Source organism: Hemiscyllium ocellatum, chromosome 1, assembly GCF_020745735.1.
Source record: "Hemiscyllium ocellatum isolate sHemOce1 chromosome 1, sHemOce1.pat.X.cur, whole genome shotgun sequence".
NCBI lineage: Eukaryota > Metazoa > Chordata > Chondrichthyes > Orectolobiformes > Hemiscylliidae > Hemiscyllium > Hemiscyllium ocellatum.
The window spans coordinates 113,910,643-114,054,821 of NC_083401.1; positions in this window are offsets into that span (position 1 = coordinate 113,910,643).

A 144,179-nucleotide genomic window follows, 5' to 3' on the forward strand; every position below is an offset into this window, starting at 1 on the left:
TGAGCATAAGAGGTACGGTTAGTAAGTTTGCAGATGACACCAGAATTGGAGATGTAGTGGACAGCGAAGACGGTTGCCCCAGATTACAGCAGGATCTTGACCAGATGGGCCGATGGGCTGAGAAGTGACAGATAGAGTTTAATTCAGATAAATGCAAGGTGCTGTATTTTGGGAGAGCATATCTTAGCAGGACTTGTACACTTAATGGTAAGGTCCTAGGGAGTGTTGCTGAACAAAGAGACCTTGGAGAGCAGATTCCTAGCTCCTTGAAAGTGGAGTCACAGGTAGATAGGGTAGCGAAGAAGGGTTTGGTATGCTTTCTTTTATCGGTCAGATTATTGAATACAGGAGTTGGGAGGTCATGTTGCAGTTGTACAGGACATTGGTTAGGCCACTGTTGGAATATTGCATGCAATTCTGGTCTCCTTCCTATTGGAAAGATGTTGTGAAACTTGAAAGGGTTCAGAAAAGATTTACAAGGATGTTGCCAGGGTTGGAGGATTTGAGCTACAGGGAGAGGCTGTTTTCCTGGAGCATCGGAGGCTGAGGGGTGACCTTATAGAGGTTTACAAAATTATGAGGGGCATGGATAGGGTAAATAGGCAAAGTATTTTCCTTGGGATCAGGGAGTCCAGAACTAGAGGGCATAGGTTTAGGATGAGAGGAAAAAGATATAAAAGAGACCGAAGGGGCAACCTTTTCACGCAGAGAATGGTACGTGTATGGAATGAGCTGCCAGAGGAAATGATGGAAGCTGGTACAATTGCAACATTTAAGGGGCATTTGGATGGGTATATGAATAGGAAGGGTTTGGAGGGATATGAGCCGGGTGCTGGCAGGTAGGACGATTGGGTTGGGATATCTGGTCGGCATGGACGGGTTAGACTAAAGGGTCTGTTTCCGTGCTGTCTATCTCTATGACTCCATGGCTGTTGAAGGTCAGTCATTTCATTTCCAAGACATCTCTGCAGGAGTTCCTCAGGATAGTGCCCTTGGCTCAACAATCTTCAGCTGCTTCATCATTGAATTTGCCTCTATTTTAAGGTCAGATGTGGGGATAGTCGCTGGTGATTGCATAATGTTCAGAACCATTTGCGATTCCACAGTTACGGAAGCAGTCAGTGTCTAAATGTTGCAAGATTTGGTCAATATCCAGGCTTGAAAAATGACAAGTAACATTTGTGCCACACAAATGCCAGGTAATGACCATGTCTAATAAGGTGCAATCTAACCATTGCCCTTTGACATTCAATGTAATTACCATCACTGAATCCTCCACTATCAACATTTTGGCAGGTATCATTGACCAGATATTTAACTGGACTTATCACAGAAACATAGTGGCGACAACAGCAGGTCAGAAGGTAGGAATACTGCAGTGAATAACTCATCAATATCTACAAAGCATGAGTCAGGAGTGTATTGGAATACTCCCCATTTGCTTGTAAGGGTGAAGTTCCAACAACACTCAAGAAAATTAACACCATCCAGGACAAAGCAACCTGCTTGATTGGCACTACATCCACAAACATCAATTCGTTATTTATTATTTACTGCGTGTACTATTTACAAAATGCACTATAAGAATTCACCAAAGATCCTTAGACAGCACCTGCTAAATCCATGATCACTACCATCTAGGAGGACAAAAGCAGTAGATACATAGGAAAACCACTACCTACAGGTATCCCTCCAAGCCCCTTACTGTCCTAACTTGGAAATATCTCTCAATTCATTTTCCTTTGCTGGGTGAAAATTCTGGAATTCCCACCCTATGACATTGTGGACTGCAGCAATTCAGAAGGCAGCTCACCACTACCTTCTCAAAGACAACTAAAGATGGTCAATAAATGCTGACCCAGCATTCAATATCCACATCCTAGGAGTGTTTTAAATTAAAGAGTGTTTCTAAATGGCTGCCTCTGATTTTGTGGATGTATTTTAATGGACAGCCACACTGCTGATCATGGTGGCCACTTTGACTCAGCAGAATACTTTTTTTCCCTAAAATTCCATTATTTCTCTTGACCCAATAAATTAAAATGGGATAATGTGGTATTACAGGATTGCAGAGCTTTTTATTAGAGTTGACTAATATATTCAATGATTATACTCACAGGCACACCTATGTTTGAGTAAATATTAAGCTTTTCTGTTATGATTGCTAGCATACTTTAATCAGCATGTCATGCTTCAAATATCTGAAATTAAGATGGATTCTGAGACCTCTATATTGTCAAGTCACATGCTATGACACAATGGTCATATCATGAGCATGCCACTGATATTCCATCCATAAAAACATCACACAATGTGGACAATATTTACAATTGGGCTGATTCATGGCAAAGAACATTCAGCTTACAAGTGTTGTCAGTGGTCATCCACATCATGTCTGCAATATTTAATTACCATTGCTGAATCTATCATCATCAACATGCTGAGAGTTACTATTTTCAATTCACTTGTAAGGAGACCACCAACAATGTTATTTCTCACCATCGTCAAAACACACGATCTCTATCACGTAGAAGGACAAGAGCAGAAGACACATGGAGGCACCACTACCTGAAACTTTTGCTTCAAGAAACACATGATCCTGACTTGGAGTTGCATCTTCTCTGTCATTAGGTGGAACATTGGAATTTCCTTCACATGCCATTTGGACTATAGCCATTTAAGATGACAGCTTCTCACTGCATTCTCAAGGGCAATTGAGGATGGATATGAAATATATCCCTGCTAGCAATACTCAGTGTAGAATTAATTGGTGGAGGTGTTTTAAAAGATAGGATATATGGATATTTAGAAAGGTTAAAATTGATTAGAGATAGTTAACTTAGTTTTGTGTGAGGAACATCATGTCTCAAAAACTTGATTGAGTTTTTTTGAGGAAATTAGCAAAAAGATTGATGACAGCAGAGCAGTAGACATTACTTGGACTTCAGTAAAGTCTTCGACAAGATTCCATGTGGGAGACTAAGTAGTAAAGTTTGATCACGTAGGATTCAAGGTGATTTGCCAAGTGGATACATAACTGGCTTAACAGCAGGAGACAGAGGGTTGCTTTTCAGACTGGAGTCATGTCACCAGTGGTGTTCCACAGGGATTGGTTCTGGGTCATCTTTTGTTTGTCAATTATATAAATGATTCGGATGAGAATATAGAAGGCATGGTTAATAAGTTTGTGGAAGACACCAAATTGGTGACATTATAGACAGTGAAGTAGGCTTTATTAGATTAGATTCCCTACTGTATGGAAACAGGCCCTTCAGCTCAACCAGTCCACACCAGCCCTCTGAAGAGTAACCCACCCAGACCCATTTCCCTCTGACTAATGCACCTAACACTATGGGCAATTTGGCATGGCCAACTCACCTGACCTGCACATCTTTGGACTGTAGGAGGAAACTGGAGCACCCAAAGGAAACCCATGCAGACACAAGGAAAATATGCAACCTCCAAACAGACAGTTGCCCGAGGAATTGAACCCAGGTCCCTGGCGCTGTGAGGCAGCAGTGCTAACCACTGAGCTAGTGTGCTGCCCCAAAAATCACAAAGGGATATTGATCAAATGGGTCAATGGGCTGAAAAATAGTAGATGGAGTTCAGTCCGGATAAATACGAGGTATTGCATTTCGGCACAACCAATAAAGAGTAGGACTTATGCAATTAATGGTAGGGCCTCGGGTAGTATTGTAGAACAGAGAAACCAAGGGGTGCAGGGGCATAATTCTTTGAAGTTTGCATCACAAGTAGACAGGGTGGTTAAAAAGGCAGTTAACACACTTGCCTTCATTGTTCAGTCCTTTGAGTATCGGAGTTGGAAAGTAATGTTAAGGTTGTACATTGGACATTGGTGAGGCCTCTTCTTGATTATGGTGTCCAGTTCTGGTCATCCATTATAGGAAGGATATTAGTAAACTGGAGAGGGTTCAAAAGATATTTACTAGGATGTTGCTGAGTATGAAAGGTTTTATTATAAAGAAAGGCTAGATAGGCTGGGAATTATTTCACTGGAGCAGTGAAGGTTAAGAGGCAACTTTATGGAAGTTTATAAAATAATAAGAGGTATAGATAGAGTTAGTGGTAGTTGTCTTTTCTCAAGGATGGTGATTTCCAAGACTAGAGGGCACATTTTTAAGCTGAGAGGAGAGAGATTTAAAAAAGACATGAGAGGCAACTATTTTACACAGAGGGTGGTTTTTGTGTGGAATGAACCTTCTGAGGAAGTGTTAATGTGGGTCCAATTACAATGTTTAAAAGTCATTTTGATAAGTATGTGAATGGGAAATGTTTGGAGGGATATAGGTCAGGAGCAAGCAGATAGGACGAGCTTAGTTTGCGATTATGCTCGGCATGGACTGGTCAGCACTAAGGGTCTTTTTCCATGCTGTATGACTCTATAACTCTATGCCTGTATAAAGGTTAATATAAATCAGTTTACGATGGAATTTAGGATATAATTATGACATGATCAGGACAGTCTGAATTGTGACTGAGAGATAAAAGAGAAATCTGTACTTAGAGAAACAAGTTTCTAATTAAGACTACTCTAAACATATATAGTGTGAAAATAGATTTGGAATTGCCTACATCCAGGTTAATGGTCCAGTAGAGTGCATGAATGTTTACAAATGGAACCAGCACTACAGAAACTACAACAAATAGACCTAGGCATAAACAACTGACTCATCTATGGTAAAAGAAGACTTCCAAGATTACTCCAAATCCGAAGCGCACATATCCCATGAATGAATAACAAAAAACATAAGACTGTTTAGGTCAGAAAACAGGTTACAATATTCTAATCTAACTTTTACCTTGTAGCTTCTTCTGAGTACTAGAGAGCTTGCAATTCTCAAAGCGATCCTTTTGACACTGCCACTGACACTGCTTCCAAGTTTGTGAACCTTCTTGTGAAAATCATTACATTTGTAATCTTTGGTTCATTTTTTTTTTCTGGATTATTTAATTCCAGTAAAACTCATTTTACATTTACTTTTCCATCACCACGTTCCTTCCTGATGTTTTAAAAAATCATTGATTTTGACTGCTGACCATTTGTGCTTCCTTCTGTTCCTCATTGCATTTTGGCTCTTGTTCCTGCAGCAAATTATCTGAAGGTTGCTGTGTGACTACAACTATATTTGAAATTTGTTGTGGCAAAGTATTAAATAATACACTGTAACATGTTATCAACAATTGATGTTGTTAAATTTGTAATATATTCTTTTTACCAATTATTAACTGTAGCAATTTCAGGACATTTTCTTACACATAAATATAAAGGACACCTAAATTCTCCGTGTCATCAAAATTATTTCAATTTGAGAATTAACACTTCATTGCCATTGAAAACTGTACATTACCTAACTGTTTTTAAATCAATAAGACTGTGATATCTAATTTTGTAATTTGATGAAGTACTGCAAACTTAATTTATAACAAGTCCTCTAAAGGGGAAGTGTAAAACTAATGACAATTTCCATCATTTTTACCTGAAAATGACTTACTTCTGTTGAAACATCCTCCAGTGATGAGATGCGTTGGTTTGAATCTTTTTTGAAAGTAACAAGTCCAACCCTGTCAATTGATACCTCCAATAGTCAAGACTGTGGTGCTGGAAAAGCACAGCAGGTCAGGCAGCATCCGAGGAGCAGGAGAATCGATGTTTTGGGCACAAGCCCTTCATCAGGAAGCCTCATTCCTGATGAAGGGCTTATACCTGAAATATCGATTCTCCTGCTATCCGGATGCCGCCTGACCTGCTGTGCTTTTCAACTCTGACCTCCAGCATCTGCAGTACCCACTTTCTCCTGATGCCTCCAACATCCTTATATTGATAAACTGAAGGTCTAAATCAACTCTTTCAAGAGCTCACTAAATCCATTTCCATTCCAAATTGGATTCTTTTCTAATTACAATCACATTCACAACATACTCTTAGGATCTAAGTATTCATGAGTTTCATGATATCCAGTAATAAATGCCAAATCTCTTCTAATGGATGATATTTAGCAAACAAAAAGCTCATTTAACAGAATGGCAGGCACTGAGCAGAAGATTCTGCATTTCAATTATGGTATATTGCTTTTCTCAGGTTTCATCCTTCTGAGGTGAATAAAACTATTAATGCTTTTAATGCACAAAAAGAAACAAAGTTGGAGGATATAATGTCATCATAACTTTGGACATCCCTATTTGTTTAATTTGTCCCAATAGATATATACGATAAAGGACTATTTTATGCACATCTCTATGTCTATCACAGTTTCACTCGGCAGGACTTAATCAGCCTGATTGGGAACTCAGTAAGTGGGAAGAGAAGCAGGAGGGAACCTCCGTCAGTTCCTTTCTAGAGTAAAAATAGAATTAAGTGCCCTTCAGGCATTTCAATTGCAACCATTGGCCTTTCCCCATGGCAGATATCCTAAGCACCAAGAGCTATCTGCCAAATGGAGGACAGTCGATGTGAGTTAGAGGCTGCCAGCTTTCCATTGCTCACCAGTTCACAGTGCCATATGTCAAGGGTCTCAGGATCAACGTGGAAACCCAGGCCAAAGATGAACAAGGGTATAATGATGATCATGGAAGGGGCCTCACTGGGTATTGAGATCAGTGGGTGAAATAAGAGCTGGTGGCATGGGTAGAAATAGCTTTCAGCAGTTCAGTGGCCTCCCCAAGCTTGGGCCCCTAGATTAGGCAAAGGTAATGAAGTTCCCTGACAGGTTTTGTTGGGTGGCCGTTGGGAGATATGGAAAGGCCATGCTATTTGCATCAGTCCCTGAGCCACCACTGAACTGCAATGGGTTCAGACAGAATGGGAATCAATTTGTTCAATTAATGAGATTAATTAATATCTTGTGGCCAACTGGAGATTCCTTATCAGCTTCTTTTTTGGGGAGGTTTTGCTGACACCAGGACACTGATGTAGGGCTTTTCCTTAAATGAATTGGCATCAGGTTCCAATCAAAATGGGCTGCATCAAATCAAACTAATTCATTCAATTTCACAAAGCATTATTGTTCAATTGAGTAAAAGCTAATCTCAGTCTCATCACAGTTTAGGGCATTACTCTTGATCTGTCAATGCACTGTAACAATTCTGACTATATAGTGAGAATGACATTTTCATTATAATTTTAGTAGCATATGATCCAAGAACATGAGCTGTATGACGGATCATTAACAGTGCATTAGTATCAATTGTGCAGTATTGCCTCACTCTATGAATGTCTGCTGCCAGTACTCAGCTTATTTTAGAACATACCTTACAACTCAGAATATTAGCATTTCTACTAGCTCAAGTTTATATATAGCTTTCAGCAAAATGCATCCCGAAGGAATTAACCTATATTTTAGATAACTCTATACTTCAGTTATTAAAAATTTAATCTCTCATTGGTGTGCCATTGAGAGCATGCAAACACATTGTCCACATGGAGAGACTTCAAAATGAATATTAGAAAAATCCCACAATAATTGCTGAATAAAATCTCTCAGAGCTAAACTAGTCACAGGTTTTACTGAATTTTGGTTTTTGACATAATTGAAATTATTTAGCAAATGAGCTAATGTTAGAATAGTCCCCATTTAAAGCATTTGGAACCGAGAATAAGAACTATCAGCAAGAAGTTATATGTAGAGCAGAACTTATTACACTTGGATCAAGAATTAGGGAAGCATTTGATGTTCCATTCTTGATAAGTTTAGGGATAAGGGAACTTCAAATCAGAAGAGAAGTTGCAGAACAGATATGCTGGAAACTTACCTGGGTCGGATGGTGCATGGACAGCTTTTCCACCTACTGCCAATTAAGGACCTTATACAGACAAATAATGCTCATTTATGGGCCACTTCTCATGGTCATGGTTGGCCGGGACAGCCTGTGGGAAGTAATGAGGTAGCTGAGATACACATTCCATTGAACCAACAAATATACAAGTTGACTGGGAAGAGCAGGTTGATTGTGGAGTGCAAGAAAAGGAATTTGTGGAATGTCTACCTCATGGCTTCTTGGAGCAGTGTGAGCTGGAGCCCACTAGGGAATAGGTAATACTGGATTTAGTGTTGTGCAATGAGACAGATTGGTTAGGGGAGCTTAAGTTAAAGGAACTCTTAGGAGTCAGTGATCATAATAGAGACATGAGGGAAGAGCTGGGTAGAATTGACTGGGAGAAGAGCCAAGCAGGAAAGACAGTGGATCCAGAAATGGCAGGAGCTTCTGGGAATAATTCAGGAGACTCATCCCAACGAAAAAAGCAGCATGGTACAGGACGATGAGGCAACCATGGCTGGCATGGGAAGTCAGGGACAGCATTAAAGCAAAAGCGAAAGCATATGAAGTAGTGAAGAATTGTGGGAAAACAGAGGACTGGGAAGCTTACAAAGACTGACAGAGTGCAACAAAAAATAAAACAAGGAGGGAGAAGATTAAATATGAGAGTGAAGGGCAACAGAGAGGCAAAAGTGGTCTTTGGGCCACTGGAAAGTGATGCAGGAGAAGTAGTAGTGGGGAACAAGGAAATGCCTGAAGAATTGAATAATTACTTTGTGTCAGTGACAGAATCGAATAATATCCCAAAAAACTCAAAAGAGCGAGTGGTGGAGCTGAATATGGTGGCCATCAGCAAGGAGAAGGTGCTAGAGAATAGCCTGAAGGTGGAGAAATCACCTGGACCAGATGGGCCTCATCCTAGAGTTCTAAGGGAGATAGCTGAAGAAATAGTGAAGGTGTTAGTGGTGATCTTTCAGGAATCGCTAGGAGTCGAGGACTGGAAAATCACCAACGTGGCACCCCTGTTTAAAAAGGGAGTATGGCAAAAGATGGAAAATCACTGACTGATTAGCCAAACCTAGGTCATGGGTAATATCCTGGAATCTATTGTGAAGGGTGAGATTTCGGAATAGTTGGAACATTTGGTAAAATAGGGCAAAGTCAGCATGGTTTCATCAAGGGGTCATGCCTGACAAATTTGCTAGTTTGTTTGAGGAAATAATGAGCAGGTCAGACTAAAGAGAGCCAATGGATGTTATCTACCTGGACATCAAGAAGGCCTTTGGCAAGGTGCCGCACAAGAGGCTACTGAGTAAGATAAGGGCCCATGGTGTCAGAGGCAAGGTGCTAGCATGAATAGAAGCTTGGTTATCTAGCAAAAAACAGAGAGTGGGGATAAAAGGGACCTTCTGAGGAGAGCAGCCGGTGACAAGTAGTGTTCCATAAGGCTCAATGTTGGGACCACACTTTTCAAATTATACACTAACAATCTAGATTAAGGAACTGAGAGCATTCTGGCTAAGTGTGCAGATGATACAAAAACAGGTAGTGGGACAGGTAGCATTGAAGAGGGGGAGGCTGCAGAAGGATTTTGGCAGGTTAGGAGAGTGGGCAAAGAAGTGGCAGATGGAGTACAATGTGGGAAAGTGTGAGGCCATGCAGTTTGGTAGGCAGAATAGAGACATGGACTATTTTCTAAATGGGAGAAAAGTTCAGAAGTTTGAAGTGCAAGCAGACTTGGGAATTCTCATCCAGGATTCACTCAAGGTAAACTTGCAGGTTGAGTCAGTAGTTAGGAAGGCAAATGCAATGATGGCATTTAGAGGACTTGAATATAAAAGCAGGGATGTACTTCTGAGGCACTATCAGGTCTGGTCAGACCACATTTGGAGTATTGTGTGCAATTTTGAGCCCCATATCTCAGGAAATATATATTGGCTCTGGAGCGGGTTCAGAGGAGGTTCACGAGAATGGCCCCAGGAATGAAAAGCTGAACATATGAGAAAAGTTTGAGGATTCTGGGTTTATACTTGATGGAGTTTAGAAAGATAAGGGGGGAATCTAACTGAAACATACAGAATGCTGAATGGCCTGGACAGAGTGGATGTTGGGAAGATGTTTTCATCGGCAGGAGAGACTGGGAGCATAGAGTAAAGAGAAAACCTTTTAGAACTGAGGTAAGGAGAAGCATCTTCAGCCAGGGAGTGGTGAATCTATGGAATTCTTTGCCACAGAAGGCTGTGGAGGCTGGGACATTCAATATATTTAATATTGAGATAGATAGGTTCTTGAGCATCAAGGGGATCAAGGGTTACAGGGAGAAAGTGGGAGAATGGCACTGAGAAACATATCACCCATGATTGAATGGCAGAGAAGACTCAATGAGCTGAATAGCCTAATTTTATCTTATGGTCCTATTGTCTAAACCCTCACAATGGCCTCACTACCATATGTCTGAGTTCCCAATTGATTCTTGGTTCTTGTAGGTATTTTAAAAGAAGCCACTTCTCTAGGTTTCTCAGAAGTTGGAAATGGGATATTAAGTTCTGGGAGTTCCTAACACTGAACATTTTGTGTTGGCCATCCTCATGAAGGCCAATTCTCTAGCCAACGAGCAAGACCAACTGTGCATTGCATTTAGTGTACATTTGGTAAAGTCCTCAAAAATGTAATGCTGCTTTTTAAAATTCATTTATGAGATATGGGCACTGTCCCCATTCAACACAGATAAATATGAAGTATTGCTATTTAGTAGGCAGAAAGTTGCTTGGAAGCTGCAGGTCTGGATGAATAACAAATCATTGTCAGATTGCAAACACAATAGTCACTAAAAGTTGTGGTACAGATGAGCAAGACTAATAAAAAAAAGTTTTATTTCTAACGGGATGGAATTGAAAATATTATTCCTGATGAGACTGCTCTTTCAGCACTACATGCCATTACGGTTGCTGAGATGTCAAGTAGGTACAGAAACACTGGAGAGGATGGAAAAGATTTAAAGGTAGAGATAAGAAATGGGTGTGTAAAAATATCAAGAAAGTATTGACAGTCTGCATCCCTCTTCTCTTGAAAAAAGGCCGAAGGGTGACTCCTGATGAAGGGCTTATGCTCGAAACGTCGAATTCTCTATTCCTGAGATGCTGCCTGGCCTGCTGTGCTTTGACCAGCAACACATTTGCAGCGAAGGGTGACTTAATAAAGATTTTTAAAATTGTCAAAAATTTTGATGGCATCGGTCCAGAGGGAATGGTTTCTGGTGCGCAGAAGAGCATAACTAGAGGTCATCAATATAAAATAGTTACCAAGGAATCTCACATGGAATTCAGAAAGAAACCTTCACCACCCAAAGGAAGATAACAATATTGAACTCACATCTATAGTGAGTGAGTAAAGTGTGTAATACAGACACATTTCAGGGGAAACTGGAACTGCATATTAGGAGAAGGGAATTGAAGGTTAGGACGGTTGATTTAGATGAGGAAAAATGCGCATGAAGATGGTTTGCATTACATCTGTTTATGATTTTTCTGTTTAATTATATGGGCAGAAAGAATGAGGAGGAAAATCTGTTGACACATGAGCTCTTTAGTAGCCACAAACTGGGACTAACCTGGATAAGTTTAAGACCCATGCTATAAGGTCTCCTGTTGGACCTTGGGCTTTATTATCATCAAGCAAGCAACTTGACAGAAAAAAAACACCTCAAAGTTTGGGCTGAAACATTGCTAACAGCAATCTTCAAATAAGCCCATAAAAGGGAAGAGTGAGAGGAGTGGCTTTGAAGGTAGTAATTGGAAGGGGAATAGCAGTGGCTGGGATTGAGGAGAATATGATTAGTTGTGGTTTGGGAAGGGGAGATGGTAGGGTTGTTGGAAAGTGCTTGTCTGTACATAATTTAATTGTGGAACTGGAGGAAACACTTCTACACTTTCCTGCTTTGCACTGAGGTAACTTTTAAAACGTTTTCCTCTTTAGATACAGCCTAGAATGGTTGTTTTGGGCAATACATGCAAACAGAGGTTGCCTAATAGTGTAAAACTGGCCTCAAACAGGCTTTTATCCCTTTCTTGAATACAGAAAGGACCTAAAACTTCTTTCAGGTGCAGGTTTTGGTGGCTGTTTTTCATTTTGCTGAAAGCATCATAGTAGCTGATGTATTGCTAGCTCCTGCGGCACAGTGGCACAGTGGTTAGCACTGCTGCCTCATAGCGCCTGAGACCCAGGTTCAATTCCCGACTCAGGCGACTGACTGTGTGGAGTTTGCACGTTCTCCCTGTGTCTGCGTGGGTTTCCTCTGGGTGCTCTGGTTTTCTCCCACAGTCCAAAGATGTGCGGGTCAGGTGAATTGGCCATGCTAAATTGCCCGTAGTGTTAGGTAAGGGGTAAATGTAGGGGTATGGGTGGGTTTCGCTTCGGCGGGTCGGTGTGGACTTGTTGGGCTGAAGGGCCTGTCTCCACACTGTAGGTCTAATCTAAACAGCACACATTTTCCACCTTGTGGGTGGTTTAGGTGATCATTTAGCATTTTGATAAATGGACACAGAGTCTTTAAACTTCAAGGGCAATTGCTGGTGAATCATATCAGTTGGACAAAAAGAAAGTGGTTATCAAATGTACAGCCTGCCTCAATTTTCCTACCATGACTTAATCAAACTACTCTTCTTGGCTCTTAATACAAACAGGAAATGAGGTGCTGTTCAAGAAGGAATCTACTTTCCCACAAAGGGCTGATTTGAAATCCACATGATCATAAACTTTTAGCTCTTTCTGAGATATGTTCTGAGGTGCATAGAAAACACTCAACAGAGCTCTCATAAGGCAGCAATAAAGTGAAATTGGAGGTTCTCACAGGCATGAAATTGAAAGCTATTAAAGAGTGAAAGTGCACAGAGGCTGGTGAAGTCAGATTGCAGAGTTCAAGACTGGAAAATGTGATAGAAATCATTCTTCTGCCCTCATGAGGTCTGTTTACTGTCCTGAAGGAAACATTCCTTCCCTTCAAGTCCAACTGAGAAAAGAAAAGAGGAGTTATTTTACAGAAAGTGCAAAAAAAAATACAATCTTTGAGTAACTAGCAGGCAGAGTCCCAAGCATTCCAATGGACTGACAGTAGAGAGAAAGTGTTTAATGCGAAGGATCAGCCAATGAAAGGAAACTAAAGCAGAAATAATGGTTTTGTGTTGCTAATAAGTGCAAGAGTAGAAAAAGAAATGTGGTAGAAAGTTAACTCAGTTGTAAAGATTATACAAGAAGCTATTTTGCTTTCACACTAGTCCTGATCAATAGGCATCAATTTCATGCGCTGACTGTAAAGCATGTTCTGACATTTTATTGAGTAAATATCATGTAACACACCTGGCAGCCCATATTGTCTAATCGTGCCAGGAAAGTAAGTGAAGAAAGAGATGAAATTGTTCTTAGAATTACAAGACCACTGAACGGAACTTTCTGAAAAACATTGGTACAACTTTCTATGAAGCAGCGTGATCTTTAATTCAGCTTTGAAATAAAACACAGATGGCAGTCGAAGTGACATTACAAGGTAAACAGGTAATGGAAGAAAAAGGAAAAAAATCATCGTCTCATGAAACATTCTGCTCTTTCTATAACTAATTGATGGAACATGTGAACAAATGTGGCACCCCATGTGTATGGCAATCATTTATTAATTTTCTTGTTATAAGATCTCACTAGGTATCCTTAATTTCACTATACATCTATCATTTCTTATTCTCAATGGAACTTTAATATGCTGTTGAAGAATAGAATTAATCACATTGTCTTCAAACAGAACAGTAACTTGCTGTTTTTTCTTTATCAAAGTGAAGGCATCAATTTTTAAATTAACAAGTAATACACTGGAAATAACTAAATATGGAATATTAATATACAAATTAGATGTGACATTACTGCCACATTGGAGCTGCAGTGGGCTGTGAGGGTCTGTAGTGCTAATGTTTCCTGGAAAATAGAGGGACTGCAAGCATCCCGAACCAAACAGACTTGAATGGAAGTGGCTGAGGAAGTGAGCAAGGGGTTCAAGTACCTCATGGGAACAGAACGAAACAGTGCTTTCAGATGTCACTCCCCCCATCCACACTGTCCAGCACAGATCTCCACCGATCAAGCTTCTTGCAACTCTCCTTATTCCTCTCTCTCAAAGCATTTCTCTCATCCCCATGTGAATAGTACCATACTCACAGGGATTCTCAATTTTTTTGTCTTCTCGTACACATCTGTAGCAATCACTTAACATTATTTCTTTCTCTCCAGGCAATCCATTTCTTATAGTCATAATTCTCTGCTTTATCTCCAAGCAGGTGACGAGAGAGTAAACACATAGGAAGGAATCTTACAGGGTTCAGAGGAATGTGTGCCATGGAGAGATTTCTAGACACTATCCCTCCTGGGGTATCATCTTCAGGAACTGAATGACTGCTAATCACACCAATTCAGGCCAGAAGAGGCAGGCCTTGGTGCTCAGCTGCCCTGAAGAAAAGAGACAGTTAGAGACAGAATGCCCAGGAAATGCTTTACTCTAGTCCAGAGACGGAGACAAGCCCTTTATAAAGGTGGCCAATCCGAGACTCCCACTGAGATGTGGTGATATAGCAAGTCCTCAACAGTCAGCACCTCCATTCTAGGCAGGGGGCCCAATATATAATACACACACTCATGCTCATGCAGAAATACACATGCACATGCATGTACGCACACAGATATGCTCAAGCACATACATGCACACATGCTCAAACACATAAACACACACGTGCATGCATGCACACATGCTCAAACACATAAACACACACATGTGTGCGCATACACATGTACAAATGCATAGACATTTACAGACACACACACGCACGTGCGCGCACACACACACACACACACACACACACATGTTGTCTCATTCAAACACAGAGCATTTTATATTTTGGCTATTTTGTCATCTCTTCTTCTAAATTTTAATCATCCCAACCTCTGACGATGCCAACACATTAATCCACTTCCAACCCCCTATCCTCCATTTCAGATTATCAGATGTCAGGTCTGAGATGAGACCTAACACACAGACAGTTGACTGACAAAAAGGAAATTGGCAGAATTCCATGAAAGTGAATGATCCAACGGTTGAGGGAGAATCTTGAACAGGCCAAACAAGAAAGAATCTCATCATGAGTCAGTGATGGGTTGACACAGCACTTGTTCCACAAGAAGAGACATATCAATATTTCAAACAGACAGTTCTAGCAACTGACCAAAGTCATTTGAAAATGATTGTAAGGAGACCTCTGAAAAATTGTGGGGATAGTACTGTGGTTGCCGATCATAACAACAAATCAAACAGGTTCCAAGTCTTTGAGGTGGAAAATGTCAACATCATCCAAGAGGGAGTATGATTAGAATATGACAGTACCCTTCTTTATGTATGCTGCTGAGAAAGAAGGAAGGCTTGTAGGTACCATTCTGGACAAATGACAGCAGACAATGGTAATAATTATGTGCCCTATCCCATAGATTCAAGTGGTGTGTCTTGCATGGGTTTTGGACAAATGTCATTCTAAATTGTCCTGTAGAGATCCAGAGCTTTAACACAGACATCACCAGGTTAACTTATAGGGGGAAGGGAGAATACTGCATCACAACCTCTCTAAAGCACTACCAGTACAGAATGGCTGCAATAATAATCTCTACCTAAACAGTCTGGTATTTTTATCCTTAAACTTGCCCAAAAACTTTAATAGGTTATGATCAGTATATACAATCGCCTCAGGCACATTACTGGCAATATAAATGTTGAAATGTTGCAATGCCAATTTAAGCTAAAGATCTCTTCTCAGTTGTGGAACATTTCTGTTACTGATCATTCACTTTGCTGGAAATATACTCAATGTGTCTTTCTATCTGCACATTGTCTTCTTGTAAGCGTCCAGCACCAATATCCACATCACTAGCATTGATAGCCATTTTGAATGGCTTTGCATAATTAGGTGTGGCTAATACTGAGGCAGTCGTTAACACAGCTTTCAGGCTGTCAAATGCCTTCTGACATTCCTCTATCTACTGAAATTTCCTGCACTTCTTCAACAAGTCAGTCAGTGAGCAACCACACAGCTAATATTCGGTAGGAACTTCAGTCTCAGGAATCGTAGTACTGCCCTCTTCATCGACGGTATGGGAAACTCCCAAATTCACTCTTAGCCAGGTTTATCTGCAAACCTGCCTCCCAAATTCGATCAAATAATTCCAATAAATGCTGCAGATGTTCCTTCCATGTGTAACTAAAAATTACCAGAATGTTGATGAATACCACAATTGGGTAATCCTAAAATGGCCTTATTGCCTCATCTTTGAAATGTAGTTGGCACATTGTTCATACCAAATGGCATAGCTTTAAACTGGTGCAGTCCATTCAGCATCAGGAAAGCTGAAATTTCTTTCGCTCTTTCAGATAAAGGTCCTTGCTAGTATCCCTTGAGTAAGTTCAACTTTGAAATATAAATTGCGTATCCCACTTTTGCAATACAATCTTCCAAATATGGAAAAGGATATGAATCAGATTTTGTAACTGTATTGACTATGCGACAGTCACACATAATCATTGGTACTATCTGGTTTTGACACCATTACCATCTGTGAGCTCCATTCGCTGCAAATCATTATGATTATAATGTCTTTGAGCATACGTTCAATCTCTTCTTGAACCTCTGCCAACTTTAGAGGGTTAAGTCTGTAAGGATGTTGTTTAATTGAAACAGCATTTTCTATGTTGACACCATGTGTAATTAGGTTAATACTTCCCAGCTTATTTTCACATATCTCCCCATTTGATTATAATAACACTTTTAGGTGATTTCAATGTTCCTCTGGGAGGTAACTCAATAATTTATCCAAATTTATGAGAACTTTCTCATTGTCCAATTGAATTAGAGGAATGTCCAATTTCGAGTGATCTGATCTTGGTTCTTTCCTCTTATCATTGCCACATTCTCCTTTTTGCGTTTCTTCCCTGTCAAAATATGTTTTAAGCACATTCACATGACGTACTCTGTAAGATTTCTTTCTATGTGAAATCCTTATCAAATAATTCACTTCACTCAATCTCCTTTTGATTTGATAAGGCCCCCTATAACTTGTTTTTAAAGGTTCCCCTACCACTGGGTAGCACTAACATTTTATCTCTATTAGCAAAATTGCAAATTTTTGATTTTTTGTCTGCTTCCTGTTTCATAATGTGCTGTGATACCTTTACATGCTGTCTAGCCAACTCACCCACTCTAATTAATTGTTCCCTAAAATTTGACACATGGTCCCAATATGTGGTCTCTGAATTCTGACTCACAAATTTCCCCTTAATTAATTTTAGTGGTCCTCTCACCTTATGCCCAAAAACAAAAATAAACTGACTAAATTTGGTTGATTCATTTGATGCATCCCTAATTGCAAAAAGTAGAAATGGAATTCCTTTATCCCAATCATCTGGATAGTCTTGACTATGAGTCCTGAACGTGGTCTTTAAAATGTAATGCCACCATTCCAATGTTCCCTGCAATTCTAATTGGCAGAAAGTGCATTTGAATTGTTTTATTCATAAACTATCCATAACTTCCTTGAATAATTTTGATTTAAAATTTGACCCTTGATCTGATTATATTTCTGTGAGTAGTCCATATCTAGTAAATAAGATTTGAGTAACTCTGCTACAATCCTTTCGCCATGATATTACATAATGGAACGATTTCTGAAAATCCAGTAGGCACATCCTTTTTGATCAACCAATACTGATTAGCAGATTTTTTTTGTTTAAGGTAGATGTCCTACACAATCAATTAAGACTCTTGTAAAAGGTTCCTCAAATGCTGTATTGGGTATTATGGAGACTAGATTTATCAAAACCTGAGGTTTTCCAATTACCTGACATTTATGACATGTCCGGTAAAAATTAACCACATCCTTATGTAGTCCAGGTCAATAAAATATTTTTGTATTTTGGCTTGAGTTTTCCTTACTCCCAAATCATCTCATACTGACCTCATGTGCTACCCACAACACTTCCTTTCTATGACCAACCAATAATACAACTCGATGAATTTCTGCCCATTTATCAGCCACCTGAATATGTTGTGCCTTCCATTTCCTCAACAAGACATTATGTTTAAGATAGTAACATTCTAGAATACACTCTTTGTCTGTGCCGCTTTGGATATAACTGCATCTGTTTTTCACCTTTCTCTTGTAATTCAGCCAATTTCTCTGAACGAAAAATATCAACTTTTTACTCCAACTGTTCTTGTTTTTTTTCTCAACTATTTGATCAAACATGGTTTGTGATACTTGAACTTCAACTTCCTTATCATTATTCTTAGATTGCTCCTCCTGTTCCAACTGTAGCTGCTCCTCTTTTTGTTTTACTGAGATGTAGTACAATGTCAGGTCCCTGACTAGTGTGTTTACTTAAAATACATGAATAACTGAACAAATTGCAACTTTTTCAGAAAGAATAAGCTGCTTCCTATGAACCTTAGAAATGATGAACAATGGAAGTGTAAGTTGCTGTCACACTAAAGCTCTCCATCATCCTTTAGGAGCTCTTGTAATTCAGACATTTTAAACACAGTGCTGCAGCTATGCAATTACAGACTAGGTTTTCCCTGAGGGACCTGGGTGACACGATTTGAACTCTTTTTGTTATTTGTTAATCAGGGGATCTGTCCATTGCTGACTGGACTAGCATTTATTGCCCATCCAGAGTTGCCCTTGAGAATGTGGTGGCGAGCTACCTTCTTGAATTGCTGCAGTCAATGTGTTGTAGCTACATCAACAATGTCACTAGGAAGCCATTTCCAAATTTTACCAAAGTGACTCTGAAGGAACAGCAATGTATTTCAAAATCAGGAATGGTGAGTGCCTGAATGGGGAACTCCCATGTCTGAGGAAAGGAACTTCTGATGTCTGTGAGACATAGACTGAACCTAAAGAACAGTCAAGTGAAAGATAATGTTCCAAGCTATATTTACCCACAAATTGAAATACTCAACTAGCACAAACAACAGCTGATTGTCTGAAGTACCACTGTGTTATGGTGTTATTGTCTCACATAGATTACCTACACATTTAATTTGTTGTTTTTGGGGGGACAATTTCATGTCTTTTCTGTAAATCTTATAACTTGCAATGTTCTGAGGAATGGTCACTCAACCTAAAACATTAACTCTGATTTCTGTCCATCTTATAACTTGTTATTTTTGGTTGCCAGTCCTCACCCACTTACGATTATGTCTCATAGAGATATAAAGCATGGAACAGACCCTTTGGTCCAACTTGTCTATGCTGACCATATATCCTAAATAAATCTAATCCTATTTGCCGGCATTTGGTCCACATCTCTTTAAACCCTTCCAATTCATGTACCCATCCAGATACCTTTTAAATGCTGTAATTGTATCAGACTCCAACACTTCCTCTGGCAGCTCATTCCATACACACACCACCTTCTATGTGAAAATGTTGCCTCTTAGGTCCCTTTGAAATCTTCCCCCTCTCACCCTAAACCTATGTCCTCTAATTTTGGACTACCCCACCCTGGGGAAGCGATCTTGTCTATTTAGCCTTTCCATGTCCTTCATGATTTTATAAACTTCTATAAGGTCACCCCTCAGCCTCCAATAGTCCATGGAAAATAGTTCCAGCCTATTCAGCCTCTTCCTATAGCTCAACCCCTCCAAACCTAGTAACATTCTTGTAAACCTTTTCTGAATCCTTCTAAGTTTCAGAATATCCTGCACATAGCTAGGAGACCAGAATTGCAGACAATATTCTAATAATGGTCTAACTAATGTCCTGCACAGCCACAACATGACTTTCCAATTCCTATATTCAATGCACTAACCAATAAAGGAAAGCATACCAAATGCCTTCTTCACTATCCTAACTAACTGCGACTCTACTTTCAAAGAGCTATGACCCTGCACTCCAAGTTCTCTTTGTTCAGCAACACTCCCCAGGACCTTACCATTAAGTGTATAAATCCTGCCTTGATTTGCCTTTCCAAAATGCAGCACCTCACATTTATCTAAATTAAACTCCATTTGCCACTTGTCTGCCTATCTGATCCAGATCCCATTGTACTCTGTCATAACCTTCTTCGCTCTCGACTTCACCCCCAATTTTGGTGTAATCTGCAAACTTACTAACTCTACCTCGTATGCCTCAATAGAGGTTATTATATCATTCCTTGAATTTGCGTCTGTAATTCATTTTTATCTTTTATTGTCCATCCCTAGTTGCCCTTGAGAAAGTGGTGGTGAGCTATCTTCTTGAACTGCTGCAGTCCATCTGTTGTAGGTGCAAAAATGATGTCATAAGGAAGCCAATTTCCAAATTTTACTGAAGTGACAATGTTCTTGTTTAAAAAAATGCACTTGCCCTGGGGCCCTTACAGCCCTTTCTACTCAAATTCCTATTTTAATTTTGGCTGGTTTGTTCATGTTTACATATTTCAACAAATTCCCCACTCTTAGCTTACTTTCTTCCTTTTTGTTAACCTTTATACTTGCAAGCTACCTACCCATAACAGCTTGAGGACAGTCAGAAAGTCAGTCACCTTCCTCTAGCCACATTGTGTCAGCTGAGTAGGAACAATTGGAAAGACTATGGCACTCACAAGGGAAAAACAAAAGGAACGAACAAGAGTAATTGTGTGGACTGTTGACAATGTTATTGGATAAAGTCAGTACGTGATGCTTTTATATGGTATATTTTGTTTCAAAACTTAGACAAAAGCCTACTGTGCTGGCCTGAGGGAAAGTAGGGTAGTGTCAATCAGTGGTAACATGGGACTACTTTCTTGGGCAACTGAGTCTGATGAAATGGAGCCATGAAATTATGAATGTTCGTCTGGTCTCATTTCTCCTCCTTGTGAAGTGATCTTTGAAGGTCTGCTGGCAATGATTATATCTTCAAGATTGCCAGATAATGGAGGATACAGCAGACAGCAATCAATGATGAGACATGCTACAGTGAGTGTTGAGGAACTTATGAGCAGCCCAGAAAGTCCAATTGCTGTTTAACAACATTGGTGTCTACTTGAAAATGTTCTTGCACACTGGACAGTTGGAGTGGGAAGTGGAAAAATAGTATGCAAGGCATCAAGTGGCATGCCTTGTCTTCCCACCACTATTCTACTTTGCTAGCAACAGGAAAGGTGCACAGTAGCCTACTCAACTGAAGTAAAAGGCTCTTTCCACACTCAAATGACTTCTACTAGGAGTTGTGTGGCTCATCTTATGTGGTAATAGTGTCAGACAGAGTAATAGAGTCATACAACAGAGAAATAGATCCTTCTGTCCAACCAGTCCATGCCTTTCATAATCCCAAACAAAATTAGGCCCACTTGCCTGCATTTTGTCCATAATGCTCCAAACCTCTCCTGTATATGTACTTAACCAAACATCTTTTAAATGTTGTGAATGAACCTGCACCTATCTCTTCCTCTGGCAGTTCATTCCACATATGAACCACACTTTGAGTAAAACAAGTTGACCCACATGTCCTTTTTAAATCTTTCACCTGTTAAAAATATGCCTTAGTTTTCAACTCCCCTACCCTAGGAAAAATACTTTGACTATTCACTCATCCATACCCCTCATGACTTTTTAAAGCCCATCAGGTCACCCCTCAATCTCCAATGCCCCAGTGAAATAAGTCCCAGCCTATCCAGCTGATATTTATAACTTAGACCTTCCATTCCCAGCAACTTTCTGGTAAATCTTTTCTGAACCATCTCCAATTTAATAATTTCCTTCCCATAACAGGGTGACCAGAACTCTACATAAGAATTCAGAGGAGGCCTCACCAACATCCTGTACAACCTCAACATGATATCCTCAACTCCTACACTCAGTGGTCCAAACAATGAAGGCAAGCATGCTAAACAAGTTCTTAACCACCCTGTGTATGTGTGGTGCAAATTTCAAACCTAAACCCTTAGGTCTCTGTCCTTCAATATTACTTATTAATTGTATAAGTGCGGCCCTTGTTTGTTTTAGCAAAGTGCAATACTTTCCATTTATCCAAATTAAACTCCATCTGTCACTTCTTAGCTCATTAACCCAAATAATAAGATCTCTTTGTAATCTTAGGTAACCTGCTTCACTGTCCAATACACCACCTACCATGCTTCCTATATTCTCATCCAAATTATGTATATAAATGACAAACAAAAGTGAATCCAGTACCGACCCCTGTGGAACACCGCTGGTCACAGGCCTTTAGTCCAAAAACAACCCTCTACCACCATCTTCTGTCTCCTCCATCAAGCCAATTTTGTATCCAATTGCCAAGCTTTCCCTGAACCCCATACAATGTAATTTTATTTATTAGTTTACCATGTGGAACCTTGTCAAAGGCTTCACTAAAGTGGCATGGAAACAGCATTTACTGCTCTGCCCTTATCAATCATTTTGGTTACTTCTAGATACTCCCTGCCAGCCTCCCAGTGGGCTGCAGGTTGTGGGGAACAGAAAGCTCAATTCTGTAAGTCAGCAAGGAGCCTGCCTGAAGCAATGGGTGAACATGGCAACACCTCGGCAGCAGCCCCAGTGTGGGTCATCAGAAGTGTCCAATAATCTGCTAGCTCTCAGGGTGAAGGCAGCTGTCAAAAGAGAGGCAGGAGCAGCATCTGGCATGTAAATCATTACAGCTGAGAAATGATGCCCCTAAGTTCACTGCCCATCACAGCTGGACTGAGCCTCATCATTGTCCCAAGCAGTGAAACTGTTGCCATTTGCTCAAAATCCATTTTTTTGAGGTAGAGAGAAAATAATTTCATTGAAGAAACTGGGAGGGGTGAGTTGTGTGTAGTGAAAACCATTCTCCTCCACTGCCCGCACACAGCATCGCCTTTCTGCTGCATTTACTCCATCTCCCTATTAGACCAGAACCCAAGAGGAAATTTAATAAAAACCTCTATTGTTGGATATATGTTTTCTGCTCAGAAACCTTTAAAGTATATAAAGCTCCTTCCAAAGGTATGGCAGTACCATGTTCAGACTGAAAGAACTCCTCTAACACATCCAACAGGAAGTCAAGAACACTTCATCAGCAAGTTATAGAATCATAGAATGCTTATAGCACAGAAGAAGGCCAGTGTCCAGTGGTCAGGACACTTCCATACTTCGCTGTGTCATTAGTGTCAAGATTCATCAAAGGCAAATTTCCGTAAGGCTGAGTGGGTACTCTCACATCATCATTTCAAACTCTCCTGCCTGCCCCCTCATCCAATGCTAACCCAATTCTTCTACTCATCGTAGCTGGAAATATTTGCCACTGCCAACATAACACTGACTCCAGAGACATCAGGTTGTCTTTAAAATGCCATTGTTTACCCAGGCAAGTGCCCTGGAGCTGCTCTGCACTATATTAATTTGCCCCAGACATAGCAGGTAAGGGGAAATTATCACATTACATTACAGGCTGGAAGCTGGGGGTGGTATGGTGGCACAATGGTTAGCACTGCTGCCTCATAGCGCCAGAGACATGGGTTCAATTCCTGTCTCAGGCAACTGTCTGTGTGGAGTTTGCACATTCTCCCTGTGTTTGTATGGGTTTGCTCCAGTGTCCTCCCAAAGTCCAAAAATATGTGCAGGTTAAGTGAATTGGCAATGCTAAATTGCCTGCAGTTTTAGGTGAAGAGGGAAATGGGTCTGAATGGATTGCTCTTCAGAGGGTCACTGTGGACTTGTTGGGCCAAAGGGCCTGTTTCCACACTGAAGGGAATCTAATCTAATCTAATCTCTCCCAGTCTGCTTCAAGGTTACCAACCCAAGTCGTTGTCAGTCTCAACCTTTCAGAGGGATGCCCAGCAGTGTTGTGCAAATGCTAGTGACTTTCTCTGTTCTACCACAGTAAGTACTACAAGCTTTTCTTTGCTGTGTCACACTTTATCTCTGGCACTGAACCCACCTCTTGACAAGGCTCGTGCTCCACAATGGTGTTCAAAATCCTCCCTCAATCACTGTTACCAATTCCAATCTCCTTGAAACCCTTGATTGAAGGCTGCCTCCATTAACTTGATCGGCAACTACTCCCTTCAGACTTTGAGACATAGTGGTTGCTTACAGCACAGTTTATTTATTGCAGACACAGCTGGCATATTGTGCAGCTGGGAGACTGACATTGTGCTGTGCTCTACAGCAAATGTTCACCCTCTTGACTACTGAATGCTGACGTACATGCCTGTCTTTGTGGCTGTGCTAAACTTCAAGGCAACACAGAAATACTGTGAGCCTTTAAAATGCAAATGAAGGGAAAACACTGAAGTTCATGGCAGTATATTGGTGGGCATGAAGTGATATTTGGAAAGTAACCAATGTGATAGCATGTGCTTATTCTGAGATGCAGCCTGGTTCTGGCCATGAGCTGAATACCTATTCCTGTGGGCAAAGTGTCCTTGGTACACTAACTGCAGCTTTAAACAGCAGAAATGTACGGTAAATACGAGCATAGCCAAAGATATTTGTAAAATCTGTCCAAGATGGAGGTCCAAAGGAGCAAGTGGTGAGTTGGATGCACCACGCACTTGATCAGATTCTCATAATTTTTAAGTTAAAGTCATACAGATGTACAGCATTAAAACAGACCCTGCGGTCCACCTTGTCCATGCCGACCAGATATCCTAACCTGATCTAGTCCCATTTGCTAGCACTTGGCCTCTAAACCCTCCCTATTCATATATCCATCCGGATGCCTTTTAAATGTTGCATTTGTACCAGCCTGCACCACTTCCTTTGGCAGCTCATTCCATACATGCACCAGCCTCTGTGTGAAAACGTTGCCCCTTAGATTCCTTTTAAATCTTGCCCCTCTAAACCTTAACCCATGCCCACTGCCTCTGGACTCCCCCACCCTAGGGAAAACGCTTTGTCTATTTATCCTATCCATGCCCCTCATGATTTTATAAACCTCTATAAGGTCACCCCTCAGCTTCCGACGCTCCAGGGAAAACAGCCCCAGCCTATTTGACATCTCCCTATGGCTCAAATCCTCCAACTCTAGCAACATCCGTGTAAATATTTTCTGCACCCTTTCAAGTTTCACAACATCTTTCTGATAGGAAGGAGACCAGAATTGCGCACAATATTCTAAAAGTGACCTAGCCAATGTCCTGTACAGCCACAACATGCCCTCCCAACTCCAGTAATCTGACCAATAAAGGAAAGCATACCAATCACCTTCTTCACTATGCTATCTACCTGCAACTCTACTTTCAAGGAGCTATGAACCTGCACTCCAAGGTCTCTTTGTTCAGCAACAGTCCCGAGGACCTTGCCATTAAGTGTATAAGTACTACTCTGATCTGCCTTAATGCAGTATCTTGAATTTATCTAAATTCACCTCCATCTGCCACTCCTCAGCCCATTGGCCCATCTGGTCAAGATCCCATTGTAATCTGAAGTAACCTTCTTTGCTGTCCATTACACCTCCAATTTTGGTGTCACCTGTAATCTTAACTATACCTTCTATGTTAACATCCAAATAAACTTTATAAATGACAAAAAGTAGTGGACCCAGCACCGATCCTTGTGGCACATCACTGATCAGAGGCCTCCAGTCTGAAAAACAACCCTCCACCACCACCCTCTGTCTTCTACCTTTGAGCTAGTTCTGTGTCCAAATGGCTATTCCGTGAGATCTAACCTTGCTCACTAGTCTCCCATGGGGAACTTTGTCAAATGCCTTACTGAAGTCCATATAGGTCACGTCCACCATTCAGCCCTCAACAATCCTCCTTGTTACTTCTTCAAAAAAACTCAATCATGTTTGTGAGACATGATTTCCCTCACACATAGCCATGTTGACTATCCCTAAACAGCCCTTGTCTTTCCAAATACATGTAAATCCTGTCCCTCAGGATTCCCTCAACAACTTGCCCACCACCGAGTTCTTGACATTCAGTTTTGATCTGGCAGGTTGAAGCATGTTAATAAAGTCAGATTATGTCAGAATTAGATTGATAAAAAGAAACAATCCTCATTAATAGGTCTCTTGCCGTCACCAGTGAGAATCTCATCTCAAAATCCTAGATTCTCTGTGTTTTGTTTCAGATTTTCAGCATCTGCAGTATTTTGTCTTTGTGCCCTGAAATATTGTCTTTCCAAGGATATTAATTGGTGTGATCCTCACACTAAAAGACTGAATTTCCAAACATCTACATCATTCTGCTCATTTGATGAGCAGAGGGATCTTGGTGTCCATGTACACAGATCTCTGAAAGTTGCCACCCAGGTAAATAGTGCTGTGAGGAAGGCATATGGTGTACTGGGCTTTATTGGCAGAGGAATTGAGTTCCGGAGTCCTGAGGTCATGTTGCAGTTGTATAAGACTCTGGTGCGGCCTCATCTGGAGTATTGTGTGCAGTTTTGGTCGCCATACTATAGGAAGGATGTGGAAGCTTTAGAACGAGTGCAGAGGAGGTTTACCAGGATGTTGCCTGGAATGGTAGGAAAATCTTATGAGGAAAGGCTGAGGCACTTGGGCCTGTTCTCATTGGAGAAGAGAAGGTTTAGGGGAGATCTGATAGAAGTGTATAAGATGATTAGGGGTTTAGATAGGGTAGATACTAAGAACCTTTTACCGCTAATGGAGTCAGGTGTTACTAGGGGACATAGCTTTAAATTAAGGGGTGGTAGGTATAGGACAGATGTTAGGGGTAGATTCTTCACACAGCGGGTTGTGAGTTCATGGAATGCCCTGCCCGTATCAGTGGTGAACTCTCCTTCTTTATGGTCATTTAAGCGGGCATTGGATAGGCATTTGGAAGTTATTGGGCTAGTATAGGTTAGGTAGGATTCGGTCGGCGCAACATCGAGGGCCGAAGGGCCTGTACTGTGCTGTATCCTTCTATGTTCTATGTTCTATGTTCTGGCTTCCACAACACCATAATCAGAGGATCTCCAGAGTCATGTGATGCATTCTTTATGTATGCCTGAGATAACTGCATTTTCCAATCTGTGACAGAGAGAATGCAGATTAATCTTTTAGTGTCTACGTTAGATAAAAAGAGAAATACAACTTAATCCAGCTTTCAGCTGTTGCTCGTATGTACAGCATTTTGAATACATATCCATGTCTTTTTTACACTATCAGACTATCATTATCATATCCCTTAATAGCAATATGGCATTCTGTGCACTCCGATCTCAGAATCAACATATTCAAATTGCTGTCACATTAGACATTTTCCCTATAAAATCAATGCAGCATCGTGGATTCCAAGATCTAAGTTACATTTTTTCAAACTGCTACTCTTTTCCTTTCCTTAAAAAAAATGCTGTGACTTTGTAATAGTCTCTTTCCCCTTGAGATGTCTCTGATAATGCAAACAGTTTAAATCCTGGCTTTCACAGATGGGCCACAGTACAAACAACACAGTGTAGCTCTTCAGGTTTTTACACCACTCAGCATCATTTCATTTCATTGTTCCCTCAGGGTAAGAGATATACATAATACTGCCAGCTTTACTGATTCCACATTGCTGGTTTGGCTGACTTCATGGGCTCATGTTGAGTTACTCTGTGGCTGCATTTTTATGCTTTTTTCAAAACTTGGTTTTGGCATGTATTGGCAGGTGTTTATTTATTGTCCATCCCAATGCCCTGAGTAGTTCAGAGTAGTCTTGAAACAAGGCAGTACACTTTATAATTGAGTTTGGTGAAGAATTCTTATGACTGTTGTCCATGATTGCAACTTAGTCAGTTGCGTAGATAGAGGACATTCGAGTTAACCATGTCAAGTAAGGCAGGAGTTACATGTAGCCCTTTATTAATGAAGGATTTGCATTTTTACCAATAATCTGTAATTTTTCAGAATTATTTCGTCTGGTACTCGGCCCCAGTGGGATTTATGCAGGCTGAGAAATTTGATCATAATGGCTTCCAAAGTGCACGTGAACATCAGGAAATTTGTTCGGTACCATTTTGCTCAAGGAATTGATGCAACTGCTCTTAATATCATAAGCAGCATGAATTCCAGAGAGGTTGTGATGTGAGTCAATGTGCAATGTTGATTTTTCAGCTTTTCCCTTTTCTAACAGTTCTGTGGATGTCCCAACACCCCAATGAGTGCAGTAGTTCAAGAAAGCAGCTGACCATCACATACACGAGGACCGTTAAGGATGGGCAATGCGTGTTGAGCTGGACCACAATACTCATATCCCAAAAATAAAGAAACCAACAACTCAGATATATCTGAAAGCCATCAGACCTTGCTAGCTATAATTCAATGCATAAGGAAAAACAAAATAACCTTGAGCAGAAGCAAATGGAGAAGTTTCTATCATAGACTGATTTGACATTTGAGAGGAACAAACCTGTATCTTCAGGATGAAATGTGCAGTATAAAGTCAATGCCTCCATCCATCACTGGCTTCATAACAGTATTCACAGCTGGTTGTACAAATCAGGACTTGGCCTAACAGCTCAAATGAGACAATAGCAAGCTGGACTGTTACCTTTTCCTTGGTCTTTTTGAATACTTATCAGTTGAAGTCATTCCGAAAGAATTAAATGTTGAAGCAGCATTCAACTTTTCTGAAGCTATTGGTGCCAGTCTGTTTTTAATGGGCAGATAAGAGACCATCCATAACAAGGTTGAAATGGAGACTGACCAGACCACAAGGCCCAATATCCCCAGAGTTATCACAGATGTGAAAAATCTGATTTAATCAGCAAATTGCACAACTTTGCTGAACCATCTAATTCAGTTTATAGGAATCAAGCTGTTTACAACCAATGGCAGGAAAGAAGCATGAATTGTTAACTCATAACTTCCATTTAATTCCTTTTTGATTAATTCTCATATATGTACAAACAGACTCACAAGCAAATAAAACATAAACATTTTGGCTGGCAAAGAGAAAATAATGTCTGATGATTGCTGGCACCAGACCTGATCGCAGATGTTAATGACTTCCTTTCTTCCCACTTTGTTTTGACTCCTTCTGAGTATTTTCTAATGATGCAAGATTTTGGATGCAATGATTTTTAGTTTTTCATTCACTGTTTGAGGATTTACCCCTTCTGCACCTTGGAAAGTGTTTTTTCCTTTCAATAAGGGAATTTCAGAAGGAAATGGTGAGTGAGAAATACCACAGGGAAATTTTTCTGTTATTTCTGCACACTGGAGTGAGGCAGAGAGTCAATGAGTCATTGAGATGCACAACACGAAAACAAACCCATCGGTCCAACTCCTTCATGTCGACCAGATATCCCAACCTAACCTAATCCCATTTGCCAGCACTTGGTTCATATTCCTCTCAACCCTTCCTATTCATACACCCGTTCAGATGCCTTTTTAAATGTGGTAATTGTACCAGCCTCCACCACTTCCTCTGGTAGCTCATTCTATATACGCACCACTCTGCGTGAAAAAGTTTTCCCTTATTCCCTTGTAAAATTTTCCCCTCTCATCCTAAAGCTATGCCCTTAAATGAATTGTCTTTCAGGATAGAATCTACTAATTGTGGTTACTTGCCCAGGAACCAAGCTGCTATGATGAGTCTTCCTGAGCCCACAATAACTAGGCACAAGGTGTTCCGGTAACTAATTTTAATGTTAAACTGCAAGCACCTTCTTACACAGCTTTCTTCATTAAAAACTTTTTTTTTCCTTTTATTTTAGCCCCCAGTTTAATAAAAATGTGCAGTGGACAGTCTCCAGGTTGTAAATGGGTCCCCTTCTTTAATTCATTCACAGGTCGATTTGTACTCAAGTTGGAACATAATCAGGACAGCACAAAGTGATCATTCATAAGTATGAGGAAATGCTTGCATGCTGGATCTTTAAAATTAATATTAATACACTCCTGTAGGGGATCTCATCTGTAAGTACAAGTGTCCATAATTTGGACTTGCATAAATCAACAAACATCAGTATTCATAAGACATGAAGCCTCTGGTTCCTGATAATTTTTGTCAATTGTGCCTAACTCATCAGTATAGGTTGTACCTGTTGTAATCATGTAATAAACTGCATTTCATTCTGTAAGATGAGTATCTAATTTTCTTAGTAGTAGCTCCAAAAGGTTGGCACTTCAGCACTACTGGTGCACTACCAATATTAGGGCCTTTGTGGTATAAGTGTTGCCCTTAGCTCTGGGCCAGGAGTTTGTGTACAAGTGGTAGCTGTCCCAGGGGTTTGTCTGAACATGTACAAACAGTTGATAAAAATGACAAAGATAGTAACCAGGCCTCTTACCCAAGGGATAAGTGGGATTAGTTGTGATTTAATTGAATGGTGAAGCAACATCAATGAGTCAAGTGACATACTCCTGGTACTAATTCCTATATTGACATTTTTACATGTAAGAATGTCAATGTAAGTTGCTCTGTAAGCGATGTTTTGAGATTATCGATTAAGGAAACCTGTCTTAGATTTTTAAATCATTCCTAAGTTGTATGACCATACAATCCTTCCCAATCCAGCATGAAATGGTCATTTTGTGTTAAGAAACAACACAAGAAATTAACAGACGTTAGAAAGAACTCTCAGTTATTACAATATACTACATAGCAAAAGTCAGAAACCAGATTGATAGCTATAGAGAAGGAATTAATGTTGGCATCAACTAATTTTCAGCACTCTCGGAGATGATTCCATTCCCACAGTGATCTTTGATACTTGGTCATGTTAGAAGCTTGGAATCCACTGGCTTCATTGGCTTCACTGCCTTCTGTAACAGTTACAAAGCAAGGTTGTGTTCATTGCAAGAGACAGCAAACTGATCAATAAGCTATAGTCAAGCAATCTCAGATGGAGAATAATCTTGGAGCGATAGCATTTAAAAGTAGTTTTGACATAATAGCATTAGAAATCTTGCAATCATTTCAAATGAGGTATATGCAGCATTTCCTGACAAACTCAGTGCTACCTTACCATAATTATGCGAGAAGTGTGCAAAGTAAATGGTTTACAGCATCAGACATTTTCTAACACTAAATGATGAACAATGTGCCATTTTGGTCTCTGCAGATCTAGTTAAAGTGACTATCACATGATCATGTTCAGTTGCACAGGGGACCCCAATAAATGTCATTTAAAGAACAAATAATCTGACTTCCAGGTGATGACTTTGTGATTTATTTCATCTGGTGCAGTGTTAGTGCAGTAATGCGTGAGATAATCACAGAACTTCTTGGACTGTATCACAGCCTGGAAATGGAACAGCAGCAGAAGGGGGAAGCAATGCTCAGTGGGAGGAAGAGATGAACTGTCTTTTAAAAGCACATACACCACAAAGTCTTTAGGGATAACATCTCCTACCACCATCTCAGAGAGCAGCAGTGTTCTCTCAGAGAGCAGCAGTGAGAGAGAGGAGACTGCATTTCACTGAAGAAGTTGTTAATGAACACACCAACCTGCAATCTCAGGGTAGAGTGAGGATCGCATTGACAGCAGCCATTAAGAATACTGTGACCCTAAATTTCTATGCTCCAACTGAGAACCGGCAACAAAAGCAGCATCTCCCTGCTCACCATCCATCACTACATCAGAGAAGTCACAGATCCAATAGAAGGAAAGGGTTTACATTGTCAAAAACTAGGGAGACAACAGTGTCATGGTACTATCATTGCATGAATAATCAGAGGCTAGTGCTTTGGGACTTGAGTTCAAATCTCACCATTTTAAATCAATTAATGGCTGGTGTCAGCAATACTGACCATGAAACTGTTAACAATTATCATTAAAATGAATCTGGTTTACTAACATCCTTCAAAGAAGGAATTCTGTCGGCTTTATTCAGGCTGGCCTACATATGACTCTGGACCCACAGAATGTGGTTGACTCTTAACTAGTCTCCAAATTGACTCAGCCAGTCAATCAGTTTGAGGGCAATTAGGGACAAGTAGCAGTCATTGACCTTGGCAATGATGCCCACATCCAAGGAAGAACAAAGAGAGAAAGAGTCTTTCTTTGAGCAAGTCTCAAATTTTGTGGAGCCTGCTTTACTGTCTAGAATCCTGTTGCTGTCCCTTTCCTTGGGACTTTCTGACCTATCTCACAAAGAGGAAGAAGGAGAGATGGAAAACAGAAGGATCTCAAACCTCACCATTTGAAATGGGTTATTCAGGAACGGACACTCGGATTCTATTCCAACTGAGATCTTGTCCCGGCCTCACAGCTGCTCCACACCTTTCAATCCAATTTGCATATAATTTGGTAATGGATGATTGGGCCTTTCAATGTGTGCGATCTTTCTCACTCTCAAATAATGAAGTGTCTCAGTGTGTGTTTTTTTAACTTAAAAATAACAAACTATTATTCATAAGCTTCAGTGCCAAGGAGAGTGCTGCTGATATGAGCCCTGCAGGTGCTTTTCTCAATCTATTCCCACAGCCTGTTCTTAAAATACATTGGGAAAAAAACAGACAGTTCTTGAGACTGATGAGTAAAATTAATAAAAACATAGCTTTCATTCTTTAATGATGATTAATTACTTGTTCTTCAATTAAAGTATAATTAAAATGCTTCCTCTAATACTGTTGTTGGGTGGTACTGATAGTTCAGTTTGTCAATGTTCTGGGAACATAAATGTATCAATGCAAAACAGAAAAGCCTCACTCCATTGGCACACTAGCAAAGCATGTAACTTTGTAGGATGTCTCTAAGAACACTAGATTAAGCAAATCTTAAACTAAAATTCAAAACCCAAAATTACCAAGGTCCTCAGATCTTTGTTGATCTGAACAGACATAATAGTCACAATGGCCTCTATCTGAGCTGTCAATGTCAATGAGGCTAGGAGCCAAAAGTCATTCTTTTTTTGTGTATTTCTAACTCCAGTTCTGTCCAATGCTGAATTTTGATATTGTTAAACTGTTTGTCTGTCACTTACCCCTTTCATTCTTCTCTATCTTTGAACAAGAATGTCCTTAGTTTTGGAGAGATTAGAGAGTTGGTTGCTTGGTTAGTCTGTTGACACAGGCCTTTTGGGGAAAAATTGTGCTAGGGATGATAATCGTTTCTCCATTGATGTTGCACAAACATGGAGGAATGCAATGTAAAATTTTATGTTGTTGCTCAGTACTTTGTGGCACACCGCTGGTCACAGTCTGAAAAGCAATCCTCCACCACCACTCTCTGCCTTCTACCTTCCAGCTGGTTCTATATCCAAATAGCAAGTCCTCCCCCTATCCTGTGTGATCTAACCTTGCTAACCAGTCTACCATGAGGAACCTTGTCGAACACCTTACTGAAATCCAATGAGATCACATCCATCATTCTGCCCTCATCAATCCTCTTTGTTATTTCTTCAACAAATTCAATTAAGTTCAGGAGATATGATTTCCGACACACAAAGCCATGTTGACTATCCCTGATCAGTTCTTGCCTTTCCAAATGCCTGTTCATCAGGATTCCCTCCAATTACTTGCCCACCACAAATATCAGGCTCACTGGTTTTTCCTTACCACCTTTCTCAAATCATGGCATCATGTTAGCTAACCTCCAGGTTTCCGGTACCTCACTTGTGGCTATTAATGATACAAATATCTCAGCATGAGGCCCAGCAATCACTTCCCTAGCTTCCCATAGAGTTCAAAGACACACCTGATTAAGTCCTGGGGATTTATCCACATTTATGCATTTTAAGATGCCCTGCACCTCCTCAGTATTATGGACATTTTTCAAGATATCACTATTTATTTCCCAAAGTTCTACATCTTCCATATGCAAAGGTCAGAGGGTGGTGGTGGAGGCCTGTGACAGTGGTGTGCCACAAGGATCGGTGCTAGGTTCACTGGTTTTTGACATTTATATGAATAATTTGGATGTGATTATAAGAGGTATAGTTAGCAAATTTGCAGATGACACCAAAATTGGAGGTATGGTGAACAGCAAAGAAGGTTAACTCAGAGTACAATAGGATCTTGATCAGATGGGCCAATGGGCCAAGGAATGGCAGGTGCAGTTTAACTTAGATAAATGCGAGGTGCTGCATTTTTGAAAAGAAAACCATGGCAGGTACATTTAATACACTTATACACCCAATGGTAAGGTCTTGGGCAATGTTGCTGAACAAAAAGACCTTGGTTCATAGTTCCTTGAAAATAGAGTCACAGGTAGATAGGATAGTGAAGAAGGCATTTGGTATACTTGTCTTTATTGGTCAGTGCACTGAGTATGGAGTCGGGAGGTCATGTTGTGGCTGTACAGAACATTGGTTAGGCTACTTTTGGAATACTGTGTGCAATTCTGGTCTCTCTGCTATAGGAAAGATGTTATGAAATTTGAAAGGGTTCAGAAAAGATTTAGAAGGATGTTGCAACAGTTGGACAGGTTGAGTTATGGGGAGAGGCTCAATAGGCTGGAGCTACTTTCTCTGGAGCGTCAGATGCTGAGGGTGACCTTATAGGGGTTTATAAAATTGTGAGGACATGGTTAGGAAAAATAGACAAAGTCTTTTCCCAGGGTGGGAGAGTCCAAGACTAGAGGGCATAGGTTTAATGTGAGGAGGGAACAGATATAAAAGGGTTCTATGGGGCAGCTTTTTCATGCAGAGGGTGGTGCATGTGTGGAATGAGCTGCCAGAGGAAGTGGTGGAGGCTGGTACAATTACAATGTTTAAAAGAAACCTGGATGAGTATATAAATAGAAAGGGTTAAGAGGATACGGACCACATGTTAGCAAATCGGAATGAATTAGGTTAGGTTATTTGGTCAACATGGATAAGTTAGACCGAAGGGTCTGTTTCCTTGCTGCATCTCTATGACTCTATGACTGTACTTGCTGATCATTGATTTGATGTAATATATTGTATGCTCTGCACAACGTTTGAATGTAGATTGCAGAGTGACAATGTGCTAGGGCTCCCTTCTCATTCAATATGTATCTTGAACAATTTGGCAGTGACTTGTAATCAGATCGAAGATAGTGAATAAACTGAAGAGATCAGTCATCGTGACAGTGATGGTGCAGTTTTGGCATTGTTATTTCATCCAGTGCTAGAAATGTGTAGCAACAAGAACCTGTATTCATCCAGGAATAACATTGCAAGATGCAAGTAAAATTAATGGCAAACCAAAAATGAAGGAAGTTGTCATCAAAAATTTGATTAGAAAGCTTGGCTTTATGGATTATGCCCTTGTTCATTTTCTAGAATGATACACAGGAGTTTTTTTTTCAATTTTTTTATTCTATCATGGGATTTGGCATCACTGGCAACATCAGAATTTGTTATTCATCCCAATTTGTCTTGAATTGATTGGCATGCTATCTCAGAGCAAAGCTAAACATTTTCCACATTGCTGTGAGTTTGGAGTCTCATCTGAGCAAACATAGTAAGGATGACAGATTTACTTTCCTAAAGCACAGGAATCAAATGGATTTTTGTGACAATCACTGAAAGCTGTCAAGGTCACTATGACTGAGACGAGTCTTAAAAGATGTAATGGTGATGATTAGTTGGAAGTGGGCTTCCTCTTCAGCCCTCTGATTACAGAGCCTCTTCTGCATCTATCTATTTATGTTTTCATTATTGACTGTACGTCTGACAATCTGGGCCTACTCTTTGGAATTCCCTGACAAAACAAAATTTAGCTCATGCTTCATTATTAATGCCTTCCACATAGAGTCATACAGCATGGGAAACAGACCATTTGGTCCAATTAGTTCATGCTGAACATAATCCCAAACAAAGTAGTCCCACCTGCCTCTCCTGGCCCTTTTCTCTATAAACCTTTCATATTCATATACCTATCCAAATGTCTTTTAAACATTGTAATTGTGCCCACATCCACCACCTCCTCAGGAAGTTCATTCCATGCGTGAACCACCTTCTGTGTAAAAACATTGCCTCTCATGTCTTTTTAACACCTCTCTCTCTCATTTTAAAATGTGCCCCCAGTCTTGAAATTCACCATCCTTGGGAAAAGAAAACTACCATTAACACTACCAATCCTGTAATTATTTTATAAACTGCTAGAAATTCTTTCTTCAACCTCTTACACTCTATTGAAAAATGTCCCTGCCTTTCTTTATAACTCAAGTTTTCCATACAGCAACATCCTGGTGAATATCTTCTGAACCCTCTCTAGATTAATAATATCCTTCCAATAACTGGGCAACCAAAACTGGACACAGTATTCCAGAAGAAGCCTCACCAATTTCCTATACAACCTCAACATGACTTCCAAACTTCTATATTCAAAGGACTGAACAATGAAGGAAAGCATGCTAAATACCTTTTTAAGCATCCTGTCTATATATGATGCAAATCTCAAAGAATTATGTCCCTGCACCACAAATCTCTCTGATCTATAACACTTCCCAAGGTCCTAACATTAATTGCCTAAGCTCTACCCTTTGTTTGTTGCACCAAAATGCAAAACCTCATATTTATCTGGATTGAACTCTATCTGCTATTTTCAGCCTATTGACCCATTTGATCAAATCTCTTTGTAGTCTTAGAAAACCTTCTTCACTGTCGACTAACTACTAATTTTGGTGTCATCCGCAAACTTACTAACCATGCCTTCTATATTCTCATCCAAATCATTTGTATAATTGACAAACAAAAAAGGACCCAGAACCGATCCCCGTAGAACACTGCTGCTGACAAGTCTCCAGTCCGAAAAGCAACTTCCACCACCACTCTGTCTCCCGCCGTTAACAGAACTGAAATCACAAACTGAAGTTAATGATCTGGCCCCATTTCTTTATGTCAAAGAATTGCACATGCACATTATTGCATGAAATCTGCTCTTTAAACCATATGGTTCGCTTCCTCTGCAGGCTGATGTCCGAGTGTGCAGTGAGAATACTGGGTGGTAAATCAACAATTCCTGGAGGCTTGTTGCTCAGAATTAAAGATGAAATGCACATTTTCGAGTTGAAATGTGCTTCTTCTGTTGTGAATAAGGTGACACGGGGAAAGAAAAGTAGGGCTGTTTCGTTCAGGATTCTGCTTTGAAATCATGGCGATGTTTCAAAGGATTCCACATGACCAAAGATCACTTCTAACATACCTGGATAGAAATATCATCACGTTAGATACATTGATATGGAAACCCTGTATTGAATTTATTTCCAATCTTGTGACCCATTTTAGAGCTTTGCTAGTTTTCCTGCATGTAGACTACAGGTGCAGAGAGAATGTGCTATACATTAACTTCATCCTGGTGCAATGGTTGTCAAGGAAGTAGGAAGTCCTCAGGTTCAATCTGTTGGATGATATACCATGTTTGTTATGTAGGACAATAACAGCACTGCAATTTCTTGTCACACCTTTAGCCTGGAAAGCACCTAGGTGTGACAGAACTGAGTTCACCTGCAATCCACAAAATGCCAAACATCCTAAATATTCATGGCTGTGCTCACAGAATACAAATTACAATTTAGGAACTGCATCAACCATATTCCAAAGCTGTTACTGTATTAGAATCAAAACAACTAAAATACAAAATCTGAAGTGAGGAAATATCATTCATGCATTTGTTTTTTTGTAGTCTTTGATGAATTTTTGGTAAGGTATATTCTTAATGCATATAATTTTATAATTCCTTTTAAGTATTAGGCATGTAAATAATATTTAATTACTTGCTCAAGAAGATATTTATTTCAAGTTCATTTTCATCTATTTTTAATGGTAAAGGCATTTACCTCATGCTGAATAATTATTGTAATCAAAAGTGCAATCAAGAAACACAAATTAGTAACTCTGAAAATGACTGTAAGCACAATTCTATAAGTAATGATCAATTGTAAATATTGTAATTGTTATGATGTGTGTTTACCACAGTAATCATTGCTCGCCATCTCCAAAAGAAGTTGGGTAGAATTTGATGGAGTCAACAAGATCAAGGAAGTATAAACCTTTCTCCCTTTTATAATGTTTGCATGTTATGAAGCAATAAGAAATCAAGTTATTAGAGCGATATGGGGAAAGAGAGACCTTTTTAATTTATACATGGGATCTGGACCAGCCTTTATTGACTATCACTTGTCACTCTTGACAAAGTGGTTGTGAGCTACTTTCTTTAACTACTGCAGTTCATGTACTTTGTGTAGACCCACAAAGCCATTAGAGAGGGAGATCCAGGATTTGAATCCAGCAACATGAAAAGAACAATGCTATATTTCCAAGTCAGAATGGTCAATGGCTTAGAGGGGAACTTGCAACTATTAGCTGCCCTTGTCATTCTTTACAGAAGTGATTGTGGATTTGGAAGATGCTGTCTAAGGAGCCCTGGTGAATTTCTGTGGCGTATCTTCCAGAAGGGATATGCTGCTGCTGAACATCAATGATAGATGGACTGATTGTTTTTGTCCAATCACTCAGGTTGCCTTGTTTGGGATGGTGTCACACTAATTGAGTTTTTGCAGGAACTACACCAGTCCAGGAGTAGAGGTTATACCATCAGACTCCTGACTTGTGCTTTGTCGATGATGGTCAAGATTTGGAGAATTACTAAGTGAGGTATGTACTACAAGATTCTTTGGTTCTGATATTCTCCTGAAACCACATCATTTATTTGGCTTTCTGATTAATGATGACCTCCAGAATGTTAGTAGTTGGGAATTTACTGTTGAATGCCAAAGGCGATGGTTAGATTTTCTCTTGTTGGAGGTTATCTTTGCCTGACACTTATGTGGTGCATCGTTACCTGCTGCTTGTCAGCCCAAGTCTAGGTTTGTCCAGATCTTGCTGCATTTGATTATGATTGCATTATTTATGTGCACCACCAGGCCTATTTCACAAAGTCCGCTACATATAAAATATAGCAAAGTGGGTCTTGGTTGTGTTTTAAAATCACTCATTTATTATTGGCTATCCCTCATTTCGATAATGATTTTTAGTGAGATTGATGAGTTTCTACTCATGGGTCTAGACATGACAGAACAGGCTAACTCTCAACTGATATATTGTTGGACACATGGGGTAGGATGTCCCACAAGGTAGTGGATTTGGAATATAAGAGTTGGTTCTTTTTGCCACAGCAATACCTTATCATCAAGATGCTGTGACTCAAACATGATGCAACTTGAAACATTGATGCCATTTAGAATGATTCCTCCAAGACAATAATGTTAAAGCTGCTGCAAAGAGTAATAGCTTTGCCCTCCCATGGAACATTGGCTAGTTCAGAGATGAGAGTTCAGGAGCTGGTCTGGACGATGCTTGATGATCATCCCAACTTGGTGTCCTGTCTGTTCAAGTGATTTTGCAGCAGCTTTGCCTGAACTCCTGCAGACTTGACTTCAAAATAGACCATCAATAGTTGATGGTCCTCCCATTGAATCCAGAAAAGCAAGTGGGAAAGGTTTGCTAAGGAATTCAATTCCTTGGGTCAGACCCCAAAGATATGGCTGCAGTTCTTGCAAAGGTATAGTGACCTTGCATGGAGAGTCATAGTGAACATATCTTCACATGATTCCACCAATTGGTCATGCTGTCAGTTTATCACACACATCCCCACCTTCTACCCAGCAGCAAGAGGACACCTACCTAATATTCAGAATGTCCTTGTATCCCACACTTACCTCTTATATCTTGCTTTGTAAGGTCAGATCCTAGAATATACACAACTAATGCAAAAAAAACCATAATTCTGGTAGTAGAAAGTATAAGGCAACCTGAAGCTTTTACAACAAATAATACTATATGCCTTGAAAAGAGAGGATGACAATCTTAACAATTAAAGTCAACACAAGAGCTAATACAAGAGCTAAACAGTCCTCTATCAAAATTGCCCAGATGTTTTGAGTTTCTGGGATTTTCTAAGGTCAAATTGATTTGTGATCTGTCAAAATGAACATCAGCTCATGTTCCCAATAGCACTTCAGGAGGTTTGCAATCACTTGTCCTCTGACACATACTGAATAAGATCACTGTTCCAGAGGGTCTCCCTGATCTTGTTTTGTTTTCTTTTAACCCCTTCACAAAAGTAACCCAAAATACATCCCACTGAAATCCAAACTCAAAACATGACATTTACATAAATGTCATACAAACAGTTTTTCCTGAAGGTGTTTAATTACTAAGTTATGTTGTCACATGTGCCTACGTACAACTGTCCATATTTGTTTGGGATTTATGTTATCTTTAGAGAAAGAGGACATGGTGTTTTGCCTGATCATCCATATACCACCATACCTGAGAAGCCACTATATGCCTGCAGACCTTGAGGAGATATGCTCATGATATCATCACTGTATCATAGCATGTGATCTGTTGGTAGAAATACCTTCTAGAATCTTAACACAAGTCATATGAAGAATGACATGTTGATGGAAGCATGCCATTCCTTGACTGGAATCTTCCCAGCTCTTGAATAACGTGGCTATGGCGAGATATTTCGGTAAATTACGTGAGAACTTGAGCAATGCCTATCTTGACATTGAGATCAAAATTCTGCACTTTCCAACCAAGTCCTAGATACCCAGACAATATTCTTGCTCATAAGTGGTGAGAGGCTGATTAACATGGTCTATAGCTCTTTATCATCTTTGTTATTATTTAACCCCACATCATTAATATTATAGGGTGGTAGCATAACAATGTGTGAAGGAAGGTGTTGCATGCAATATTGAAAGTGGTGGAGCATGAGCCTGATTGGGAGTTGGGGTAGAGTGCTTTATTTCCCTCTCCAATGCCATCATAATTTAGTTTCTCTCATTTCTCCCCACTTTTCCATCACTTTTGTTGTTATTGCACTGTCCCAAAGAGCTATGGTTATAAATTGTTCTTTTAATTAGAAAGGCCTGATAGGTAAGGCAGATGAACTTAGGACATGGTTGGAAACATGGAGCTGGGATATCATAATTAATCTAGAAATGTGGCTGAGGAATGGACAAAACTGGCAGCTTAATGTTCCAAGTTATAGGTGCTGCAGGAAGGATAAAAGAGGAGGAAAAGAGGAGGGGAAGTGGCGCTTTTGGTTGGAGATAATATTACAGCTGAATTTCAGGAGGATATTCCTGGGAGATTGTGCATTGAAGTAAAATGGATGAAACTGAGAAATAAGAAAGGGATGATTATCTTGTTGGGATTGTACTATAGGTGCCTCAATAGTCAATGAGAACTGGAGAATCAAACGTGTAAGGAGATCTCAGATATCCATAAAAATAATATGGTTGTAATGGCAGGAGAGTTCAACTTTCCAAATGTAGACTAGAACCGTCATAGTGTTAAGGGCTTGGATGTGGAGAATTTGTTAAGTCTATACAAGGAAACTTTCTTATTCATTGGGATGTAATTATGAGAGAAGGAGCAATACTTGACCTCCTCTTGGGAAATAAGGCAAGGCAAGTGACTGGGGTGTCAGTGGGGGAGCACTTCAGGGCAAGTGAATATAATTCTATTGGTTTTAAAATAGTTATGAAAAAGGATAGAACTGAACAAAAATTTAATGTTATAAATTGAATTAAGGCCAATTTTAATGATATTAGACAGGAACTTTCAAAAGTTGACTGGGGTAGGCTATTCTCAAGTGAGGGAAAGTTGAGAGGCCTTTAAAAATGAGATAATGGGAGTTCAGAGACAGTATGGTTAGAGTGAAGGACAGGCTAGTAAATGTCGGGAATTCTGGACAACTATACAAATTGAGGCTCTGGCCAAGAAAAGGAAAGAGGCATATGTCAGATACAGACATCTGAAATGGAATCAATCCTGAGCAGTGTACAAGGGCAGTAAAGTTATAGAGTTATACCAAAGATGATATCATATCATATCAAAGTTGAAAGGGTGCAGAGAAGATTTGACGTTTCGGGCATAAGCCCTTCTTCAGGCTTATGCCTGAAATGTCGATTCTCCTGTTCCTTGGATCCTGCCTGACCTGCTGCGCTTTTCCAGAAACACATTTTCAGCTCTGATCTCCAGCATCTGCAGTCCTCACTTTCTCCCTGCAGAGAAGATTTGTAAGGATGTTGACAGAACCAGAGGGTTTGATAAAAAGGGAGAGGTTGAATTGGTTGGGGTATTTTTCCCGTTGAGTGTCAGTCGTGGATGCGGGTACAATTACAGCATTTAAGAGGCATCTGGATGGGTATATGAATAGGAAGGGTTTAGAGGGATATGGGCCATGTGCTGGCAATTGGAACTATATGAGATTGTGATGTCTGGTTGGCAAGGAAGAGTTGGACTGATGGGTCTATTTCCATGCTATATATTTCTATGAGTCTATGATAAGTGATTTGGTGGTGATTAAAAAATAGAAGTAGAACTGAAAATAATTGGGGATGGAAACCGGTAAGCACTTTGGGCACTGTAGTCCAGTTGACATTGTCTCCAAGTCTGCTCCACACAATTAGGTGGCTTTGCTTAAAGATTGCATGAGATCTTAAAATAGGAAAGAATGAGTGGGAGCTGTAAAAATGAACAGTGAAAAATGACTCAATACCTAAATCTTGCTACCTTGATTTCCACTAATATATTGTAAAGCAGTCTTTTGGAGAGGAGCATTTCAGCATAGAAAACCGCCCACTTAATCAGAATTGTCAACTCAAAGCTCTGGTAAAAAGCTCATAACCTGCAAGATTGAAGTAAAGAGTTGATATAGTCTGTATAAGGCAGAATGTGGAGAACCCACCAGCAACTTTCAAATTCTCTACTAAAAAGTACACATTTCTTTTAGATTAATTTCTCTGACCTTTAAGTAGAAAAAAGTCATGACTGAATTAAAAATTTCACAAGGAGTCACACAAAAAGGTTCAGAGCTGGGGGCGGAAGTGTTATATTAACATGCTCACCTCATAAAGCAATGATTAAAACAAAACTAGGTCATGGTTCCCCCAGTGACTGGATGCATTTATCTGGAGTGTAACCATGTCTCTTACACCAGGAATCTCTTTAATAAAAATTCTATTCTGATTTTTTAAAACAACACCTTCCACACCAGTGCTTCTGAAATGAGTTCCTTTGAACTCAACTGAGAATTCCCATCAACCAGGATTGCTCGGGCCCTGCAAAATATTTTATCCATCTCAACCCTTTCATCTCAGCTTTCTCCTTCCTTCAGAATGAGGATAGGATTCCCCTTGTCTACACATTAAACTTATTAATGTCTGTATTCTTTGTGACTCCATCCACAAACACCTTTACAGTGTTTCAAAGTAACTGTTACCTCTGTGGCATCTTAATCTCCTCAGTCGTCACTCCCAATCCCAATCCACCTTTCCACACAAAAACAAGAGATGTGCCTTGTTCATTCATCCTTATTGCTGTCCAAGGCATCAAACTCTCTTTCCAAATGTGAGTTCCTTATCCACCTTTCCGTTTAGTATACTGTGTCTGATGTTCACAGTGTGATCTCCTTGTCACCGGAGAGTGTAAACACCTACTGAGCAACCACTTTGCAAACCATATCTGTTCAGCATGCAGGGATGATCCTGAGCTTCCAGTTGCTTATTATTTTGATCCTTTATCTTCCTTCTATGCTGATGGTTCTGTCTGTGGACTGCTGTAGCCATCCTGGTGAGGCCTGACACAAGCCTGAGGAATAACACCACTTTCAGGAGACCACCACCAATCTAATATCAAAGGAAAGTCATACAGCATGCCCAGTGGCTCTGACCTCCACAATTATTATTTGAATTGAATGATTTATTGTCACAGGTTTATAAGAAAATAGAGTGAAAAGTGTAGATTGTCACCATGTTCCGGCGTCATTTTGGATTACTTAATAGATTTAAAGGTATTACTAAAGTAGAGTTCATCTTTCTCTCCCGTTCTTGTTTTTCCTTCACTGTTCTCCATAGCATCAGCCAGGGTCTCTGTAAGGGGCTCTAGATATTGGTTGCAGGCTTCTGCTGCGGTCCCTCCCACAGCTGCCACGTACCAGCTGAAGCCAGTTATCATACAGCTGGAGCCCCACATGATGCTCGTTAGAACAATACCACCGGACCTCAGTTGCAATGGTGCTCCGCTGTACCCTCCACCGACACTGCTGCTCATTCAGGCGCTCGGCCTAACTGTGGACCAGACGCCTCAGCTCAGCCGGAGCATCCAAGCCACGGGCTTCAGCCTGGAGCCTGCTCCTCACTCGCTGGCAGATGCCAGACTGGGGTGGAACCATGATTGCCTTATCTTGACATCTGTGCCACTGCCACTGCTACCGGATGCTTCCTCCTTTACCATTCACTCAGCATCAGCAGTTGCCACTCTTCGGGCCCATGTGCCATCTTAGTCCATGTGTCACCTTGAAGCCAACTTGACACTCTGCATAACTTCTCACAGACCTTATCTTCCTCTCTTGCTTCCTTATTTCACCTCTGTGTTTCGTCTTGACTTGTTCCCCGGGTGACATTTCCTCCTCAGAAACATCAACTCTCCCTGATTCTGGCTTTTCTGTGTTTCACTGCAGCAGAGTGAAAATGTGGAGATCATTTTACTCAGCAAGTTCCGAGGATCTGGAACAATCTGAATGGCAGCTGGGTACAGATTCAGCAGTTATTCTCAAGAGAGATTTGGAATTCAATTTTTTAAGGAAAGATTTGGAGGTCTCTAGGGAAATGACAGGGGATTTGGGACAGAATTGCAACATTTCCAGAGGGAGAGAGCATACTCCAATGGGCTAAAAGGCCACCAGCCTCGGTGCTCTGTGATACTGCACACTACAACATTCATTGTGAATGATGAAGCTCATGCCAGGGCAGTAGAGAGTAAAGTGCTTGAGAGGTGAGTCATGGCTCACATCAACTCTACCCTATCAAATTGCCTTGATGCTTTGTAATCCGCCTACTGCTGCAACAGGCCCACTGCAGATGCAAGCTCTCAGGCTCTACAGTCATCCCTGGAAAGTTCTGGATCACAAGGATACCTTGATCAGGCTCCAACTTATTTACTACAGTACCGCCTTCACCATTATAATTCCAAACCAACTCTAGACTCCAAGAGCTACATCTTGGCTCCCCCTTTCATAACTGGATCCTCAACTTCCTGACCCATGGAGCACAGTGGTAAGAATAGAGTTTAATACCTCCTCCACCATAATCCTCAACACCGGTGACTTGCAAGGATCCAAACTCAGCCTCCTGCCATATTCCCTATACACACAAATTCCACCAGACCTTCATTTACAAATTTGCTGATGACACCACTATTGTAAGTCAGATCTGAAATAATGGTGAGACAGAATACGGGAAGGAGATTGAGTGCTTAGTGGCATGCTGTAAAGTCAACAATCTCTCCATCAATATCAGTAAAATGAAGGAGCTGGTCATTGACTTCAGGAAGTGGAGTGGAGGGCACCACCCCTGTCTGCATCAGTGGTGCTGATCCACCCATGTCAACGCAATAGTCAACAAAGCACAATAATGTCTGCTTCTCAGGAGGCTAAGGAACTTCTGCATGTGCACAATGGCTCTTATCAATTTCTATAGCTGCTCTTTAAAAAACATCCGATCTGGATGCATCACAACTTGGTACGGCAACTGTTCTTCCCAAAACTACAAGAAACTACAGAGAGTCATGGACAGAGCCCAGTTCATCACACACACCAGCCTTCCATCCATTGACTTCCTGCTGTCTCTTGATGAAGGGCTCATGCCCGAAACGTCGATTCTCCTGTTCCTTGGATGCTGCCTGACCTGCTGCGCTTTTCTAGCAACACATTTTCAGCTTCCTGCTGTCTCAGAAAAGCAACCAACAGAATCAAAGACTCCCCCACCCTCATGTCTGTAGGACAGAAGACATAAAAATTGAAAAGTGTGGCACTGGAAATATATAACAAAAGTTTGAATATAAAGATAGATTCAAGTACAGCTTTGTTCCCGCTATCAGACTTTTGAACGGACCCTGTCAAATGTTAATTCTGATCTCCCTCTCTCCGTATCTTCTCTGTGGTTATAACATTGTATTCTGCACTCTGTTCTGCTACCTTGATGCACTTTCTATAGTATGATCTGCCTGTGTCACATGCAAAACCACACATTTCACTGTAACTCAATCAATCAACACCTTAACTTCCCACTCTTTATTCTGTAACCTTCTGGACCTATCATTGTGTTCAACAGCTTTAGTTGATTACCTCTGCTTTTGTCTTGTTCCCTGTGAGATTTTTTCTTTTTTTTTTGCTTTGTTAGATTGAACTTGCCTTGTTCCTTTAAATCTTTATCTGTTAATGTTAAATGTAGATGCCTACTCTGCAGCCATTCTTACCTCATATGGCATAACTTTCATTTCTTCCCTGTACCCTTTATTTCTCTCTTTGTCTTTTGCATTATGAAATATTTTGATATTTTATCTGCCCCAGCCTCCACCTCATTGCTGATTTTATTTGCTTTCTTCTCACACCACCCACAATTCCCTTTGATAGCGTACAAACTCTTACAGATCTGTCTTTCTTTGCTACTGATGAGAGGCCTCTTGACCTGAAGCACCTTTCTACCTGTCTGCAGAAACTGTCTGACCTGCTGAGATTTTTCAGCATTTTTGTTTTTATTTCAGATTTCCAGAATCTGCAGTGTTATACTTTTATATTGGGAGCATTCCAGACCTGTGATGAGCTCACTCAATCCAGACAGGACAGCATTGGGGTAGGGGTGAGGGTGAGGTTTTGATAATTGATCTCCCTGAGCGTAAGCTGGGCAATGGAAAATCAACCACATCCAATGCTCTAATGTGCTTTCAGTTGCCTGTTGTGCAAGTAATAATACACAGATGCCAGGTTAAGGCAAAATAATATTTTTCAGTGAGCTTCCCATAGCTGGATAGCTATTGAAGTTCACTGTCGCAGTTGAAAATTACCAACTTGCCAATCAATGCTCATGGGACTGTACACAAGAGTAGGCCATCATTTCATTTCGGAGGTCTCATATTGATCTGGGGCTTTGCAACATGTTGTCAACTATCATAAAAAAGGAATTTAAGTGTGCGATGCTTTCTGCATCATATTTCTATCTTAGACATCAAAGACTTTATTAGAAACTTTGCTGCATTGCTTGCTGTTACTACAATGCATATTTTACTGTTAAAATGAACAGTGAAAATGCAGATTTCTATCTAGTAAATACCAAAATGAGTCGACTAGCAAAGAAATGGAGCATTCTGGCTTGTGGTCAGCATGTTTCAGGCATTTAACACAATAAGTTTGAAACTTCATTTCAGGCATTCTGCAAATTTGTGAAGTTAAATATAATCACATACATGTTTCTGAGAACTACCGAATGGCCTATAAATCTCAGTCTAGGGCACCTCTAATTTCAGAGTAATTCTCCTACTTTGCCAAAATGTTAGGTTACAAACAAGATGAAATCAGAAGTTTGATTCAATTCATCTTTCCTCCAGTCAAGTGGTTTAAATATCCACCATTCAGTGAGTGGTCAAGAAAACCAGCTTCAATTCCTGGCATGTTCTTAACCAACAAAATATATAAGTTAAAGGGAACAATTGGCAGATACTATATCTCATTGGACAGTAAGTAAATTAATTTTGCTGGTCAACAGCTCTGGACCAAGCTGTAGGTTTTTGTGGTACAGTGGCAGTACCCCTACTCTGGACCAGGAGACTTGGGTTCAAGTCCCACTTGCGCCAAATGTGTATCTGTGCATAAGGTAATTAGGAAAATAGCTACACACTTCTCCTGGGACCTTTATGTATAGCTAAATAAAACTTGGATGAAACAGATTAACTAGCATTAACATTTATAAACAAAGACCATTACAATAATCAATGTGGAGTCTTCTACATGTTTGCCTTAACTTGGTAAACACAGCTTATGTTATGGTTATTCCTCTGAGGGGACATGATTCACTATTGGTAATACAAAGAAACATAAAGAAAGATGATGGAATTGTTTCAGTATCTATTTGCTTTACAAGGATTTTAATCTTGTTTTCTCAATCACATTCTTTTATAATTTCTAGATTTATTACTCTGGATCGACATTAACGGGTTCTATAACAAGAATGTTGCATGTCAATGCCAATGATCTTGTATTAATTGGTCATAATATTGTAACTGTAATTTAGTAGCATGTTTCAGTAACATTTATTTTCAGGCTTTTTCAAGTCATAATGATATTTCTTATCAAATTTACTCTGGGCGTTCTGATGATTGCATGCAGTTACCCATTCTTTGGTCCAACTTTGTAAGAAATTCTGTCACAGGAGATACTATTCAACCATTTCTTATACAAGATAGCAAATTTCTCAGCTTCCTTTTCAAGTGGTTTCTCTTCATTGCCTTTCTGAAATACGGGTGAGGTTATAATCAGAGGCTGTATAAATTGTTATTGTTTAAACGGAAGACGGAAGAAGTGATTGACCTTAAAAAGATTATACGTTTGTGAAGTTTTGTAAATAAAGGAAATTTAATGTTTCATATTCAAATTCTAGTCTTGAGTAGACTGCAACTCAGTTGCCACCTCAGGGTGTCCTCCATAGTTTTGATCATAGTTGGCCTCCATAGTTTTGATCAAAAGATAGTCTAAACACACATTAAAAAGTGGGAAACCTACTGGGACAATAACAAGGAAGGAAGTTCTGTAAGACCTGCTCTCAGTTTTGAGTTTCTGACGCATACATTTAGCTCACGTAATGAATACAGAAGGAGGTTTACCTGTATTTTTAAATTATACTTTCCTCAGACTTACCCTCCCCCTCTGGGAGGGTGTTAAATCTTTTTGCAGTGAACCCTCTCCCCCACCCACCCCTACCCCCGCTTTTATTATTTCCCGAAAGGAGAGACAAAACTTAGAGAAGTCTGTCAGAACTCATGTGTGCAAATTATGACAAGGCCCAGAAAGTTGCATAGGTACAAGTTGATAACAGGAGAGCAAGAGTAGCAGTGAACAATGAAACCAACTCAAAAAAGCCTTCTTAACAAATGATATTAATGGCTTGAAAAATAAGCATCAAAGAACTGAGAAGGAAGAAAAATTGCAATACGACAAAGAAACCTGTGACAGAAATGAAACTGAAATGTAAAGCTCAACACTTTAAAAATCTCCACTAGTATTACATAACCCAAAAGACTCAGGCACCACATTTATAATTGGTCACTCTGGACTGGAAAGCTTGATTGACAGTTAATAACAGTCATCACATCATTCAAGAAGTACTTACATTATTAGGTATTAGAATGAATATTCTGTGTTGAAGTAATGGGAAATTAATGTGCAAATGCAGCAACTTCATGGAGATTGCAGACAGTTAAGGGTGATTTGTTATTTTCATGGAGCTAAAGGCAGAGAGACACAAATTGACAAGCAATTCACAAGGAATCCCTTCCTGACCACAAGTTGCTGGGATATTTGCTTTGCTATCTGTAGCAAGATTTTCAGTAAATTCTGCTTGAATCAAAACAGTTCAATAAAACTTTTCATCAAAAGGATGGTGCCATCACCAGTGCAGCATGCCCTGAGTAATACCAACTTAGATTCAGTGAATCAGAGACGAGGGTGACACCAACTCCATGGTCCAACAATATTCAAAGTTCTTACCTCTCAAATGCTTCATTTTAGGTCTGACATTTAACAGCACACACCTCGGGGTTCAAACTTTACACATCCTTTTCTATATCCACATTGTCAATCCCTTTCAATTTTTCGTATACCTCAAATAGATCTCATGCCATTCTTCTAAACTCCAGAGACAATAGATCTAAACCATTCACTCTCTCCCCATTAGGCAAACTCCCCCCAGTCTGGAATTATTCAGGTGACCCTCCTCTGAACTTCCTCTAATGCAACTACATCCTTCCTCAAGTAAGGTGACTAAAATTGCACAAATACTCCAGTTGCATCTCACTAATGCCTTATACAGTTGCAGCAACAATTCCCTACTTCTTTAGTCTATTCTTTTAGCACTAAATGCCAAAATTCCTTTGCCTTCTTTATTAGCTTCTGTACTGGGTTTCTGCAATTCATGTACAAGGACACCCAAATCCCTTTGCACTGAAGCAGCCTGAAAAAGAATCTGAGTCAAATTGCATTTTTGTACCTAGTCACTTGGTTGTACAAAAATTGAGAATTGCTGAAAAGTGAGATAAGTTGAATGGGACCTTTACTCCACATTTCAACATGGCAGCTGGTTTATAGGAGGGCAGAGGAAATGCTTATAAGGAGGTTCTCAAAACCTATCTGACAGAGTGCAATATCCCAGCAATTCAAGGAAATTTGTTGCCTAAGACTGCACAAATTGGAAGAGAAGCATTTAAGCTCTTAACCATTTCAAGCTTTTCCAATAGACAACGGTAGAGGCCAGACACTAACAGTTGAAGGAGCATGCAATAACCTGAGCATCTCACTCACATTCCTCTTGAAGCACCATATTGCAGTAACCAGGGCAGAATTGCTAGAATATCAAAGTTGAAAGGAAGAAGAAGTTTTACCGCGTGTGAAAAAGATATCAATTATCTGGCAGGTAAATTCAAAGTAAATGAGTCACTTCTTGTTGGTCAAGGATTAACAATGGCACAGTGGTTAGCACTGCTGCCTCACAGCGCCTGAGACCCGGATTCAATTCCCGACTCAGGTGACTGACTGTGTGGAGTTTGCACGTTCTCCCCTTGTCTGCGTGGGTTTCCTCCGGGTGCTCCGGTTTCCTCCCACAGTCCAAAGATGTGCGGGTCAGGTGAATTGGCCATGCTAAATTGCCCGTAGTGTTAGGTAAGGGGTAAATGTAGAGGTATGGGTGGGTTGCACTTCGGCGGGTCAGTGTGGACTTGATGGGCCGAAGGGCCTGTTTCCACACTGTAAGTAATCTAATCTAAACACTTTGCCCCTCAGCAATTTATTTACTTACTTCAGAAAGGCATGTGTGGTATTGCTCTTTCTGTCTGAAAAGGAGAGGGACAGGATCATATTATTAGCTCAGCCCTCTGGATCACTCATTCAGTAGCATAACTACTATGCTATCAGATCCTATTACATGTGTATTTGATCGAAGTGTGATGCAGGCTTGAGTATCTGCAGTTAAAACCAGCTTGTTAGACAGTAAGACTACAGACTAGGTCTTCTTTAAATACCTCAGAATTGGTGTTGTTATTCAATGAGATGGTGCACGGGGAAAGAAGACTTCACAGAGAAAGAAATAGGCGGGTGTTACAGTCTTGGTCAATTAACATTTAAAGAAATCCAAATACAGTCAATAATAGGAAGAGCAAAGCCATAAAATTGCACAGTTTAACACAACACAACTTTGATTGTCTTTGTTTAAAAAAAGTAAGAAGTCCCTTGGCAATGAGGATGACTTCCTTATACATGTCATAGACATGTACAGCACGGAAACAGACCCTTCGGTCCAACTTATCCATGCCAACCAGATAGCCCAACCCAAGCATCCCACCTGCCAGCACACGGCCCATATCCCTCCAAACCCTTCCTACTCATATACCCATCCAGATGCCTTTTCAATGTTGCAATTGTACTGGCCGCCACCACTTCCTCTGGCAGCTCATTCCATACACCCTCTGCTTGAACAAGTTGCCCTTTAGATCCCTTTTATATCTTTCCCCTCTCACCCTAAACCTTTAGTTCTGGACTCCCCCATCCCAAGGAAAAGACCTTATCCATGCCCCTCATGATTTTATAAACCTCTACAAGGTCACTCCTCAGCCTCCAACACTCCAGGGAAAACAGTCCCTGTCTATTCAACCTCTCCCTATAGTTCAAATCCTCCAACCCTGACAACATACTTACAAGTCCTTTCTGAATCCTTTCAAGTTTCACAACATCCTTCTGATAGGAAGGAGACCAGAATTGCACGCAATATTCCAAAAGTGGCCTAACTAATGTCCTTTATTGGTCAGTGCATTGCATATAGGAGCTGGCAGGTCACATTGAGGCTATACTTGACATTAGTTCAGCCACTTTTGAAATACTGCATTGAATTCTGGTCTCCCTGATATGGGAAGGATGTTGTGAAACTTGAAAGCATTCAGAAAAGATTTACAAGGATGTTGCTAGGGTTGGAGGTTTTGTGCTATAGGGAGAGGCTGAATCATCTGGAGCTATTTTCCCTGGAGATTCAGAGGCTGAGGGGTGATCTTATAGAGATTTATAAGGGGTATGGATATGATGAATAGGCAAGGTCTTTTCACTCGAGTGGAGAGGGTGGGGGGTTACAGAACTAGAGAGCATAGGTTTATGGTGAGAAGGGAAATACTTTAAAAAGACCTGAGAGGCAACCTTTTCATGCAGTGGACGGTGTGCTTGTGGAATGAGCTGCCTGAAGAAGTGGTGGAGGCTCATACATTTACAATATTTAAAACACATCTGGATGAGTATATAATGAGGAAGAGTTTAAAAGGATATGGGCCAAATGCTAGCAAATAGGATTTGATAAATTTAGGATATCTGGTCAACATGGACACGTTGGACCGAAGGATCTGTTTCTTGCGCTGTACATCTCTATGACTCTTAAAGCCTTCTGAAAATCAAAATACGCCACATCACTTCTTTATCTATTCTACCTGTTACATCTCAAAAAACTTTAGTAGACATGTTGAGCATGATTTGCCTTTGAGAAACACATGTTGGCATGGTCCAGTTGGATTCATGTGTTACAAGAGTTCTGTTATCAAGAATTTTATAGCATACACTAGCGTTTTTTGATGTTTGGCTAAATGGTTCATAATTCTATGTTTTTTCTTTCCCCCCACCTTTCTAAATAATTGTGTTATATTTGTCACCCTCCAATTTGTATGAACTGCTCTAATATCTGAAGACTTTTGAAAGATGATAACAAACATCCAATATATCCTGGCCATTTCATTTTTTAACTCTGAGATTAGATTATCAGATGCTGTAGACTTGTTAGGCCTTAACTCTATCAATGACCCTAGTACTATTTTCTTCCTTCAATTTATCCCTGTAACTAGACTTTTGGTTCCCGAACATTTCTGGGAGAATATTTGTGATGTTGTTTGTAAAGAGGGAAACAACTTATGTTTTCAATCCTTCTAGCCTTTCCTTACAATTAGGGTTACAATTTTCCCAGCTTCTGTCTAGAAGGGACTTACAGTCATTTTCATTAATCTTATTCTCCTCACATATTCATAAAAGTACCCCAAAATCTACATCAATACCGAGATAATTAAATGGCTGAGCTGACTAAAACATAAATATTTAGAAAAATCGTCAGATCAAGATTGGCCAGAAGGAATGGCTCTGTGTTTATTGAAGGACAGGAAACAGGACGAGAAGGCGGCCTGTGCCTATTAACAAGTCACCACCATTGGGTTCCATCTATCCCAAACTTGCTGAATCCGATTCAACTAAACATGAACTCCAACTTAACTGAAAATTGATGATAATTTTGCTCATTGAATACTTATTGTCAGCTTCCATGCTCCACTTTACACCAAACATCAGCTTTAATGACAGCCATCTGCAGAAACAAACTGCAGTACGTTGTGAGCAGGGAATAAGAGAAGGAAATATTAATGGAAGACATGTCTAGCAGCATTGTTCTTTTCATGTAAAAACAGAGGCCTTAAGTTTAATCATGAAATAAGGAAAAGAAAAAAAAGGAAGACTGTAAAATATAGAACAATAAACAAAAATAATTGACATTTCAACAAGAAACACGGGAATCTGTTGAATTACTTTCCTGCACTCCAGCGACATTAGGATCAAATGTCATTTCCCAATTGCTTTTTGTCTTCTTGAGTCTTCTTTGTCATTCAACATGATCATGATTGATCCTATTACTCCACATTCCTGCCTGCCCTTCTTATCTCTCACTCCTAATCTTATCAAAAAGCAGGAACATAAGGGATTGAATGGCCTCCTTCTGTTCCACAAGCACCTCTGGTTTGATAGGTCATCCTGACTATCTGCTGATGTTCAGAAACTATTTGATTTTCAGTCTGCAAGAGACACTGACAACAGACTGATACTGTTAAATTGCACACTGCTTGCTATCTGTTTATTCTATGACAGGACATTATAATTGTCTGATTTAGTCAAGTCATAATTCACACTAATGAAACAAAAAGCAATAAATTTATATTTTGCAAGTCACTCGCCGATGAAGCAATTAAAACTAATCCCACTGACCCATGCTTCCATCCTTATTGACAATTACTTTCAATTAGCACATAAGTTGTAATTAATAGTCCACTTATTTTATGTCATGAAGCAGAGATGTATGCGATAGCATGATAGAAATCAAATAATAATACAACTGGTGATGATGTTCCGGCAGATACCAGTAAATGCAATTGAACAAAATACACCATGCTGACAACAAAGGCTTACACCACAGATGGAAAGAGTTTGCATTTATAAAGTTTTGTTCGCATCTTTACATCTGAGGACATCACAAACACCTTGCAGGCATGTTTGAAGCATTGCTACTGGAATAGCATAGGTGAACCTGGTAACTGCTTTGCACTCAATGAGGTGAAACAGGTTTACAAGAGAGAGAGCCTGTCTTTTCCTCTGAACATTAATGGGTGACAAGCTAGCTGTTACGAGAAGTTGCAAATCACGTGAATTTGAATAGCAGTTTCTTCAGGATCTGGATGCAGTACGCACACAAAAGAAACACTCACATCCCCAGACAAAAACAGTCAAAGCTGTGAATAATGCAAAATCAGGATTTGTTGGTGAAGCTCAGCAGGTTTGGCAGCATCTGTGGGAAGAAAGCAGTGTCAACAATTCAAGGACAGTTCTGAAAAAAAGTCAGTGGATTTGAAACATTACCTTTGCTTTGTCTCCACAGATCCTGGCAGAGCAGTTGAATTCTTGAGCAATTTTTTAAAAAAAATTGTTTCAGATATCCAGTATGTGCAGTTCTTTGTTTTACTTTTGTGGCTAATACACACTAGTCTGACTCACCTTTATAGATACTTCAAAATGGAGCTAGATCACAACAGTAAGTTGTGTTACTACTATACTATTTCTCGGTATAACTTCCATCTTCATCATTTTTCCCCTAGGTCTTTTCAGACATGTCAGCTTTTTCTGTGCAGCCCATCAACGGCCTTATTTTTACCCTCTGTACAATCAATGTTTCCTTTTCCACTTTATAAACATATTTAAATCTAAAGTAGAGTTTACCACACATTATTTTCTGCTTCTACCCAAATGTTCAAAAGCTGCTTCTTCTCTCAAAGCTGTTTCTAAGTCTCGATCGTACACTAATCCTCTTCCCACCTTTCTCTTGCATGCTCCAGGAAACAGCCTCACACAAGGCAAGGGATCAAAGCATTTGGCCACGATAGATTTTTACCCAATAAGCAATAAGCACAGGGGCAAGTGTCGCCGCTTAGGGACCTTCATACCACTGCCATAACAGGAAGACACATATCATCCAGCATGAATCGAGCAGCTTGGTGTCTCAGGAGGATGTGTTGGCATTTTCCCTCCCTCAGCTCTTTGCCTGCCAACTCTTTCAGTCCCATATACACTAACCTCCTGGGCTTGACAACCTGGTGTGGCACACCACTAATAGGGAGCTGGAAAACACTTTCAATAAATACTACATCCTAACCTATTGATCCTCTAGAACATAGAACACCGAACAAGACAGGCCCTTCGGCCCTCAATGTCATGCCAGCCTTTTATCCTACTCTAAGATCAGACTAACCTACATTACCCTTCATTGTACTACATTCCAGGTGCATATCCAAGAGTGGCTTAATGTACCTCATGTATCTGACTCTACTCCTAGTGTTGGCAGTGCATTCCACACACCCACCACGCTCTGTGCAAAGAATTTACCACTGACATCTCCCCTATACCTTCCTCCAATCACCTTAAAATTATATCCCCTCATGATAGACATTTCCACCATGGCTATCCACTCCATCTATGGATACATCTCTCTGAAGTCACCTCTCATCGCTCCGATTATAAAAGCCCTCGCTCCCTCAATCTTAGACATACCCTCCAGTCCAGGCAGCATCCTGGTAATCTCTCTTGCACTCTCTCTAAAATCCCACATTCTCCTTATAATGAGGCGACTAGAACAGAACACATGTTCTGAGTGTGATCTAAACAGGGTTCTATAGAGCTGCAGTATAACCTCACATCTCAAACTCAATCCCCCTGCAAATGAAAGTTAACACACCGTGTGACTTCTTAAAAAGCCTATCAACTTGGGTAAAAAAGGAGGACGTGAGGACTGCAGATACTGGAGATCAGAGTCAAAAAGTATGGTGCTGGAAAAACACAGCTGGTCAGGCAACATCCAAGGAGCAGGAGAATCGACATTTTGAGCATGAGCTCTTCATCAGGAATGTGGTGGTGGCCCATGGAGGCAGGAAGTTAAATGGATCGGATGGTATGCTGGTGGGAAGGTAGCTTGGAATGCGATAGGTAGATGAAGGTGGGGGGTAAAGGTGCTTGGTTGGAGAGGAGGGTGAAACATCTCAGTGGGAAGGAAGATGGGCAGGGTAGGACAGTTCAAGAAGATGGTGTTAAAGCTGGAAGGTTGGATCTGGGATATGATGGGGATAGGGGAAATAAGGAAAATGGTGAAATCGATATTGATCCCATGTGTTGGAGGGTCCAAAGGCGGAAGATGAGGCATTCATCCTCCAGGTGTCGGGTGGCTAGAGTTTGGCAGTGGAGGAGACCCAGGACTTGCATGTCCTTGGCAGAGTGGGAGGGGGAGTTAAAGTAGTCAGTCACAGAATGGTTGGGTTGTTAGATGCGTGTGTCCCAGAGATGTTCTCTGAAATGTTCTGCATATTAGCATCCTGTCTCCCCAATGTAGAGGAGACCACATCAAGAGTAACAGATACGGATGATGGCGTGTCTGGAAGTTCAGATAAATCTCTGTTGGATGTGGAAGGATCCTTTAGGGCCTTGGACGGAGGTGAGGGGGGAGGCATTGGCACAGGTTTTGCAATTCCTGCAGTGGCAGGGGCAGGATTTGGGAGTGGAGGATTGGTTGAACAGTTCATCAACTTCACTAACACCTTCTACCCTGGTCTCAGCTTCACCTGGACCATCTTGGACACCACCTTCCTTTCCTGAACGTCTTAATCTCCATTTCCAGTGACCAATTCAATATGAACATCTAATTCAAATGCAGTGACTTCCATAGCTCCCTGGACTATACATCCTCCTGTAAAAATGTTATACCTTATTCCCAATTCATCCACCTCCGCAACACTTGCTCCCAGGAGGACAAATCCCACGATAGAAAAATCCCAGATGACCTCCTTCTTCAAAGACTACAACTTCCCCTCCCACGTGGTCAACGATGCCCTCCAGTGCATCTCCTCCACTTCCCACACCTCTTTGCTTGAACCCTACCCTTCCAATTGCAACAAGGACAGAACCTCCTTTGTCCTCACCTTCCACCCCACCAGCCTCCGCATACATCACATCATGCTCCACCATTTCTGCCACCTGCAACCAGAACCCACCACCAAGGATTTATTTTCCTGCTCACCCCTATTTGCATTCCAGAGGGACAATTCCCTCCGTAATTCTCTGGTTATGAGGAAAGACACCACTTCAACGAGGATTCCTAGAAGTATGGCATTCCAACCGGAACTCTATCAACAAACACATTGACTCGGACCCCCTTTACCACCCCCTGAGGAAATGAACAGGAAATGACATCACCAGAGAAAATGACAATACAAACTCAAGGAAATCTAAACACATAAATAAAATGCAGGTAACACCACCAGTGCTTCACCGGAGGCTCATTGATAATGTTACCCAGTCTGGTGCCAAAACGTCCGAAAACAAACCTTCCAGTTCAGCAAGCAAACTTGCATGCACAAACTATGGTTTTCCAAATAATCATAAATCCTCTCTCTCAGAATCCTCTCCAATACTTTGCCCACCACTGATATGAGTGACTGGTCTGTAAATCCCAGGATTATCCCAATTCCCTTTCTTGAAAAAGAGAGTACCATTTGCCACACTCCCAAATCCCCACCCACCCCCCCCTCCCGCACCACCCCCAACCAACTCCAATCATCTCGCACTACTCCAGTGGCAGTGAGGACACAAAGATCATCACCAAAGATGCAGCTATCTCTTCCCTCACTTCCCGTTGAAACCTTGAGTGTATTCCGTCTGGCCCAGGGGATTTATCTACCCTTATATTTTTAAATTAGATGCCAATTCTTGGCAAAGTGAATACTGTTATTGTGATGATCGTGTTCTGTTAATCATTCATTCTGCCAATCAGTAGCAAAGGAATACAGACAATGGCTCACAAGTTAACATCCGCCTTATAGGGAACATTCATCAAAGCATAGGTCGGAGATAATCCAGAGGTTAAGCTTTAAACCTTATTCATTTGGGAATGGTGTTTTGCAAGGAAACTAAAATAGATGAATGGAGAAGGTGTGGGAACACTGTTGGTGCTGCGTCAGCCCACAACCCTGGTGGTCTTATAGAGAGTGTGCAGGGAGGTGGGCCACTCAAACACCATGGACAGAGAAGTGAGGGATATTTGAGTCTTGTGGGTACTTTCAGGAGTTGGGAGCATCTTGAAACAGGTAAAGGTGGATAAATCCCCAGGACCTGATCAGGTGTACCTTAGAACTCTGTGGGAAGCTAGAGAAGTGATTGCTGAGCCTCTTGCTGAGATAGTTGTACCATCGATAGTCACAGGTGAAGTACCAGAAGACTGGAGGTTGGCTAATGTGGTGCCACTGTTTAAGAAGGGTGGTAAGGATAAACCAGAGAACTATAGACACGTGAGCCTTCCGTTGGTGGTGGGCAAGTTGTTGGAGAGAATCCTGAGGGATAGGATGCACATGTATTTGGAAAGGCAAGGACTGATTAGGGATAGTCAACATGGCTTTGTGAGTGGGAAATCATGTCTCACAAACTTGATTGAGTTTTTTTGAGGAAGTAACAAAGAGGATTGATAAGGGCAGAGTGGTAGATGTGATCTATATGGACTTCAGTAAGGCGTTCAACAAGATTCCCCATTGGAGACTGGTTGGTAAGGTTAGATCACACGGAATATAGAGAACTAGCTATTTGGATACAGAACTGGCTCAAAGGTAGGAGGCAGAGGGTGCTGGTGGAGGGTTGTTTTTCAGACTGGAGGCCTGTGACCAGTGGAGTACCACAAGGATCAGTGCTGGGTCCTCTACTTTTTGTCATTTACATAAATGATTTGGATACGAACATAAGAGGAACAGTTAGTAAGTTTGCAGAGACACCAAAATTGGAGGTGAAGTGGACAGCAAAGAGGGTTACCTCAGATTACAACAGGATCTTGATCAGATGGGCCAAAGGGCTGAGAAGTGGCAGATGGAGTTTAATTCAGATAAATGCGAGGGGCTGCATTTTGGGAAAGCAAATCTTAGCAGGACATATACATTTCATGTTAAGGTCCTAGGGAGTGTTGCTGAACAAAAAGACCTCAGAGAGCAGGTTTATAGCTCCTTGAAAGTGGAGTCACAGGTAGATAGGATAGTGAAAAGGGCGTTTGGTATGCTTTCCTTTATTGGTTAGAGTATTGAGTACAGGAGTTGGGACGTCATGTTGCGGCTGTACAGGAAATTGGTTCGGCCACTGTTGGAATATTGCGTGCAATTCTGGTCTCCTTCCTGTTGGAAAGATGTTGTGAAACTTGAAAAGGTTCAGAAAAGATGTACAAGGATGTTGCCAGGTTTGGAGATGTTGAGCTATAGGGAGAGGCTGAAAGGCGGGGATTGGTTTCCTTGGAGCATCGGAGGCTGAGGGGTGACCTTATAAAGGTTTACAAACTTATGAGGAGCATGGATAGGATAAATAGACAAAGTCTTTTCCCTGGGTTCGGGAAGTCCAGAACTATATGGCATAGGTTTAGGGTGAGAGGGAAAAGATATAAAAGAGACCTAAGTGGCAACGTTTTCATGCAGAGGATAGTACATGTATGGAATGAGCTGCCAGAGGAAGTGATGGAGGCTGCAACATTTAAGAGGCATTTGGATGGGTATATGAATAGGAAGGGTTTGGAGGGATTTGGGCCAGGTGCTGGCAAGTGGGACTAGATTGGGTTGGGATATTTGGTCGGCATGGATGCATTGGACCAAAGGGTCTGTTTCTATGCTGCACATCTCTATGACTCTATGGCTATAACAGTTGGTCACAGAGATAAGTATAGGGCAGCAATCAGTGCCCAGGCTCTCAGAAGCTCTGTGTGGGGGTAACGACAGTCAGCAGTGGCCAGTGAGATCAGGAATGGATCTCCTGTCTCTCCTTTCTCTGGGCAGAGTCATCAGAACTAGTCACCTGGAAGGACCAATGATTAGGGAGCTAGGTGAATCCAAGATCTCCCACTTCACATTCTTTCTTATCTTTATCTTTGCAAGAATTGTGTAGGTTGATTTCCCAAGTGCATCTCGGTAGTGAATATGCATAAATAGACCCAATTGGAGTTCTGGGTTCTATTATAGCATCACACTTGAGGATCACCAAGTGCTGAGGGTGTAGGGTCAGCCAAAAATAATTAGAATGATACCAGGTATGAACAACGTACTTACCCAGAGTAACTAAAAAAAGCTGATGTTGTTCTCCTTCAAGCTGAAAATGTTCAGGAGAAATTTAATAGAGGCTTGGTGTAAATTTAAAAATAAAATTTCATTGGCAGCAGAGCAAATATCACAGATTTAAAGTAATTAGTCAAAGAACCAATAGAAGGAGGAGAGAAATATTTTAATGGATGGGATAAACAATGTCTAGAAGGATGATGGAAGGTGATTCAATAGCAATTTTCAAAAGGGATTGGAATATCTGTTGAAATTTCAGAGCTTTCATTAAAGAACTTGTAAAGGAAAGAAGCTCAATATCCTTAGCTTTGTTTGGAGAGCTCCTTCAAAGAGACACAATATTCAGGATGAGTTGAATGGTATTTGTATGTTCTGTACAATTCTTATTGCTAGGGAAAATCAGTCATGAGAGTGTGTCTCAAGTAGGTGTAAAGACTTTTTGCTGCATATGTAATAGACCTTCTGATTATCCTTTCCCAAGGTTAACAACTTCAAACTCCTATGTTGAAGCAAAAGGAATATGGGAACAGGAGTAGGCCATTCAGCCCATTGAGCCTGTCTTGCCAATCAATACGATCATGGCTGAGGGGGTGACCTCATAGAGGTTTATAAGATCATCAGGGGCATTGATAGGGTGACTAGTTAAGGTCTTTTCCTCTGGGTAGGGCAGTCCAAAACTAGAAGTGAGAGGAGAAAGATTTAAAAGGGACCTAAGGGGCAATATTTTCACACAGAGAGTGGTGCATGTATGGAATGAATTGCCAGAGAAAGTGGTGGAGGCTGGTATAAATGCAACTGTTAAAAAGCATCTGGATGGGTATATGAATAGGAAGGGTTGAGAGGGATATGGGCTAAATGCTGGCAAATAGGGTAAGACCAAAACGACACGTAATACGCTTTGTCCTTTTTAACCAAGCTCCCATACAATTGAAATAAGACTTCACTACTGCAGCACTCCTATCCTCTTGAAATAAAGGCTAACATTCTATGAGCCTTCCTAACAGCTTATTTTACCCACCTATTTGCCTTTAGCAATTTATTGGTAAGGGCACCTCAATCGCTTTGTAAATCTATACTCGCCAACACCTTACTATTTAAGAGGTACTCTGCAAATCTGGTTCTGCCACCAAAGTGGATAATCTCACACTTTTCTGCATTATAATTCCATCTGCCATGTTCCCAGCTGTTCATTAAGCTTGCCTGAAACTGATATCCATCTTTCTCATAACACACATTCCTACTCAACTTTGTATCATCCACAAATTTGGAAATTCACATTTGGTCTCAATCTCCTATTGATATACATAGTTAACAGCAGGCACTCAGGTACTGATCCTTATGGTATTCCACCAATCACAATCTGCCAATGTGTGAATGACCTATTATTCCCTATCTCTGCACTCTGTCTGTTAGCCATTCATGAATCCATTCCAGTGCATTTTCTCATATCTTGTGTGCTTTAATTTTTCTAACCAGATTTCTGCGGGACACATTATCAAAATCTTTTTGAAGGGCAGCAGAGACTGGGAAACACCACAACCTCCCTTTCAAGTCATGCATGGAGCATCCTTCACATTCGCTCATTCCAAAACCTGGAACTCCCTCCCTAACTGCACTTTGTGTACACCTGTGTCACATAGCTGTTAGGTAAATTACTAGTTCTGATGGGGTTAATGTTTGAGTCTGAGCTCCAACCAATTGGATATCATACAGCACTGGATCAGCAAGTGTGGAGAATAGCTGTGGACTTCGAAGGGGACAGGTCTATCATCTATGTCTCCCTATAGTCTGGCAACAATGTTGTACTATATAATGATTTGGAGATGTTGGTGTTGGACTGGGGTGTACAAAGTTAAAAATCACACAACACTGGGACTATAACCTGGTGTTGTGTAATTTTTAACTTTGAACTATATAATGAAATGTTACCTCATTGCTATCATGAAATACACTACATGTTGTTGAGACATGAGCTGCTGCTATAAGTTGAGGCTCACATACAGCTGAGTAAACCACATTGGCCCTTCAACCCAGTCAAGAATTGAGGATTGATGGCAGCCATTACCCACAAATATCACAATGAAATGCAAAGTTTCAGGATGTTTAAAGAACAACTTCTCAAAGACAATTTGGAATGGGCAATAAATCTTGGTTCTGCCACTGGTGCCTACAACAATAAATGCCACCACCTTGGGAACAGGGAATGTTGCTCAGCACTTGAAAGTCAAATGCTTTACCATCCAATTTCAAAGCTAATAAGATTGATAGGAACAGACGAGGATGATGCACACTGAACACATGAGCAAATGTACCTGGAGAAGGCATGGAAAGATAATGAAAAGTGAAAAGTCAGTGAAAATAAAAGTTTAATAAAACTTAGGTTAGATCATATTCCATTCAAGTAATGTAGTTTAGGATTAATGTTGCATGAGATCAGACATCTTAGCAGAACAAGCAGAGCACAGAGGAGAAGGGGTTAAAATGAATGATGTGGAGGTAGATTGAAGTGGACGAAGTTAAAAAGCACATGACACCAGGTTATAATCCAACAGATTTATTTGGAAGCACTAGCTTTTGGAGCGCTGCTCCTTCATCAGGTGGTTGTGGAGAGTAAGACAATAAGACAAAGTTTATAGCAAAAGATTACAGTGTCATGCAACTGAAATGATAAATTGAACAAACCTGGATTGGTGTTAAGTCTTGCATCTTTTAAAATGGGTTGTAGGTTTCGGTTCATTAATGTGTAATTCCTGGAACTTCTTTTAAGTCACCTTCTCAAGATAACTTAAGATTTTGTAACAAAAGGTGACATCTCAGCTCAGACAATGAATTAAAGGTGTGAGGTTAGAGTCTGTCTGTATCCAAATCTTGAGTCAGACTGGTTCTATTTACAAAGTGGAAATTGGAAAATTTACATGTATTGGTTGACTGCATTGACTGCCTGCAGATTGTGCATTTTTTGAGCAAAATAGATTGTATCTGCCAATATAATGCTGCAAGTACAAATCATCCCATTGACCTATATCTGTATGTGCATGAGAGAGAGAGAGATCCAGAGTGAATGTGTGCATGTGAGTGTGTGCATGTGAGTGTGAGTGCATATGAGAGTGTGTTTATGTATGAAAGCTTGGTAAAGTGTGTGTGTGAGTGTGAAGGGGTATAAGCCTGTGAAAGGGTGTATGTGTAAGTGTGAGTGTGGGAGCTGTATGCATGTGGGTATGAGAGAGATGGAATGCATGAGAAAGGGTCTGCATGAGTGTGTGTCTGTGTGTGCGTGTTTGTGTGTGAGATAGTGAGAGAGAGTGAATAGTGCAGTGGGGTCGCCTGTAGTTTGATATGAGCCCAAGGTCCTGGTTGAGGCCATCCTCATGGATACCAAACTTGGCTATCAGCTTTTGCTCGACCACTCTACGTCGTTGCATATCCTGAAGTCTGCCTTGTAAGATCGGAGACTGAATATCCCTAACCGCTGAAGTATTCCCCAACTGGGAGGGACACGTGCAACAATCGCCAGACGGGGGGATCCAATTGAAACTTGCAGAATACTGAATGGCCTGGACAGAGTGGGTGTTGGGAAGATGTTTCCATTAGCAGGAGAGACTAGGACCCGACAGCACAGCCTTAGAGTAACAGGAAGACGTTTAGAACGGAGATAAGGAAAAACTTCTTCAGCCAGACAGTGGTGAATCTGTGGAATTTCATTGCCGCAGAAGCTGGGACATTCAGCATATTTAAGACTGAGATGGATAGGTTCTTGAGTATCAAGGGGTTCAAGGGTTACAGGGAGAAATTGGGAGAATAGGGTTGAGAAACTTATCAGCCATGATTGCATGGTGGAGCAGACTTGATGGGCGGAAAGGCCTAATTTCTACTTCTATGTCTGATGGTCTTATGTTCCAAATTGAAGTTAATTGTAAAGTAATTTAAGTCAGATACACTTCCAAACGTGGTCAGACTTGGATAATCTTACGGTAGTCACTGATCACCGCACACAAGTTCATCAAATCCAGCCAAGGCAGTACACAGAGGTAAACGAATATAGGAGTACAAGGTAACTATAATTGTAAAAATGAGAATGTCTGGTTGTAATAATTCCTTCAGTAAAGTGTTGAAAGGATAGGTCCCAAACACGGACACGTTTGACTAGTTAGTTTAGAAAAGCAAGGACAAGTTGCGCCAAAGGGTCTGTTTCCATGCTGTATGATTCTATGACTCAATGACTCTGAAAGCAATCACTCTGAATGAAACCCAAGCCTGAGTAACTCCACAGTGAATGGCAGCATTACTGAGCCATGCCCCTCAGGCACAGAGTTGAACATGGAGGACATCAGATAAATATTCACAAAACTCTTTAATCTCAATGACTTTCTGAGTGCAGTCAAAATTAAAGGATATGCATTCGGTGTTTAGATTTAGGTTCTAAGCCCCTCTGGGGTGATTTTCAAATAAATCTTAATTACAATGCTTGTGAACAACAAAACTGTTCCATTCAAGACAACAAACAATTCACATTAAAATAATTGTGAGTTTATGTGATACAGTAGACAGATTGAGCATTTTGAAGATTATTTTGTCATTCCACTACCCCAGCAGAGTGGGGAACACTCATCATCAGTGCAAACGTAGGGCAATGTGCATATTTCTGATGCATATTTATGAGCAAATCAGGCTTTATTTCAATTCCTATCCTCTGAGAGAGACATTGAAACGGAGCTCTCAGCCTCTCTGATGAAGTAAATCCCACCTTATTCTAAGAAGAACAGAGGATTTCTTCCCCGTTTTCTTCCAATAAAAATCCCTGAACCAGTGTCACCAGAATAAATCATCTAAACTTTATCACATTGCTGTTTGTGGAAACGTGATATCTGCAAATTGGTTACCACACTTCGTACATTGCAGCAATGAAGACACTTAAAAAAAACTGTCACAACAGCAAAGAGCTTTGGGATGCCCTGATGTCATGAAAGGTGCTACAGCAATGTAAAACTTGCTTTCTTTGATAATATGTTCCCTAAAAAAGTTGCCCTTGATAAAATATTACTTTGGGTTGATTTGCGATATCTCATTGAGGACCTTTAATGCATTTTCTCATCAATGTCAGCATAAAGAGAAAAGATAAATTTACGAACAAAAATCAAATAACTGCAGGAGCTGAAACCACTCTGCAGTTTCAGCAGGACCCATATTGTAAACAGGTAAGGTAAAGTTTTGAATGAAATCTGTTTTTCAAAACTAAGCTGATCTGATAACCATTTCAAAATATATAATCATGTCTAAAAAACACAACAATGAAATTCATATAAGTAGTTTTAGTGCCAAGAACAATGACAGGGTTTGCATTGTATTTTATTGACAGGTCTCTTCCAATTAATATCTACTTTTGTACTTGGTTTGTAGGAGGATAATTAAATGTATTTTACTCTAGAAAACTCTTTACAGAGAAATGCTTTGAATTCATTCTTTGAAGGATTATAATTAATATTGTTTCACTTATGTTAAAAACAAAGCTACAGATTGCTCATTTCCTTCTGAGAGTTTTTATTATTCTTTCATGGAATACGCATGTCACTGGCTAGGCGAGCATCTATTGTCCATTTCTCATGGGCCTTGAATGGAAGAGCTTGCTAGGCCATTTCAGGGATGGATTACGAGTGAACCACACTGCCATGAGTCTGCAAATATATGTAGGCTGGACAAGAAGAGACTGGCACGTCCTTTCCTTACAGAACATTAGTAAATCCAATTTTTAAAAATGAACAATTATTTCATGATCACCATTAGACTAGCTTTTCTTTTATATTTATTCATTGATTTAAAATTCCATCAATTCCATTCCTACAGAATGTGCTGGGAATGTGAGTTCAAATTCTATTATGTGGTAACTATGAATCAATTGTTGGAAAAACCCCATTGGTTCACAAATGTGCTATCATAACAGTCCCTGCACGCTTATGACTCCAGACCCACAGCAATGTGATTGACACACGACTGCATTCTGAAATGGATGAATGAACCATTCAGCTTTTACCAACTGATTCAAAGGAGTGAAACTGGACAGACCATCTGGCATCAGATGTGGCATTGGAAATGACAATGGCAAATCTAGCACTGTCAACCTTGCAAAATATGCCTTCCCGATAGCTGGGGCTAGTGCCAAAATCAGGAGACAGACAGGGCAAGCACCAGTCTGATATAACATACTCATAGGTTTATATTAATAGACAATGTCAGAGATGACATCATGATCATCCCTCGGTATGTCCTTATCACCCAAGTCCTGTCACACTATCAGGACAGTTCCAACAGTAAAGGTGCTTTACAGTCAGGATAGAGTGGCCAAGGAGTTCTCAACATTGACTCCGAACCCCATGAAGTCTCATGGCATCAAGGCAAACATGGGTAAGGAAAGCTGCTCTGTGTATCATCCTCCATTTACTGATATACCAATGCTCCTCCATATTGAACAGCTCTTGGAGGAAGCACTGAGGGTGGCAAGGGCACAGAATGCACTTTGGGTGGTGCGGAAGGAAATGACCAACCAGCTGATAGTACATTTTTACTCAGCTCGTTTATTACTCACAATGCAAGGGAGTTTCAGCCGGCCTGGGTCAGAGGTTGTCCTTGCCTGGAGACATTGCCTTTTGGTGGTGGCTGTCATATTCTTATACACAAACTGCATCAATCATATATCAGTTCCTTCTTATTGACTATTTTCATATTGATTTTCAAGCCTCAGCACACAATTGACCAATCACATTCCGTATTGGTTACATCTCACTTAAGATGAGGACACTTGCCTTTGGGAAACTGCCACAGAAGTTAAATGTGGTTTACAGTGTCCTCTTTGCTTAAACTAGGATGAGTTGTGGTTTGTCTTCATTATCAGTTTAACTACACACATCTTTACTGGAACAACATATCATGATTTGTATTGGTTTAATCGCCTTTGTTATGAATTAAACCCCTTCCACAGAGGGAGACCTCAATGTTCACCACCAAGAGTGGCTCAGCATCAGCCTTACTGACTGAGATGTTTGAGTCCTGAAGGATATAGCTGCTGGACTGGGTCCACAGCAGGCAGTGAAGGAACAAACAAGGAAAGAAGGAAAAACCAAAGTTGTCTTCAACCTCATCAATCTGTCTGCTGCAGATGCATCTATCCAGAACAGAACTGGTAACCTTGACCACCACACAGTGCTTGTAGAGGCATCTTCACATTGAGAATACCATTCAGTGTGTTGTGTAGGACTATCACCATAATATATAGGATAGAGTTCGAATGGATCTACCAACTCAATGGAGAAGCAGGCCCCACAAATAACCCTAAATTTAATGGCAGGGAAGCCCAGTACATCAGTGCCAAACAAAAGGACTGTCGCATTTATAAGTATTTCCAGCCATGCCCCCAACATGACAGGTGTCAGTCTTTAGCCAATTCAATTCATTTCATCTGTTATCAAGAAAAATCTGGAGGTACAAAATACTGAAAACCTATGGGCCCTGATGCCATTACAGCAACAGTACTGAAGCTTTGTGCTCCAGTTCCTGCTGCACCCCTAACCAAGCTGTTCCAGTACAGACAATGTAGAAAATTAGACATGTACATCCTGTACTTAAAAAGCAGGGCAAATCCAACATAGCCAGTTAACACTTCAGCAGCTATTGTTGATCATCAGTAAAGTGCTGGAAGGTATCATCAATAATGCTTTCAAGCAGCTTCTCCTCAGCAATAACCTGCTCAGTGACTCTCAGTTTGAGTTCCGCCAGGGTCACTCAGCTCCTTGCCTCATTACAGCCTTGGTTCAAACATGGACAAAAAAGCTGATTTCCAGAGGGGAGGTGAGATTGATTGCCTTTGACATCAAGGCTACATTCGACCAAATGTGGAATTAAAGAGCTCTACCAAAATTTAGAACCAACATGATTCCAAGGGCAAACGCTCTGATGCTTCGAGTCATACCTGGCACACAGAAAGATGACTGTTGCAGGTTGTTGGAGGTTGATCATATCAGCTCCACCACAGGACTTCCCCAATATAACGTCCTGGGCCCAACTATCTTTAACTACTTCCCTTCATCATAATGTCAAACGTGGGGGTGTTTGTCAATGATTGCACAATTATTAGCACCATTTGTGACTTCTGAGATACTGAAGTTGTCATGTCCAGATGCAGCAAGACCTGGATATTATCCAGATTTAGACTGAAACCTGGCAAATATCACAGGTGACAGACAATAACCATTTCCAGCAAGACAGAATCTAACGTTGGTTCCTTGATGTTCAACTGCATTAACATTATTGAATCCTCCACTATCAACATCCTGTGGATTAATATTGACCAGAAACTCAACTGGACCAATCACATAAATACTCTGTCTAAGAATGTAGGGCAGAGGTTAGGAATCCTTGAATGAATAAATTACCTCTTGACTCTCCAAAGCCTGTCCACCATCAATCATGCACAAGTCAGGAGTGTAATGGAATAATCTCCACTTAACTGGACGATTACAGCTCCAACAACACTCGAGGAGCTTGATACCATCCAGAATATCTAGAGAAGCATCAGATATATGGGAACATAACCAAGTGCAAGTTTTGATCCAAGCTACCCACCATCCTGACTTGGACATACATTAAGGTTCTTTCAGTGTCATTTGGTCAAAATCCTGGAACTCTCCCAAAATGCTTTGTTGGTGTTCCTGCTTTGAATGGACTGCAGCAGTTCAGAAAAATAGCTCACCACCATTTTCTCAGAACAACTAGTGACAGGTATTATATGCTGGCCCAGCAGTGATGCTCATATGTTGGAATTTTAAAAATTGCAAATGCTGGAAATCTGAAGTGAAAGTATTGGAAGTAATCAAAAGATTAGGCCACATCTCTGGGAAGACAAAATGTCCAAAGATGTGCAAGTTAGATGGATTGGTCATGTTAAATTGCCCGTAGTATCCAGCGATGTACAAGCTAGGGGGATTAGCCATAGTAAGCGTAGCTTTACAGGGAGAGGGTAGGGGTGTGATTCTGGGTGGAAAGCACTTTGCAGGCACAGCTCGCATTTAATGGGCTGAATGCCCTTTTCTGCACTGTAGGGATTTGATGTTTCCATGAGATAAACAAAATTAATGTTTTCTCAATCCAGTGTAGATGATGTGCACATACCTATAGGATCTGATTTGTTTTATTATTGTTGCATATACCCAGGTACAATGAAAAGCTTGATTTTGCATGCAGTACAGGCAGATCTTAGCATAGAAAGTGCATAAGGTTAATAGAACAGCACAAGGAATATAATATTACAGCTGCAGAGAAGGTTCACAAAGAGTGAAGCCTTTATTAGATTTGAAATTTGCATTGTCCATTCAGAAGTCTAATAACAGTGTGAAAGAAACTATTCTTGGATCTGTTAGTCTGTGTGTTTAAGCTTTTGTATCTTCTGCCTGATGGAATAGGTTGGAAGTGAATATAACTGGGATGGAAGGGGTCTTTGATTATGTTGGCTGACTTTCTGATGCAACGAGAAGTTTAAATGGAGTCCATGGATGGGAGATTGGATTGCATGATGGACTAGGCTGTGTTCATCACTCTCTGTAGTAGGTTGGACTAGGATAATGCCCTGAGGAACTCCTTACTACATCATTAAATATATTTTCAGAATATGGTGCATTGATTTATTAGACAGTCCAAACTGGCAATGGTGGATGTCAAATGTATTGTACTTCACTCTCATTGAACATTATCAGTAAATAGTCATATATCAAAAACATATTATTGTCTCATCAATCTTTATATGAGATTGGTACAGTTATGTAAAAGAAAAGAATAACATAATATTGCATCAGGGTGGCAGCACAGTTTTAGAAAACATGATTAAATCAATTAAACATCCAAAAGAAAAAAAAGAAATCTATCAAGACTCAAAAGGTACACGAATCCTGCAACTCTGTCTGAATTCTGCACACCATATCTTTGTTCTGGTAGCACCTAAAGTCCCAGGAACATTGCTCAAATCTAGGAGCACTTCATTAGTAGCAGTCCATCTGCTGCAAGATTTAAGCAGGATTAGAGATGAGAAAGTATATTGCAGGCAGTCTCATTTTGAGCAGAATGTCTACTGACAGGAGAACTCATTACTGCTGATGCTGAATACTGTAGATTGGCTGAGAAGTAATAGCCCGTAACAGCTACTAAAAGTGTGCAAAATGTTTTCTTTCCTTTACTTTCATTTTTCTGCAATCTGTCACCAGGTTCTTGCCTACCTTAACTATTTTGTGAACAGAACTGAGAGTTAGAAACCTGGGTGTCGGGGACAAGTGAGCGCTAGATAAAAAGGAGGAGGGTTTTTAGCAAGTCCAAAGGGAGCAATTTGGCTGCAGCCCTAGAGGCATACAGGAAGTGCAGGAGGGAACTTAAGGAAGCAATCAGAAGAACGAAAAGGGGCATGAGAAAGGACATGAGAACAGTATTAGGGAGAATCCATAGATATTTTATAAATAAATAGAAGGGAAGAGGTTAACCAGAGGACGAGTAGGCCTGTTAGCAACCAAGGGAACGTATGTGGGAGGCTGCAGGATTCTGGAAGGGTGTTGAATGAATACTACACTGTGGTCTTCACTCTGGATCCCAGGCTGTTGTGGGAGGCGAGGCATAAATTTGCAGGGGCGCTGGCACACATTTTTTAATTCCTCTCAGGCCACAGGGCAAGTGCCAGAGGATTGGAGGACAACAAATATGGTTCCACATTTTAAGAAGGATGAAAGAGATGAAATTACAGACAGACCAGTGGTGGGGAATCTATTGGAGAACATTCTGAAGGAGCAAACTAATACCCACTTGGAAAGGTGTGGGTTAATTAGGGATGATTAGCATATTTGTTGAAATGTTTTGAATATGTGATTAAATGTACGTATCAGGGAAGTTCAGTTAATGTAGTTTATATGGATTTTAGCAAAGCTTTTGACAGGGTCCCACATGGGAGACAGATTGAGAAGGTTAAAGCACATGGAACTGAGTAAAACTTGGTGAGATGGATCAGAAACTGGCTTAGTTAGAGGCACAAAGGGTAGTGGTAGAAGACCATTTGATTGACTGGAGGTTGGTGTCCATAAGGATCATATTTGAGATTGTTATTATTCTGTATAAACATGAAGGAAAACGATAAAATGATAGGGAGAATGTTACGCAAATTTGCAGGTGGCACGGAGAATGGTAGAGTGTTTCATAGCAAAGAAGATGGTTGTAGGTTAAAGGGAGATATAGATGGGTTGGTAAGATGGGCAGACAAATGGCAGATGGTATTTAACCCTGACAAGTACGAGGTGATGCACTTTGGAAGAAGAAACAAGATGAGGGAGTATTTAATGAATGGCAGGACAGTGAGTCACTGAGAGGAACAGAAACATCTTGGGGTAATTATTCATAGATCCCTGAAGCAGGCAGAGCATGCAAATAGGATATGTAAGAAGGCTTTTGGAACATTTGTTTTCATCGATCATGGCATAAAATGTAAGGGCAGGGAGATAATGTTGGAGGTGTACAGAGCATTGTTTGGCCACAGTTGGAGTACTGTATGCAGTTCTGGTCACCTCACCACAGGAAGGATGTGATAGCACTAAGAGTGCATACAGAGGAAGTTCACCAAGATGTTGTCTTGGATAGAGTAATTGAGCTATAAGGATAGAATATGCAGACCTGGTTTGTTTTCTTTGGAGCAGAGAAAACTGAGGAGGGGGGGAACACCCTTGCACTCATGCGGTAACCTATGACAAGTTAAGGGAATACTTATTGTACTGTAATTCAGAGTCAGTAACGCTCATTAACCTTGGGGGATAAAAAAACATGGCTGGTAAAAGCTCTAGGTAACATTAACAATTCTGCAAAATTCCGAAAAAATGGCAACATTCAATTAATCCTGATCAACATCCTTACCTTTCTCCTTGGAAAGTCCTTATCATCCTTACTTCCCTTTTCATATACCCCAATTGCCCTATGGCATTCAAGGATTATACAACACTCTCTAACTGGACTGTACTCCAAGGAACCCTATGCCTTTACAAGCACAAGGCCCTACTCTTGAAAAGTCATTTTAAGGACTTTGATGGGCCCAGTGGAAGGTGATGCTGCATTGTACATATGCTCAGTCACAGTTAAGGGATTGTGTATTGGAGTTATCAATCATGATTACAAATGAAAACCACTGTCTCCCTGCAGCCATCCTTGTAAGGAATACAACCTTTGAATGAAGCAGGAACATGAGAATTGTTAAAGATATAGGAATCATGGAAGTTTCCAGGGTACCTGCTGCAGCCTCCTAAGATGTTGTCATGGTAATCAAAGGTGAATTGGATATTGACAGAATGGAAAGTTTCCTCTTAGTGAAAAGTGCCTTCATTATGACTAGGCTCTCACATTTAATACAAAGCTACTGGCATTCTCCAGCAATGGCACCGTACTATCAGGAAGTGCTGGGACATCTTAATTTAGCAACAGCAGTGTGCCTTTCACAACTGAAGGATATTCCTTCAAAGAAGAATGATTGAGCCACCTCTTAACATTCTCTGCATCATAAGTGGACTTTTTTTTTCTGGAAACTCTGCATTCAGGGATTGTTCAATATCTGCTGGAGATTTGTGGTGGTCCTGGGTTTTCTTATCATGTCCTGTAGCAGCCCACTGTTCTATGTTCACAGAGATAGGAACGGTTGCTGAGCCCACATCCATTGGGTGGTTCCAATGTCAGAAACACAGCAACTCCCTTGCATTGTGATCAGTCAGCAGTCACAGCACATACATGCACACATCAATTTGTCATCATCCCTCATACGCTGGGACAAGGAGACATCTGACAAGGAAGTAAAGGGATGCCTCAACATAAACCTTTAACATAGTAGAGATAATCAAGATGGACACTTATCCTTCTCCCCCACCACTATCCCTCATATTACAAAGAAAGGCAGCATTGTATTTAAGAGTGTGTGGTGAAGTACTCACAGTTCAGTGTGAGAGGAAAGAAGCTCCAACATCTTATGCAACTTCTGAGATCTTGGAATGTGTTTGAGAATTATAGAAAGAAGGTGATGATATATATCCTGTGATCACTGCTGCTTCACAGAGATTGTTAAGTTTAATTTGTAATGATCAATGCCATAGTCAAATTTGCTTGTGGTCAGGATTTATATTCAATGCAGTTGATCACTGTGTGTGGATTCCATGTAGAATTCTATGATTACTGATATTATAACCTGTATTGTGTCAGTACTTCATGAACACAATTGTTCATTGAAAGTCCTCATATCACACCCAAGTAGAGGCCACTCCCTTTGAAAGATAAATACTGACTTTACCTATTCCATTTACTCCAAATATGGCAGCAGCCACTTTTCATTTCCATTGTGTATTTGTGATGCTGACAACAACAGAAGGAACACAGGAAACACTTCACAAAGTGAGTTGTAGGTCCTGCCTATCAATCATAGTGACCCCATGAACCTTTATATTTTTTTCTGCCTTGCACTGAATGTCAATCCCATTACGATGGAGGCTACTCATATTCCCACCCAACTCTTTGATTTAAGTTTTCAACTTCTCACATTATCCCTGAGTCCCTGCTCTGCAGTTCAGTGAAAACAAACGTTGTTGTGCGCTGTCCCCTCATCAATGTCGGTGTAGTAGTGACTGTTGGTAGCTGCCCTTCCCACAGTACCTCAAGGACTGACTGTGGCCCACCACCAGAATGACTTAAAGTGACAACCCAGACCAATGACTGACCAGTCCTCTCCATGTGCTGCTTTTGACTAAATGTGCAGAACCCTCCCCCACCACCCCACCACCCCCAACTAACTGGAGTCCCACTTGACTGAACTAAGGATTTTTCCACTAAGTCTTTGAGACATGAAACATTTGATTGAAGCACAAGCAGTGTTTTGCAGTGTAAGCTACAGACATAGTTGTGACATTGATGCAGCACAATGCTGCCCAGCAACATGTCCGCCCCCTAGATTGATCATTGCTCGTGCCTAGTTGATTGCTAATAAACAAGACGAGCTGCCTGGAGTTCTCTCTGAGTGAAAGGATAATTCTGTACAAAGCTACTGTTTGCCTTAAAGTCTACATGAATCTCATGCACAAAAAGGCATAGCAATGCAGAGATGCTGTGAGTCTCCAAGTAGGTGCCAAGTGAGTAAGCTTAAGAAAGTAAGCCAAGGCATTGAAATGTCCCATGTTGAGAAGTCCGATAGTTGTCCCTGTGTGCAAAGTGCCCTTGCAGCAGCATTGCAATGCAAGGTACCACTGCACTCTAAAGTTCAGGATAGGAGTGCTGAACTGTATTATACATGAGTCAAAGACATGATAACACTGTTTGCCATGCAGAATCTTATCATTGGCTTTACAAAAGTCAAAGTTATCAACATCTATTGTTCCACCCTCATCAATCTTCTTGGTTACTTCCTCAAAAAACTCAATCAAGTTTGTGAGACACGATTCACTTTGCAAAAAAAGAAACATGCTGACAATCCCTATTCTTTCCTCACCTCTCCAAATGAATATAAATGCTGTCATTCAGAATGACCTCCAACAGTTTACCCACCACCAAAGTTAGACTCAGTGAAAAATATGACATTCTTGAAATCAAGAAAAAAAGGTGCAATTTTCTGCATACTATTTCAATGGTTCAGTTACAAAGTGTATAAGCTCTGCCAACGTTCGTGTATAGAGGCGCAGGTGGTTGCTGCCAATGGAGTGCACCCTGAGGTACAGGAGAATGTTGGCCAACATGGCATGCTGCAGAAGACACTGGCAAAGTCTAGCCTCCAGATAATTGCTCCAATTTTTATGTTAGGAATTGTGGCATTTAGTTCCTCTTTGCCAACGGAGAATATAACTACCTGCAGATGCGTGAGATTAGGTGAGTTTGAAATCCAAATAGAAATTGCTGGAGGAAATAAAGCAGTTCAGAAAATGGGTTACTGGATCCAGAATGTCTATTCTGCTTTCTCTCCACAGATGCTGCCAGACCCATTGAATTTCACCAATAATTTCTGGTTTTGTTTCAGATTTCCAGCATCTGCAGTTCTTTGATTTTTTTTTAGATGGCAATAAGACATTAATGCATCCCAATAAGCCCTTTGTCAATGACTAGTGAAACATTCACTGAACCATTGAAATAGTAAGCAGAAAATTGTCCGTTTTTCTTGATATCAAGAGTGTCATATTCCTCAATGCGTCTAACTTCGGTGGTGGGTAAGTTGTTGAAGGTGATTCTGAATGATAGGATTTATATGCATTTGGAGAGGTAAAGAAAGAATAGGAATCAACAGCATGGTTTTGTTCAAAGAAAATCATGTCTCACAAACTTGATTTAGTTTTTGGGGAAAGTAACTAAGAAGATTGATGAGGGTGGAGCAGTAGACGTTGGTTACTTCGACTTTGGTAAAGCCATTGATACGATTCTGCGTGGTAGACTAATTAGCAAAGTTAGATAACATGGCATTCAGGGTGAGCTTACCAATTTGATATAAAATTGGCTTAACAGCACAAGAGAGAGAATGGTGATAGAAGATTGTTTTTTGGACTAGAGGCCTGTGACCAGTGGTTTTCCACAGGGACTGGTACTGGGTCCACTTTTTTTTGATCATTTATATAAATGCTTTAAATGAGAATATAGAAGGCATGAGTAGCAAGTTTGCAGATGACTCCAAAATTTATAGGATAGTGGACAGTGAAGAAGTTTATATAAGATTACAAAGAGATCTTGATGATTTTGCTCAATGGGCTGAGAAGTGGCAGATGAAGTTTAATTTGGATAAATGCAAGGCATTGCACTTTGCTAAAACAGATAGGGTGGGACTTATACAATTAATGGTAAGGCCCTTTGTAGAATTGTAGAAGAGAGACTGAGTGGTTCAAGGAATTTCATTCTTTGAAATTTGCATCCCATGCAGACTGGGTGGCTAATAAGGCATTTAGCATGCTTGCCTTTTTTTCTCAGACCTTTGAGTATAGGAGTTGAAATGTCATTTTGTGGTTGTACATGATGTTGGTGAGGCCTTCTCTGGAATATTGTGTCCAGTTCTGGTTACCCTGTTATAGGGAGCTGGAGATTAGGAAGTTGGATAATACCCCGTTATTAAGATGGAGATGATTCAGAAAAGTTACCAGGAAGTTGCCAGGAATGGAGGGTTTGAGTTGTAAGGAGAGGCTGGATAGGCTCGGACCCTTTTACACTCCAGTTTAGGAGATTGAGGAGTGACCTTACAGAGGTTATAAAATCATGAGTGAGATAGTAAGGTGAATGGATAGTGTCTTTTCAGTAGAGTGATGGATTTCAAGAGTCTGTGGCATATTTTTTAAGATAAGAGGAAAAAGATTTAAAAAGGACATGCGTAGTAATTTGTTTTAACACAGAGAGTGGTTCATGTGCGGAATGAATGTCTAGAGGAAGTGGTGAATGTGAGCATAGTTCCAACATTTAAACGTATATGCATAGGAAAGGTTTGGAGGGATATGTGCCAAGTGCAGGCGAGATGGAACTAGTTTAGTTTGGGATTATGGTCGGCATGGACTGGTTGGACCAAAGGGTCTGTTTCCATGCTGTATGGCTCAATGACTCATCCTGTATTTTCCCAACTGCATTGCCAATATCTATTTCATTCAGTGGCAGTGAGAAATTTCCACCAAGTATTAGTTCTGCATTTTTGCCATGCAAAATAGCTTGCTTCTTCGAAGGTAAAACTTTAGTTGCAAAAAAATGAGAGCTTTCATGATGCTATGTTCATATACCTTTAAAGATGCATAATTTAATTTCTGTCATCATTTCATCACTTGAAATTATGTAACACATTAGTTTGATGACTTGCTAGCAGACTGATGTAACAGTGATAGGGATCACAAATACTGTAATTAGCTTCCAATGGGCATATATATGAATAAATAAAGAACTTGTTTTATTGTTCAGGCAATCCTTGTGCATGAAGAAGAATGAAACTCTGGTGGGGCCAGAAATATTGGAGCTGTCGCATTAGGACTATTCATTGATGCATTCCCACTTTTGCAGCAACTTGTCAGAAGAGTCTGATAATTCAGTTCTATGCAATGAAGCAAGCAGTCATTCGTGTCACTCTGAGGCCTCAATGGGGCTATTTTTCCGGTGGAGATTAGATCTTGCCAACTTAAGAGAGACTCCCACAGTATTCAACATTCATTGCTCTCTTGAACCAAGCCCCCAATGTTGGAGCCAGAGATTCCACACCCCAAAATAGTTGCTGAAAGACAACTGCTCAGCCAATATGAACCTTACAAAGAGATATCCCTTCAATATAACATCTGTAGAAAATGTTCTGAACCACTTGCCTAGCTACCTTAGTAGGGTCCATCTCTTTTCCAGTTGGACGTCCACTCAGAATCTCCGTCAGTATCTGATGTGATCTCAATTCCTTGGGACAGATACAAATGGACAGGATTCCCAGATAAATCTTTTCTTTGGCCACCTCCAGGTCAATTGAAGCTGATGTCCCTCAACAGTCAGGTCTAAGGCCACAACGTAAATTGAGGTCAATTTTAAAGGTGCTATCCAGTTGGGAAAATTCAGTTCCACATTTCAAGCATATGACTTTTTATCAATTGGACATGGTTAATAAATGTCGCAGATTTTAATTGAAAAAACATCAGCAGACCAGAAAATAACAAACAAATGCGGGAAAGCATAATGGTGAATTCAGCAGCTAAAATCCGACACCAGACTGTGAAATTCCCTTGGATCCTCTGAAAAACAAACAAAGCAATGCACTGAGGATAGAGTATGGATGCACTAGATCAGGAGTTGCTGTTTTTAGTTTGTCAGAAACTAATGTACGACCAGCACAGAATGAGGTTCAACCTGCCCAATCCCATCACAGCTGGTTCAGAAGCCAAAATAGTTAGTGAAAATGTTGGTAGCTGCCCACTTTCTCAGGAGATTATGGAAATATCCAACTTCTCTAGAGGGGCTAGCTAATTCCAACAATTCCAGGTGCTCAGCAGCATAGCATGCACTGACAGATATAAGTCTGATTCCTGAAGAATCAACTGTTGTGAACCCAGCGACATTCATAGATTCAGATGCAAAGCTCTGCTAGATGTGCAAACCTGTTGTATTTGTTCAGACAGCATTCCCATTGAATGTCTAAATCTATACTGAAAACAACAAATGTTGGAGATCACAACGGGTCAGACAGCATCCATGGAAAGAATAAGCTAATGTTTCGAGTCGAGATGACCCTTTATCAGAGCTATGGAGGGGACAGTATTTATGTCATAGTTTGAGGGAGAGGTGGGTGTAGTCGGTGTAGGAGGCTGGTAGAGAAAAGATGTTGATAGTTCAGATTAAGTGATTGGAATATGAGAACAGCAGAACAATGGTGTGTCTCCTACCAATGTTTAAATCTGACTGTGTATGCTTCACAGATCAGTTGCACACTTCTTATGCCTTTGGTGAATTGACCTGTACACTTTACTAATGCTTATCCATGAATAGGTTTAAATGAATAGAACTTAAGCATGCTTGTGATCTTTATTTTATACAGAGAGCAGTGAGGGTTTTTCAAATTAGTTTGTGACCAACATTGTGCAGCCAAAAATTATCCTTAGTACGTTCCTTGGGGAGCTTTAAGCTGTTCAAACATTTCTTCTTTGTATTGCTTCTGCAACTTTCTCTACTTCTGTTGTTTTGCATTGGGAGGTGTATAAAATTTCTCCTTTGCATTTTCTACTCTATGTTATCCCTTTGAATCTGCACGTCCTATCCATTCATGGCAACAAAGATGAGCTTGATTCACGCTTAGAAATACATATTTAATTCCTTTGGACTAATCTTCCACCAAGTGACATGTTGCAAGTTGGACAGTGTAACTTCTGCACTGTCAATTTTCACAACTGAAAGCTTCAAAAATAATTTCCACCATTCACTTTCTTCAGCTAATGAAGGATATGTTGCCTATATATGTGTGTGCTCCATTTCCATCAGTTGATGCTTTTTTATCTTTATGTGTTTTTAAAATATTTGCAATTTGTGGCAGTGGTGAGCTGGCATGAAAGAGGTGTCGAGCTTGGGTTAGATCAGCCATGATTTTGTTCGCAGGCTTGAGGGGCCAAATGTCTTCTCCCACTGCAACTCCCAGGTCATTTCCTCTGCTCTGAAGCTCTTCAACCATGTCCTGAAACAGACTCGGTACAATAGCCACAAATTTGCTTCCTCTGTGCCTGCCTCCATAACCAACTCATCCCACACGGACTCCGGACCAACTTTAAACCAGCAGAGTGCAGAACCGAACAGGACAAACAGTACAGACTATAGATTCAAAAACACCAGCGACGGTTCTCCATCAAGATCCTCTATTCCACGCTCGCAGCAATGCGTCGGCACCTAACCTCTCTACAGTCAGCCCTGCCTAGGCTGAGGGCCACACTCTCCAGAATTGCAAAGGACCCACTCTGTACTACATGCTCAGGAGAATTCATACTCTCAACAAACAGTATTTCAACTCCATCTCAAACATCAAAAACTGTAAGTACAACAAACTTTTATCTCCCCACCTCCATAACCAGTGCTCCTCAAACATTCCAGTAGATTCCCCTGGCCTCTGGAACTTCTCGGATGCCATTAGCCATGCGGCTCGTGCAGCCACAATCCCCACACTGATTGATGATGTCACTTCCGCCCCAACCATGGCCGTTTCCACAGCCACTTCCGCCCCTCATATTTACTCATGCACCACAGTGACATAACTTCCATCTCTCACATCATTGCTGATGTCACACGTCAGTGACTTTCACCACCCCTACTGCCGTGTCAGCCACCACTTCCTCCCCCACCAACGCCACCCACCTGCATTCTGCTGACACGCCCCCCACAAATCCCACTGTCACCATCCCCGCCCTGCAGAACCCTGAGGGGAACACCACCCCTGCTCATGAGTCCACCCCCCTTCCCCCCACCATCACAACCATTCTAGTTACCGGCTCCGCCTCCATTCCCAGCTCCACACCCACACCAGGTCCCAGCTCCCAGCCCTGCCGAGTTTTCACCATTCCCCCTGACCTCCCCCTCACTGAGGAGGAACAATCGGTCCTCAGCAAAGGACTCACCTTCATCGCCCTCCGCCCACACATCAATGAATTTAATACACGCCGTGATGTCGAACACTTCTTCCGCCGCCTCCGAGCTTACTTTCACAATCAGGACTCCCACCCACCTTCCGAGGACCCTTTCACCCACCTCCAACACACTGCATCCACCTGGACACCCTGCGCTGGCCTATTACCTGCCCTCGACCTCTCCATTTCCAACTGCTGCTGGGACATTAACCACCTGAACCTGTCTACCCTCCTCCCCCACTCCAACCTCTCACCCTCACAATGCGCAACCCTCCAATCCCTCTGCTCCAATCCTCACCATCAAGCCAGCGGATAAAGGGAGCGCAGTGGTAGTCTGGCGCACTGACCTCTACGCCGTTGAAGCCAAACGCCAACTCGAGGACACCTCTTCCTACCCCCTCCTCAACCATGACCCCACCCCCCCATCACCAAACCATCATCTCCCAGACCATACAGAACCTCATCACCTCAGGAGATCTCCCACCCACAGCTTCCAACCTCATAGTCCAGGAACCCCACACTGCCCGGTTCTACCTCCTTCCCAAGATCCACAAGCCTGACCACCCTGGCCGATCCATTGCCTCAGCATGCTCCTCCCCCACTGAACTCATTTCTGCCTGCTCGACACTGTCCTATGCCCCTAGTCCAGGAGCGCCCCACATATGTTTGGGACACCACCCACGCCCTCCACCTCCTCCAAGACTTCCGTTTCCCCGACCCCCAACATCTCATCTTCACCATGGATATCCAATCCCTCTACAGCTCCATCCAGCATGACCAGGGCCTTGAAGCCCTCTGTTTCTTCCTCTCCCGACGTCCCCAACAGTACCCTTCCCCGACACTCTCATTCGTCTGGCTGAACTGGTTCTCACCCTTAACAATTTCTCCTTCGAATCTTCCCACTTCCTCCAGACCAAAGGGGTAGCCATGGGCAACCGTATGGGCCTCAGCTATGCCTGTCTCTTTGTTCGCTACGTAGAACAGTTGATCTTCCGTAATTACATCGGCATCACTCCCCACCTCTTCCTCCGCTACATTGATGACTGCATTGGCGCCAACTCATGCTCCCGTGAGGAGGTTGAGCAATTCATCAACTTCACCAACACATTCCACCCTGACCTCAAATTTACCTGGACCACCTCTGACACCTCCCTCCTCTTCCTGGACCTCTCCATCTCCATTAATGATGACCGACTTGACAATGACTTTTTTTTTACAAACCCACCGACTCCCACAGCTACCTGGATTACGCATCTTCCTACTCTACCTCCTGCAAAGATGCCATCCCTTATTCCCAATTCCTCCGCCTCCACCGTATCTGCTCCCAGGAGGACCAATTCCACCACAGAACACACCAGATGGCCTCCTTCTTTAGAGACTGCAACTTCCCTTCCCACATGGTTAAAGATGCCCTCCAACGCATCTCATCCACATCCCCACCTCGGCCTCAGACCCCACCTCTCCAACTGTAACAAGGACAGAACGCCCCTGGTGCTCACCTTCCACCCTACCAACCTTTGCATAAACCAAATCATCCGCCGACATTTCCGCCACCTCCAAACGGACCCCACCACCAGAGATATGTTTCCCTCCCCACCCCTTTCCGCCTTCCGCAAAGACCGTTCTCTCCATGACTACCTGGTCAGGTCCACGCCCCCCTACAACCACCCTCCCGTCTTGGCACCTTCCCCTGCCACCACAGGAATTGCAAAACCTGCACCCACACCTCCTCCCTCACCTCCATCCAAGGCACTAAAGGAGCCTTCCACATCGATCAAAGTTTTACCTGCACATCCACCAATATCATTTGTTCTATCCGTTGCTCCTGATGTGGTCTCCTCTACGTTGGGAGAGACTGGATGCCTCCTAGCAGAGCGCTTTAGGGAACATCTCTCTCACACCCACACCAATCAGCCACACCGCCCTGTGGCCCAATATTTCAACTCCCCCTCCCACTCTGCTGAGGACATGGAGGTCCTAGGACTCCTTCACCGCCGCTCCCTCACCACCAGACGCCTGGAGGAAGAACGCCTCATCTTCCGCCTCGGAACACTTCAATCCCAGGGCATCAACGTGGACTTCAACAGTTTCCTCATTTCCCCTTCCCCTAACTCACCCCAGTTCCAAACTTCCAGCTCAGCACTGACCCCATGACTTGTCCTATCTGCCTATCTTCTTTTCCACCTATCCATTCCACCCTCCCCCTCAACCTATCACCTTCATCCCCTCCCCCACTCACCTATTGTACTCTATGCTACTTTCTCCCCACCCCCACCCTCGTCTCACTTATCTCTCCACCCTTCAGGCTCTCTGCCTGTATTCCTGATGAAGGGCTTTTGCCCGAAACATCGATTTTACTGCTCCTCAGATGCTGCCTGAGCTGCTGTGCTTTTCCAGCACCACTCTAATCTAGACTCTGCTTTCCAGCATCAACAGTCATTGTTTTTACCACTGAGGGACCAAATGGCCTACTCACGCTCCCCTTTCTTATGTTCTCATTTGACAATAGACCGGAGGTTCGAAAACAAGGCAGTTCCAGTCAGGAATGGATCATTGGTACAGTACACCTTCCCAACACACACCAGCTCCAGTACTGATGAATTATCTCATAGTAAATGATGCTCTAGGAAGAGTAAACACAATAAAGTAATTTCATCGGGAGAGTAATGTTGTTAAGACTGAAACTAGGACTTAAATTTAGGTAATTATAGCTATATAGCTGCGGTAGATTGGAAAATTATATTAACTGACAGAAAGGTAGTTAATCAATGGGAACTATTTGGAAAAAATAATGACTGAATATTCAATAGAATAATAAAATGTCTCCTGGGCCAGTGAGACAACTGTGAGTAACCAGAACAATGTAGAACACAATTAGATAAAAATGTGATGCTTATAATGTTGATTAAAATAAAGTGAGGATTGTGACTTTTTGTTAAAACTGTACAAAGGATGAAGGAGGTAATAAAAAAGAGGATTGGATAAAAGCATGAAATTAAAATAGTAATACAGTCCAAATTTACAGATTGCAAGAATATTTACAAAAATATGAAAGAAATGGTTTATCGAATATGAAATAGGTCTTTATAGGTAACAGCTTGAGAAATTAAAATGATTAAGGAAAAGGTGAAGATAATTTATAAGTTTTCTGTCTGACATTATGTAGAATGCATAAATAACATATCATACCATGCAAATACAGGTGATAAGCATCTCCAGTAGCTTTAATATTGCTCAAACCCCAACCATCAACATCCTAGAACTTACAATTGACAACAATCTAAATTGGACCATCTATACAAATACAGTGGCTACAAAAGCAGGTCAAAAGCAAGTGACTCACCTCCTGGCTCACTAAACATGTTTCAACATCTTCAAAGTACAATTCAGGAGCATGATGGAAGAGTCGTCATTTGCCTGGGAGAGTGCAGTTTCATCATGACTTTAGAAGCTTAACACCTCCAGGAAAAGGCAGCCTGCTTGATCAGCACCTCATCCATCACATCAAACTCCTGGTGTACCCTCTACAAGATGTACTGCAGCAATTCAGCAAGACTCACTCACGGCAAGATTTTATCTTCCAAACTTATGACCTCTACCACCTGGAGGAGCAAGAGCAGTAGTCATGCGGGACTTTCTCTGAGATTCTTTTCAAATCATGCATCATTCTGACTGCAAAATTATTGCCATTCCTTCACTGTTGCTGTGTTAAAATCCTGAAAACGCTTCCTTGTGGCATTCTAGTTGTACCTCACCACAAAGTCTGCAGCAATACATAGGCAGTTCATCACCACCTTCTCAAGGGCACTTAAAGATAGGCACTAACGGCTCACCCTTTTGATGAATCTCACATTCTAACTGATGATAGTTTGTAAAACATGGAAGGTGAAAAGTCTAATGATAGTGAGAAACTTAAAGTAATCATATCAGTCAGAAAAAAAAGTACTTCTCGTAAAATTGGGATAAAAGAGTTCATGCATTGGTTTTGATCTGCCAGAACAGTCAAGTTTCTGGCATGGTCTTATGTTGGATATTGATAGATAGAAGGCCATCATACAAGAAATAAAGGAAAGAAAAGTATGAAGTTCAGTTGTCCTGACATCAATATAAGAAAAATGTTAGAATGTATTACTGTGGTCTCAAGGAACTCGTTAAATTTATAAACTGTTTAGGCAGATGAAATATCATTTAATAAAAGGAAAATAGTGTTTGCAACACCATGAAAGTTACTTGAGGCTGTAGCAAAGAGAGTAGATATTGAGTAACAACAACATATTTAGATTTTCAGATGACATTCAATACGGCACCATATGTCAAGTTGTGAAGCAAGAGTTGCTCTCAAAGGATTGGTGATAATACATTAAAATGGATTGAGTTAATGGATAGAAAACAGAGTGTAGAAATAAATGGGACATATTCAGGATGCTAAGTACAACTAGTAGAGTGCCAGAGGATCTGAGATGTGCCTGCATTATTTAGAATCTACAGATGTTGGGGCTCAATGTAATAGATCCAATTCTGCTGACAACACCGATGCACTATGTGGTTTCCTTTATGTTACCCCATGTAAGCTCATGAAGACGAGGTATTCTTTGAGCTGGGTAGCATGAAGTTTATTGACAACACAAACTACCTACAGTATCACAGACTTTAATTGATAGTCTGTATTCTGTACTTACTGATGTTATTGAAGATCACATACACATGATTGATTGACATCATTTACACAGCGACAGAGAGAGAGAGAGCAAATATGAAACAGATATCTTAATGCTGGAATGGTCACATGTTGTGATGTTATATCACTATCTTTAAGGTACAGGCCTGCCTGATTTGGAATCTATGCTGTAATACAAAGTTAAGTGGGAAGGATACCTGAAAGGAGATGGTAAAGAGGCTGGAGAGGAAAAGAGACTTCTGAAATAATGAACAAGAAGGTGGTAGATGAAGTACCATATCAGAAAGTATGGAATTATCCACTTTGGTGGGAAGAATGGGAAAACAAATGAATGATGAGATTCAGGGAGATTTGTTTGCCCTTGTACACAAGTTGCAAATAGTGGACAGACATATAAAGCAACATGTACATAAGAGGATGCTTGTTATTGCAAGGGGGTTGCAGTGAATTGGGAAGAAAGTCTAACTACAATCATTTGGTGCTTTAGTGAGATGGTATCTGGAGTACTGTGTACAGTTTAATCTCCTTACCTAAGGAGCTCCATTAGAAAAAAATTCAAACTACTGACTCATGAAAAACTAACTTGGAAAGATGCAAAAAGAGCACCATGGATGTATTGATGGTGGCCTCTGTCTTTGTGAAGATGGTTCAAGACTTTCTTGCATTTGTTTAATGCATTCACTAAGTTGATGATTCTGAATGCATGAGACTTCATTTTAGGCTTTCCCACATTTCCTTTTGAGAATGGGGTTAATGTTGAGTGGCAGCTGTTGGGTCGTCACTGCGCCAGAATGGGCACAATTTAATTAGGTGCTTGGCAGTGCTATCAAAACTTTCTCATTGAACTGCAAAGCCCAGTGGCTTCAAATGTTCAGTCTGTTTGTATAACTGCATTATCTGAGTTTCCCAGATGTACACTACTAAAGATTGTCAACTTCAGAGGAAGAAATTTGTCTTTAGTAAAAACAGGCGATGAAATATCTTCTGACAATAAAAGATACAAAAAAGAAACATAGCAGACCAATGGCTCTCCAAAATATATGTAGCAGTCAGAAAGCACAAAATTATATCATTGTACAGAAAAAAAAAGATGTTTTACCAGGCAGCTAGAAAATAACACATGGGAACCTTTGAATGCAACTTAATCTTCTTCCTTTGAATGATGGAGTACTTCAATCTTGATAACAGAAGAATGACTCATTGAGAGTTCTGAGAAGAGGAATCAGCTTTTTATCTGCAGCAACACTAAATGAAGACAGAACATGAACTGTAGAATAGATGAAATAACAGGAGCCAGATGATATGAATATCCATTCTGAAGCTCCGGGAATGATGATGCCTGAAGCAAATCCTGCTGAAGAGCAAAGCAACAACAAGGCCCCATTTCACAAGGAAAGAAGAAGCTTGACTAATCTCATGATTACTCAAAATTTAATCTGTGACTTTGACACAACTGGAGTTGCTAGTGTGGTCCATAATGATAATCATTTGAGTAACAAATGAGGGCTCAGACATGCTAATGTGACTAAAAACAAACATTATAGACCCACTGCATAATGTTGTAAGAGGTTATTATTTCTGTCATTGCAGTTTATTCAGAATTTCCTTTCCAAACAGGAACCTGGGTGACAATCCTAATTCATTAATATTTGAATGAGCGGTAACTTGGTGCGAGATGTCAGGTGAAGTTGGTGTGCAGACATAATTTAGCTCCACTGAATGCAAAATTTCTCTTCATAAAACTCAGCCTCATTTTTCTGATCAACAATTTCATCAGAATTAAACAAAGATAAAAATGTGGGAGATTTTGACAGTGGAAAGAGGAAGAGAGAAAAGGAGAATGAAAGGGGAGGTCTGTGATAGAATGAGAGCAGGAGAGTTAAGTGTCAAAGCTCTTCATGAAACAAAAGTCAAAGATAATGAGGAAAGTAAAGAAGCAAAAGATACGTCCAAATGAGGTGTGAACCACAGCATATTAGCCATCATGTGCAAATGAAAGAAATAAGGAAAGAAATAAGAAAAATATTCAACCAGCAAAACAGAAACAAAAACCTATATTAGACTCTATGACAAAAAGGATGCTTCATGTTTGGCTTCCTCTCTAACAACCTTTCCAGAAATTGTGCCTTTTTCAATCAGGGACAATTATTCCTGCGTGTCTTACCCATGGAGATGTCTCGATCAGTTCTAACTTGCCTATTTTGAAGTGAAACTAAAGTATAGATCTGGTTTTGCTATATTGATGAAAAGTCATCGACATGAAGGATTAATGCTGAGCTGAATTGCTCCATTTCTTTGCAAAGCATTGCTTCAAATAAAATTCATGATGTCCATGGATCTGTTATGGCCCATGGCAACTTTTCTCCTCATTCCTTTTCTCTTCATCTCGTTAATAATGCAAGCACCTCTTTGGCTTCCAGCCTATGATTCCATGCAGCAGGAGAAGCAGCCCTGTTGGGACTGTGTGATGTTCATGTCATTGGGAATACGTTTAAAGCCCAGCAGTGCACCACTTTAAATGCCACAAGCCAGGAAATACTCTTCACAACAAAGCCCTGCACTATTATCCCAAATTAAATGACCCAGTCAGGCAATTTAGTTCTTGCTTCTCTGACAGCGACCTTGCCATGTTGGAAAACAGAGTGTTGAATTGGGCAGCAGTACAGAATCTGCCTGACTGGCAACCTCTAATATACTAGGCAAAGGTGGGTACTGCAGATACTGGAGATTAGAGTCAAGATTAGATTGGTTCTGGAAAAGCACAGTGGGTCAGGCAGCATCCGAAGAGCAGGAAAATTGACGTTTTGGGCAGAAGCCCTTCGTCAGGAAATTTCCTGATGAAGGACTTTTACCCGAAATGTAAATTTTCCTGCTCCTCAGATGCTGCCTGACCTGCTGTGTTTTTCCAGCACCACTCTAATCTAAACTCTAATGCACCCAGAGACCCTGTACTGAGTAGTGGCCCAGGACAGTGCATTATCCTGAGTGAAACTTAATGCAAAGCAATACAGGGAAAAAAAGATATTTTATGCTCTGTTGGGATATTCTCTCAGTCACCTCACACTCACTGCATTTTTGGCATTACACTCTACTTTTCTCTCACCAAGGTTTTTAGACCATAAGTTTTATTATTGCATGTTACTACAAACTCTTCATGTTATTTGTGTTTGCTAATCACTCGCTGGGGATATCTGACCATTAATCCTGTCTCTGCATCATTAAATCCTCTACCAATCTCAGCTCCTTCCATTGTTTCATTGCTAGAAAGATTGTCCCACTGCACCCCCACCCCCCACCCCCCACCCTCCACATTGATCTACCTGAAGTCCGAGATATATGCCCACATCCTATAGGACTGATTATGGCCAACCTCTTGGACAGAAATTGGATGAGCCTCTTGACTGATTTGCGGTAACACTGAACTGACAGCAATTTCTATTGACTGTGCTAAGGACTGGTCCCTTTTGCTTTTCAGATGTAGTCATCTGATTGAAGCACAACCAGCCTGTTTGCCATGTAAGTTGTTATAAGTATTCTCAGTTCAGGAGCGGAGGAGCCTCATCCCTTGACCTTGTCCAACAGATATGAGCTCCTTGCTCCCTGTACAGATGAGGGAAAAGGCTATGGACAGGATGAGCCAGCTGACCACAGCACCATGGTACAGAAGGCTATTCAAGAGGGGGGAGCAAAAAGACAAGTAGTTGTTACAGGGCATTCTATAATTAGGAGGACAGCTAGTACCCTTTCTGAGTCAGATCAGGAGTCCCGCATGGTGTGTTGCCTGCCTGGTGCCAGGGCACAGGACACCTCAGACCGGCTTGAAAGGATATTGAAGCGGGAGGGGGTGGATCCAGTTGTTGTGGTCCACATTGGGACTAAAAATATAGGCAAAGCTAGGGTGGAGGACCTGTTTGGGGATTATCAAGCACTAGGAAGGAAATTGAAGTACAGTTCCTCAAGGGTCATAATCTCCGGACTACTGACCGAGCCACGTGCCAATTGCCATAGGGACAAGAAAGTTAGGGAAGTAAACACGTCGCTAAGGGATTGGTGTGGGAAAGAGGGATTCCATTTCATGGGGATTGACATCAGTTTTTGAACCGGGGAGATCTTTACCATTGAGATGGTCTCCATCTGAATCAATCTGGAACCAGAATTCTGGCAAAATTCAAGATAAATTGGGTGGTCAGTAGGACTTTAAACTTGTGAGTCGGGGGAAGGAAAAGAGAGAGTGACAGGGAGTATGGAGTTAAATGGAAAGATAAGCAGCAGGATAGCATGTGTGCAAGTGGGTTTAAGCTCAAGGCAGACTAGAAATGCAGCAAAAAGGAAGGATAACTTATGACATCTTACAATTTCCAATATCTGTAATAATGAAATGAAAGTTAGCATTTACCTGAATGCGCATATTATTTGTAACAAAGTCAATGAATTAATGGCATAAATCATTGTGAATGATTATGATGTGGTAGGGATCACAGAGACATGGTTGCAGGGAGATTAGGACTGGCAGTTAAACATCTAAGGATTTAAAAATGAACGAATAGACAAGGAGTTGGGCAGAGGGGGTGGGGTTGCCTTGTTGGATAAGAATAAAATTAAATCTAAAACTGAATGACACAGGGTCAGATGATGTGGAGTCTGTGTGGGTGGGGTTGACGAGCCACAAAGGCATAAAAAACCTTAATGGGAGTTATGTATAGACCTCCTAACAGTGGTCAGGACAAGGGATGCAAGATGTGCCAAGATAGTATGTCAGAAAGGCAAGGTCACAGTGATCATCGGGACTTCAATATGTAGGTGGATTGGGTGAATAATGTTGCCAGTGGATCCAAAGAAAGGGAATTTATAGAACGTTTACAGGATGGTTTTTAGGAACAGCTTGTGATGGAGCCAACAAGGGAGCAGGCTATTCTGGACTTGATGCTACGTAATGAGCCAGACTTTATAAAAGATCTTAAAGTAAGGGAACACTTAGGAGGCAGTGATCATAATATGGTTGAGTTCAGTCTGCAGTTTGAAAGAGAGAAGGCAAAATTGGATGTAATGGTGTCACAGTTAAATAAAGGGACATAAGAGAGGAACTGATGAAAATCGACTGGAAGCAAAGCCTAATGGGGAAGACAGTAGAGCAACAATGGCAGGAGTTTCTGGGTGTAATTGAGGACACGGCAAAGAGGTTCATCCCAAAGAAAAGAAAGATTATCCAGGGGAGGGGGTGGGGTGGGGATTATATAGTAGTAAAAAGTGAGGTCTGCAGATGCTGGAGATCACAGTTGAAAATGTGTTGCTGGTTAAAGCACAGCAGGTTAGGCAGCATCCAAGGAACAGGAAATTCGATGTTTCGGGCCAGAGCCCTTCATCAGGAATGAGATGGGGATTATATAGCCATGACTGACAAAGGAAGTCAGGGAATGTATCAAAGAAAAAGAGAGAGCCTATAAAGTGGTCAAGAGCACTGGGAAATCAGAGGATTGGGAAGACTACAAAAACAAACAGAGGACAACAAAGAGAGAAATAAGGAGGAAGAGGATCAAAGTTGAGTGTAGGCTAGCCAGTACTATTAGAGATGATAGTAAAAGTTTCTTTCAATGCATAAGAAACAAACAAGAGGCAAAAGTAGACATTGGGCTGCTCCAAATTGATGCTGGAAGGCCAGTGATGGGAGATAAGGAAATGGCTGAAGAACTTAATAAGTACTTTGGGTCAGTCTTCACAGTGGAAGACATGAGTAATATCCCAACAGTTAAGGAGAGTCAAGGGGAAGAGTTGCATATGGTAGCCATTACAAAAGAGAAAGTGCTAGAAAAGCTAAAAGGTCTAAAAATTGATAAATCTCCTGGTCCCGATGGGCTACATCCTAGAGTTCTGAGGGTGGTGGCTGAGGAAATAGCAGAGGCATTGGTTGTGATCTTTCAAAAGTCACTGGAGTCAGGGAAAGCCCCAGATGATTGGAGAATCACTGTTGTAACCCCCTTGTTCAAAACAGGATCAAGACAAAAGATTGAAAATTCTAGGTCGATTAGCCTAACCTCAGTTGTTGGTAAAATTCCAGAATCCATCGTTAAGGATGAGATTTCTAAATTCTTGGAAGTGCAGGGTCAGATTAGAACAAGTCAGCATGGATTTAGTAAGGGGAGTTTGTGCCTGACAAACCTGTTAGTGTTCTTTGAAGAAGTAACAAGTAGGTTAGACTGGGGAAACCCAGTGGCTGTTATCTATCTAGACTTCCAAAAGTGCTTTGATAAAGTGCCTCATGGGAGGCTATTGAGTAAGGTGAGGGCCCATGGTGTTTGAAGTGAGCTACCGGCATGGATTGAGGATTAACTGTCTGACAGAAGGCAGAGAGTTGGGATAAAGATTCTTTTTCAGAATGGTAGCCAGTGACAAGTGGTGTCCCACAGAGTTCAGTGTTGGGGGCCACAGCTGCAGCTGTTTACTTTATATATTAGATTAGATTACCTACACTGTGGAAATAGGCCCTTCGGCCCAATAAGTCCACACCGACCCTCCGAAGAGCAACTCACCCCGACCCATTTCCCTACATTTACCCCGTCACCTAACACTATGGGCAATTTAGCATGGCCAATTCACCTAACATGCACATTTTTGGACTGTGGGAGGAAACCAGAGTACCCGGAGAAAACCCACGCAGACACGGGGAGAATGTGCAAACTCCACACAGACAGTGGCCTGAGACGGGAATTGAACCTGGGTTTCTGGTGCTGTGAGACAGCCGTGCTAGCCACTGTGGCACCGTGCCGCCCAAAATGATCTGGACAAAGGGATTGGGAGCATTCTGGCGAAGTTCGCCGATGATACGAATTCAGGTGGACAGGCAAATAGTACAGAGGGGGTGGGGAGGCTGCAGAAAGATTTAGCCAGTTTAGGAGTGTGGTCAAGGAAATGGCTGATGAAATTCAATGTGAGCAAATGTGAGGTCTTTCACTTTGGAGAAAAGAATACATGCATGGACTATCTTCTAAACAGTGAGAAAATTCATAAAGCCAAAGTACAAACGGATCTGGGAGTGCTCGTCCAGGATTCTGACCTGGAATTTGAAGGTTGAAGGTTGAATCCGTGATTAAGAAAACAAATGCAATATTGTCATTTATCTCAAGAGGGTTGAAATATAAAAACAACGATGTGCTTCTGAGATGTTATAAAGCTCTAGTTAGGCCCCATTTGGAATACTGTGTCCAAATTTGTGCCCTGCACCTCAGAAAGGACATATTGGCACTGGGCCGTGCCCAATTGAGATTCACACGGATGATGCCTGGAATGATAGGTCTGACATACGATGAACGGCTGAGGATCCTGCAATTGTATTCATTAGGGTCTAGAAGGTTGAGGGGATACCTAATAAAAACTTACATGTTTTAGGATGGATGCTGATAAGTTGTTTCCATTAGGCAGGAAAACTAGGACCCATGGGCACAGCCTTAGAATTAGAGGGGAGGGCGAAACATCGATTTTCCTGCTCCTCGGAAGCTGCCTGACCTGCTGTGCTTTTCCAGCACCATTCTAAACAAGACTCGGGCTTCCAGTATCTGCAGTCCTCATTTTTTCCTTTTACTTAGAATTAGAGGGGGTCAATTTAGAATGGAAATGAGGAGACATTTCTTCAGCCACAGAGTGGTGGGCCTGTGGAATTCATTGCCACGGAGTACAGTGGAGGCCAGGATGTTAAATGTCTCAAGACAGAGATTGATAAATTCTTGATCTTGCATGGAATTAAAGGCTACAGGGAGAGTGCGGGTAAGTGGAGTTGGCATGCCCATCAGCCATGATTGAATGGCAGATTGGACTCGATGGGCTGAATGGCCTTACTTCCATTCCTATGTCTTAAAGTCTTAAAATATGGAAGTGACATACCACAGTGCCATACAACAATGTGACCATCCCTTTAACTCAAACCATGACAAGCTTCCTGCACCTTCCTCTGCACTGGAAAGCAGTGAAAACCTCAAAGGCAGTCAGTCCCCAATTCAGTACCAAGTGATTGCTAAGAAGTGAAGCTAAAAGCCATATGACACGTCCTGTGGGATGCAGAAGATGTGTGTGTCTCCCTGAGCATAAAGAGACCCACAGAAGCATACAGAATCCCAGAGCTGTTACAGTAGAGAAGAAGGCCGTATGGCCCATTGTGTCTGCAGTAGTTCATTAAGTAAGCATCTTTATCTCATGTCAATCTCACACATCTTCTCTATACCCTTTCATATTTCTCCTACCGTAATAATCACCCAATGCCCTCAAGCCGTGCAAGATATAGGCATCCTTGAGTTTCACTGTGGGGTCCTGAAGGGCTGAAGTGTTGTACGAGTTAGTCCAAAGGTAGACATGATGACATGGTAGAGCTGATGATTTGGTGATGCTCACTTGTGTGTTGGAAGCTTGAATTAAAATGTGTCCCCCAGTATGCAGGGATGCTGTGGTGAAGACAGAGTTGGAGGAAGATTTAAGAAACAAGTGGTCAGCTGCTGCTGCCAGGTTACAGTTCTAAATTTCGTATCAGGATTTAACACCATCTACTTTCCCACAGAAGCAGAGCAGAATTGGGAGCCGCACAGAATTTATGAGAGATGGGCTAATAATGAGATGAAAATGCATGGAAAAAATGTAACTGCCAATTGTGAATGAGACTCTGATCATACTACTCACATCTCAGGGGAAAACCAAAAATGTTTCTCTTTGATGCCAGCATTTTGATCTATTCATATTTATTTTCATTGATAGTTGGTGGACCTTTTTCATAATTGCCCACAATTATGGGAGTAGAACACATTCTGTACATTTCCCTTCATAGACATTGGAATGTTTACAAAATGTCTGTCTTTTGTACTTCAGATACTCATCATCTTCATAATTTTGCTTTAGTGAAACAAAAACTCATTAAGTCTTCAGTTTGTTGATATGTTTTTTTTTAACTGATGAGGAACTGACAGTTAAAATTGTCAGAAGTAATATTACTAATAATTTGGTAATGGAGAGAGTAACATGTGAGAAGTGAAGCTCTCCACTAGTGATTGTAATTAGTGTCAGGAGATTCATTCAGTTATGAATGAGCTAATTAATTTTGTAGGACTCTTAATGTACAGAGTTCATTTGACGAATACTGGTTGACCATGAAATGTAATTTGACTGAAAGGCCCAGGCTAGCGTTTGCTTTGGTTAGTTTTTTTTATTACTTTACGGTATACGGGTGCCACTGACAAGGTCAGCATTCATTGCCCATCCCTAATTACTCCTGAACTGCCTGGCTTGCTGGACTATTTCAAAGTCCGTGTCAATCATTGTGCTGTGGTCTGCGATCACATGTAGGCCAGAGGTGGTAAAGGTGGCAGAATTTCTTCTCTAAAAGGTGTTCAGAAACGAGATGTGATTTTATGGTAATCAATGATATTTTCATGGTCACCATCACAGAGATTAGCTTGGCATTCCTAACTTATTACTTACCTTTAAATGTTACCAGCTACCATGGTGAAATTTCAACCCATGCCCTCAGAGCATTAGTCCAGGCTCTTGACTAATCGAGTGACATTGCAAACAGGCCTCTGTTCCCACCATGCAATCCTAAGCAGACCTCAGAATATGATTGTAAGTGAATTTTGATGAAGGAGAATAGGGTTTATTATTACATTCATACAGCACAGAAAAGGTCCTTGGGCCAATTGAGTCTGCACCAACCTAACTACCACTAAAGGTGTGCTTATCTAAATTTTCTGCACTTACTCTATATCCTTAAATGCTACTGGATGTGAAGAGCTCATTCAAATATTTTTTTGAAGTTTGCAAGGTTTCTGGCCTCCACTACCTTCCCTGGCAGTGCATTTTAGATTCCTATCACCTCTGAGTGAAAAAGATTTTCCCAAATCCCCTCTGAATCTCTTGCCCTTTCCCCTAAAACATGTCCCCACATGACTGACCTTTTAGCAAAGGAGAACAGCTGCTGTCTATTCACTCAGTCCATGCCCCTTGTAACCTCATACAACTCAATTCTGTCCCCCATCTCTGTTCTTATGTTCTCTGTTCCAGAAAAAACGATCCAAACCCATCTAGTCTCTCCTTATAGCTCAATTGCTCCAGCCCAAAGAACATCCTGGTGAACCTCCTCTGTATCACCTAGTACTATCACATCCTTCCTGCAGTGAGGTGACTAGAATTGCACACAGTACTTCAGTTGCCATCTGTACAATGCCAACAATACCTCCTTACCCTTATACTTTATGTTATGATCAATGAAAGCAAGTTTCCCATATGCATTCTTAACTATCCTATTCATGTGCTCTGACGATTTCAAAGATCTGTGAATGACTACTTCAAGTTCCTTTTAACTACCCAGTGTTCTGCCATTCATTAAATACTCCCTCATCTTGTTTCTTTTTCTGAAGTGCATCACCTTGCACTTGTCAGGGTTAAACACCATCAGCTGCTGGTCTGCCCATCTGACCAACCCATCTATATCTTTCTGCAACCTACAACCATCATCTTCGCTTTTAACCACTCTTCCAATCTTGGTGTCATCTGCAAATTTGTTTAACATTCTCCCCATGTTTTCATCTATATAATTTATATATAACAAATAATAAGGGTCCCAGTACTGATTCTTATGATACACTGCTGAATACCATTCTCCAGTCACTCAAATAGCCTTCTACTACTACCCTTTATGTTCTAATACTAAGCCACTTTCTCTAGATTCCATGTGCTTTAACCTTTGCAATTAATCTTCCACATGGCACCTTGTCAAAAGCTTTGCTAAAATCCATATGAATTACATCAACTGAACTTCTCTCAACCACACACTTGATCACATTTTCAAAAAATTCGAACAAATTTGTATCAGCATGACTTCCCTCTGACAAAGCGACGCTGACTATTCCTAATTAACCAATGCCTTTCCAAATGGGTATTAATTTGCTCCTCCAGAATTTTCTCCAGTAGTTTTCCTACCATTGATGTGAGAATTATCAGCCTACAATTACTTGGTTCATCTCTACCATCCCTCTGAAAAAGTGCAACCACATTAATCATCCTCCAATCTTCTACATAGAATATGGAACATAGAACGTTACAGTTCAGTACAGGCCCTTCAGCCCTCGATGTTGCGCCGACCTGTAAAAATAATCTGATGCCAATCTTACCTACACTATTCCATTATTTTCCATATGTATGTCCAACGCCCATTTAAATGATCTTAACGTGGGCAAGTCTACTACTGTTGCAGGCAGGCTGTTCCATGCCCCTACCACTCTCTGAGTGAAAAAGCTATCCCTAATATCTGTCTTATATCTATCATCCCTCAATTTATAGCTATGTCCCCTCATGTTAGCCTTCACCATCCAAGGAAAAAAACTTTTACCATCCACCCTATCCAACCCTCTGATTATCTTATATGTCTCAATTAAGTCATCTCTCAACCTTATTCTCTCCAACAACCTCAGTTCCCTCAGCCTTTCTTCGTAAGACCTTCCTTCCATACCAGGCAACATTCTAGTAAATCTCCTCCGAACCCTTTCCAAAGATTCTACATCCTTCCTATAATGCGGTGACCAGAACTGCACGTAATAATCCAGGTATGACCTTATCAGTGTCTTATACAGCTGAAGCATGACCTCATGGCTCTGAAACTCAATCCCCTGACCAATAAATGCCAACACACTGTATGCATTCTTAACAACCCTATCAACCTGGATGGCAACTTTCAGGGATTTATGCACCTGGACACCAAGATCTCTCTGTTAATTTTACCATTAACCCAGTACCCTGCATTGCAGTTACTTCTTGTGAAGTGAACTATCTCACACTTTTCACATTAAACTCCAATTGCCACTTCTCAGCCCAGCTCTGTATCTGATCTATGTTCCTCTGTAACCCACAACATTCTATAATATTGCCTACAACTCTTCCTATCTTAGTATCATCCACAAATTTACGAACCCATCCTTCTACGTCCACATCCAAATGATTGATAAAAATAACAAACAGCAGTGGCCCCAAAACAGATCCTTGCAGCACACCACTGGTAAATGAGCTCCAGGATGAACATTTCCCATCAACCACCACCCTCTATCTTCTTTCAGCTCGCCAATTTCTGAACCAAACCGTTAAATCACCTTCAATCCCGAAACTCCATATTTTGTGCACTACCGTGCACTGAAGTCCATATACACCACATCGACTGCTTTACCTTCATCCACCTGTTTTGTCACTTTCTCAAAGAACTTAATAAGTCAGTGAGGCATGACCTACCCTTCACAACGTTGTGTTGACTCTCCTTAATCAAATTATTTCTTTCCCGATGATTATAAATCCTAACTCTTGTAAACTTTTCCAACACCTTACTCACAAGTAAAGCTCACTGGCCTATAATTATCAGGGTTCTTCTGATTCCCCTCCTTAAACAAGGGAATAACACTTTCTATCCTCCAGTCTTCTGGCACTATTCCTGTTGACAATGATTACATAAAGATCAAAGCCAAAGGCTCTGCAATCACCTCCCTGATTTCCCCGAGAAATTCAGGATAAATCCCATCCAGCTCAGAGGTCTTATCTATTTTCAGATCTTCCAAAATTGTTAAAACCTCCTCTTTGTCAACATCAATCCCATTAATCTTGTAGCCTGTATCTCTGTATTCTCACTAACGTTGCCCTTTTCCATTGTGAATACTGATGAAAAATATTCATTAAGCACTTCCCTATGTCCTCAGATTCCATAGACAATTTTCCACTACTACCTTTGATTGGCCCTACTTATTCTAGTTTTTAGATCAGAGTAGTGCTGGAAAAGCACAGCAGTTCAGGCAGCATCCAAGGAGCAGAAGCCCTTCATCAGGCAGAGAGCCTGAAGGGTGGAGAGATAAATGGGAGGAGGGTGGGGGTGGGGAGAAGGTAGCATAGAGTACAATAGGTGAGTGGGGGAGGGGATGAGGGTGATAGGTCAGGGGGAGGGGGGTGAAGTGGATAGGTGGAAAAGGAGATAGGCAGGTAGGACAAGCCATGGAAACAGTGCTGAGCTGGAAGTTTGGAACTGGAGTGAGGTGGGGGAAGGGGAAATGAGGAAACTGTTGAAGTCTACATTGATGCCCTGGGGTTGAAGTGTTTTGAGGCGGAAGATGAGGCTTTCTTCCTCCAGGCGTCTGGTGGTGAGGGAGCGGTGGTGAAGGAGGCCCAGGACCTCCATGTCCTCGGCAGAGTGGGAAGGGGAGTTGAAATGTTGGGCCACAGGGCGGTGTGGTTGATTGGTGTGGGTATCCCAGAGATGTTCTCTAAAGCGCTCTGCTAGGAGGTGTCCAGTGTCCCCAATGTAGAGGAGACTGCATCGGGAGCAACAGATAGAATAAATGATATTGGTGAATGTGCAGGTAAAACATTGATGGATGTGGAAGGCTCCTTTAGGGCCTTGGATGGAGGTGAGGGAGGAGGTGTGGGTGCAAGTTTTGCAATTCCTGTGGTGGCAGGAGAAAGTGGCAGGATGGGAGGATGGGGTGTAGGGGGGGCGTGGACCTGACCATGTAGTCAAGGAGGTAACCGTCTTTGTGGAAGGTGGAAAGGGGTGTGGAGAGAAAAAATCCCTGGTGGTGGGGTCCGTTTGGAGGTGGCGGAAATGTCGGTGGATGATTTGGTTTATGCAAAGGTTGGTAGGGTGGAAGGTGAGTACTAGGGGCGTTCTGTCCTTGTTACAGTTGGAGGGGTGGGGTCTGAGGGCGGAGGTGTGGGATGTGGATGAGATGCATTGGAGGGCATCTTTAACCATGCGGGAAGGGAAGTTGCAGTCTCTTAGGAAGGAGGCCATCTGGTGTGTTCTGTGGTGGAACTGGTCCTCCTGGGAGCAGATACGGTAGAGGCGGAGGAATTGGGAATACGGGATGGCATTTTTGCAGGAGGCAGGGTGGGAAGAGGTGTAATCCAGGTAGCTGTGGGAGTCGGAGGGTTTATAAAAAATGTCGGTGTCAAGTCGGTCATTATTAATGGAGATGGAGAGGTCCAGGAAGGGGAGGGAGGTGTCAGAGGTGGTCCAGGTAAATTTGAGGTCAGGGTGGAATGTGTTGGTGAAGTGGATGAATTTCTCAACCTCCTCGCGGGAGCACGAGGTGGCGCCAATGCAGTCATCAATGTAGCGGAGGAAGAGGTGGGGAGTGGTGCCGGTGTAGTTATGGAAGATGGACTGTTCTACATAGCCAACAAAGAGACAGGCATAGCTGGGGCCCATACGGGTGCCCATGGCTACCTCTTTGGTCTGGAGGAAGTGGGAGGATTCAAAGGAGAAATTGTTAAGGGTGAGAACCAGTTCGGCCAGATGAATGAGAGTGTCGGGGGAAGGGTACTATGGGGTGTCGGTTTACCTAACCTTACTCTAGTCATTCATTTATTCCTGATATACTTTAGGGTTTTCCTTGATGCTATCCACAACAACTTCTCATGTCTCTTGGCTGGCTCTTTTTAGCCATTTCTTGAGATCTTTTCTAGATAAAATATAAGTCTCAAGCTCCCTAAATTAGTCTTCATGTGTCATCCTCATATAAGCCTTCTTTCTTCCTCTTGACATGTGCTTCAACTTCTTTAGTAAACCATGGCTCCCTCTCTCAACAACCACCTCCCTGCCTGATAGGTATATACTTATCAAGAACCCACAGTAGCTGTTATTTGAATGAGCTCCACATTTCGAGTGTGTCCTTCAGTTTCCTTCCCCATCCTATGCATCCTAAATCTTGCCTATTTGCATCATAATTGCCTTTCCCCCAGTTATACCTCTATCCTTGTGGTATATACCCATCCCTGCCCATTGCTATTGCAAACATAACCGAGTTATGGTCACTATCACCAAAGTGCTCACCTACCTCCAAATCTAAAACCTGACCAGATTCATTCCCCAGTGTCAAATCCAATATGGCATCGCCCCTTGTTGGCCTGTTTACATACTGTGTCAGAAAACCCTCCTGCACACATGAACAAAAACTGACCCATCTAAATGACTTGAACTATAGTATTCCCAGTCGATATTGGGGAAGTTAAAGTCCTCATAACATCTACATACTACTACCTTCCTGAATCCTGACTATTGAAATTATGAGCAGTAGTCTAACCATCATTACTGGATCACAAAAAATTGTCTCATTTAGAAATTTACCTTCAGTATGACTTTCTCATTAGGATCTATCAAACGGCAAGTTGTCATTTACACAAATGCTGAAGGAAGCAATGAAATTTGCACATCTCTGACAAGCTGAAGCATTGGGCATCTTAACAGTTTCTAGATTAATCTGGCCTGCTAATCCACAACATGCAATTAACAAAGTCTATGTATTAATTCACAGAATTTTCAACAGCTCATTGGATTATAAATGTTTTTATATATTGTCATGGTCATTTGAACAGAGTTATGAAAACCTGGATGCATACATCAATGTGAAAATGGAGCCAGTAAGTTGTTTGTATCATTCAGCTACACAGTTAGCAGTTGCACATCATATTGATTTGACACAAAACTGCAATTTATTGTTTGCTCACATCAGGGAAACAGCGGCGCAAATGCATTCTAAATGCTGCTATAATTAAATAAAAATAGTGTTTTTAGTCATAGCGAGCCTTTTAAGTCACCCTGAGAGGTTTTCTGTTGATGGATAGAAAAGAATTGAAAACATATTGACACTTTAAGTGGTGAATTATTTGACTAATTTATTGCAGTGCAGATAAGTGTTTCTTCCAACAAATGGATTTACAATTTGCTTCAGCTCAATCAATTCCCCAACCAGATCCAGCTAATGTTGAGATTAAAGAAGTCCACAGTCTTCTCCAAAGAGCCTGTGAAATATTAGTCATGAATAATTTCTTGGACCAAAGAGCTATTCTAGCATTGTGCTCTTCCTTAAGATTAATCTATCTCTCCATTTGTATATATTAAAAGGGGCAATATAAATTGTAGACACTTTGTCAGAAAATAATTGGTATCACCTTTTTATAAAACTGACTAATGCAGTGTTTTTTCTACTAACAGCAGGCTTGGTAGAAATAATTTTTTACAAGAACAACTTTGCAGCTTTAACAAATGCAGATAATCCATTTTAGACTTTTCTTAAAATGAGTCCTGGACATTAACTTTTCGGCAAAGTGATCAAAGGTCAGCAGTCATGGAACAATTAACAAGCCTAACACACTTCCTCTCCACAGTGAACGGTCTGGGAATTTGTTTTTTTCTCCACATCGGGTGACAGATCTGTTGAGGTCTTTGCAGCATTTTCTGCTTTCGTCTCTTCTCCCCAACACAAATGGATATTTATTTTTTGCTCGAACAGTATCCACCAAATATTTCAACCATGAAACATTGATGTAGTCATTTTCTAAGCTGTATATATTTAGTTGATGAGATTAAAATGTGAAATATTTTATCAGATTACTCAAGACGTATTATATACTTGCAGTGCCTGGGCTAATTACACATTAAAGAAATTCCACATGATGAATCCAAAGAACAAGCTGCAGTGGTTATTTGTGTATGGTCAAGCCCACATGATATCCTAAAACATTTCTTATGATTTGGTTATTTTCTGTAAGAATAATAAGGTTTATATTTGCCAACATTCTTAGTGATTGGATTAAATTCCTAAAGGATAGACATACAGATAATTGTGATGATAACACTGCCTGTACTTTGTGCACTTGTGCCTCTGTGCTGTAATGTAGATAGACCCATCAGGGCAATCCCTCCAAATTAGCAGAGCTTTAGATGAGAGATACCACAATTTAACACAGAAGTCCTGACAAATGGAAAATCTGCAGGATCTGCTGATTCCAACATCGATTTCTCAATAGTTCTTTGGAATAATCAGCATGTGTTCTAGGCACTCACATTTGTAACAAAAACAGAAATTGCTGCAAAATATTCAACAAGTCTGGTAGCATCTTTGGAGATAAAGTAGAGCTACTGTTTCTGGTCCAGTGACCTTCTTCCAGCTTGTAAAGCTAGCTTCTGGAAGTTGTCCACACTAAATAAGGTGGCTTAGTTATCCTTGACTGTCAGAGGTAATGTCACACTTTCCTGTTTTATCTGTTTTCTTCCATGGATGGTTCCATTTTCCTGATTTCTTCTTCAAACCATTTTAAGATCTTCTTTAATTAGTACAAAGAGCAGAAAGAAAGCTGACCTCATTCTCAAATGATGGAAAGCAGCTGCCGGCTAAAAGGATGGTCCTGTAGGATTTAAGATATTGTGCCCTGTACACAAGACTAAAAAACAAGCCCAATTTGTTTTGAAGTTCAGCCATTTTCTTTGCAGAATCCTCTCCTTTTCTCTGCTACCTGCCTGTCTGCCTCTCCCCGGCCTCTGCAGCGTCCCCATCTTTCCCCCCTCCCTTCCTGTTCCCAGACAGAAAGGAGACTGATCTCAGTCCATGCCCATTCCCTGACTCTGGTGCCCCATTTCCAGTGAAGGGTTCCTCCTCTCCCACTTTCCTCTGCATGGACTCCTTCATCCCTCTCGCTCCCCTTCCATCCACTAAGTCAGGAATAATTTCATCTGGCTCTGGAGATGACTCTGCTTTTAGGCCTGCCAGACCACTCAAACCACCTCTCTGTTTGTGCTAATTTCTTCAACTTTTTCACAGATCTTCTCCCTGATTTCTATGCCCATATCATCTCTCTCAGGAGTGATCGCTGACCCAAGGCATTCATTTTGAACCCTACCACATCGTCATGGTTTCACATGCAAATTACCATGTGGACCTAAATGGGTTCTACTCTTCCCCTCTTTATCCTTTTACCCTTAAAGTACCCATAAAGTAAAGCAGGATTTTATTTTATTTTGTCTGTCAATATCCTTTCATATGTTCTTTTCGCTCTCCTAACCCCTCTTTTAAGTGCCCTCTTTCACATTATATACTCCTCTCAGACCTCTGTGTTGAACCATCAGTATCTGTCATAAACCTCTCTTTTAATCTTGATAATTCTCTCTATCCATTGACATCCAGGGTTCACAGCACTTGATGGTCCCACCATTTACCTGTATTGGAACAAGTTGAATTTGTACTCTCCCTATTTCCTTCTTGAATGCATCCTGTTGTCCTGAAACAGTATTTGCTCCCAGTCCACTCTGGCTAAATTATATTTAATCTTACCCCTGTTGAGAACTTTGATTTCAGACCCATCTTTGTCCTTTTCTATAATAATCTTGAATCTAATGGAAAAATGATAACTGTCTCAGAAATGCTCCCCCATTGACATTTGAACCACTTGTCCAGCTTTATTACATAAAATTAAGTCCAGGACCACCCACTTTCTCATAGGACCTTCTACATATTGGCTTAAAAAGCTGCCCCAGGTATATTTTAAAAATTCCAGTCTCTCTAAGCCTTTCACACAATAACTACCCCAGTTAATGTTAGGATATTGAAATCCCCTACTATCTCTACCCTATAACTTTTACACTTCCCTGAAAATCGCCTCCATATCTACTCAGCTGATTTCTCTCAGACTGCTTGGGGCAGAAGTGAGTCAGAAATGTTTTAAAAACTTCTGTAGCTCATTGAAAATCACTGGAACATTTGTGTTAGAAAGTCTTGGATTCAAGTACCACTCCCTTATTAGAGTACAAAGATGTAATTAGACACTGTAGAACTGAGGGGGTGCTGAACTGTCAGAGGTACTGCCTTTATGTGAGATGTTAAATCAAGGTCCAAGCCCATAGTTTTGAAATGAAGTAGGATAATTATCCACTATGTGTCCTGGTCAATATTTTCCCTACAGACAACACCCCAAAAGTAGATGAACTGATCATGCTCACATTTTATGGGATCTTGCTAGGCAGAAATTGACAAATTATATTCACCACCTTTACCTCATTGGTACATCTGGCTACATTGCAATAGTGACTACGATTCACAAGGACTTAATTGGCTGATAAATGCTTTGGGGCATTCAGCAGTTGTAAAAGGCAATCAGGAAATGTATGAATGTCTCAAAATATATACATTATATATAGATATGAGGAAGAACTGTTGTACACAGTGAGTGGTGATTGTCTGTAGGTCACTACCACGTTGGTGATGGAAAAGAGATGATGAATGATTCGAAAGGGACTTGAATGAACACATAATGAAAATGAACCTATTGGATTCCAGGGATAAAACAAGGGAATGGACCCTCGAGATTAGTCATAGAAAGCCAACACAGACTCATAGAATATAACAGCGCAGTACAGGCCCTTCAGCCCGCAACTCAATAGGTCAAATGTTTCTTTTTCCCCTTCACTATATTAACTGTGAGAAACTCTATGTGTGTTATGTACGTAAAAAAAACTAAAATACAGCCAAATGTACAAATGAGATAAGGATAATGAATGTAATTAGTAAAACAGCAATAGACTTAATTTCTCACCAAGGATAGTCCTTGACCCAGAAGCACTAATAGTAAGGAAAGGTTTTCATTACTTTGAAATGTTTGAGAGATCTGTAAATGTTTAAAATATTAAACAGAAGTTATAAGTATTTGCATCATTTGTAAAGAGATCAGTTATATGTTCTGGATAATAGATATCAATCAAGGGTGACCTTATAGAGGCCTATAAAATTATGAGAGGCATAGATAAGGTAGATAGCCAACAATATTTCCCCATGTTGGGAAGTTTAAAACTAGAGGACACAAGTTTAAGGTGAGAGGGGAGAGGTACAAAAGGGTCTAGATCAGGGGTGGGGAACCTGTGGCCTTAAGGCTGCATGCGACCTTTAAGGCCATTGTGTGTGGCCTTTTGAATGAATCCAAATTTTGCAGAACAAGTCTTTTATTTTTTATTAATATGCTTTTTTTTGTCCTTTATTATTTTTGTTTTAATCTTAAAATGAATGTATTTAAAATACCAGAGAGTAAAAAAAAATTAAACAAAATAATCCTCACAGACTGACCACCACAGTTAAAAAATTGGTAAGTCATAGGGCTATTTCGATACCTGCTGTGCTCATGATTTAGTTATAATGCGACTCTGGAATGTACGTTATCTTCCCAACCTGACTGGCGGCACTACCACCCAAGACTGATTGGCGAGAGCCTGGGGGTATCCAGTGCACCAGTGTTTATCAACTTATGACAACAGTGCACATGGTTGTCCATTTGAAGTGAAATTTGAGAATAGTTACACAGGCTAACCCTATCAACATTTATACAATTGAAGTTTCTTGTATGGGGCCTTATTAGATTACAATTAACATAATGCGGCCTTCCAACATGAAAAAGTTCCCCACCTCTGGTCTAGATGGACAGTTTTATTTTCACACAGAAGGTGGTGAGTGTCTGGGGTGGGTTGCCAGAAGCAATTGTGGAAGTGAGTACAATTTTGTTATTTAGACAGCTTACATAGATGTGATAGGTATGGAGGGATATGGACCAAATGAAAGAAAATGGGACTGGTTTAATTGTGAAAAATGTGTGGCATGGGCAAATTGGGCCTAAGAGGCTGTTTCCATGCTGTAGATCTCTATGAATTTATGACTGATCTATGAGAAGATAAGAACGAGGAGCAGGAATTGGCAACTGAGCCCCTTGACTCTGTCCTGCCATTTGATACAACCATGGATGATCTCAACTTGGTCTCAACTCCACTTTCCTGCCCACTGTCCATAGCCCTTCCATCCATTACTAATTGAAAAGCTGGCTAACTCCTCCTTAATTTCCCAGCATTCACCACACTCTGGGGTAGTGAATTCTACAATTATCATTATGTCTACATTATTACCTTCACGTATGTTTCATATGTGACCTGCGTCTTCTGATCTGGAAACAGTACTAAGAGAAAGAATGTTAAGATATGGAGTCTGTGTGGCAGACAGAAAAAGGAAAGGGAAGATCAGCCTTTCTTTAGCTCTGTGCTACAGTGACCATTGGGTTTAAGAGTTGTGAAAGTTCAGAAGAGGAGCTGATGGAATCTTGTTTATGTGAAAGCTGCTTCCTATGAGGAATTTCCTACAGCCTTGGAGGAAACAAAACTCCCACACACCATCTCACATTGGAACTGTATTGGCACTCCTTCATCGTGGGTTGAAGAGTGAATTACCTGGAATATTTTTCCTAACAGCACAATGAATGTACGTACATTCCATGAACTGCATTTACCATCATCTCCTCCAAAGCAATGTGGGCTGGGCAATACATTCTAGCCTATTCAGTAACAACTTTTGAACGTACTATCTTTACCATAAGCCATCATAGTACATGAGGCTGCCTGCACTACTACTCACCACAAGGTACATTTGCTGCCATTATCCCCTTTTAGTGTCAGGACCTCCAGGACATACTTAATCTGGTGCAGAAGAGAAAAATCATTTGCTAGTCTGGTGAGAAAAGGCTCTTGTTTTGAACAAGGTGCAATTTATTGCATGTTTGCAACTACATAAAAGAAACACTGATGTAATAAGTGTTGCTACAGAGACTCCATCAAGAACCTAATCTGTTCACCTACTAGGTTTATATAATATCATCATAACAGGTGGCATTCAAGGGACTATTCAATATTAACCCTTTCAGTCACTTATACCTATATGCAAAACCCATATCCTGTGAAAGAATTCTGAAAAACTGAACTTCAAAGGAACTTAATTGATTGTAAAACCTTTTGGGATGTCTTGGGAATGTGGAAGTTGCTAGGGAAATGCAAGTTCTTTCTTAGATCCTCTTAGATTAACTTTATTTTTCTAACAAATGCAACATAGAATTTTACATCAATTATCCAACAGGATTCAATCTGCTTTGTTTTATATTCCAGCTAGTTATGGTACATCTCCCATTTTGATACATCGGCTGACCCATAAGGATGAACTTTGATCTTACAGGAACATCAATATTTAGCCATTTGAAAGCTTGTCATTTTCACAAAGATTATTCAGAGGCATTGCAACCAGTCATTGCAGTACACAATGATGCTGTTTTGATTCATCCTGTCCTCGTGTGAAATCACTTTCAGAAAATGGTTATTGGATAATAAATGAAATCCCATTCCCATCTGGGGAACTGCATGACCAATAGTATTCCCACAGCTACCAGAGCTGAGATGGAGACAGATTGTAGATTGGAACAAAAGGGATTCCTTTCTGTATGCAGTGCATTTACCCATTGAATCATCCTTCATGCCCTTATAATTGTTTCTGAAAAGAGATGAACACACTCGCATCAATCATAGGAAGTGGAAGCTCTCCAAGGACATCCCGTGGTTTATGTCACCTATCTATTCTACTATTAATTGATGGAAGAAGATCCCTGCAAATGGGAATATTACAAAAATAAATTTTTCAGTTTGAAAGCTATCTGGAACATCTTGGAGTAAAGAACTCAGCACACGCAGTGCTGATCCTTAGGGATTACTTCTTTAAATAAATATTCTGGTTTGCATTGTGCCACTGGTGATTCTACCATGCAACGTCACATATCCATATGCTGTTGCTATTCCTAATCAAAAATGAACGGTCACACACAGTCAGAGAAGAAACTGATAAGGATACATAGATGCATGTGAGTTGTTCTGCACGTGCATTAAGACTTGAATTTGTTCTTGTATAACATGTTTCACATTCTAAGTTGGCTTTGAGTCCCCCTATTCACATTACAATTCACAGCAAGGTGGCTCTGATAAAAGTTATGAGGCTGCCAAACTCAAAGTAGTAAGATGTGCATCATGATATACATGTTACACTCTAAAACCCAATGGGTAGTAATAACTTACACCAATACAGAGCAATTTTCTTATCAGATTAAAACCATTGTGATGTAAAACTGTTATGTTCTTTAACACTTGGAAGGGAGCTTGATGCAATGAGTTTCACACTGATTTTACTCCAGTTTTTTATGTGTACACTATTCTATTCTCAAGTTCTTTTCCTTTAAAATAGAGTCAATAATGACTCAAAGCAGCCGCGAGTATAGATATTCGAGATATTCAAAAACATCAGCAAGGGTATAGAAAACCTTGCCACAGAGAGCTATAGGGCAGAGCTCCTGTGTATACTTAAGGCTGAGTAGATAGGTTCTGGATCAGTAGGGGAATCAAAAGTTATGGGGAAAATTCAGGAAAGTAGACTTGAGGAATGTCAGGTCAGCCATGACCGAGCAGTGTGGAAGGTTGGATAGTCTACTCCTGTTCCTATTTCTATGTCTTATTTGTCAACACAGAAAGAGACACAGGAATCACTTAAGATTTTTGGATAAGACCCAAAAACTCCACTTGAGTCATGTAGAAATGGCAGGGAATATTTAAAATCTGACTTGGACTCTCTGTCAGAATCTGAACATATTGATACTTCAGATGTTTCAACACAAATTGCTCCATGCGTTCACTCAACGCACAATTCCTTTGCTTAGCTTTTCTCCCACCAGTTCACTTATTTTCTTTTTAGCTTCTCCATTCAACTGCAGCTTTTACAAGGAAGGCAGTAAGTGAGCTCAAACAAGAAACAATAAAGAGGATGATTCCAGATTCATGGAGATGCTGGCTGCTGGTGAGCAGGGTGGTCATCTCTCCCAAATATTGCCTACTGGGGACCAATTAAGCTCAGCAGTAAGCCACGTTTTAACAAAATAGGTGAACTGATAATGTTAAGTCCTGGGTACAGTTACAAGTGGATAGTGGGTAACTATGCCAACATTGTCAATTGAGGACTGCAAGCCTGGTGAGCTAAATAAGTAAATCTCCTCTTGTATGACCTGTTCAATGGTCCCATGTCCATTCTGTCATCAGTTATTTTCTGTATCATTTGAAAGCAGCTTATTTTTGTTCTCTCTGATACATATTTTAATTTCGATGATTGTTTTCATAATATGATTGTGGAAACAGGTGCAACAGTTTGATCTTTGCCATTATTGTCTGAGCATGTCACTAGGATATTAAATTCAGTTGTTCTTGCATTGTTAAGTCAGTATAGATGGAACCACACAGGTTGTCATGGTAATTTGAAATGTTAATTATCTACACAAGAGAAACTCACTGTTGAGACAGACCAGCATCAGCTCAAGTTTTGTGCAAATTTCTGTAGGTTTGAAATGATATGGAGCTATTAGGAGTTCAGTCAGTTGCAATTGTGAGTCAGTTGACAAATGTCATAGCTATGAATAATGACCATTTTCATGCAATACATGGATAGCCAACTTCCTTTTGTTTATTAAAGAATGATTCCTTTCTGTCTTGCTCTCTTTCAGTTTCTCCAATGAAGCAATAGTGACTGAGTCCTCGTAGCCAGCAATGCAAACCAGAATCATCCCAGGTTTTGAGTAGCTTAAAGGCAAAGTGTATTTAACTTCATGGTACCTTTGTTAGTTTCTTGAAGATCAGATACATAGGAAATTAAGCCATATCTTTGCAAAAAATCATTTCATCTATATATTTTATTGAAAATAAACCAATTTTTGTTTGGTCATTACTTATGTGGAATGTCCAATATATGGTTCTGTACTATAATTCATGGATCATGTTACCATACCTGAATGACCTATCTTAGCTCATCCTGAGATCCCCAATGTCACAGATGTCAGTCTTCAGCCATTTTGATTCATTTTACATGACATGATGTGTAAACATTCAGGCTATAGTACTGAAAATTGTTCTCAAGCTCTAGTGGCATCCCTACTAAGCTATTTAAGCACAGTTACCAAATTTGCATCTTCCTGAAAATGTGGAGAGTTGCCCAGACATATCCAAAAATAAGATGAATCCAACCTGTCCAATTACCTCTCCACCAAATCTTGATCACTATCAAAGTAATGGAAGGTGTTCACAAAAATGTTATAAAAGAGCAAAACACTGTCCATAACAGTTCAGTTTTGTTCTGCCAGGATACTCAACTGCTGACTTTATTATAGATTTAGTCCAAACATGAACAGAAGAGCTTAATTCCAACGGTGAAGTAACAATGTCAGCCCTTGATATCAAGATCACATTTGACTAAATGAGCTTTCAAGGACACAAAAGCAAAACTGAAGTTAGTAGGGATCAGAAAAACTCTTTGCTGGTTGGAGTCAAATCTGGCACGTCAGGAGATGGTTGTAGTTGTTGGAGATAAACATTTCACCAACAGGACATCTCTGCAAGAGGTCCTCAGGGTAGTGTCCTAGGTCCAACTTTCTTCAGCTGCTTTATTAAGGATCTTCCCTTTATCACATGGTCACAATTGGGGACAGTCACTGATAATGGCACAGTGTTCAGCACCATTTGCAACTCCTCTAGATACTGTAGTGATCTATGTTCAAATACATCAAGATCTGCACAATATCCAGGTTGGGCTGACAAGTGGCAATTAGATTCATGCCTCATACATGCCAGGAAATGATCATCCCTTGACGTTCACTGGTGTTACCATAATTGAATCTCCGGCGATCAAGGTCCTGTGGTTGCCATTAAACAGGAACAGAACTGGAATCTCTATATGAATATAGTGGCTACAAGAGCAGGTCAGAATCTTGGAATATTGTGATGAGTAACTTACCTCCTTATTTCCCAAACATTGTCCACCATCAACAAGGCATAAGCAAGGAACTTGATGGAATACTCCCCATTTGCCTAGATAAGTGCAGCTCTAACAACACTTAAGAAGCTGAACACCATCCAGGCCCATGTAGCCAGCTTGATTGGCACAACATCCATAAACACACAGCCACTTGATCACTGAAGCTCATAGCCGCAGTGTGCATTATCTTCAAGACTCGTTGCAGATAAAAAAAAGAAGCTCCTTAGATAGAACCTTCCAAACCTACAACCACTTCTATGTAGAAGGACAAGGACAGCAGATAATGGAAACACCAACACCTGCAAGTTCCCCTCCAACACGCTCACCATCCCATCTTGAAAATATTTCATCATTCCCTCACTATCTTTGGGTAAAAATCCTGGAATTCCCTCCTTAAGGGCATTGTTGATTTACCTACAGCACATGGACTGAAGTGTTTCAAGAAAGCAGGTCTCCACCATCTTCTCAAGTGCAACTAGGGACAGACAATGCATATTGACCAGACTCTGCCCACATCCCAAGAGTGAATTAAAAAAAAACCATCCCTTCACAATGAAGTCAGAACTGGGAATTTTCAGTGATGATTGGACTGCACCATTCATGACATCATCTATGCCTTCATGTAGTAAGTAAAAAATGAGGTCTGCAGATGCTGGAGATCACAGCTGCAAATGTGTTGCTGGTCAAAGCACAGCAGGCCAGGCAGCATCTCAGGAATAGAGAATTCGACGTTTCGAGCAAAGCCCTTCTTCATGTAGTAAGACCTGAACAATATTCAGACTCAGTTTCATAAATAGCATGCAACATTCATGCCATGCAAAGACCAGGAATGACGAGTTCTAACTGGAAAAAATGTACCAAACCCCATTACCACCCCCCCCACCCCCCACCCCACCCCCACCCCCTCCCCACCCCCCATAATATTCAACAGAATTATCAGATGCATTTAGTGGAAATAATGGGGTCTCACCCATAACTGCAGAATTAGCAAGAGCACCACATTATCTACGTTTGACAAGGTCTGCTGTATTAAATAGCAATCAAATACTTAACTAGACACAATAAACCCTTGCCCAGTACCAAGGGCCAAAATTTCAGAAGTCCTGCATGCTAAGACCTGCTGGCCACTAATTAACTCATTACTAATTAAAATCCAACTATCTATTTGTTAAATAGATCCAGTGTCCTGTCATTGACCGCACTCTGGAGTGATGAATTCTACAGATTTATGACCCTTTGAGCGAAGTAATTTCACCTTATCTTTGTTCCAAATCAGCTTCCCTTCATCCCAAAACAATAACATCTCATTCTAGATTTCCCCACAAGCAGAAGCACTCCCTCTACATCTACTTTGTCAGACTGTCTTATAACATTACATATTCTTCAATTAAATCATCTGTAATTCTTCTAAACTCTGGCAGATTTTTGGCCTAACTGCATAATCGCTCATCAAGTGAAGTCTTTCATATCTGGAACTAATGTAGTGAGCCTTCTCTGATCTGTCTCCAATGCAAGTGAATCTATACTCAAGAAAAGGGGCCAAACTGTATGTAGTACTCAGGATGCATTCTCAGCAAAGACTTGGACAGTTGCAACAACACATGCCCACTTTTCTATTCCAGTTCTTTAGTAATAAATGTGGATGCTGGAGATCTGAAACAAAGATAGAAATTGCTGGAGAAATTCAACTGGTGTAAATCAACTAGGTGACAGTGGGTACTGCAGATGCTGGAGGTTAGAGTCAAGATTAGAGAGGTGCTGGAAAATCACAGCAGGTCAGGCAGCATCCGAGGATCAATTCCTGATGAAGGGCTTTGGCCTGAAACATCGATTTTCCTGCTCCTCAGATGCTGCCTGACCTTCTGTGTTTTTCTAGCACTTCCCTAATCTTGACTGAAATTCAGCTGGTGTGGCAACATTTTGGGAAGAAAGCAGAGTTAGCATGCAGGATTTCTGAAAGCAGAACCAATCTAATGAAGGGTCACTGGACACGAAAAATTAACTGTGCCTTCTTCCCTCTGATGCTGCCAGACCTGCTGATTTTCTCCATAGGTTGTAAGTAGTTAGTGCCTGAGATCCAAACACTGTGACACTCCAATAATTACTGCATCCCAGCCAAAAAAAATGAAGGCCCATTTATCCTGACTGGCTTCTGAAGCTGCTAAACTGTCTGAAGACATGTCATTGGTCTCAAAACCTTAACTCAGCTTTCTCTCCACAGATGCTGCGAGGCCTGCTGAGCTTCTCCAGTCATTTCAGATACTCCGTAAGTGCAGTTCTTTGTTTTATTTTACCTCTATTCAACATAATGTATTACATCAACACCATGCAATATTACCTTGAGCATTATATTTTTGTGTGGCACCTTATCAAATATCTTCTGGAAGTCCAGGAATGCCATATCTCCAGGAGTACCATTTGCAATCAGGGCAGTGGATTGGAACTCAGTGAGCCCTTTCTTCTTGTTCTGGAGACCTACAATCAGGCTATTAAATATCTGAGAGTGAAAGATCCTCTCCAAATCTGCAAGTGAACATGCCTGAGTTTCTTTTTTGTGCTCTTTGTATAGTGAGTCTTCTGCCTGCTGCTAATTAAATGCCAGCCATAATGAGGTCCCTAGGTCGAACGTTCATTTCCAGCTGAGGGTTTTAATTAACGGCAGAACATGAAAGTCATCATGTTCTTATCATGGACTTAACTAGAACGATGATAGGATTCCCATCTGCCATCTTCCTGCCCCTGTTCAATGCCCCTCACTACCAAACCTACTCAAATTCTATCCACTGTAACTGAATTCCCCATTCTTAACATTATTGATCAGAAACAGACCTGGACCTAGACCTGTGGCTAAAAGAGCTAGTTGGAAGTTAGGAATTCTGCAGTACATAACTCACCTTCTGACTCTCAAAAGCCTGTCCATGAGACACACAAAAATATGATTCTCTGGTTTCCATTGTTTTGCTCTCAGTAAAGCTGAGTTAGTAACACCTATCATTAACATCCACTCTTCCACCATATCACTTCTCTGCTTCCTTTAGCACAGCATTTGCCTTTTGCTTTGGGTACTTTTACCATTCCTGCTCCTTCACCTCTCCAATATAAAACTCATCACATTTCCAGCCCATATCTGTTCTGAAGAAGAATAATACTAGACTCCATATATTAGCTATGTTTCTCTCTCCACACATGTTATCAGGCTTGTTGAGTTTCTCCAGTATTTTCAGTTTTTTTATTTCAGTGATGAATTGGAATTTTCTCCACTTTCCTGGGTAAAAATAGCTTCATTTAAGAAGATTAACACCATCTGGAAAAAAAAACTGATCTGATCCACCACCTTAAACATTCACCCCCTCCACTATGTAGGTGTGATGTGGAAGGGCTGCTGTTGGATTGCAGTGCAAAAAGTCAGAAGTCACACAACACCAAGTTATAGTCCAACAGGTTTATTTAAAATCACAAGCTTTCGGAGTGCCGCTCCTTTGCCTGGTGAAGTGTAGGAGGAAGGAGCAGCGCTCTGAAAGCTTGTGATTTCAAATAAAGCTGTTGGACTATAACCTGATGTTGTGTGACCTCTAACTCCATCCACCTATGTTTTACACACGAAGTTGCACTGCAGCAACTTTCCAGGACTCCTTTAGCAACATCTTCAAGCTCACAATTTCGACTATCCAGAAGGAAAGGTCAGCAGATGTTTGGGAATACCACCACCTGCACATTCCCAATTAAGACATATACCATGCTGCCTTAACACCATGCCTTTATTAACACAGTCAAAATCTTGGAATTTCATGTCTAACAACACTGTGGGTGGACCTCGATCTGCAATGAGTCAAGAAAGATGGTTTATCACCACTTTCCGAAGGGCACTTGGGAGCAGCCATGCCAGCAATACTCACATCCCATGACAGATTAAAAAGATGAAAATTAAACAGTCACATTTCAGATCATAGAGTTGAAAGGTTTATTAACAGGAATGACGTCTGAAAATCTGGAGCAAAAAAACTAAGAATTAAGGCTACGGTAGTTTGTTAATATAGTCTGTATCAATTGTCTTCCTTGTTCAGAATGAGATTTGTTTACCAGTCGGTCCTGTGATATTTATTATACAATTTGCATCGCAGACAATTCTGTGGAAAATATGTTATCCTGTTCTATCTTGCTCTATAAATTGTAATTTATTTGAGTTTTTTAATCTCACAATTGCAGAGACACTATTTCAGTTAATATTATTGACTGCAATCAGCTTCATCTAGAATTCAGAATATTATCATTCAAATAATAATTAATAAGACAATATCAATTCTCGCCATTTTTGTTAACAAGCATAAATTCCTGCTGCTTTTCATTGTTTGCTTCTTAGCTTCTGCCAAGGTTTTAATTTACTACATCGAGAGATTTTGTTCAAAGACTTTACTCTTAATTGATGTTGCTATGATACTCGACAGCCTCCTACTTATTGTTGATAAGAAGCAGAACAATTTGAAGGCTGGCACAATTTGAATACCTACATAAATGAACATTTGAGGGGGAGGTGGGAAACTGCACAATATGGACAATTACTAATCAGTTGTATGTTTTACACCCCATTGAATTTTCCCTCCAACTGAGTTTCAAAGAAGAGAATATCAAGCAGTGTATAACAAGGAGTGTAGTAAAGCAAATGTTGATTCTTAAAAGCAGAGAAAGAAGAAATTAGGAATCTGGAGGAATGTGGAAATTGAACAAATATTGTGTCTGTCTTCATATAGAAGGCCCAAATTAAAGAATGAGACATGTTGCCAAAGCTGCTCACTTTGCAGACATCATTCCTCACTGACCACAGGGGAGATTGCTGATGACTGGAGGACAGTCAACGTAGATCCACATTTCAAAAAGGGTTGTGGAGATAAACCAGTGTTTTATAGACCAGTCAGTCTCACATCAGTGACAGCCTTCTACCACCACCTACCTCTTCTGCCACTAAGCCAATTTTGGATTCAACTTAAAGCAGGCTGTTGATTTACCATGATCTATTTTGTGCAGTTGACCAAGACCAATTTCACTGCTGTATGATTTTGAAAGGGAAACAAGTGGCAGCATCTGAAATGATCCATTGGAGGGAAAGCATCAGTATACTGAGTTTGCATTGTATTAAAATTCCCCCTTTGAGGAGCTTCAGCAGATGATTCAAAGTGTGCGCAGTCTCTTTATGTGCCAAGTATTTCTTTTCATTATTCTTTCATATCAATTTTGCAGCTGTCAGATCTGGCTTATGTTGAATACAAATGAAAAATTTAAGATAAAGGTTTAGATTACAATCCTATTCAAATATGTTCATTATTTTCAGGATTATCTCAGTGAGAGTTGCTAAAGCTTGAAATCTAAAAACTGAGATTAAAGGCTTATGTGTAACACCAATTGAATGACTATCTAACTGGACCAAATGTAATGTGAGTACAAAGAATATCAAAAATAATATGAGAAATAACGGTTACAATCATACAGCCATTCTGATTTTACATTGACTTTTTGGGATAGACCAACCCATTTAGTGGCTTTATTGATGACAACTGACATTTCTGTGTTAGTACTGCTGCCTCACAACACCAGGGAGCTGGGTTTAAGTCTAACTCTGATAAGCATCTGTGTGGAGTTTGCACCTTCTCCTCTGCCTGTATGGTTTCCTCTGGGTGCTCCGGCTTCCTCCAAAAATGTGCAGGTTAGGTGGATTGCCCATGCTAAATTGTCCATAGTGTCCAGGGATGTGCAAGTTCAGTGGATTAGCCATGGAAAATGCAAAGTGACACAGATAGGGTATGGGCGGGATGGTCTTCGGAGGGTCATTGCAGATTCAATTGGCCTCTAGCTGCACTGTAGGGATTCTAGGATGTGAGATCTGGAAGATGATGAAATTATAAAGAATTCACCTTTAAGTACTAGTTGCACCAGAATTGTAATATCACAATCGAGCTGTAGTGAATGCAGCGAAGAACTGTTCGGGATGGAATTGTCAACTGAGGATTTCACTCTGATGTGGGATGACTGACCAAACTGTCACCAGTTCTGCATTCAAGTATGTACTTTTTTTTAAATTTAAGATGAATGACCTTTCCTTTGATGACCTATTGAACCCAACTGAGCTGGTGTAGCTCTGCCTGCATTCTAGCTGCCCTATTTCAGCACTAAATTCTAAAATAGATATCAAGCCTTCTACATGCCCATGCATAGTTCAAGCACTAACCCGACAAGGCTAGACTGGGCTTGACACTGTGATGCAGAATGTGGACATGCACACTGAATTTCTAAAGCATGAATTTTATACCTGCCATCTGGAAACAGTGCAAAACAATTTTGTAATCATATAATGAGGCATGGGTAGGGTATGATGCATCCTAATTCTGGATTCGTGTGCTGGAAGAGCACAGCCGTTCAGGCAGCATCCAAAGTGCAGCGAAATTGACGTTTCGGGCAAAAGCCCTTCATCAGGAATAAAGCAATGCATCTTAAGACAGAGGCTTACACCAGATATTCTGATCAGAGCCAGACACTGAATCTAACCCTGACTCTCCTGAAAATTGCACACTTACCTTTATGTCGCTTCTGCTGGAGATTCCTGAATGTGGGACCTCCTGTTACAAAATTATTGAAGGATCCATTAAGGTAACAGTGCAGAGGGTCTTTGGAGAAACCATGTCCTCTTTTGCAGCAGTCACTTTGCTGCATTTTTTTTTTATTTCAATGTCCAGCAGCACAACCAGCTACATTGACAGCTAAGGTAAAGTTGGAAGGTCATTAATGGGCTACGGTGCCAAGTGGATAAGGGACAGTAAGGGTAGCAGAAAGTTTAAGAACTAATTGAGTGAGGTGAATGGGGTGTTAGGTGGTTGAGGTGGGCATTGTGCCAAAAGGGTGAGGTAAGAAGGGTGCCAGATAAGTGAATACAGGTATTTCTGGCATTACACGAGTATCGTCAACAAAACTTTACTCGAATGTGATTGACGAATACCAGCCACTGTTTGGATTGCGTGAACTTTTGACTGCACAGTTATGGAGATTTTATATAGCAAACTTCTACAGCATGATTTTCTCCAGTAATTTTCTATAGCATGGGGTTGCACGGGAAAGCAACCATCACATTATACTACAAATATCTGTAGATGCTTAGACTATGCCACGGGGTGGGTGATGGGTTGTTGTTAGATTTGGTTGTAGCGCATGGGTTTTGTTGGAAAGCGTCGGGACTACTGGTAGGAGAAGTCCATATTTGGTCTGATGGAGATGCTGGAAGATATTGGGATTCGGTCTGGTAGTGCTACAGAAGTTGTGAGGTCTGGACAAGCTGTGATTGGGACACAATGGAATGGGATACATCTAGGGATAGAGGGGGCTGTTGGGTTGTGTCAAGCCTATGTGGGAACAGTTCATTTCGGAGTGAGGGTATTGACTGCAGCAGATGGGGAATATGGTGGCTGTGAGGGGCATTGGACTGGCGAGAGGGGAGGGATGGTCAGGCTGGAAGGAGTGAGTGGTGTTAGATTTGAGATGGGCGTAATGTCTAGCCAGGTTGACAGGAAGGGAATCAGATTGGCTGGAAGTCAAGAGACTACTGTCAGCGGTCAGTAGCCTCTGTGGTGGATGGATGGACCATTCAGTTAATAGTTTCCCAAGATTTAGGGAAGGTCTTATAGTCCTTTACTATTTTATCGGTATCTATTAAGCTTAACCTACCATTGAAGGCTGCGGAAGCTCAATCTTTGAGGATTTTTAAGGGAGAGATTGATATATTTCTGATTACAAATGATGCACTGAATAGATTATGGGGATGGGATGAGTAAAAAGCTTTGATCAGCCATGATCATTTTGAATGATTAGATTAGATTACTTACAGTGTGGAAACAGGCCCTTCGGCCCAACAAGTCCACACCGACCCGCAACTCACCCATACCCCTATATTTACCCCTTTACCTAACACTACGGGCAATTTATCCTGGCCAATTCACCTAACCTGCACATCTCTTGGACTGTGCGAGGAAACCGGAGCACCCGGAGGAAACCCACGCAGACACGGGGAGAATGTGCAAACTCCACACAATCAATTTAAAAAAAAACATCTGAAATTTCTGACTTTGAGGGGCATTTCCAGAGTGTTCTTGATGGAGGTGGATTGTCAATTTGAATTTTCATTTGCCCTGACAATTCCCATTAATTTGATTTGATTTAATTTATTATTGTCACATGTATCAAGATACATGTTTGATGTATGAAACGTATTGTTTTGTGTGATAACCAGACAAATCATATTTTACATAATTACATCAGGGTAATCAAATGGAACACATGATATAGTGTTACAGCTACAAAGAAAGATCAACTATAATATATGAGAGGTCCATCCATTAGTCCAACAACAGCAGGGAAGAAGCTGTATTTGAATCTGCATCTTCTATCAGATGGAAGAGGGTGGGAGACGGTATAACTGGGGTGGAATGGGTCTTTGTCTGCTTTCCAATTCGGCAGAAGGTGTAGGTGGAATCAATGGAAGGATGGCTGGTTTTCGTGATGTACTGCATTCACAATTCAATGTAATTTCTTGTTTTCCTGAGCAGAGAGTTGCTTAGCTGTGATGCATCCAGATAGATGTTTTCGATGATACATCTATCAAAATTGATAAGAGTCTTTGTAGATATGCTGAATTTCCTTAGCCCTTCTGAGGGTAAAAACAATGACTGCAGATGCTGGAAACCAGATTCTGGATTAGTGATGCTGGAAGAGCACAGCAGTTCAGGCAGCATTCAATGAGCCCTTCTGAGTATGTCTGAGTCTGTCACATCAGGGATTCCGTTTGATCCTGACTAATAAATCCAATCTACATTGCCCCAAAGATTATCTGCCATTTGAATATCTGGGACACTGCATTTTTTTCATCTCTATTTCAAAGCATTGACATCAGAACATTCAAAACAATGGTTTTATTACTACTTCTGGGACTTCATTCATTTGTAACTGGAACGTGGCTCATTGAGTTGAGGCACCTTGGGCCTGTTACAAGGAGCTGAAATTAGTGGACCTTTAGATGATGGATCATGATATTGGGAAAGATTTTAAATACCTGTTTTACTACTGTATGCTAAAATCAGTAATGTGGTTTATTTATGGCGGAAATAAAGGCCATAATAATACCCTGGAATTGTTTTGTGCATGTCAAGGATTTTATTTAAAGAATAATGAAAGATCTGAAATGAATTATTGTACCAAACTTAGATAGCAGTTGAACACTTAATATTTTATATTTGTCACAATGTAAAGGTTTTGGATCATTTGAATTGATAAATTAATAATTAGTAGATCGTAATTGCAATGTTATGTATTGAAAATGAATAATTTCATTATTTGACATTTTATACAGCTATGTGGATAATGATTAATGTGAGTAACGTGAAATTTTAAAACAATATATAAACCTTATTTTGCTTACCTTCAGCAGCTAAGAATATTAATTGACTTTAATGAGAAGAACATTTCCTAATAAACATGCATTTATAATTAGTTGCAAAATATGTGTGATCAAGTAACTGTAAAGACAACTTAGAATGTTCCCTTACATATTTACAGTATTTGCATTGAAATATGTGTGAATGTTAATGCATTTTGTGAAATTAAATTAGTTTAGTTTCATTACAGCCATTGTCAGAATTTCAACATTATTTTGTATTTTCAAGTACATATTTGGTAACAGTAACTTCTAAAATGGTGAACAGATATGATAATATATTGTTGATACAACAAGAGACAGAGATGAAATGAAAATTCCAATACTGTAGAATAGAATGTAAATACTATTTCACTCGCAGTTCACAACCATTATGGACAAAATTTCGGTATCAGTTAAAAAACTAACTACACTGTAGGAAAAGGAGAAGCTAGAGTCTGTGAAAAATATTTATCACAAGTATAATGCACTTACTTTAAAATGCACGCAGCATTCCCTGTAAAATAATAAAAATTTAGGAAGATAAGCAAAACTAACTGCAAGGTCTGGTACATTTGCTGAAGTCGAGATCCATAAAATGCTTCTCAGTCAGTTCAACATTCAATGATCTTGCTTGGCTAAATTTTATAAGTGCAGGAATTTGATGTAAAACTAATCATCCAAAGAGTTGTTATTTTGCCATTAATTCCAGTGCAGTTACGCCACATACTGAAGTCAATTCTGTTTCATCTGTTGTCACTGCCTGCGATTGTATGTGTTGTTTTGCACAGCTCATACTTTTTCTGGTGGTGTGCCTGCATCATATTGAATTCTATTTGGCTGAATGTTTGATTTGTGTGCTTGGGTAAACATTATTTATAAGACTAACAAAATGTGGTGATATTTAGCAAACCTCCTCCTCAATGAGTATTTTTGCTCAGTATTTATGAGCCATTCACCTTTAAACTTTCTCAGAGCAGAAAAACGACTGAATTGCAATCATACAATGGAGACCAGCGCCTGTGCTACTCGATGCCATGTGTCCCTGGACAGTCATATGACAAATTACTGCAGCCCTTGCCTCCAAGAGTTCAATAAGCTCATGTTGTCTTGAGATTGCAAACTATTTACAGCTGAAATGCTCAGCATCCATCATCTGCACAGAATCAGCCCCTGCTGTCCTGGATGGCATTTATGTTTTGAAGGGATATGTGACTGAAACATCATGCTTGTAATGTTGCTGCATCATTGAGCAACAATTCAGAATTTTCATTTCAGCAAAATAGCCATCCTGGAAAATCGAATGGATAATTTCCCAACTTTGCATTCCCAGTTGGGCGAGTTAATGATTCAGAGCACATGGTAGACATTTCAGCATCCGGTGACTCTGATTTCCTTAAGAATTAAGATAATCAAAAGTCAAGCACACTTGAATTTCCAACAAATGCCATCCACTGACTTATTCCTCAGCTGGAAGGAAATCCTAAACTTATCACTAATTGTTTGACCAAGTTAACTACATGCAAGACTATTTACACCCCAGAACAGACTGATCTTCAATAAATTAATTGCTTAGCATTTGAGATGATTAATTAGATGGTGTATTATCAGACTGGCCACTAATTGATTCATTAAATTATCAAGATCGCTGAAAGTAAGTATTAATGAAATTACACTTCTTTAAAAAGTTTTTTTTCTGCATAAACTGTTTACAAAACAACTCCAAGTTTTTGTGTAAGTTACTGAACCATTAATCATTATGTGTTTTAGAATTAACCAGTAAATTAAATGGATGGCATTAATAACTAATTAAGAGTGCATTTTGTTGATAAACTAATCGAGCTCTGATGGATGAATGTATTTAACGTAACTGTTCATATCTTGATTCACTGTCATATTTTCTCCTGAAAAACTTACTCATCACGGCCATGCGCATTGCTGCAACTGCCACCAGGAATGATTTTTATTCGTGATATTGGATGCAACATGCTGTTCCAGCAAAATAGACCTTTGTTTAATATGTTTGACTTTCACTTTAAGCTTTGAATATGACTCTCAGAAACAAGTTCATTTTCAAGTATGCGGAAAACATATCCTTGACTAATGCTTTGAAATGAGCTCTAAAGTTTCCTGAACAGCTATTAAAAACACAATTTCCCTTGCACTAGTATTCCCATTGATAGGTGCCACACATTAAATATTAATTATTTGCATACTGGATTGTGCCATACCAAGTATAAGAGGAGCACATCAGTTTTTGACTACAAAAGTTGGTTCAGCTAATTCATTTAATTTTCTCTGGCAGATGAGGAGTAAACATTCATCCAATCTTTCTGATAAAAACTGTTTAGTAAAAGCGAACATAATTTCCTGCATTGGGTCATCACTGGATTTCAAAGAGCAACTCATTATCTAAAGGTCTTTGAGAAATCTCACTTGGAATGATGTGGTGTCATTGCTAGTGTGATTATAGGGCCAAATCTTACAGTCCTCAGAGTGGGATATGAGCATTAACAGTTATTTGCTACTAGTTAGACTGTATCATCAGTTTTGTCACAAGATGTCAAATCTCACAGAACTGGATCATGAGTGTGGAAGTGTCTGAAGCTGTCCTGTTTAAACTTCTCTTGTATGTGGTTGAAATTGTTTCTAAAGTTGATGCTTTTCATTAACATGTTTGCAAACTCTGTTCCATCAAGAACACCTAAACATCACATTCCTGATGTTTCAACAGCGACACTATGTGAATCACTTTGTAAAGTTCCCCAGTGGTGTTGTGCAAGGTGTCAATGCAAAGGAGGATTCAGCCAGGCAGAAAATACTCAGGGCATGTTATTAAAAAAGGCAAAATGACTATCCCCCAATTGAGTGACCGGAAGCACAGTAAATCAAATAAAATGTCAATCACTCAAAAGATTCAGCAAGTATCTTTCAAAATAAGCCAATAGACAAATCACTGAAGAATTTCACAATGGCCAGTCACTGGTACGTAAAAGGATGAAAAACATGTCATCATTTTCCAAACGTCTCAACCGTGAGGGAAATCTTGATCAAACCCCACTCAGGATCGGCTGTTATTACCACTTCAACCGCTACTACACCACAAGGGTGTAGGTATTCTTCCAATATATACTGCACTTTACCATAAAGGGAGACAAATCATTGAGCATTGATAGCATTATTATGTAGCTTTCCTGATTCACCCATTGTAGAGGAAATTGAAGTTAATTCATTGAACTTTGAATCAGTTTTCATTGAAGAACCTTCATGTTGTCACTGACCAGAAACTGAACTGGCCCCCCATGGAAATGCAGTGGCTACAAGAATAGGTCAGAGGCTGGGAATTCTGCAGTGAATAAATCACCTTCTGACTCCACAAGGCCTGTCCATCAGCTATAACACAGAAATGGAGAGGGTGACAGAGCATTCAACTCTTGGCTAGATAAGTGCACCTCAAACAACACTCAAGAAGCTTGACATCATCCATGACAAGCGGCACAAATGATCGTACTACCTTTACTCCCCTCAATCACTGGTGCTCAGTAGCAGCATTGAGTACTATCCACAAGATGCACAACAGAAATTCACCAAGACTCCTTCGGCAACATCTTTCAAACCCACAAGCAATACTACCTAGAAGGACAGAGCAGCAGATATATCTGAACACCATCTGCAAGTTCCCCTTCAAGCCACTCACCATTGTGAACTTGGAAAATTATCACCATTTCTTCACTTTTACTGGGTCAATATCCTGGAATGCCATCCCTTGTAGATCCACCTACAGCACATAGACTGCAGTAGCTCAAGAAAGCAGTACACCACCAACTTCACAAGGGAAACTAGGGATCGGCATGAATGCTAGCCCAGCCAGTGATGCACATATCCCATAGATGAATAATAACATAAAACAGTGGGTGGAATTTTATTGACAAAATGCCAATAGCAACCATTGATGTTCAGATGGTTAGGTTGTGGGAGTGAATTTGCACATCAGTAAAGTAAGAGGCAGCCACAGGGACTCCCATCCCATGAAGGACATTAATGTACCTCTCAGTTCAACCAGTCAAATCAGAGAGCCAATGGGTCTGCAGCCTCAAGAACATCATGGACACAAAAGGCCATTGCTGAGGCTGAAAGGACTTGGAAAAGCTGCCTCCCTACTGAGGCATGCTCACTGGTAAATGAAGTTTTTCTTCATGTGCCAAGGCTGGGCAGCAGTCAACAGAAATCAGAAGGCTGCTCCCAATGGCTATTGGAGGTGTCAGAGAGTTCCTCCATTGGCTGTGATCTCTCACTGAGAGACCTCTTCAGTGAATGGCGAATGCTCATCAATAAACTTATCCATTACCTTAATTAATTCACAGACAGCCAAACCACTGCCATTCCCACCACTGGTAACAGCCATTGGTCAGGGAACGAATTCCTTGCAGTGCTGTTGCAGGGGCAATCATTATTGCAGACCATCTTGTTGAGTGAGGCTGTCTGTATGATTGTTACCACGGTGTAGGTTTGCTGCCCCCAATCTGTTTTAGATTAGCTCTGCAGGGCTTACTTGCTTGGCATGGTAGCGGAAAACCATTTGGTCATATCACAAGAAGAGGCTCATGTATGAAAGAAGTTGTAGTTTACTGCAGGTTAACAAATTTGCACAAGTTACTTTAATGTGACATTGTTACAGAGATGAATGATAGTTTTTATTCCATTGAGATCTTAAGCTGTTCCCCCGCCAGATCTGATGGTATCGTAATGTCTGGTACTGAGGTACAACACAGTAACAACCCTTTCAAACTTCTACATGTGCATTGATAATAAACCCACCACCACCATCTACCACAACTCCCACTTGCTTATCTCCAGACCCGTAGGAAGATTGAGAATTAATATGTTCTTCAGAGGACAATTATCATAAAAGTGTGATCACTGTAAATGAGGCATGGCCTTATTTTTCAAAATATCAACATCAATTTTCAGATATTTCAAGAAAAGGATTTCACAAATTAAAATTGTTTTAACTTATATCAATACAGTTGCTTTGTTCAGAAAGTAATCCATTTTGAGTTAACAATTTGTACAATATTTAACACCAGGCATTGAATTGCTCCAGAAATGTAATAGTAGATCAGTATTTGTGGTAAATATATATTTGCTTAGCAATGACTTTAAAAATATTATGTGCTGTAAAGCATTGTAAAGCACAAAAGATGGATGCAGTGAGTTTAATTTAATATTTCATCACACCTTCCTTTTGCTTTTTCCTTTGGCTTTCCAGAATTAGTTTTTTTTTCCCCAAATGCCAAATACAGTAACTACTGTAACAAATCTTGCTTCTGAGAAAGGTTAACAGTAGTAATGAATTGTTCCTACGGCGTGAATTTCTTAATTTACACCATGTAAAACATGACAACAAAATACAATAAGATTGTTCAGTCTGTGTTTGATGCAGGAACTGCTGAACACCCATTGACCCACGTACTCTGGCAATCTGCAATAAACCACAGTATATTACAAAACAACTTTCCATGTGAAAATTAAAAGATAATTGGAAATGAAACAGATGACCTATAAAAAATTAAACTAAAGAAAGTCCTTTGGCATCTTCCTATTAGGTCACCGATGCTGTAAACTGTATTGGGATTATTAATAATAAAATAATGCTGGTTTTAAAATTCACTCTATTGTTTTGGCGTGCTTCAAATGTATTTCCAATAACTTGGGGAACTTGTTTGATGGGAAATGTAATCAATTCCTTGCATTCATTAAACCTTGCAGCAACTTATCTCTTCGTGTTAAAAAAAACTGACAGTATGATCAAAAATGTCCTTGAAGCTGATATTCCTCCATCACAAACAAATTGTCTGCACATTCCCAGTAAAGGTCTGACAGCAAAGCAGGGACAAGGAAATTGCTGTCCCATCTTTTCGCCAAGTTTGGTTCTCATTTGAAGGCAGAGACGGCGAATTTAATATTGCAGATTATAGAACAAAGTAGGTAATAGTGAATCAGCAACCTGTGTTACACCCTAATTCACTTTGACCTCCAGTGGAGGAAAATGATTTAAGTTGCAGAATAAGCTATCGAGGAATACCTTGGATATTCCAAGTACATAGCGAATGGACTGGGCAATAATGCAGCCCCAAATATGATATGTCAGTGTGATAAAATACATAATCCCATGTGGTGAGTTTTTCATCTCAGTCATGTTGTCAGGAACAGAGAAGTGTCAAACCAGATCTGTCAGTGTAAGATGGAGAGAAAACTAGAGTGTGAGCTGCAACAGATCTTCCTCTTGCTTTTTCCAACAATTAAGTACAGAGCAGCCAACACAAGGGACTTGTCAAATTATTTCTGCCTTTATATTGGGCCTACATTAGTTATGCTGTATGAACTGGTAATCTACCCTGTTGTATAAATCTAGAGAGAGATTGTGGTGTAGCCAATCACTGTGCAGGCCAAGGTACCATGGCTCAGAAGGCTGTACAAATAGGGGAGGTACAGAGTAGGAAAGCAAGATTGAGAAGGAATTATATAACCAGAGGCTTTGACAACTTCCTCCACAGCAGGAAATGAGAGTTATGAAAGATGTGTTGCCTGCCTGCTGGTGGGGGAAGTGATATTGACAGACCTTTGAAGAGGAAATTGGAAAACCAGGTAGAAGATTTCATTGCTGTTGTCCATATTATAATGGGTGAAAGAGAAATAAATTAGGAGAATGGAGACTTACCAAGAGAATGAACTACACAACTATGAGTTAAAGCTGCTGACAGAACAGAAAGATTAATTAGGCAAAGTATGGAAGGGATGTCAATGAATTCAAACAGCTTAAATGGAAGTGGCATAGGTAAGGAGAACATTGGATAGGCTAATCTAAGGAAGGGAATAAAGCAGCAGGAATGTTAAAATATAAACTTAGGGTGAAAGGATCAAGTCGAGCTATTTGCATGTGTTCCTGTAATAAAGCAATGCATTACAAGGGACCAGGTAGAGTGTAGAGGCTTGACATTCCCTCTAGTTATGGACCATCAGAAAGCTCAGAGTGTTAGAGCTAGCTCAGGGGCAGCTCTGAGCTTTGGAAATGTCTCCTTGAGGCTTGAAGGGACATGGAGCAATATCTTATGGAGGCAACTGGCATCTCAGCCGCCTGTTAAGAATCTGTTTAGAGCCTTACTTCTTTCTGGGAATGCTCACCACTCCCTTTATGATTCACCTGGATGTTGCCTGGGATGAAACTGTTCAGCTGTGATCAGAGGATGGATAAGCTCCAGTTGTTTTCTTTGGAGCAGAGAAGGTTAAGGGGATAATTGATAGAGGAGTGCAAGATTATGAGAAGTATGGACAACTGTTCCCCTTAATCAAGGGTCAAGAACAAGGGGAACACTACAAAGTGAAAGGTAGTAGGTTTAGAGTGGATCTGGGGAAAATAGTTTTTCGCTCAGAGGATGGTGGGCATCTGCAATGTACTGTCTTGCAGGGTAGTTGAGGTGGGTAACCTCCCAAACTTTTAAACAGTGCATGAAAGAGCACTCTGAAATTTCATAACAGTGAAGACTATGGGCATAATGTAGGAAAGAGTGATTAGTGGGGATGCTCATGTATTTTTGGCAATACAGGCTCATTGGACTGAACGACCTCTTCTTTACTCATGATTCTGTGATCCTATGATCTTTATCCACTCAAACACTTGACAGATCAGCAACTGGCATGCCTCAGATCAAGGATCCTCAGGGTAAAGTCTCAGTCACCAAGAGATCCTTGCCGATCAATTCATTGTATTAAATGGCATCATCAGTGGGGTGCCAGTAACAGATGCCAGTACAACACCTAACCATAGTTTAGGATTGTCACTGAATCCTATGTAAGAGATGAGTGATGGTGGGATGTAGGTCAACAGGGAGGCTTGTCAAAAGTAATGACAACAGAATTATTCTCAGCAAGTTCCACTTTCCAGGTGCCAGGTCAGACACTGAGAGCATTTGGACCAGTAGCCCACCCCACTCTACAAACCTGCAAGCAATCCCATGTGAGTTCGTTTGTCATGTTTTTGATGTGGCAAATCATTTACCCACTGCAGCAGAATGAGACATTTGCCTTGGCATTAACTTGACTACTAAAGGAGTTCAGATGGCACTGGGTCAGGTAGACCTCCATGGACAAGGTCTTAATCAGGCTGAAAGCAGAAACATGACAGGACTCCATGCTATTAAATTGCATTTTGTCCCCAAATGTCATCATGAAAAGAATCATTATCTGGCTTCCAAATGGGAAAAAGCATCAAGAAAGTCTGAGGTTGTGAATGGAAGTGGAGTTAGTAACCTGAAATATTGTGATGCCTGAGGAGATTGATGTCTGGAACTTTTGAATAGACAATAGACAATAGGTGCAGGAGTAGGCCATTTGGCCCTTCGAGCCAGCACTACCATTCATTATGATCATGGCTGATCATCCTCAATCAGAATCCTGTTCCTGCCTTATCCCCATAATCCTTGATTCCACTATCCTTAAGAGCTCTATCCAACTCTTTCTTGAAAGTATCCAGAGACTTGGCCTCTACAGCCTTCTGTGGCAGAGCATTCCATATACCCACCACTCTCTGGGTGAAGAAGTTTCTCCTCAACTCTGTTCTAAGCAGCCTGCCCCTTATTTTTAAACTTTGTCCTCTGGTTCAGGACTCACCCATCAGCAGAAAAATGCTTCCTGCCTCCTGAGTGTCCAATCCTTTAATAATCTTTTACGTCTCAATCAGATCCCCTCTCAGCCTTCTAAATTCAAGCATTTACACGCCCAGTCGATCCAGTCTTTCAGTGTAAGGTAATCCTGCCATTCCAGGAATTGACCTCATGAACCTACGCTGCACTCCCTCAATAGCCAGAATGTCTTTCCTCAAATTTGGAGACCAAAACTGCGCACAATATTCCAAGTGCAGTCTCACCAGGGCCCTGTATAGCTACAGAAGGACCTCTTTGCTTCTATACTCAATTCCTCTTGTTATGAAGGCCAGCATGCCATTAGCTTTCTTCACTGCCTGCTGTACCTGCATGCTTTCTTTCATTGACTGATGTACAAGAACACCTAGATCTCGTTGTAATGCCCCCTTAACTAACTTGACTCCATTTAGGAAGTAATCTGCCTTCCTATTCTTGCCACCAAAGTGGATAACCATACATTTATCCACATTAAATTGCATCTGCCATGCATCCATCCACTCACTTAGCCTGTCCAGGTCACCCTGTATTCTCCTAACATCCTCCTCACATTTCACCCTGCCACCCAGCTTGGTGTCATCAGAAAATTTGCTAATATTACTTTTAATACCTTCATCCATATTATTAATGCATATGGTAAAAAGCTGCTGTTCCAGCACTAATCCTTGCGGCAAACGCAGCATGACAACCAGGTGCAGATCTACAAGATGCATTTCCGATAGCCAGAAACTTGGTGGCCAGAAGTTGTTCTGTTGAGGGATCTAGCTGGCTGGGCCATCGATGTCTTGATGGCTATATTCAGGCAATCAGTAACCACCTGGTTCTGAACAAATTAATTGATGACAACAAAGCCAACGTCTCTGTGTCCGCCATGACATGTCTGCTTCAAGCTGGATGCCCACAAAGTGAAAGAGACCATCCATGATCTTCCTCAGGGAGTGATGAGCTGATGACTGCAAAATGTCATTCAAACTGGTCCTTGGAACAACCCAGAATATGTAAAAATTCATGACAATGATGAACATGATGACTGCCAGAAATGCTGTGAGGGCTGTGAGGCATCAGATCATTATACACTATTGCACAAATCCCTGAGTCTAACTGCCTGCACAGCTTCAAATTAAGCTTAATTGAAGGTGGCTTACTGAGATAAAGTGACTTGAGGCTGGCAATATGCTGTGTTGCTCTTCATTGCAATGCGCTTGATTTTATTTTGGAGATTAAGTGACCATCTTAGATAAATAAAGCAGTTAAAAGTACTGTCTGTATTGAGCTGTTTACAGTCTTGCATTCACTCACCGCACCAACAGCAAAACTGCAAATTCTATTGAACAGCCTTTGAAACCTGCACCAGCCATAAGTTCAAGATGTCCAATCAAACATTAGTCAAGATTATTGACATATATTACCTCAGTGAGGCACTTTACTTATGTTAACATATTCTAATAAATGTCATTGAAAATACATCACATGCTGCTGGCAATAGAAACACATATTAGAATGGAGAAGATATAATAGATTGCACCACAATGAAATAGAACTGTGAAATCATATCAAGCAACGTAAAATTCATAATTATTTCTTATAGGATTAAGCCTAGTCTATGCATTCCAAAGTAGTGAGCTGACATATTCTGCTGAATGGTAATAAGTTGTTTTTGCAAACTTGAGGAATGCCATAGTCCATTAGAAAATATAGATAAACAGCTTCAAAAACATGTTAAGCAAGAAGCCTAAAGGCAATTTCCAATTCTCTGGAGAGTACTCATGTCCCTCAACTATAAACAGAAGACAATTGATTGGTCAGAGAATTCTATAAGCAAAGCTATTCAAATTGGTCTCAAGGGAAGATGTTGATTTGCTAGAAGCTTTACAGTGTGGGCAGTTTAACATAATATTTACCTCAATCAGCATGTCAATATTGGCTTTTCTCTAACGTACACATGCAGTCATTTGGAAATTCTGCAGCTATAATTGAATTCTAGATGGTATTTTATGCCTGCTAAGCATTTGTTGCAATTGTCATTAATTTTTTTATGCTGCATCAGTGATTTGTGTCATAACTTGCATAAGCTAAGTTGTCTTCTCAGTAAACAGCCATGATACATAAAAGATGAGGGTCATGAAGATAGATAATAGAAATATTTCCATGTTAGTAGAGAAAGTTTTGATCAAGTGAGGGTGAAATGGGTTTTTGGCAGTCAAGGCAATGACTAGTACTGGTGTTATAGGAATGTACGACTTAGGAAGAGGAGTAGATCATTTAGCCCTTGGAGACCGCGCAAGCATTCAAAAAACACTCGTGACTAATCTGCCTGTGTTCACTGCCTCACGTTGCTGTCTGCCCACCATATCCCTGTACTCCTTCGTTTATCAAAAATCCATTTAACTGTACCTTGAATAACTTCAATGACTCGACCTTCATTACCTTCTGGGGGCATGACTGTGGTATACTAGTATTATTAAAGCAAAGCAAAATCTCATTTTCTTCAACTGTGTCCCTTTTATTTTCAGCTTCCGCACAAGTAGAGACAATCCTCTTGGTATCTGTTCTGTCAAATTCCATACAATATTTTCCAAAAGATCACCTCTCATTCTACTAAACTCTAATAGATATAGAATCAACTTGTTCTACCTTTTGTCATAAGTGTTTCATTCTGAGAATGAATTAAGTGAGCCTTCCTTGAACTGTATCTAATGAAACTATATCCTTTCATAGATGTGGTCTCACCAAGATCCTGTGTGGTGACTGTAAAAATACTCTACCTTCATATTGCATTGCACTTGAAATAAACACAAATATTCCTCTTGACATTCTATTCATGTTGTATCTGCATGCTAACAATTTGTGATTTATTAATTATGTCAGCCAGATCATTCTGCACCACCTTGATTTACCATTGCTTTCCATTTAAATAATATACCATCTTTCTATTGGGTCTGTCAAAGTGGACAAGTGCATATATTCTCTCATTACACCCCAACTACCAAATTTCTTCCCCAATCAAATAACATGTCTGTATCATTTGGCATTAAAACTAAGTACTGTGCATGCTGGAAATCTGAAACAAACACAGAAAATTCTGGAGAATCTCAACAGGTCTGGCAATATCTGTAGAGCATGAAACAAAGTTAACGTTTCAATTCTAGTACAATTCTTTAGAGTTTTTCCAGCATTCTCTGTGTCAATATCCCTTTGCAGACTTTTTATCTGTTTTTGACAATTTACTTTCAAATCCATCTCAGTGTCATTGGCAAGTCCTGCTCATATACTTCCAATTCCTTCATAGTGAAAAGGTTTTCTAAGATTTCAAAGTGATCTTTATCAAATGGGTCAATGGGCTGAAAAATGGCAGATGGAGTTCAATATGGATAAATGGAAGGAATTGCACTTTGGTACAACAAACAAAGGGTAGGGCTTATCAAATTAATGGTAGGGCCTTGAGTGGTGTTGTAGACCTAGGGGTTCAGGTACATAATTCTTTGAAGTTTGTATGTACTTGTCCATATTGACAGGAAGAATAGAACAACAGGGTGGTTAAAAAGACGTTTGGCATGCTTGCCTTCATTGCTCAATCATCTGAATAAAGGAGTTGAGAAGTCATGTTAAGGTTGTACAGGACTTTGGTGAGGCCTCTTCGGGAATACTATGTCCAGTTCTGGTCAACCAATCATAAGAAGGACATTATTGAGCTGTGGAGGATTCAGAAGACACTTACTAAGATGTTGCCAGGAATGGAAGGTTTGAATTATAAAGAGAGGCTGAATAGGCTGGGACTTTTTTCACTGGAGCGAAGGAGGTTGAGAGGTGACCTGATAGAAGTTCATAAAATAATGAGGGAAAGAGATAGAATTAATGATAGTTGTCATTTCCATTGGATGGAGGATTTCAAGACTAGCACTTTAAGGTGAGAAGAGAGAGATTTAGAAAAAGACATGAAGGCCAAATGTTTAATGGTGAGAGTGGTTTGTGTGTGGAGTGAACCTCCTGAGGAAATGGTGGACGTGGATACAATTACGACCGATAAACAGCATTTGGATAGAAAAGGTTTGGAGGGCCAGGAGCAGGCAGGTGAGACCAGATACGTTTGGGATTATGTTCAGTATGGGCCAGTTGGTCTGAACGGTCTGTTTCCATGCTGTATGGTTCTATGACTCTGAGTTACTGATTTAGATTTTACTTACTTGAAGTCCAAAACAGAATGCTGTGACTCTCCACCAATTACGGATTTCTAACCTACCAAAGACCCATTTATCCCTAATGTCTACTGCTTGTTAGTTAACAAATGGATTATCCATGCTATTACATTATCTCCTAGACCATGTGCTCTTATACGTGGTAATATTTGATGTGGAATGTTATCAAATGTCTTTTTGAAAAGTCAGAATAGATTTTGTAAAAGAATTTAACCCACCCTTGAAATCTAGACTTCTTTTCTTCATAATTTTGACCACATTCTTTTTTGCACCCATTGTACCTGTGTTACATGTTAGTCTTTTCTTTATTTTAATCATTAATGGAAGTGAGTGTATTTTTAAGAGGCAGAGGGTGAGTTGCATAGTAGTAGTTTAAATATCCTCTTCTCCCCCTCTGTTCTAGTTAAAGTTGAGCGTGTTTCATTAAATAATGATGATTCTATCACTGATAAAAGAAGTGGTGTGAAGTGTTTTTACCTTGATTAGCAATCAGTCAGGAAAATTTGTCCTCCCATTGGGATTTTATACGCTCCTATATTTTGGGACAGCTTGCGGAACATTAGACAGGATCATCAGAGCACTCTTCCCAGTTACGTCATGGCAAATATTTAGGGGCACACTATCAGGATCCTTTGAACTAAGATGATGTCGGAATGCGTGTAGAGTTAGTGTGAACAGTAATGAATCAATCGACAGATGGTGGGTTTCTCACATTAAAATAAGATGATATCAAAAAAAACCAAAACCACCCTGCAGTTGAGACAGGGCATCCTTGATGAATTACAGAAAGTAACGGAAGTCAGGCTATTTTCATATTTACAAACTAATGCATCATCTCTGCACAGCAGATATATATATATAATGTGCAATTCACAAAAACAGTGTTGACAAGGGGGATGGTAAAGTTTCAATTTAGCGACTCCACCATTGTTTCTTTCTTAACTGAGAGATCCAGCAGTGCTGTGATATAGATGAGCTTCAATGCTGAAGATCTAATTGCTTGCTCTGGAAATGTAACAATGACCCTGAAGTAGTTGATATGTATTCATTGCCTCAGAGCAGAAGGCCAATGAACATTTGAGCAGCTGACTGTAAACATCCTTCTTGTTGAGATAGTGAAAAGTGCTCTTTCAAACAAAGTGTGGAAATGGATTGTATACATTTCACCGGCGATACCAGGGAGACAGTGTGCCATTAAAGAAGATCATCAGAAAATGATCATTATAGAATCCCTACAGTGTGGAAATAGGTCCTTTGACCCAGCAAGTCCACACCTACCCTCCAAAGAATAACCCACCCAGACCAAGTCCCCCACCCCATTATCCTATATTTACCCTGACTAATGCAGCTAATCTACACATTCCTGGACACTATGAGCAATTTAACATGGCCAATTCACCCAATCTGCACATCTTTAAATTGTGGGAAGAAACTCACTCAGACATGGGGAGAATGTTTAAAACCACACAGACATTAACACAAGGCTGGAATTGAAACTGGGTGCCAGGTGCTGTGAGGCAACAGTGCTAACCACTGACCTACCTTGCCACTCAATATATCAGTGTTATGGCAGTTGGCTTTTATATGTAATTTTGGCAACTAGTCAACAATTAATTCCTGACCAGTTATGTGAATAAAATCTCAGTTTCAGAAATTAGAGAACACCTGCTCTTGGAAGATGATATTTGGAAAAAAAAACCTATTCCATTGGCTTAAATCAAAGCAGTTATAAAGTCACACACCCTCAGGCTCAGGTTGACCCACCTGAGGGTTATGGGCAAGGGAACTTCAGTAGTCGCATTAACACATCTCCCATCACAGGCTGGCAACTTCTAAACTGCCCAAATGCTGGAAGTGCTCATTGATTCATGATGCAAGTTCCACCTTTGGGAAAAATTGTAACTTCTGTGTACAACGGGATCTTGATCAAATGGGCCAATGGGCCGAGGAATGCCAGATAAAGTTTAATTTAAATAAATGTGAGGTGCATTTTGGAAAGACAAATCAGGGCAGGACTTATACACTTAATGGTAAAGTCCTAGAGAATGTTGTTGAACAAAGAGAACTTGGAGTGCAGGTTCATAGTTCCTTGCAAGTGGAGTGGCAGGTAGATTGAATAGTGAAGAAGACATTTGATATGTTTGCCTTTATTGGTCAATACATTGAGTAAAGGGGTTGGGAGGTCAAGATGCAGCTGTACTGGACATTGGTTCGGCCACTTTTGGAATGCTGTAAGCAATTCTGGATTACCTGCTATCAGAAGATTGTGGTGATAGGGTTCAGAAAAGATTACCAAGGATGTTGCCAGGTTGAAGGGTTTGTGCTATAGGGAGAGGCTGATTTCTCTGGAGTATTGGAAGCTGGGGGGCGGTGACGTAGAGGATAATAAAGTCATGAGGGGCATGGATAGGATAAATGGATAAGGTCCTTTCCCCAGGATGGGGGAGTCCAAAAACTACAGGCCACAGATTTGAGGTAAGAGAAGAAATATTTGAAAGGGATCCAAGGGGCAGCTTTTTCACACAGAGGGTGGTGCATGGGTTTGGAATGAACTGCCAGAGGAAGTGGTGGAAGCTGGTACAATTACAACATTTAAATGGCATCTGGATGGGTATATGAATAGGAAGGATTTAGAGGGATATGGGCCAAATTTTGGCAAATGGGACTAGATTAGTTTAGGATATCTGGTCAGCGTGGACAAGTTGCATCAAAAGGTCTGTTCCATGCAGTACAACTCTTTGACTCTATGATTTCACTCACAAGAGAAACTATTTCACAAAATTGTGGGAAGCAAAGAGAATGACTTCATTAGTTCAGTACACAGAGCAATCTTGTGCTGAGAATAAGGTACAGCATGCTATTATGAATGGTAAAGTACAAGGTCATTTTAAGGTTTGCTCAGTCAGCATCTCAGTGTTGCTTCTTATTAATGTTAACTCAAAAGTACATTTTTTTTGCAATTTTCTCTCACTTCTGTGACAAACACTCTTCAAGTTTATGACAATTAAATTATTCTGGTTGTGGGAACAATCTCAGTTCTACTACATTACAAGAGTGTCGCATTTTCATTCTAAAGAAGGCTGGCAGATGTTTCATTTAGGTAAGCATTTTTGGTAAGATTGGATTCAAATTTGAGGACCAAACCAGAGCATGCATTAATGTGATCAATTGCACAGATTAGGCACAATGGTATCCTTCCTTATTTACTATATTTGAGCAACTTAAGGAGTGCTCTCATGTTTCTCACATTGGCATCAATTCCACGGATTGCATGAAATTTGAGATGGTTGCTTGTGTCGTCAGTATTAATGAAGTGTTATAGGAACTGAAATAACTGAAGCAGATAATTTCATTGAGCGAATTGTCTCGTTGCAGTAGCTTTCCAATCTAATAATTTCCCAACACAAAAGTAGTGAATTTGGATTATTGTTACATCAATCTATTCAATGAAGCAATATTTACTGACAAATATTCACTTCCTACAATCCAAGGAATATGACTCCACAGATTTCACAAAGTTTGACAACTATCTTCAAGTAACTAACAGAGCAAAGCCAATATCGTTCAGGTTTTGTTAATGACAAAACTGTTTCAATACCACAGCATGATACATGGGCTAAGTCAGGACCTAATGCATTCCAGAAGATCATTTTGTCAGTCTTGCCAGACTTTGAAGGGGTAATCAATCTACTTGATGATGTTTCTGTCCATAGAAAGAAGAAAGCAGAAGGCGATTGGTGGCTATCTGCAATGTTCAGTCTAAACCCAACAACAAACACTTGCAATGCCTGAGATTGACTTTTAAGGATTCAAGGTGACAAGAGCTGAAGTAAAGCCTATACACAGAAGGTCTGTGTTGAAGTCTCAACAGTTCCCAAGGTTTATCATGACCTCTCTGAGTAGATTGATGGGAAAATATCTACACACAAGCAATATCAAGGTAACTTATGTGCCTCTGCCACTTTCTAATATGAAACAACATCTTCACCAGTCCTCACGTATTTCAACTCACATGGAAACAAATGTCACCACGACTATAACAGGAAATGTGATTGGAGCTGTGTTCTCACATTACATTGAAGATAGGAAACAAGCCATCGCTGATGTTTTATACCCAATAACAGAAAGTGAACACAAATATTTTATGCAAGAGTGGGAAGCCTAAGAGAGGACCTAAACTTCGGAGCATTGACAAACTAATTTCTATGTTAGAAATTCATTCTTCACCTGAATTAGAATAATTGCAATTGCTGACATACTAATTTTAAACCACATATTCATTGTTTATTCTGCCATAATATTTTTCTAGTTGCAGCAAATTAGGTTTGTTTCTCACTTTTGCCCCTATTAGGGCTCTCCCCTTCATGTCAGTCTCATTCTTTTTCATGTACAGTTGTGTCATTTGATGTAGCTGTAACATTTAGTTGCATGTGGCATTGTTGTGTCCTGCTGATCCTGTTGAAATATATTTAATCATGTTGGGGGTGCCTTTGCATTTACTGGGAAAAAGCGATGACAATCTTACTTGATTGAAAACTGTATCTATGTAAAAAAGATACAAAACATTGTACTGAAACAATGCAATCCAGAGTCAGTGCTGTAAGATGAGAAATAGTCTTTGGTTTTAGTGCAGGATACTTCCTTGTATATTAAAATGATATATAATTCACCTCGCTGGAATATTTAGGTCTATTTTAATAAAATTGATTTTAGTTGTACTTACATTATCTATGGGTCTGGATGTGATTTACAGAGTATACTATCAGATTGTTTGAAATTTACAGCATGACTAAAATTAATTGGATCCCTATTTCCATTATTTGATTATATTGCTGTGTTGTTCCACTAGCACAAGAGATTTATTGCTGTGATAATCTTGGTGTTGTGTTTAGTATTTTGATTTTAACAGTCAAGTAATGATTTACATCATGATCTGTGCCCATTACTTGACAATCTAAATAAAGCTCATCATGTTCTGCAAGAGAACTGAGCTGATTCTACATTAATAAAAAATTCAGAACAAATATATAATATTACATTAAAGTATTTGTGAGAACATGTCCATGCAAGAGAGTTAAGTCATGGGAAAAGTAATTCTCTTATTGGGGGAGGAACATTACCACTTTAGTTTTTCATTTGCAATCATGAGTTTTTCTATGACCCAACACCAAGGATCATTGATGGCCACCCTCTCGTGGATTGACATTTAAGACAGATCCATTCAATTACTGATGACAGCAAAGTATATATGGCTTGGAAGGTACAATGGGAATATCTGAGGCTCTGTGTGACAGGGGTTCCAATGGCGGAATAGGCCTGATGTGCCCTCTGAGCCCTGCAAAAGAAGATTAACTCTGGCCATACAGGAGGATATTTTTAACCGTACACAGCCTGTACACAGTAGACCTCAGACAACTGTGGCTATTGGGGATAAAGTGGTGTAGAATGGGCTGGGGAATAGTATGAAGAGACCTCATTTCTTTCACACAAAACACACACACACACACACACACACACACACACCTATTGACAGCACCAATTTGTGAGTAACAAACTTCCCTTGCCACTTGGTAGCACAGAGGGGGAAATGCATCATAGAACCCCCCCTCCCTGTCATCGCTACAATAACCAAAAATCTTCTAAAATTTACTCTTTCCACCTCCAAAACTGCTTCCATACAGATAATAAGCTTTTACTCAGCAGGAGCTGTCCAACGATTTCTCAAAAATCTGAATACTTATTCCTTGGAGGTTAAATTGGATATGAAGTGAAAATGGGTGTGAGGGTTGAAGTGCATGATGAATCTATTCATTGCATTCAATCCCTGCTGTCTACTGTCTTATAGGTATGCTGCCTTCAGCTAGCTCTTCACTGGCTGCACACATTAAGAAACAAACCGATGAACCCTGTCCAATACATCAGAACACATGTCAACAAATACTCCCTTTGCTCTGTTCCTTTTAACTGCACAGATTTTTTTTTATAAAGCATAGATCCAGATATTTAAAAAATGTTAAAGTCTCATCCTTGCAAGAGTTTTTGTATTGACAGGTAATTTTCCATTCTCCTATTGACAAAGAAAACGAGAAAGGCACCAGTGTAAATGAAAGAATAAAAATAACATTTCAAACTGATAATAACATTTATTTTAAATAGCAAAATGATTAAATTTAAATTATTAAATAGCAGAGCCTTCAAAGTAGATTATATAGAATGATTATGTAAAGCTAGAAAGATAATTTAATTTGTTTTGAATTATCAGAATAATCTTCTTACTACTCTGGGAAATTAAAAATAACTTCATTTATAGTTATCTTTACATTTGACTTAGTCTTGCTAATTACACTGCAAATCAGTAAAGTATCGATATTGATTGCTTCATCAGATGTGATAGATGCAATGCTGGGTCATAAACGTTTATTGTTAGCACACACACCGTAAGATATTCACCAGAATTTGTAAGAATGATATCTAGTCTTGTTCTTTGTTCATAAGGGTAAAGCCACTGTCTCATTAGACAGAGATAACTGGTGATGGTTTAAACTGAGGGTCACCATGCCTCAGATGAGGAGAGATTTTGAGAAGGAGAGTCCTTCATGGTAACCTAAACCTGTACAAAAATTGAAAACATGTGCTGTTGATATTACTGTACATTGCAAACAAACCATTCAGCACATCAAGAAGAAGAAAGTGGAGAAACTTAATACCATCACCAGCAGTGGCCAAGCCTCCCCTGGCATCACAGTTGAAAACGGTACTAACACAGGAAAATTGCTCGTTAATTTATCAGATCACACCCTTCAACCAAAATAGACCCACTGCTGCAAACATGGAGGAATTGATCAGACAAATGGGACTCCGGGATTCCTTCCAAGATGTCAGCAGTGAGCCCAATGAGACAACTGATGAACTGGAACAGTCATGGGAGAGATCCATAGTGGAGCGACCAAAGACGGAGTCGATTTGGAACCTCCTCGAAGGGGTGCTGCCCTCGGCTTGACATGTACGCTCAAACTGTCAGGAAATGAGTAAATGCCAGATTCATCAGCTGCACCCACAAGATAGAGCAAAACGTCCATTTAATCACAACGCAACGCCATCCATGCTCTCAAAACCAATTGTAACTTTGTCATCAAACCAGAAGACAAAGGAGGAGCCATTGTAATTCAGAATAGAATGGACTACTGCAAGGAAGTGTACTGACAACTGAACAAACAGGAACACTTTAAGCAACTACTGTTCGATCTGACCAAAGAGCACATCGGTGGGCTAAGCAGATTGATAAAGTCTTTTGAACCAGATCTTCAGAGTAACCTAAACAATCTTGTCCCATGTACTTCTCTCAAAGACTTCTGCTGCCTCCTGAAGATACACAAAGCCAACATACCTATACGCCCCATCATATTAGGCAAGGGGACCAGTGTGAGAACTTCTCTAGCTATGTTGAGGGCATCTTGAAACCCATTCTACAAGGAACCTCCAGCTTTGGTTGTGACACTACAGACTTCTTACAGAAACTCAGCACCCATGGGCCAGTCGAACCGGGAACATTCCTCATCACAAATGGTTGTTTCAGCAATCTACACCAGCATCCCCCACGATGATGGCGTCACTGCAACAGGCTCAGTACTCAACACCAACAACTGCCAATCTTCAGGCACCATTCAACAACTCATCTGCTTTATTCTTGACAACAGCATTTTCAGCTTTAACAACCAGTTCTTCATCTAGACACGGAGAACAGCCATGGGGACCAAATTTGCATCCCAATATGCCAACATTTTTATGTGCAAATTTGAACAAGACTTCTTTGCTGCCCAGGACCTCCAACCAAAACTATACACCAAGTATACTGAAGACATTTTCTTCCTCTGGACCTATGGTGAGGAGTCACTGAAACAACTGCACAGTGATATCAGCAAGTTTCATCGCACCATCAGACTCACCATGGACTACTATTAGTATCTTGGACACATGCATCTCCAGCAAGGATGGGCACCTCAGCACCTACTCTATCGCAAACTCACAGGATCTGTTCAGGTGAGGAGGAACACAATGGACATCAGAAGGTGCTCAAGGATGCCATCATAAGAACAGAGTACGATGCTCAACTCATCAACCACCAATTCCGATATGCTAAAGTGAGAAACCATAATGACCTCCTCAGGAGACAGATACAGGATGCAACCGATAGGGTACCCTTTGTTGTCCAGTACTTCCTGGGAGTGGAGAAACTATGCCATGTCCTTCACAGCCTAAAACACAATACTGATGAGGATGAGTGCCTCACCAAGGCCTTCCCCATGCCTCCACTTCTCACCTTTAAACAACCACCAAACCTTAAGCAGACCATTGTTCGTAGCAAACTGCCCAGCCTTCAGGACAACATTGACCACAACACCATAACAGCCCTGTCATGTGAACCACTGCAAGATGTGTCAGAATGTTGCCACGGATACCAGCATACATGTGGGGACATTACCACCACGTACGCAATAAGTACTCATGTGACTCGGTCAATATTGTCTCTCTCAAGAGCTACAGGCAAGGATGCCCTGAGACATGGTACAGAGGCTGCGACAATGGATGAATGGACACCACCCGATAATAGCCAGGCAGGGATGATCCCTCCCAGTTGGGAAACAATTTAGCAGTTAAGAATATTCGGATCTTTGAATGACCATTTTCCAAGAAGGACTTTGGGATACACAACTATGCAAAGTGGCCAAGCAGAGATGGATAGCCAAATTTGATACCCATAGAGATGGCCTCAAACAGGACCTTGAGTTCATGTCACAATACAGGTGACCTCACTACACCATACGCTCTCACACACACACTCACACACAAGCACGCATAAATGCACACTGTTACACATGATCATACTGACACACTCATGCAGACCCTGTTGCATGCACTTGCTCTCTCAGACCCACACCCCCACACTCAGTCGTACTCACACCCTCTCACAGGCATATACTCGGTCACACTCGCGCACACAGTCTATCAAGCACGTACGCACAATCTCATATGCACACACAGACACACACTCTCTCCCAGAGACACACTCACTCTTTCACCCTCTCTCCCTCACACACACACACACATATATATATATATATATATATGTCTATAGAGTGGATACGCATTTACACATTTGTACTTGCAGATACATTCTGTTTTGTTCAAAAGGCACACAATCTGTACGCAATCAGTCCATGTGACATTTATAAATTCCTGCCTTGGAAATGGAACCAGACTGACTCGAGATTGGGATACAGACTTTAACCTCACACTTTTAGTACATTGTCTGAGTCGAGATGTCACTTTTTTTTAATAAAACCAGAAGTTATTTCTGGAATGTGACTTCAAAGAAGTTCTGGGATTTACACATTAATGAATCAAAACCTGCAACTCATTCTAAGTGATTAAAGACTTAACAGCGATCTAGGTTTGTTCAATACATCACATCAGTTGTTTGACACTTTGACTTTTTACTATAAATTCTATGTCCTATGATCCTGCCCCACTAGCAACCTGATGAAGGAGCAGTGTTCCGAAAGCTTGTACTTCCAAATAAACCTGTTAGACAATTTTCTTTCATCTTTCTGTAAATTTTGTAATCATCATGATAGTGATATCAGTTTCACATGGAATGTTTACTTAACAACTGACTAAATCTTGAGGTATTCTGGAAGAATTTAGTTTGTATGCAAGTGCAAAACAATGCATCAGCAGTGATTTTGCAATTGGGCCAATTTTACTTCCTTGTTAAATATACCTCCACTTGGTATAAATGTTATCAGAATCTCTGAAAATCAAATTTGACATTTCCTTTATACCATGGTCATATGGGTTAGATTAGATTCTCTACAGTGTGGAAACAGGCCCTTCAGCCCAACAAGTCCACACCGCCCCTCTGAAGAGAAACCCATTCCCCTACCCTTTATTTACTCCTGACTAACACACCTAACATTTCGGGCAATTTAGCATGGCCAATTCACCTCACCTGCACATCTTTGGATTGTGGGAGGAAACCAGAGTACCCAGAGGAAACCCACGCAGACACGGAGAGAATGTACAAACTCCACACTAACAGGCAGGAATTGAACCCAGGACCCAGGCGCTGTGAGGCAGTAGTGCTAACCACTGAGCCATCGTGCGATACAATCGTACTTGGCAATGGATGTCTAGCCTACCAGCTGGAGAACTTCAGTGCCATCCAATTTGCTTCAGTTTGTGAAGGGCCACCAGAATTGAGAGCCTATCAGACACTGGCCAGCAACCAATCTAAATGCCCTTATTTACCTTCAGACTTGTCAACTGAGGGCCATTGCATTTCGCCAGCTGAGTTAGCTATGACTGAATGGAATATATCACTAAATCAGCAGTTGTATATTTGAGACCCAGTCATGTGTTTTAAGTTCATAGTCCATGCTGACACTTCAGTACTGTATTCAGTGAATGCTGCACTATCAGAGGTATTATCCTCCAAGATGACATATTGAACTAAGGTCTCATTTGCCTTCCTTGTTATGTCTGATAAAAAAGCATAGGATTAATTTGAAAAAGAGGAAGGGAGTTCTCTCCTCTGTTAGCCAGCAGTTACCCTTCAACCAGCACCACTACAGCAGAAGATTGTTGCAATGCTGTTTGGGAGATGTATAAATTGTTGCAATGTATAAAATGTGACAACCAATGACAACACTCCAAAAATACATGGATGGTTAACTGTGACTGGATTAAAATGCACAAGTGTTTGCCATGATCTGCCATAGTCATGTGGCCTCTGTCATGTGGCACACACCGCAGGCACGTAGAAGAAAGTGAGGACCGCAGATGCTGGAGAATCAGTCGAAAAGGATGGCGTTGGTAAAGCACAGCAGGTCAGGCAGCATCTGAGGAGGAGGAGAGTCGATGTTTCAGGGCTTATGCCTGAAAGGTCGATTCTCCTGTTACTTGGAAGTTGCCTGATCAGGGGTGCTTTACCAGTACCACCCTCTTTGATACATTGTAGACAGACATTTTGTCTTCACTTCAATCTAGTCCTGATGCTGATCACACAACTGTGTCATAAACTGGAAGCATGGAGTCAGAAGAAGCAATGAGGTTGAGTCTCCAATGTTGAAATAAAGAGTTGAGCTGCCACTGAGAAAAGATCACATTCAAAACCCTGCTTAAGAGAAAATCGCTAAAACACTTTTGCCAACTAACTCCTATTCAAGGCACTAGGAACGTGAGGTAGAACTGAGAATTCTCTCAAGAACAGTGACTAAATTATGCAACAGCAACAGATTTGTCAAGCAAACCAGAACAAGTAGAAGTCGCTACACTTTTATCACTGCTGGGTAGAGACGATTTCAAACTATATTCCACCATG